A 144,179-nucleotide genomic window follows, 5' to 3' on the forward strand; every position below is an offset into this window, starting at 1 on the left:
TCAGGAATGGTTTCCTATTAATTTCTCTTCTTCATATTTGATTGATGTTCTGAAATGTTAAAGTTGTAATTTTTTATTTTTTCTTTTTTAGAAGTGAAGCAATTAAAAATAAGTCCGAAAATACTGTCCTGGTGGTGAACACATGTTCCACATCTGAACACTGTTATTCATTCATTTTGATATTTTTTTTTTATTTTAAAAGATTGCTTATCCTTGCAATTCTGACAGGTGACATCTACCCTTTTTTTTTCATCTGGGTTTTTTTTTTTAAATTAACTTATTGATGCTTTAAAAATGTAAGTATAAAACATGTCTATGAAAACATAAGATGAAAACATATTATGAAATGTCCTGGTTCTGTGCCATTGCCTTATTCTGGGCAAAGTATTAGACCTACCATTGCTTTTGGGTTTCTTTTGCTTCACGGTAACTGTGTCCAGGCCATAAAAACAATCAGTTTTAAAACATCAAGAAAATATGCAACCTTAGCTTAAGAAAATTTTCTGTTTGGTGGGGTGGGAAGCAGAGCAGAATGAAACACAAGATGTGTCTCTTTACAGTGCCCATCAAGACTGAAGAGTTAAATATCCATTTACTCATCGCAAACAAGTGTTTACTCATGTAAGGCTTGCTGTAATGTAACCTGTTTGGAAGAAAATTTAAGCAACCAACATTTCACAGCAAGTACTGAATATCTACTTGACTGCATCATCAGACAGGTGAAGTTTGGGGTCCTAAAATCTGAAGTCTGATCTACATCTAAGTGGAAAGTAGGAAAAGAAAGAGAATGGGAGAAAAGTTTATCTTCCAAGCTGCCCTCGTGTCACCCCTGATATAAATACATTTGTCCGTCCTATTCATGGGTGCAGTTTTTTTTCCTCTGCCCTCAGAGATGTCAGAAGCTCCTATAAACCTTCCACTTGGCAAAGCCCTTGAAACAGGCTACTATCATTTGTCATCCTCTTCCTCCTGCAAAACAAACCCTCCATCCATGTGTTCCACTGTACATCAACAAAACAGATAATAAAGATGCCAAGAAATTTTGTTTTCTGTTTTTCTGGTTTTTTCTTCCTGTTTCACAGAGCTTCTGTGAAAAAGCATGGCAGGTGCTTTGAATAAAACATCCTACATGATTTCTTATTTTATCAAAAAGCTGACAAAGAATGGCATGTCTTCCATATCCCTTTTGCGATGGCTTTACTGGGACAGGCTGAGACAGAGGCATTTTTGGAAGCAACACTGCTCCCAGGCATTTCTGGGTGGCTGGGGTGAACAGTATGTGTGTGCAGACAGATATATCAGACTGTTCTGATGCAAGCCGATACCTTCTCTACAAGCCAACCAGGGCTACCAAGGATGTATTACTGTTGAGCCTTGGCCAGTTGGTGTCACTAAAAATTAGCCGTGAGGGAACTTTAAAAAAAAAAAAAAAAAAAAAAAAAAAAAAGCATTAGGGCAAGAGAACCTGAATATTTAAAAAGTATTTCAGAACTTATTTTTGGCCCCAAGCCTTGTTTTGAATCCTTCCTTTGGTCAAACAATGGCAATGAGATCAGAGCCATGCATCTAGTGCCCACTAATTACTATCTCTATCTGGACTGACGCTTGCAGTGAATGGCTGGTAGGTGGCCCAGATAGGATGGGAAATGCTAAAGTATCCCATACGGATTCCCTGGTGGTGGTGGCATGTTTCTGTATGGACTTCCTATGCTGCTCTCCCTCATGCAGTAGAGAAACATCAGCCAGGTGACTCATTGAGATTCTGCCCAGTGTTTACTGCAACAGACTTCTCCACAGGGACTTACTCACTGTGTGGAGCCCGATTTTCCCAAGAACATCTCAAAGGGCTAATTTTAAATTAACAAAAGCTTTGGAAGGCAGGGAGAAGGGAAGGGGGAAGGGGGATTTCTTGCAGGAGGAAAGAGATGGCAGAAATAGACTTCTTCCTTTTTCCTTTCTCTTGTCCAAGATAAGGAAACATCACACACTAACGTCAATTTAAAAACAACTTAAAAGGCAGATAAATTTAGTCACAAGTGTTCCACTGGGTGGACAATTGAGATATAGAACAAGTCTTCAGCCAGAATGTTTTTTATTAAAAACTACAAGTGGTCAAGGCAAAGTGGCAAAAATGAAGGAAATACTGATGTATGAAAACTACCATAGGGCCAGGTCAGAAACTACTTTATAGGAAAGGTGGTCCTGTAGTTACCACAATGAGCTTTAACCTGTGCATTCCACCCAGCTCTCCTGATCCAGCTCAGGCTTCCTCTGTAACTTCAACAAAGTCACTACAGCTTTTCTGTGTCTCGTTTCTCCACTCATAATAACATGACGATGGCTAGAACCAAAGTGTGAACAGCTATGAGCTCTGCTGAAATTAGCATTATATTAAGGAAAAGTTGCATCCAGCTCTAAAAATGCCTATTGTACCCTGTGAAAAACAAGGTTGGAGGATTTCATTGCGGAGCTCAGATACTCCAGTTCCAGCTCATGGTCCAAGTTTCTAACTAATTGATAAAGACTAAAACATGTGAGCCCTGCAAACTGGTCCTGTAGATTATGTGACTTGCTACCTGAGCATATGAAGACAATGGCATACTTTCATTGTATATGTCCTGGAAAGCTGGAAGCCAATTTATCCACACACAGAAAGGGAAGCTGAAATGGGATCCCTCAATATACTCTGCTTGGATGTGACCCTCTATAGAAGGGACAGACTGGCACATGATAAACATAAACATGTAATCTTCAGACATCCTAAAAGGAGGTGTCTTCTATGGTATTAGAATTCATGTTTCAGTTCTATGAAGGCTCAGACTCTTTCAAATCTTTGTAAGGGTGAAGAAACTCACAATTCGGTGATCTAAAAACTGAAGGCGACAAATGGATCTTGCTGGCACTGCAACAGCCTGATGATACTTTTGTCAAAAATTGAAGGGACTTTTAGCAGAGAGATGCCATCAGAAAATGCTATGGGCAACTACTTAGTAGAAGCCAAGGTTTTGCATGGAACCAGACTTAATATTTAGCCATTTAACCAGACCCAGATTTAAAAAAAGGATTACAGTAAGGCCCCCTCCTTTTGTGTCCCCCCTCCTTTTGTGTCTCCTGTCAACTGCTTTTTTTCAACTCTTACTGACTTTTCTCAGTGATTTTTTTGTATTATATGGAATTTGAGCCAACTTCTAAAGTTTGACTGACCAACAAAGATATACTATCCATTATTGTGGTGAATATGTATCAACCAGAGGTCAGCACTAGCTTGAGGATGTCTGTATAACACTCTGTTGCACTAAGTAAACATGCCTTTAATCACTCTGTACCATCTGGAAAATAATATTTCTTTGATTTTTCCCTTTTGATTTTATTTTCTGTTGAGATTACAAGTATTAAAAGGCAAACCCTTTCTCTTATTACAAAAAGATACATCAACACAAACAGGCAGGACCTTTTCCTTGGCCTTGAAGGCAAGTGGTGTGATTCATGTTGTGGGAACAGTCTCAGACCTGTGATATTACTTGAACCATCTCTGAACATTTTCTGGGAAAGTGAAAAATGACATGGAACAAAACTGTTTCAGGGAGGGTGCTAACAGTTGATCGCTATGGAAGACTGCAACTCCAGCCATGGTCATCTTTAATTTAATAGACCTGGTTTAAGTGTACAGTGCCCAAGACAAAGGGTTGCAAGGTTGACTGGGACCTGTTGGTATTGCCACAAAACAAACAAACTCACCCCTCCCCCATACTTTTTTCAGTTCACTTTTTGATTTGGCTTCTATTAATTCAAATTGCTAGTCATGAGCACATCCCTGAAGAAAAACACTGACTCAAAGGCAGCATGCAGACCCTACACAACCACTTCTCCAGCAGATGCTCTTGTGCACTCCCAGCCATTCTTTCCCGGTTTTCCAGTTCTGGAAAATCAGCACAATATGTTACACTAGTGCAGAGAGGAAAATGCCACTAAAGAACATGACTGTCTTGACAGAGCAATGGAAGTGTACATTGCTTGCCTTGGCTGTGGTGCACTTCACTGACATCTTTGAAACATGCAACAGAGAAAACAACATTACTCAGATAATCCTTCCCAAGTGTAGTGAGAAGGAACTGCTGATGCCACAGAGCAAAAAAGATTTCCAAAGCTTGATTCTAATTTCCTGATTTTTAAAAATAAATTGTTCATCTGCAGCTAATCATATTTGTGCCTTTCATTGTCTCCAAGAGAAACATTTTCCAAGTGCTTTTGATGAACTGAACAGCTTCTTAAAAGTTCATGAGAGACAGAGTGTCAGAAACAAATTACTTTATTTGATTATGCTTCACAAGATCTTGGTGCATTATTAATGGAAAAGCACACAACAAAGATTGAGCCTCCTCCCACTTAAATCAGTTGGACTTTTTCTCTAAGGTAGGACCATATCCAGAACATATTAATTAGAAATGCGTTTTGATGAAATGTTGTTATGCACCGTGAGGCGTGTCGCAGGAAAAGCAGTTTAAGTTACAGGAGGCACATATTTGGAGGTGACTTCCAAAGGCAAAAAGGCCAGGGTAGGTCAAGGTGGTAGGTTTGGAAATGGAGGCCTCACCAAGGTACAAGAAAGGGCTTCCACACAACCTCAGCCTTACATCTTGTGGGGGCTTGTACCCTTCTTGTAGGACATAGTGCTGTAACCCCACCTACATTCTCAATAGCTTTGCCAATAGATAAAGACATTTATTTATAATGAACTATTCCATGTGCCTTGGCAGAAAAGCACATAGCTGCTGAACAGTTGGGAGAGTGTTTTGTCAGAGGCAGTCTGGCTGAAGGTTTGCTTATAACACTGTTTGCTAGAATTCTGTTGGGCTACATTTCTCATTTACAATCTGCTCTGGTTTTGCTATTTTATTTCTTTAATTATTATCTCTGATCTATCTAAAAGAGCTCTTTTCCCCAGTCTCGTATGACATTTTCAAAAATTCTTAATTTAGCCATCCAGCAGCAAATTCTTGCAATTACCCACAAGTAAATAGCAGGAAATTTCATTAACTCCTTTGACAGAAATCACAAGATGAAACCTTCTGCACCATAGGTGCAGTCTATGGTTTGTCTGTCAACATATCTCCCACTTTCACTCTTTCTTTCTAGAAGCCAAATATTACATAGAATTTGTGTATAGAATATGAATCACTTTAACACAAACTGAAACACTGTCAAAGGCTTTTTCACAAAATGTAGATTCAGTCCGAGAGAAAGACTTTCATTTCTGCTCTGTTATTTTGATGATAAAATGCTTTTGAACAAATGAAAACCCATTTAACTCTTCATCTGTACCTTTCCTGACAAGTGAAAAATCGGTGTACTCCATAAAATAATGTTTTTTCTTCCATGTTTTCTTTCTTTGGTACAACTGAGATTTGGCTAGGACAGAACATCAATCTGCCAGAATTATGCGGAAGGCGTAGGATTCATGGTATTTCAGACCCAGTCAACAAAATTAAGCAAGCTTTGTTCTATTTTAAATTCACAGAACATGTCAATCACCTTAGAAGTAACTTCCAGAAAGTTCTGTTTTGTTTGTTTTTGTTCTTAAAGCATGAAAGTTCCAGGCTGATTTCCAGAACACTGAAGTTTCAAACCTTAGTAAGAACTTGTGAGAAATCATCTGAGGTGAACCTCCAGGTCCTTGACAAGACTTACCAGTTTTGAATAGACAGATGTTTTCCACACACAGAGCTCTGTTTAGCTTCAGGTGTCCCTGTAAGTTCTTCTGTCACTGCAAAGCAAATATTTTCAGCAGTATCGAGCCTTTCCATAGATAAAAAACAGAGCTAAAAGATTCAAATGTGACCAAGCTCGTTAGGCAAATGAAAAAATCAAATAATTTAAAAAGCCCTTCTATGTTCCAACAGTGCTGATCTAAGCTGATGCAAAAATATCTCAGATGACTACATTAAAAAATGTGATCCATTACTCTATCTTTGGTTTTGTGTTTGATTTTAAACTCATTCAAACAATATCAGGTTAAATCTAATTTAGCCTTTACAGAGCTATAATAACCCCAAAGCAAATTACATCTTCAGTTTGCTGACAGGAGTCCTAAGGGTCAGAACTCTAAATTCCATCCCTTTGGTGTAGTGCCAGGGATTTTGGAAAGAGAAAAAAACCCAAAACAATAAAAAAAAAGTAAATTTCATATGTATCTTAAGAGATTCAAATAATTTCAATAAAACTAAACTGTTGCCTGGGCCTATGTGCACCCTAGAGTCTCATCCACATTTTATTTTGACATGTAAAATGACACCGAATAAGAAGTTACCATAGAGTCATGAGAATAGAGAGGAGAATATTATTTTTATTTCATTTCCAAACTGTTGTGGAGCCAGTAAGGGATAAGAGTGATTTGTGCCAGATACTGTGATATACAGTTTAGACTGTGGTTTCTGAGTATAGGTTATTACATACTATCAGTAGAAAGACATGGAAAAGGAATAATTGCAAGATATCTTCTGGGCCTGTTGCACCCTGGGTTTCTAGAAATTTTTCTGTATCCATTATGAATGTAACCATTATTTGTCTACTAACCCTTAATGCTCCAAAATTACAAAGCAGGGTTCCATATTTTCATTATCATATATCTCAAGTGAGATGCTTATATATATATGGATAAATGTGCAAGAGGAAAAACACTTCTGAAAATCAGATCACTCTTCTTGAAATGTCTGAGCTTGCAATAAAGCATCAAACTCAAAAAGTCCAATTTTGGTGGTGGTTTTTTTGTTGCTGGTGATTTAACACTGCCATGAACTCTTCTATGATATTTGTCACGCAGCAGAAACATGTTTTCCTTTACAGCCTGCAACTGAATGTTTACAATTTATCTTGCAAGATTTCCTCACATATTGGTGTTCTTTAAGAAAGTTGTTTAGGCAGCACTGGCACAATTTTCTGAAACAACTGAATCTGTGAATCATTTTGCTCACCTAGGTTGTTAGTAGAGGGAAACCTGGAACATCAGGTTTCAACTAGCTGGCAACAAGCTATTATTGCATACATGACCCAATCATTAGAGGAGAACGTGAAATCTGAGTAATTTCTTGGAAATAATGTCTCTCTGGATGTTACTGAAAGCATAAGGCAATTACACAATAACTTGGATATCTTAATCAGATGTTTAAATGGAAATGAAATCAACCTGCTCTACTGCGTTTAAGCACAAAGGTAGAAAGCAAAGGAGTCCTGTCAGTATAAAAACAGCCCCTGTAGCTCTCACTGTCTTGACAGCCCAAAATTTGTGAAATCCATTTTGAAAGGTTATTAATTTTCAAGAAATATCTTTAAAATAGGACAAGCTGAGCTGTCTTAGAGATTCTAGTATTAAAGTGAAGTGTGCGTGACAGATTTATGTTCTCTTCTTACAGAATAAGCCTAAGGAGAGGTTGATTAAATACAGGAGAGACAGAGTAACGATTCTTTTTGCTCCTTGGCAGGAGAAGGCTCCAGAATTATCCACTCCACACAGCTTCCCTAAAAGGAGAGGAGGAGAGCATTAAGTGTTCTCTATAAATTGCTTCTTAGGGAATGTTAAGTGAGTGCTTAGGCAGTAATGATTCTCTTGTGCCTCCTTGAGCAGGGAAAGGTCCCGTTTGTTCTGGCCCAGACTCATTTTTCAGCACGTTTGCCGTGGTAGCAGCAGTGCTTTTCTCACATCGCTATTTTCTGTTGAATCAGTGATTTGGTTGTTTCGGTTCCAAGTTTTCCTAATGTTTTCTTTTTTCCTACAAACGATGGTAAACAGTCCTTCATCTGTCAGTTCCTGATTATTTTCACCTGCCTGATAACTCTGCATTTTTCCTTCTTTAGTAAAAACTGCATGGATGCATCAATTTTCTCCCTATTGCAAATGTTTTCACTCTAACCAACTGATAAAAATAATACCTTGGTCTAGCTTATTCTTTAGTCAAATGGACAAAGCTTTTCTTACAGCAAATGAACAGAATTTTTCTGTTTAAATCCAGGGTATATTTTGTGTAACAATGGGTAACCATTCAATTAACCCTTCTGAAAGTGGCCATATGATCATTTTTTGTGGAGAACCGTACATCATGGACCATGATCCTCTACATAGCACTGGCAATACACCATGGCTATAAAACTGAATGGATCTGAACTAGTCTAGCCCAATGGACTAGCATACAGATCTTTCTTTGACTTCTGTTGGTTTATACACTATTTTATTTATTTTATGCTTTGGGAGCTACACAATTAAGAACCTATTGTCAGCTATAGAGTTTTATTTGATTCCATATTCCTCAAAGCAGAATTTTTGGTGTGTGAAATCCTATTCATTTTGAAATCAAGTCACATTGATTTCAACAGAAACAGAATTTCACCTTTAAAGCCTTTTAATTGAATACTGAACTTTTAAATGGAGTTAGTTTCCTTCATTCCTTGACACAACTGTGTTTTTTTTTCTTTAAGAAGCATATGGGTAGAGGTGCAGTCAGCCTTATTAGTTGGTCATCAGAAATGCATAGGACTGTAAGTCTCTACTATGAATTTCTGTACATATCTTATGCCCATATTAACAGAAGTTATTTATGACACTTTGATACTGATGAATAGTGAGAAGTATTTAAAGGCAAGTCAGAAGTTCTGTGATTAATTCTCATAGAAATGTTCTTATTTCTAATTTTACAATATCCACTCAAATCCACATGGGAAATGTTTTTTGTTCGAGTACAAAGGTGTCAATTTTATTCTTAAACTCCATGTTGTTGAGAAATAGGAAGGGAAAAATAAAGCTCAGTCAACAAAGATTTTCCCAAATATCCTTATGTATATCAGGACAGAAATACACATAAGACAATTATATGGTGGTACTCTATATGTCCTTGATATGAAGTTATGTTCTTTCTTCTCTTAATTTCCCTCTACCTTTCTGCAATCAAGTTGTCATTATATTTTTCCTTTCATTTTCAAATTACAGAAGTGCAAACAAGAAGTTTTGATTTTTCACTTCAAATTAAGCTTGGTTGGAGCTGCTCTGCTTTGTAACTTGCTGTGCTCAGGGATGATTGATTAGGAGAGTTTGTCCTTCCCAAGCTTCTGAGGTACAGAAGGCCAGATGAGTAAAATTATTATTTTTGTGTGCTGTGATTCTGCTGCTTTCTACTTATGTCTTAATATTGGGACTCTATTAATTTCAGACATATTTTATTTCTCGCTTCCCCAAGATTAAAAGACTGGGCCTTTTCAACAAATATCAACAATTACTAATAAATTGTATGTCCTTTACAACATAGGTGCATTCACAAAAATATGCACAATCTTAAGTGGGATGCTGCATGTTGTTAATTTTAGATAAAACAGCAGTTTTCTACTTTAGCTTTGGAGAATGTTAGGGGCATTCACAGCTCTCCTAATTTACACAAAGGGCAACTGCAGCATGGCTTACTTTATTTGCTATAGTAGCAATCATTTTGGCACACACTGGCTCTGGCACTGAGAGCAGAATAATGTCACCAGAGGCCGTTTCCTACACACTGCACTGGAGTTGCTCAAAAATCTCATCTGGAATACAGCCTGCCGAGGCTTGAGATCATAAAGGGCTTCTCGTGCGTAAATGACACTGATCCTGATGCTAGAACAAGTAGTTAAACCCTTTGCAAGCTCAGAAAGAGCATGGAGAAAAAGCCCACAAAAATTAGAATTTATTTTGTAATATATTTTTTTCCACCATCCTATGGTCTCCACATGGATGCCACTGGCTATGATTCATGTATAGATAGTGAGTGATTAAAAAAAACCCTCTGTACTGTTACAGCTGCCAGCAAAGTGTCCCTTGAAGCATTCTCTGAAGCTGTGATTCTTCTTTTATGCTGTGCTCTGTTTTCAGAAGTGTATCTGTGTTTTCCTAAAGCAGCTGTAGAAGGTAGGCTAGGAGAAGGTATCTGTTCATCTGTCCCTAGAAGATGGGATAGCGATGAGTTCAGACAAAACATTCCAAGGATAAAATTTAAATTGACAGCTTCCATTTCAAGAAGAAAATAACGTTTAACAAAACTATGTTACTGAGTTATCTGTTTATGTTGGAGGTGCTTCAGACTTGACCACCACTTCACACACACACTCACAGCCAGGATAACCTCCATGTCTTTCATAAGGAGATGAAAAAGGGAAGCTCTTTCCCTCATTTCGCTCCATTTTTGGTGTAAAATGAACACAGACTAGAGCTTAAGTAAACAAAATGCGATTTTACTTTAATCTGAAGAGACACTTGTTTTTAAACACAGCAGTGATTACAAAGAAACCTGATAGCCATGTTTTTGACACAGAAAGTGATAAAATCTGCTGGATAGCTATCACTTTCCCTATTTACTTGGTTTGTTCCTCCAGCTGTTCTCTGTTTTCACACTTAAAATTTTGTGTGTTTTGCAGACATACATAGTACAACTGGCCATGAGTATAAGAGCCTTCCTAGGAAACCATGATTGAGATGTGATTATTAGCTTATTCATTCAAATAAAAAAGTCTCTTATTTTCAAAATCCTTAGCAATAAACAGAAAATCACAGACCACAGGTGAAACTGAAGGTCATGTAATGGTAAACAGGAGGTAAGCACATCTAAGCCTTAAATATTTCTGAACAGGAAGAAGAGCGAGTAGATGTACATTTTCTGTAAGACTATGGGTGGTGACTTCACTTTGGATTTTGGTCACAGACAAAATTTATCAATTATATAAATTCTTTATTTGAATTTGTGTAGACTTGGAATGTTTTATGATAGGGAGAATCTTTTTATATTATATGCCATTAAAAAGCACAGCAAAGGGAACTGGTTATTAGTCAGAGTTTCACTGGGGTGCCATGAAGTTAAGAATCAACAATAAAACTCTGGTTCAGGCACCTGACATTTAATTTTGGATTTGTGATTAATATCAGATGTGAGGCACAACATACTGGTGAGGCATTTCATAACCGTTCACCTTTATTACAGAAAAGATGCTAGGAAATATTAAATCATAAACCCACTGGTTTATTGCACACAAGTCAGATCTGTAGAGAGATGGAGAAAAAAATTATCTGAATCATTTAGCAAGCAAGAAGTCAGAGAAATGACCTTATGAAGGGGAAAATTTGAAACCTCCTCGAACCAAGAGTGGTGGTGATGTGGCTTTCATGTGTGGCTACAGTGGAATGAAGGACAGAACAGGATGTCCCCCAGTTGCTTAACTCAACACACTATGTCCTAGAACCCCTTTCAGGAGCTGTTGTTGATGGAGGAACAAGTTCCCATCCCACAGATTCAGAGAACAGAAAGGCCCCAGGGGGTTTCAGTTGTCCAGTACTGCTGGACAAGTGCAAGCCCCCGTAAGTATTAATATTAAAATTATTACTTTTTTTGATAGCTTAAAATACTTATCCAAAAGCTTGCTCTCTCCCTTAGTGGCTTACATTGCATTGTGTGATTAAAAGCTAGTCACTGTAAACAAGGTTCATTGAGGATTAGATGAATGATGGCTGGGGAGACTCGGGACAACGGATGTTAGGGACAGCTGGATCCAAGAGCCCTCTGGCTGTGAGGCTGCCACAATTTCACATCCCTAGACTCTTCCAGCAGGCGTGCATGAGCACAATCTCTCCAGTAGATGACACAGACCTACAGGCCCTCTAACTTGCTGACTCTGGTCTCTCTGCTGTTTGGCCCCAGGGGCTTGATCTCCTTCCTACCCAGCTCCCAGACCTCTTGCCTTTCTTACCAGCTAGTCTGGTTTGAAGTTCACTAACAAATCATGTAATACCCCCGTGCACACACACAGAGGACTGCAGTTCCTTAGGAAAACACTCACATACCCTGGTCTCCCTGGTTCCTGTCAGTGCAGACACATGATCTTGGTAAGCCATGGCCCCTTCTCCAGCTGCTGGCACTCAGACCCCATACACACATGTGCATGCAGCATAGGGAGCCCCTTGACCAGGACAATATTTGGAAATGGATTTTAATATAGATACAGGACAGACTGAGCTGAGCAACCACAGCTCATGGCCAGCCCTTGTTTGTACATGTTCAACTGCTTTTACTCCCTTATCTCTCAGTTTTCCCACACTAGCTCCTCCCCAAGCCACACTGATTCATCCTTCCCCCAAATATCCTAAGATAAGTTTCACACACTCTCACATTTCAGTAAAAACATCCCACAATAAGTTTTACACAATCCTTCAATGTTTCTCTCTTGCATCCTGCTATGAGTCCTCTTTCTGAGGTTTCTTCAACCAAGCCAAGCCAAGCCAAGCCAGGCCAAGCCAAGCCATCTCAGTGAGTCCTGACCATGGTCTGATCACCCTTCCTGAGTAGCCCCAGGAGTGGCTGAGTCGGAGTACTCAGCACTAATTATGTTATGGGGGTGTCCTCTTGACCAACACTTGTGTTTATGGTGATTAGCTCTTCATCACATATTGCAATGGATTAGGGAAGCCTCCTGCCTTCTGCCTGGTTTATTACTCTTCTGCCCAGCCCTTATATGACACTTAGCATGATTCGCAGGTACAAAAACATCATGCTCCTCTGCTTCCCATTGCCCAGGCTGCATTAAGCTCCCAAGATCTGGAGAATTGTCTGGCCAACATCTCATTGTACTTTCTTGCTTTCACCCACCCTATGTCAATCACCAGCTTCTCTTCACCCACATCTGTGAAGGTTTTGAGATCCTACAAAACTCCTCCAGATAACACAGCTTCTGTCTCGCTTGCTATTATGTTTGGCTTCTTCCCTCCAATTAAGACACCAGCTTTTCCTCCGGGTTTCCTTCTCATTCAGTCTGAGTCAAATATACGTGATGCCTGCAACCCTGCCCTGTTCATGTCCCTACTCAAACCTCCTTTTTCCTGGAAGACTAGCAAATCAGATAGTGGAACATCTTCCCCACTCCACTGTGAGATACAAGGGCAAGAATGAAGTGATCAATGAAAAACAGCAGTAATTCTGCTTTATCAAGTAAATATTCTAGATTTTGCAGACTGGTTTTAAAGCAAATAAATCAACTTTGAAACAATTTCTCTTCCTCAAACCCAATAACAAATGTGAGGGTTCATAATCTTTTCCTTCAAGACCCATTCCAGCAGCCACAGAAGATGCACAATCCCTTCTGCTGCCCCTAAAACTGACTACCATTGAGGAAAGCCAAAGAAAAAGCTCTGCCTCCCAGAGCTTTGCATCGTGAAATTTACCATCACCACAACATACATTCTCCAAAGCTAATACTTTGAAGACACCAATTTAGAACAGATTATTCAGTTTCTAGCCATTTTAGGGCATACTTTTTCTATACTCTTTGATGCTTTACTAACACCGGGACTATGCTCTGAAGGTGTGGCCATGGTACAACTCAACTGAAGTCAGAGGATTTACGCAGTCTGAAGACCTGGCCCTACGTTTCACCTTGGCCTTTCCAGCATGCTGATTTAATTTAACCCAAGGCCAGGAATTAATATAAAAAACAACAATTCATGCCTGCTTACATTTGTGCTTGTGACCTACGCCTGTCCGAACAGGAGTTGGACAGGACAAAGCACAATGCACTTCCTTGCTTTTATTGCTTTCATTCACTTCATGTCATGCCAAAGAAGGTTGATTTAGGAAGTTCTAGTAATTAACTGCTGATGTTTTTGACTGCTGTTCCCAAGAGACTTACAATGACTTGTAATTGTTGTTCTGTAGGAAACTCTTTCTGGAGTGATTGTAGATAACATATATTCTCTGTATGGCTTTACTTTTACTTGATTATTTTTTTAAGCAAGGAATATAATTGTTCCTTTAAGCAAATTCACCAGCTTCTGGCATCCTGGAAGCCTCATATATCACCCTTCTCTCAGACCATACTGACATTTTGCTGTCAGAGTCCATCAAAGAAAGAGGCTTCTTGATTATGTTAGATATAGGATATGTAAAGTGGACAAAAGAAGCAAGGAGAGAATAAAATTTAATGCTGTTTTTATACTGTAAGTTACAGTGTGCCTTTCATTGCTCTTAGCAGATGAGAAAACTCAAAAGGAGAAAGCACAGGAGCAATGTGCATTTGGGGAACACAAGATGTTAGGATGTAAATCCAGGCGGGTGCTCTTAGAGGAGACTCTTATCAGCTCCTAACATGGTCTCACAGCTGCTTAGTCTTCAGGATGCTTCCTTGTATTTGTAAGTCAGAGTTCTGTTAAAAATTAGTGGACTTCTTATTGCTGTTGCATAAAGCCTAACAAATTCCACCCAAAATTAAAAGAAATGTAATAATTATAATTCTAATTCCTCTTTCTGTGCCCTCTGCTACTCATGCACGTATGCGTATCTCAACGCAAGTGGCATGCAGCCATTAGGCACTTATTTTCTCTCTTAGATGACTAAGCAGTTGGGCATCTATAACTATACTTCATAATGTAAAAAAAAAAAAAAAAGCCCAATTTTCAGATTTTCATCTACAATGTTTATCTACTACTCACTTTGAAAACTCCTAAAAAAGTACTACCAATAAAAGCAGAGCAGATTCTAATGCGGGTGTTGTAGTTGTCAGGTTTGCAAACTGGAATCATAACTTTAATAAAACAGGATTGTTTCTTACAGAACAAACTTGACCAAGAGGGACTCAGGAAGGATATTGTGCGTGATAGGAATTCAGGCCTGAGAAGGATGTCAGTCATAATAAAACCGTTCTGTATTGAAGTGCTCATAAAAGACCGGCTTTCTTCACACGCCACTGCAAAGCATTACTCATTTGTCACATTATCTAGGACTGACATTTACAATCTGCAATTTGCTATTGTGAAATTTTTCCCCTTTACTTCTATTTTCCAAACACAAAGAACATATGACAGCAGAATGTGAAATCATATCAACAACGTACTATAGCCATTTAAAAATGGGATTATGGAGATGTATCATAGACATGAAGACACAAATCATGAACCTTTCCTCAACGAAAATGCAATAGCATACCAGACAGCTACCTTCCACTAGAGATAAATAAAAATATGGAAAAATACTGAAAATAGTATTTTTCAATGAAACAATGATAAAACAGATTTGCACTTGTCATGAGTTTGGCAATTAGTATGTGTTTCTCCTGAATTTCATGGTCAATCAAATAAATGAAGTATAGGCCTAAAACTGTACCACAAAGAAGAAAAAAATCTAAGTAACCTCTAGGGTTAGTCCAATCCCCCTGCTCCGGCAGGGGGATTGGACTAGATGATCTTTCGAGGTCCCTTCCAATCTCTAGCATACTGTGATACTGTGAAAAGAATTTATAGCCTTTTCCATGTTCAGTGTTTCAGGTGGACCTTTTTACTTGAATTATTAAAATTTACTGTTGCACCTTCTGCCCCTGCTTATGATGACACCATTTTTATGTTTAAGATTTATTCCTTACCAAAACTTCAGTAATGTGACCCCTGTCATATGCACCAGCTGACTGAGTGGCTCCTCAGTAACTCTGATCTTCAGCTGAGGTTTTACTTCTCTTTGGAAATAACCTTGCAGAAACCCAGACATCCTCAGGGGAATTGTGCTGCTCAGATCTGCACAGGTGGAGATCAGTGAACCACTCCCTTCCCTTAGTCACAAAGCTATATTTTTCCATGCTCCCTGCAACAATGATCCAGAACTCAAGGTCTGGAGACTTTGGCTCATATCCACAACACTTAGCAAACCAAGTGCATCTCAGCAAAAGGTATGTTTGTGGAACGTAACTTTTAACCTCATGTTCTTAGTGTGTCATACAGAGAGGAGGTGAACAATTTTATTCTTCTTTTGGTTACATATTCTTTGCTAGTGTTTTGTCAATTAATAAATGTTTGCTGAATTCCAGTGCGCAGAATATTTTAAAAAATGCCCAGAATACTTCTTAGATTAATTTGGAAGTCCTTGCCAAATGATAAGATGGTGATAAGAAAATAAGCAGAACGCCCACACAAGGTACGAATAGCCTGAGCGTTTTATCAGGATTTAGGATTGTGACACAGTCCTAGTGCTGTCATACAAGTAATCGACACACACTTAGAAAATCTCATGTCCAGGACACCTTCCAAGTCTCAACTCTGATATGCCTTCTGTTGTGCCCACATGAGCAACCAATTTTATCAGCAGCGCCTTCTCCAAACACTGGCAAATTCCTGCTGCTCAATACTATGAGTTCTTTCACAAAGGGAGAAATAGAGAAGTAGAAATAGAGAAATAGAGAAACGTAGACGTTTCTCTATGTTACAGCTGACAGCTGTGAGTGAAAGACAGAGATAAGAATGATACAAGAGCCAGGAAGAATCTCTAATCCATTATCTCATTCACATCTTCTGTCAAGTATATGGGTCTATAAATACATTCTTCTTTTCCAGCTTCATCATTGACACACAGTAGGATTCATTTGAACTATTCATCCTAGTCTCCTGATAGTATAAACATGGGAGATCCACACAGCAGCAGGCAGGGAAGTGAAAAATGTAATTGACTTAGCAGGCATCTAAAACAGGTTAGAAGGCTCATGCCCACGTAACTTAAAGATAAACCAGGGTCACTGATTTATGTGGAGATATCTACCCTGTAGACACCTCTGACTAAATTAGATGGATCTTGTCTGAGAGTCACAGATGAGACTGAACTTCCTACGGCAGGAAGCCAAATGAGCAGAATAACTATTGCCAAAACTACTTGACAATGTGAGAAGCTTTTGATTTCAGATGACCACTTTCAGACACATGAAAGACCTTTATTTTGGGATTGTGGATGCTCACTACTTTCCAGTGCCTTTATAGGCATTGATACCTTAAGCAAACAGATTGTGTTGCAAACATCTCCTAGTAAGCAATGCATGAAGCAGCTGCAAAACCAAAATGCGTTGCATCTGAACCCATTAGCCTTGTTGCATCTCAATTAAACTCCATAAAAGAATGAGGGTTTATAAGTTCAGCTTCACAGCTGCATTAATGTCACAGTGCTGCTTCAATTTACCATCTCTGAGTATCTGAGTCTAGCATTTGCAGATGACCACCTCATCTCAAGCTGCCTACAGCCATCTCATTATTCTCTTTTTTTTCACAAATGATCTCGGGTTTCTTAAATAGGCTTTGAATAGCACGTAATGTGTACAGTGTCATGGAAATCACACAGTAGCTGAAACTCACCTTGGTGCCAGGAACCAGAGATCAAAGAAGCAGGGCTCTAATTCGAGGGTCTAGCAAAAGCCACAATAAAATGACTCTTATGAATTGTACCTTTAAGCAGAACTTCCATGAAGTGTCAGCTGTTGCAGTTCCTTCAAGAAAAAGAAAAATTAAAAAAAAAAACATAAAAAATGAAACTTGAAATCTTAGACTACTGGTACTTATCCTAGAAAACGTCACTTTGCATACTTGAGAGTTTTTCTTTTTAAAATCACTGCTTGTTTCCATGTTGATATAGTCAACAAGCTTTGTTAATGAGGGCTATCACAAAAGGTGATTGCTTTCCACTGTAGCAACAATCTCTCCCCACCCTGGCTGAAATGTCAAATAAAATACCGGATTGAAAATGCCCTTTTTCCTTCTCTAGCTTTATAAACAGAGCTGCTAAAGAGAAAATGCTTCTGTATCTCAGGGCTAATGTTAGGTTTATTATTTTCTAGCCAATGAAAACAAATGAAGAGCGCTAGTGTATACAAAGTGTTCTTAATGGAATGAGTTTTCCTTAGGTTACGCTGTAGACTGAGTCCTGGATCATACAGACATGCAGGAGCAATTGTTTTCTTTCTGTGAAGAAACCTTTCTGTTTCCTACATGATCTTACTAACAAGCAGAAAAATAAAATAATGCACATCATAGAATCATAGAATCGTTAGGGTTGGAAAGGACCTTAAGATCATCTAGTTCCAACCCCCCTGCCATGGGCAGGGACACCTCACACTAAACCATGCCACCCAAGGCTCTGTCAACCTGGCCTTGAGCACTGCCACTGATGGTGCATTCACAACTTCCCTGGGCAACCCATTCCAGTGCCTCACCACCCTAATAGCAAAGAATTTCTTCCTTATATCTAATCTAAACTTCCCCTGCTTATGTTTTAACCCATTACCCCTTGTCCTATCGCTACAGTGATATCAGCCATGAAGACCTTGGTGCTTGATTCTTACAAGACAAACTTTAATGTGGGTTAACTTTTTACCACCTACTCAACAATGACTGTCCATGTGCAAGGTATGGTTAACATGAAATAATTCATATTATTTCATATATTTCAGTCCTGAATTATTACTTAGTAATTACTCCATAGTAAACTTACCCTGGGACTGGAACATGAGACAGGGTTACCAAAATAATTTAAACCTATAATTTGTATCACATTATATTTTTGTAATCGTACCCAAAATCATGTAGCACACTGAAGAACTATTTTACTCCTTCAAAAAAAGGGTACCATAATTTTCAGAAACAACCAGTGATTTGAGGTGCTTGTGGTTTAATGGAGCCACCACCAGAACATAGTGCCTTCTTCAAGTACTTCAGTTTCAGCAATTGGATCTTTAGTGCCCCTAAGCAACTTATTACTTCTTAAGAACCTGGTTTATGGCTCTGTCATTTTCCCAAGCTCTTCAACTTTCCTCTGATTTCTAAAGTAACCATTACATGTCACTTTAAATTAGTCCATTAGATATATCAGGAACAAAAACTAAAAGAAATCTGCCTCAGAAAAGTGAAGACTTGGAAACCACAGACTCAAGTTGGCATTTTCGCTCTACCTGGCAACAAAACACATGGTGACAGAAGAGATTCACTCATGACAACAGTCATCCTACCTCAAAGTTTTCTCAGATTTGACAAGTATAAGGGCAGATATGTAGAAAAACAAGCACCAGCAGGTTCATCAAATTAAGTCTGAGTTTTACCCACAATGATGTTTTTTTACAAGTGTTTGCTGGCATAATGTTAATTTTTTTTTTTTCTGCTGTAAAGACCTGCAGATGGATAAGAAACGTACTCAGTGTATGCACATAACCATCCTGCCCAGACTCCCAGGAAAATTCTGCAGCATGGCTTCCTCTGCTCTGATTTTGACCAGGATGATGCAACTCAGACCAAAGAAGAAATGACATCTTTACAGTTTTTGCTTCTGTTTGGGTAGGCTTCAGTCAGAACACATTAGACTTGTGTACATGGAGTCAGATAATACCTCGCAGTTTAAACTAGCTTCAGACTAGTTGGTTTAAGCATCTGTAGTCACCTAGGTGACCACCACCGAGGTCAGTATGGGCTACTTCATCCCACTCCAACAGCACCATGGTTCCTTTCACAGAAAAGGAGACCTGACTTATTACTCCACTGACCTGATGAGGGCCATGAAACATTTATATCTAATCTACCTGATTATTTTCTACTAGCAAATGAATTATTAGAAAAAAAAAAAGGAAAAAAAAAGAGGAGGAAATCTGGGCTTTTACTATTACTGTTGCTTTAACTGTTTTATTTGTATGGGACATTCTGTACAAGACAATGTTAAATACACATTTTGTACATGACACCTTACCAAAATAGTACCTCTGTTCACATATTCATCTACATACACAGTATGTCATGTCTGTTGTTAGCTAAGGGGTCAATTTTCAGCAAAGGGTGTATTTCTTTATGCAACAGAAAAAAAGAGAATGAAATTAAGACAAGTGTCAATGTCATAGGTGTCTTTTAATGCTCAGTTGTCAAACAGTTGCTGTTTTGTTCATTTCAGGAAGTCACATTCATTGAGCAATGAAAAAGAAAATGAGAAACAATGCAGAGGAAAACGTAATTAAAGAAAATAGATGTACACTGCTATAACAGGATATGATTCTACATGGATCTGTGCAAAGGTTTCTGCATTGCCACATAACATATTGCATTGACTTGTATGATTGACCCCAAAAAGCCCTGTAAATGTCTTAAGGGAAATAACTTCTGGCGCTTTATATTGAATACAAATATGCAAGTCTTCTTCTTGAGGCAGACAGTGACTGAGGTAATGCTCTATCATATTTCTGAGAAGAACTTGATCTAAATTAATGTTCTGGTTGCACATTTCTTCATTATGGAAGGATGCCCTAGTAAATCTGAAAAGCCATCTCTCTTGCCTAGTACAGACACTGGCACTGAACCCTGGTGAAGGAAGATACTGGTTTAGGTTCCAGAAGCAAGGATGGTGGAAGAAGCTTATCAGTGCTGAGGTTCTCAGTGCTCCAGCTTGATGGAATTTTCCTACACAGGTGGTAGTTTGGTGAAGTAGTCCAAGTGTTTTATTTCTTCCTTTGTGAGTGAGGACACAGGTGAATATGGAGTTAGTTCATCTTAAATAGATGACAGATGAACAGTGGACTTTGCAGAACAAATATACATGGACACACTGACAGCGAACAGGCAAGAAAGATCTGTCTCACTGAGGTTCTGTTGTCAGAGAAATAAGTTTCACCAAAAATCTCTCCATAACCAGTGATGAAGGAGCCTCTGAATTCTTTGCAAACTGTTTTAGAAAGAGGGACAGAGTTCAGGGCTTCCCCTCATCTTCATTTACCCTCTGGGATTAGCCATAAACCACAGTTTATTTCCAAGCTCTATTCACTAATCTGTACTCTTTCTGCACTCCAAAAAATCCTTATGTCTTCATGGGTGAAATCCATTTGGAGCAGTCCTCTTAGGCTCTCTTTATACTCATCATCCTACAGTCTGGACTATAGTTCTTCTCATCCTAAAGCAAAGATACATCACACCCTGATATCTCCCCTCCCCAGAACAAAGAACAGCTACTCTGAACACAACTGCACTGTAGACATATTTCAGTCAGATGAAATCTGGCCTGTCACAAGGCAGCTCCCTCCTTCCCCAGATGAATACTGATCTTCTATCAGGGAGTGGAACATTATCTCCAAACTGACATAGTTTAAAGCAATGTTTTAAATTAAATGGTGTATGTTTACTAGACTGGAAAATTCAGAAAGGAATTTTTTGTTAAAGCTGGTTCCAAAAATCTTCCATTATTCATAACTACACTATTTCCTGTCCAAATGCACTCTTTAAAAGATCTTATTTTACATTATAGATGCCCTGTGAGGTAGGCGAGAAAATCACACTAACGTGTGGACTACAGTTCATAGAAATTTCAAGAGCAACAAAGGCTTTGGATTTGGGATCTTTGACTGTTTGGGATTTCCACTCCCAGAAACACTAAAGCTTGCACTGAGGCAAGCTCTTCCTGATAAAAGACAGCTTTAAGTATGGATGATGAGTGTATCTTGAAGGCAGTATTGAGTCCACCCACAGCTGACAGTACAAACATATCCCTATATATACAAAGATGAAAGGGTTTACTAAATGCAAAGTAACGCCCATATAGTACAGTCAGGAATGAGCTCAGATCCAATGCTGCTTATGCTGCAAAGGCTGAATGGCAGATCTTAATTCCACAAAATTTAAAGTTTGCCTATCTGATCTAAACCAATTACATTACACTGAATTAAATACAACTAAAATAACTGAATGTCTGAGGTGCTTTACTGCATATAGGCATTTTGATATGAATGGTAAGCCAAAGGGAAGACCAGTATTCTTTCAAAGGCTACCTAAACCTTTCTGGTATTCCATTACGTCTTATATTCAGGTTGGTTTCCAAATCTAGCTCAAATGCTAATTCCCCAAGATCTGTATTTGCAAAGTCAGTTTGGTATTTCCATACTGCACACAGTAGGACATTGCATTTTTGTTGGAAATTGATTTTAGGAAGAGCAACTAGTTTATCAGGTCTCAGAGGAGTCTGCATACTTACTAGGAAGAAGGTGTTATCATAAATATCCAAAAGCAAGTTCTTTATTAAACTCTCATGAAATACTGACTCTCAAGAGAAAGGAATAATTCTAGAAAAATCATCTATCTGCCTGTTTTTCCAAGGCATTTTTTCCAGTCTTCAGTTCAGTAACTTGTTCCAATTTTGGCAAAGTGTTGCCAAAATATGTTGCTTAAAGAATTCAAGTCAGAATACAAACTGCTGATTCAGTACCTCGTGATACATCTCCACAGTACATAATTTCAGTACATGCACTTTATTTAATCATGAAAAACAGTATCTATCACAGGTAGGCACCATTTAAGTTTCAAACCTAACAGCTCTTCTGGGGTTTTTTGTACTTACAAAGAAACAAACCACAGAACTTTTCTATTTGGTGTAAATAAACTCTGGTGTATAAAGTAATTACAATGGTATAAATATAAAGATACTGATACAGCTATCTCTCATCCAGAAAGAAAAATAAGCTACATCAGTGTGAGGCACTGTTACACACTGATTGCACACAGTGTAAGGAACGTAATAGTGTTACTATTCTGGAAACACAAAACCGTAATCCTTACTGTAAATTTTATGACACAACAAGAACTTTGTATATGTCAGGCTTTATCTGAAAAGCCCGTATGGTTATCAATGTGTTTAGTGCAAAAGGAGACTTACTACTATCAGGTAAAGAAGCGAGTACATGTTTCTTGGATACTTTATTCTTGCACTGGAGTTTTGTAGGTGAGAAGGCATATACACTGACAAATCTGGGTTCAGCATCTTCCATCAGATCCTTTGAAACAATTGCAGGATACAGAGTGGATCCAGAAAGAGACCTCAAGGGGACATTGACTTCACTGCTTCATCTGTAACCTTGACTTTGTGGTGGAAACAGTCAACTCTCAGAAGCTGTATGTTAAAGACAGCGACAAGGAATTTACGTAAGTGTTGTTTATATTATAAGAAAATATCTGAAGCATGAGGTGACTGAGGTGAAACTCTTCCAGCCTTCAAACCATGCCATTCTTCCACATCGTAAACTGCACAAGTCTTGTCCTATTTCCTGTAGGTATGTGCTAATTCAGTCATTTCCTTTCTGTCTTTACAAATAAAGTGCAGGTCAGGTCAGTCACAAGATTGGTTCTGTGCCATTCCAGTCAATAACAGCTCCTTGCCACCTAGAAACGAAAGCAATAATTTTACATCTGTCAGTTAGTGAGATTATTGGAAAGGTAACCCAACACCCCTCTAACACCCAACGAACCTTAGAGAGATTAGGATAGACTCATTTGGAATAACTAATCACATCTTCTCAATGGGAAATGAAGTGAGGTGCTTGTGCCCACGTTTGGAGGTAAGTCTCCTAGCCCTTCCTCCATTTTTTTCTGTGTGATAGAGTCCTCAGCAGCAACAGAGTCAGAATATAGTACCTTTGTGTTGAAAAGACTGTAGAGAATCCCCAAGATGGGTACAAGAGTTAACACTATATAACCGGAATGCTCAGTCTCAGTTGTTACTAAGTAATTTGCACAGGTAATTTGCATGCTCCCATACAGGCAGGCCTCTAGTTAGGAACTCCGTGACTCTGAGACCCTGAGACCAGATCATTTAATTTAGCAGCCTTTTTTTTTTAAATCTTTTATCTGTATCAGCTGCTGCTGTTCAGCTGCCCACTCCAGGACTACGACCAACACTGAATACAAAGCAGGTATCAATCCTGCATCTGTCACCAAATGTGTCTTCATATCATGCCAGAAAACAAAGATCTGAACCTAGGTGAAGGCAGGATGATGCTCTCCAATGACCTCACGGAGTTAAAGCGAGTCAACCTACTGTACACTCAAGAGTCACTCGTTGCATGAATTGCACCTTTGTCTGTGTCATTTCTCATGTTTGCAAGTTTCAGGTCCACATCTGAGAACTAAACTATTGCGTCCAAAGTGTCAAGTATTTACATTTGGTTTTAGTATCTGTCTCAGAGTGCATGCGCACTGTAGTAAGACACTGGTAAGGGGAAGAAGAGAACACTGAGTTGCCAGAGTGCCACATTCTTTTTGTCACTGTAGAAAGAATGTGTCAGTAAGGGTATGGCAGCTCAGTCCTTTCACAGACCAAGTCAGTTAGATGTAAAACAAAACCAAAAGCTGAATTAATGCAGTATTCAGTGCAAAGTCTCAAAGGAAGTGTCCAACTGAGTACTGTTGTGAAATTCTTCCATTTTTTTTTTATTTTGCTGAGAAAATAAAAATTGAAAAATTGCAGAATGAATGTCCTCATCCCAGGATTTAGTAGGAACACACGATGGTGATGCCTCACATCTTAAGCTAACAGAGTATGTTCTAGCTAGGCAAACTCGGCCTAGTCTGGCATTCACCAGTGGTGAGACCTGTCCCTGTCAGAATATTATCCTTCAGAAAAACCAAATGCAAGTGGGAAGTACAATCACCACCTCCTCTCCTCACTGAATTTTCCAGGTAATGCCATCAAATCATCTCTTATCTTTGTGTACAATCTTCCCAAAGCTTCCCCTTATATCCAGGGTGATTAAAGCTTTGAGAGGGATCCACACAGATCCCACAAAGGCCATTCCCACACTGAATGAAATCTGCTCTGAGACTATACTGTACTCTGAAAATACTAACTTGTTGATACCATTTTTGCTGTTATGGCTTGAGATGTTGCTAATTGCTATGCAGTAAGGAACTGACCTTTTTAAATTCAATAAAGATCTTAACCAGAAAATTATATTTGAAGCAGGACTCAAGGTAAGTTTCATAACAAGCCTTATCTCCTGTGTTTGTTTTCAAACCATTTTTGCTGAGACATCTGTAGACTGAAAAGCAGTCTTTCTTTGCTCCTGTCAAGACAGATTCAAAACCTTTTTCACCTATTGAATCTGCATAAGAAAAGGTGTCGAATAGTGACACTGATGGCACTGAACAACTCTTTTCTTTACAGACAGAAACAAAACTGTCTAGGCAATGCAGTGTCTTCATATCTCCAAACTATCCTGCCACAATGTAATTCAAATGGAGGACAGATTCTACTCCTGATTCAATTATAATTTATCAGATTAACAACATCAAAACTACACTTGACACATCTGGTTCAACTACCACCTCACTCAAGGGTCATGGAGTTAACGGGAACACAAAAGGAACTGGTTCAGGCCTGGAACAATGCTCAGTCTGGAATAACATTCAGAGAATACCTCCTGTATTAATAATTTGGTATTGTTTTAGAGCACACCAATAATTCAGGATGAAATGTTTATGCTCTTCTCTTATCCACTAAATTTCCATTGGATATCTCACTTCAAAGCGAAACAGATGAACTAATGTATCATACAACTTCACTATCACAGAGGAAAGCTGATGCTAGAGGGTTAACAAAATTTACCACTGAATTCAGATTATAATATCAGATCAAAGTTTTACTCCCCTCAGGGAGAGCTAACAGATGTTATTTCCGTCAGTGCAGAGAGATGCTGAGGATTGTGACTGTAATACAAGAGTATACTTCAGGGAAGAATGGGATAAGACGTCTGCACGGCATCTCCCAAACAACCCAAGGATGCACATTCCAGACGTCTCTTGGTCAAAATCTAACTGCTTCTACAGATGTCTAGGGCTGAAAGCCACAATAAAAGCACATGTACTGGCTCTGGTTGGGAACCTGCAGGTTAAAGTGATGACTGCCAGAGACTAGTGATTCTAGCCATCTGATGTGTTACCTCCTTTCAACTCAAATCTTGCTCTTTTGACATTTTGTAGAATAGTGACTAAAAACATGAGTCTCCACTCTCTGCAGAAGCAAACCAACCTTTCTCCTCTAATAATAATAACAATAACTTTAGTCTATTAAATATGTAGTTTTCCCTTTGGGATATGATAAGAGAACAAACAGCAGGCAGATGCTAGGCATATAACTCAATGCATTACAGGATGATGGTGGTGATTACAGCAGGGTGGTGATGTTCAGGTATTGGGGTAAACAATGGGAAGGCTTTTCATGGATTAAAACACAAATGAGTCCTGTGAATGAAAGGAAACCCCCCAGTAAATATTTGGAAACAACAGTTAATCTTCTCAGTTGATTGTTCAGACTGTGAAATTCTCCATACTGCTTGAGAAATTATCCTGCATTTTTTAATGAGAAAGGTCTGATAAGAAGCTACATCAAAAATGCTTGGTCAAAATAAGTAACAGCTCTTTGCTTCCTTGCTTGCCTGACTAAAAATTAGTTAAGGAGTATTTTCCATGCTTGCATAATATAAAACATTCTTTATTTATCTTACAATTTGTTAAAATATTGGTTAGTTTGGTTTGGTTTTGCTTTTCCTTGTATATTGTTTCATAGTTGGAATAAAAAGTTCTTAAAACAAAGAGGGAAAATATAACATGAAAAACCTTTAGGAGCAAGGCCATGCTTAAATAAATACTCTCAAAGCAAATGGAGAATACTGAAAACAAGAAGCCAGACTCATGAGGGTAAATCAGACAGTCCTGAGAATGGTACAAACAAAATAAATTTACACTGGAATTTGCTGGTAATTTACTCCTCCAGTAGATTAAAGCAGGGAACTTAAAATAAACAAATATCACCATTACAAAAACTGTAAAGCTTTGATGGAATGCCAAGAATGAAAGATGTTCTAACAGCAACTTCAAGTAGTTGAGTGTATTATTCACCCCGCTGTGTGGGTTTCTGAGGCTATATATTACTTATTTTAGTTTTTAGTCATGCTTATGTGTCACTGGAACAGAGTAATCAATACAATACAGTGCAGAGAGCCTCGACTAATATCAGTGCTGCCATGTTACAGGATGCCTCCTCTACTTTTCTGCAACTTTATAATGGCAGCCCTGCATGAACACACTCTTTGGCAGCCACTGCCCTTATTTTTTTGTTGTTTTCTGACAGGACAAATTGTAGCAAGGAGAGGAGGGAAATTGCAAGAGAAATCTGAAGCTGCCTGGCTTGCTGATTTAGCAAATGTTATGGTCTTTGACAATGAGGCTTTTACTTCTTGCTCCAAAGATATTCAGATAGCAGTTTTCAAAGTCGTGCTGCTGGTGTTGATATAAAGCTGATTTTTCTATCCAGCTAAATTTCTCCATTTTGTTTCCCTCATGTCTCATTAAACTGAAAATATTCTCATTAACTTGAGTATGTCTTGGATAAATTACTTCAAAATTCGTAATTTAATATCATATAGACCTCAATATGGCCATGAAAACCCTACAGTAACTAGCTTTGTATTTAAGGAGAAAATATGACCTAAGAACTGCCAAGAATGACTTCACAAAACACAGGGCCCTGTGGTCTTGAGAAACTCTGTGTTGCCCAGAGACATATGGAAACTTTAACAAAACTGAGATCACTGAGCACAGGGTTTTGTGCATCAAGAATCATACCCAGGTCCTCCAGTGAAATTATATTTTTCAGAAAAGACTGATGAAGATTGAAGAAATTTTCTCCTTTTCTCATTATACCTGTACAACAGTAATCAATCACTTTCAGGAATCTGAATTTAGATCTGTTGAAATCAAATTGTGCTCCCAAACTGAATTTGGCTCAGTCAGTTCTTGATGACGTATGAATTGAACATCTTAGCCAGCTTGATGTTAACTACAACAATACTCAATTAAATGTGTGGTGCATATTAACACAGCCCGGCCTATCAGATCTTTTCTGATTTTTAAGCAGTAATATTGCAAGATTACTTCCTGCAATGTTTTTTATCACACTCCAGCCTTACATGTATTATTTATCTCAATAACTGAATATATCTGTATTAAAACCTTAGTTTCACTTACTTTGTCCTAATGCAGTGCTCAAGTGGAGGAGTAAGATCATTTTCTTTATCTTCAGCACACATCTGAGTTGTGTCTGCAGAGACATATCAGATATTATTAGTGCCTGGAGCATATTTCTATTCATACAGAATACCGCAGTAGCTTCTAGGACTCCACCCATGGAAGTGACAGACTACTACTCACACTGTATATTTCCTAGCGCACAACAGGCATGTATCCACTTTGGATTGAAATACCCTGGAAAGTGAACACTGCTGGCACTTAAATATCACCTCATGTTCACATCACTTGAACAGAGAGGACACAGACAGGGCCAGGAACGCTCAAGAGTGTGAACCATGATTCTGGAACTTTGCCAATAGCAGGGGCTTTATAGCTGACCTTATAGTGAACATTCCGGCAAACACTGCTTTGCTTCTGGAACCCTTTCCACTAATGGCTTACTGCCTGTTCATGTGGTGGAAGTCTAAAGGCTGAAAGGGGGAGACTGAATGTAAACACTGTTAGGAATGATCCTAGATTGTGCCCAGTATTACTTGTTTGGGCTAGAAACATACCCAGAACTAAGCTGACAACTTAACAATAAGGATGATCATGGGACTGTGCTCAGACTCATGCCCTGACCCAAGCTAGTTTACTAATACAGAGACGGTTACAAGGAAAATCTCAGATTAGAAAGTGAAAAAACATGGAAGGCTGTAATGAGGTTTTTATTTTGCAGCTGATGTCATAATTACAAAGAAAGCAACTTTTATTACTCTAATACTAAAGACAGCGGAAGTCCTACACTTGAATAGGAAATCCTAAGTCCAGTCGAAACCGGGTTATAAGATTCCTTCACCCTGGAAAAAAAGACTGTCCCTTGACTGTTGAGAAAGCAATACACAGATGGGAGAAGATGATTTTGGGTTGGACATAAGAGAGCTACCACAGGCTCTGAGCATTCTTTCGGGACAGAGAGGCAATTGCACTGTTTCGGGGAAAACAGAGAGGTCAGTGTCTCAGACACTGGATCTGTCAGCAGTGAAAGTAGTTGCTGAACTTCCCAGGGAGAAAACATCCTGCGACGAGCTTGGATGTCAGTCTGCTCAGCTGTTTCCTGTTTTGGAGTAAAATGTTTTAAACTGCAGCAGACAACATATTTTTCTTTTTCTTCTTTTCTGTCTGTCACCCAGCCAATGGGTGGTTTGTGAGCAACAAAAACTGCCAAGACGGGGTATAGGATATGGCTCTGCTTCTGTGAGACTGATCTAGACAGGATGGGAGGCAATTGCTCTTATATTCACAGCTGCCAATCTCAGATATATCAGGCTTCCTCATGTCAAAGAGAGAACCTGGCTCTCCCTTGCTTGTTGATTTTGTTGGTATAAATACATGCAGAAAAATCTGATTCACTGTAAGGGCTGGAGTAGTAGGAAATGGACAATACTTAAAAGTACATAAAGTTCTGGCCGTTTTCTCCTAGATCCTCAGGAACTTAGAGATATCAGGAATCTTTAAAGGTTCAAAGGGCTGTTTTTATCCTAATATTGAAGAGTTTGAAAAGGTTCATTAAAGGTCTCCAAAAGTATTTGGACCCCTCTAGGAATTCCTGATACTGATGTTCTGGATCTTCTCATAGTGAGAAGCAACAGCCACTGTCCTGACTACAGTATTGGTAGCAGGATAGGCAAATGGCATGGCTGCCTTTTCCTGTCATTGCCAACTTGCTGAATTTTGTCATTTTTATACTTGAGTTTTTCCAACCAAGAGATTTGAATGGAGGTTTCTCATACAAAGGAATAAGCAAAAAAATATCACTAAAGGTATATCTTACAGGAGTAGGCAAAGAACATTTAGCTAAGTTAATTAACTAACAAATTGTGATAAAGTGTTTCAGACAACTCATTTAAAGCAAGCAATACTGAAGTTACACTCTTCCATCTTGGAGTCCACAAGGAGGATATGAATATGATCTCTTATATCTTCACTTATATCCTAAGCTAAGGGTAGTGAGAAATTAAGTGCAAGCACAGCTACAGACAAACTTGCTATTCAGGAGTGCTCATATAATGAGCACAGGTTTAGAAGAGTGGAAACTGAAAAGAGAAGAAACCCAGAGAAGAAAGATTGCTCATAATTTTAATGGCAACCTTAGGAAGTTATGGTTTATTAATTACCTTTCCAGAAGACTTTTTTGCACATTGGAAAAATTTTATCTTAACTTGCAAAAAAAAGGATTCTGAAAGAAAGAGCCATATTTAATAGGCCAACATTCCCTAGAAGCTGCCTCCAGTATCTCTATATGGGCTAATTTCCCTGCTTGTGCTACCTTCTGTGCAATCTGCAAAGGGGCTGAGGATGGTGACTATGACTCTGGAAGAATCTTCTGAGAAACTCAGCTATATACATTTTAGCAATTGTTCAGCTGCTTTTTGAAAACACCTTTAAAAGGATACTGAGTTGAAAATATGCACCAGTGAGATATAACAATGATTTATTAAAAACAATTGTATAAAAATTCCCTATATCTTTACTTGGAGACACCATATTGTAAATGTTAACATAGGTAGCGGCTATCTGTATATATTAGAAAGGAAGATCAGTATCTCTCTTATAAAACCACACTTTTATACACATGGTCTCTGTGACATAGAAAAAAATTGCAGAATCTCTACTCAGTCCCTAAACAGCCAACAAAAGAAGATGAACACAATGCAGAGGGTTATTGATTTAGATACACTGGCATGCTGTCCTTCCCTGCCTGTCAGAAATTTCTATCTCAATGGAAATAATAAAGAACCTTCACCTATTTAGGGTATTATGTTGAATTCACTAGCAAGCATTGCCTGCTTTTAGGAAGAAACTTTGTATTTCTCATCTTCATAGGTTATGAGAAGCAGGGCAAATTCTCAGTATAAGTGGCAATTGCCATTACCCCTAAAATGTAATCTTACTCTTTCTTGCTTTTCTTGCCCAGTGTAATTTCTTCAAGGTTTCCTGAAATGTGACCTTGATTGTAATCTTCCTAATTATAAAAAAAATATTCCCATTTCAAGGAATTTACCTTCTTGCTAGTGAAAAGCAAATGACTTTGCTAACCTTCACCAGTGAGATGTGGCTATGCAGCACCCAGGACCTCTGGTTAGGTAACACTGCCTAACCGTCACAGCTTGCTGATATTTCCACAATGGAAATGCTAGTAATACTTAGCATTTTGAGATATCCATCTAGTACTGTATGCATGGTTTAAATGCATAATCAATGCTACCTTTGGATGTAAAGTAGTTTCAGTATATCTCCAGACCTAACAAGGGATTACTGTACAGCCAGGAAAGCATTTCCCTGCAATGATGAAATTTGCATTTTACAGCCTTTTGCAGAATTTCATAGATAACAAAAGATTTGCTAAGATACATTCCTAGAAGAGCTTAAAGCCACAACAGAAAGATATCTACCTCTCAATACAAGTTTTTGAGGAGAAATGTACAAACATGCCGTGACAGGTTGAACAGTAAAGAAAAATTTTCACATACTCTGAGCACTTGCTTATCCAGGGATCTCAGAGTGCTTGGTAGATCTGGATTTTGGAAACATTCCTTACTTACTAATGACGTAAAGACAGATAAGGACATTCTTTTTGGACCGTATGTTACATTGTACAACACAATAGAAAAAATGCTAATCTCTGTATTCTTATGCTGAACTGTATCATCTGTATCACAAAAAATCTTTTATCTCAGACAGACCATGTGGGAACCAGCTGTCAACTCTAGAAGTGTAAGCATTTTTGAGATTATATATAATGTGAATACTGCAACAGAATGACAGGGATTTTAATTAAAGTAAGAGGATAAATAACAGGCAGAAAGACAAGTTTACTATCAAATCTTGTGAGATGCTAAAGCCCCCAGCACTCCCACTCAATTAGACTCAATTAGAACATACAACACCCATGTATAAGTCATCCTGTCTAAGAACCAGAATGTAGGTGCAAACAAGCAATACAGCTTATTTCTAAAGAGTGGACTACAATAGAGTGGCTCCTTAAGATTGAGAAGGAATTTGATTAGATTGTGTAAATATACTGAAGGAAAGAAAACAAAAGATAAGTAGGTTATTATTAGCAAATAGAAATGTAGTGGTCAAGAATGTCTTAATATGGCAATAAGTAGGAGCTTTCTAAGTATCAGAATACTCCTTGTCCAAATGCCTTCCAGGTGGAGAAACACATAATTACTGTAAAAGCAGCTGCATAATTTGGCCTGGTTTCCTGAAAGAATGAGTGTAACAAGTCAGAAGATCTTTTTCATGTTTCCAGGTATGCTTACAAGCAGGTAAGAGGCTAGGCTTTCTTAGCAGATTACTGTCATATTCTGAAGTAGCTGTTGTTGGAGGCAAGGATTTCATGCTTCCTCACCATTTCTGCTCATTTTACTACAGGCGTGTAGGGTTGAGGAACAGAAGACTTGCACTTTCTGCCTACAGAAATTATGTGAGAAGACGTGAGGAAGAATAGGAGTAGTTAAATATGGCTTATAGCCCTGGGAGCATGAATAGACCAGACCAAAATCTTCTCCTTGGAAATCAGCGTCACTGAAAGATTTACCAGTCTATACAAGGTAGCCCATGCTCACATTTAACCATTTCAGGAGCTTATCCTCAAAATTTCCTTGTGAAATCTAATTTCCAATTAATCATCAAAACTTAAAATTATGAAGCAGGCACACAACTAATTTTTAATGCCTGAAACCATCATTGTTTGTATTAGTGGATTCTTCTGTTGCCATCATCAGAGATTAAATGCAGATTTACTGAGTTGTACATACCAACTGTTAACCGTATTTCTTCTTCCTGGTTAGCCAAGCCATCATAATAATATAGATCAAATTTCCGCTCTGTTTTCCAGTCACCTTGTAAATCCTTTTCCAAACTAAAAAGCACACTGAAGTGGCTTTCACTGCACACCAACCAAATTGGGTATTTAGGGGTCTTCAAGTAACAACCGACCTAAAGGGAAGATACAAAACAATAGAAAATCATAGGGAGCAGGGGGAGAAACAATTTATTTATTACCGTGCACAAACATTAATGAATACTCATTATACACTGCTGATGAAGCAGATCAGGATAGGTCTGGTAAATCATGGAACATAGCAAGCAAGCATCTAGCCCTGAGGTAGGCAGTTAATGAAATCCAGCTGTAGTAACCTTACAGTAAAAAGATCATATCCCTGATGATCAGAACCAAAAGGAATCCTGCCCTCTGCAATAGCTATAAAACCACAGTGAGTTTAGGTCAGGAATATTACATGAGATCAATGGGAGACCATGCTCTTATGCAACAATACCTGGAAGCCAGGCAGGAGACTTCTTAGGATCTCAGATGACATGACACCCCTGTGTGAGCAACTAAACTGAACTCAAAATCTTTTATTGGATTAAGAATATAATACAATCCCTTCACTTTAGCATATTCTTCTAGCTTCATAGCCCAGACATTTTACATGTTCTCAGGTACTAGAAGAAAGCAACAACAGAAGCACTTGTTTTGATTCACTATTCTTAAAGGTAGCTGTCTTGGCCATATGATCATGAAATGGTTGACTTTAAAATTTTCACTGTAATGAGAAAAAAGGACAGCAAAGTTGCTACACTGGATTTCAGGAGAGTGAACTTTAAGCTATTCAGGGAGCTATTTAGCAGAGTACTAGACGATCGTTGTAGGTCCCTTCCAACTGAAATAAGATTTGAAGTATATTTCTTAAATCTACCAGATGCTTAAAATGTAGGCTACTATAGCAATTCTTTGGATTTGCAATGACTTTTCTCTATATGTGTATTCATTTATCAGTTTAGCCATTTTTCAAATGCTGCTTCACCCCATAGTCTTTAAGGTTCAAGTCTAGCATAGAGTTGTGGCTCATATCTATTATTTGTCATGGAATTTATGGTTTAAAGTAGACATATATATGCTTTAATACCTGAGAGAGTGTATCTATGGTTTTGAAACCTTACATATATATATACTGATATGAGTCATGGAAGTTCTCTGCATCCCCTGAGGTCACTGAATAACTTGTAGTATTTTCTTCACCTCATACTAATGGGTTCTGAGACAGATACCATTCTCCTACTGCATCCTGCTGCTTTAAAACTGCAGTATCAGTTAATGATATTAGTAGCTTCAGTAGTAAATAACAGTAAAAATAGTGACGAGATTGCTTAATGTAACAATTAATTAATGTAGCAAAGAAACCTAATTTCTCTCAGCTAGGATTTTAATATTCAGCTATAATAGATATTTACTGTTAGCTATATTCCTGTCACTGAAGCTGTATAAGTTCAAAATAATACTGTTTTTTCTCCCATTGAATTGTTGGGTTTTGTATCTTTAATAAATCGCTCAGGGAAAATAAAAAACAAAATCAAACTGTTTGCTTTCAGTGGAATGTTTCTGACAACAGCTCTGCTTATTATTCATATAACAGAGAGAATCACTACCATGCAGGATGCTGCGTATAACCATCTTTATCACCAGTTCTGCATATCCCTTGCTAAACAGATATTGCACTGACGGTATGCTACTAATCTGCAGAACAAGGAATGGCAGCCAAGTGTGCAAATATATGCACAGAGAAATATGAGATCAGTTTCTGCCTCCATAATACAGACACATGGATCAAAGAAACTTTGCTAGTTTAGAGGCTCAGGTAGTTTTGAAGAGGTTTGCATAGTAATATGGTGATATAATCTACAGAAATCATCTACTCTATTGCAACTTCTACGTTTACCACTATGGGATTTAAATAATGTCTCAGCATATGCCATGGGTACTAGTGGAAACTGGAAGATTTTTAACAGAAAAAAATCTTGTACATGCTTTCTAGATATAGATTCACAGATACAGCTTCTGCAGCCCATTCCCCAGTTCTTCATTTTGGGCAGACAAGTGCATCAAATATATTGCTAAAACGCAAGAAGCCAACATATATGCTATTTTAATTAAAAATCTAAACAGCATCAAAACTAAGTGATAAGTAGTGTGTGGGATTTTTATTCTTGAGATTTAGAATTTATATCTGAAGTGTTACATGAGTACAAATTCAATTATACTCCCCAATGAGAATTTCTGCTTATATAACAAGTCTCTAGCTAATTAAGTAACTATTCCCTGACTCATTACTTCACTAATATCTATTCATAACAGCCTTTTATAAAACAGCTTTGGGTTTTTATGTAAATTCTCGTCTTAAATTTTTTAGAAGCTCACAAAAATACTCATAACAAGAGTTATCACAAAGGGAAACACACAGATGCAATAAAAGACGGCAAATTAGAGGGATACGGATGAAAAGATTCAGTCTCACATATTTTAATATGCAGATATATCAAAGCCAGAAAGGAACACCCAGTCTTCTAAAATTGTGTTCTTCCTACATATGTCTGATAAAGTAACTTCCAAGCTTCATCAAACAATGTTTGACAAAACAAGATTAGAGAGATACAGCTGTGTTTCAAAGCACACATCCACTCCAATTCTTACACACATGAACAGTCTCACTGAAGTCAGGACAAATTGCTCAGATGAGTAAGGTCTGCAGGAACGTTCTCTAAACATATATAGTTTTCAATTACAATGCTTGCAGAAGAAGGTGAGGACATGAACTTTAAGACAATAATGAGAATCTAAAAACATTTCAGTTCAAATCCTCATCTTTTATAAAAAGCGGGAAGTCTTTGTTTCAGTTACATCAATTATTCTAGGTGAGGATTGGCTGCTGCCTTTAACATCAAGTTGTGTTCCAGCTGTTGGCTGGTCACTGCAGGTCTGCTTCTCAAAACAATCGGCCACTCTGTCCTATTACCATCACCTTCCAGAGGCTTGTGGCTCTCCAGAAACCTCAGAGTATTCCTGCACTCTGGGTGGGAATAGAATGGAATGGGAAAAGGTCAGGCAGCATGGAATGGGTTTTATCCATAAGGTTAAAATTCCTTCATATCTCCATATTTCTTTGTCTAAACTTCCAATAAGGAAATTCTCTCTCCCATTGAATTCCCCAAATCATGTCTAATTTTTTTCTACAAAATATAATATGGAACCATGCTACTGGCAAGGTAAGAACAATCCTCCTTGTGAGGATTCTTCTGCCACCTTCTTGAAGCATCGATTGTTGAGTAGATTGAAAGCGTGCTCTCATTTAACTGGTCCAGCTGGTGAGTGGTGAGCGCTTCTTCAATTGATGGGTCAGGTTGGCTGGTGGTAGTGATCCTGGAATATAACAGGACCTTGAAGCAGAACAGGGAAGAACAAGCATGAACACCAGTTCTGACTTCTCATGAAACCCTTCAAACTCCGAGTGTGTGTTATCCAAAAAGTGCTTGCCAGAGAATGGGGCCCTTCCTTCCAGCTTTTGTATGCTGCCCTGTGAGTGTAATGTTGCCTTTGACTTCCAAAAGCAAATTAGGGATATGTAACTTGAATCTCTTCTATTAAATATTATTTTTGTAAAGGGCTCAACAGCTGTATTTCTTCTTTGCAAACCAAAAATAGAATCCCTTTTGTTTTTTTGAGTTATTTTTTGGTTTTTTTTTTCTGTTTGCAGTAACACAATGCATTAAAAAGTAATAATGCATTACTATTCAAATATTTGTTTTCAAACATGATCATTAACCTTCAGGAAAAAAAAAAAAGTAAGGAGGGGAAGAATGAATTAATGAATTTGGTGTCTTTTCGTGCTGCATGTTTTTAATTCCTATGGAGACTTCACTAACCCTGATTCTCTCCCTTACAAATCTCTTAAGAATGCTCACAAATTTCAGTGACACAATTCTCAACTTCGGAAAATGTCAACCTTTCAAAAGCAAGTACCTTTAAATGGCTCATTTTCAACACTCTGGGTGGTCTTTTTCCACATCTGACTTCAGTGTGCATTTGCACAATAGTGAAATTAAATCTACAGACAAATATTTATTACTGGAGAATTATTCTAAAGTATCTGCCAGAACGAGTTTATGGTACTTCACCATTTTGCTTTTATTTTGTCATTGAACAGGCTATTTTTTGCCATATGTATACCAAAAGAAACAAAAAAGAAATATAATGTAGATACTGTGTTTCTTCATCTCCATTACCTTGAACAGAAACAAACATTAGATTATCACTTCTATACAGTGGCTATGATTTAAAGAAGAAAAGATTATACCAAAGCTAGGGGAGATCACTTTATATGGCTAGTGTGATGCCATTTTTCTCCAGGAGCTTTATTATTACTTAGTGTAATTTCACTTCCTTGCTTGTTGGACTTAGATCATAAATTAGATATTATTTCTTGCTTTATGTTTGCTTGCATGAATACAACAGATGCTTATTTTCCATAGCAATCATACAATACAGTACTGAGACCCATGTGATTCCACAAAGGTCTGGGTTCTGCCAAACTGTGTAATTTCTAATTGTACTGAATCCAGTAGGATTGATAGACAAAAGGATAATTACAAAGCTTTCACAGTTAAAGGCCACAACCTATTGTTTATTCTGTCAATGTTTTTTCCTCATAATTGCAATGACCTTTACTGAATTAATATTAAACAATGTTCCAACAGTGAACGTTGACACTAAAGTGTCAATGGTGTCAAAACAGATATACTTGGATGGGCAAGAGCACCACTGATTCAGTTCACCTATTTGACCAGCAGTATTAAAATACCAGGTCAGCCACAATACTATTATATTTGCATCTAGTTAAAGGACACTGTGAGGGTAAAGATAATGCCACTGATGTGTACTTGATTTCAATCAGATTAAGAAAAATAAAACTAATGTTCACAAAGGTTATTATTCAGACTATGCATAACTTAATGACTTAATGCTGTGTGACAGCCTTAGATAATTTCTCTGCAGCTTTGAATCCTTCTTGTTGTAGAAAAGGAAATCTTTCTGATAATGAATGTGGCGGCAGGAGAGGACAGGAGAGAGAAGGGCAACATTAATGAAGAAGAACAGAAAGAAGTGTGCGTTCAACCCTAACTCAGACTCTGCGAAAGCACTGGCTATTGACTAATGTTCTTTTATGCTGCTGTGGCAAGGCAGAAATACGTCAGGGTACTAGGTAGCCTCAGGACCTTTTATTGATCCATGTCCCATTCTGCTGCTTTTTTGGTACATCCCATCAAGTTGGAGAAATGTTGAGAGAGATTCAGACCCTCATTCAGACTTCAGCACTTTGCCATTCCCTTAACAAACATGAAGGACTTTATAATTCACTTCAGTAAATTGCTTTACTGCAATGACAAAGATAGGTCAAGACTCAGTTCACTTAACTCTTCAGCACCTGTTTCTAGGCCCTCTAACTTAGGTTGGCCCCTAGGCTTTGCTGTCTATAAATCAAACAAGGAAAAGATAGGTCTTGCAAAAATTTAGATGCCCCCCTGTTCATAAACTATAAAGGGAGTTGGCTGGACTGAACTAAGCATTTTCAACCTACAAAGACCTAAAATTAGGTGGGATAAATCTGGATCCACATGTAGGTATTTGTAATCTAGAGAGACATGTGGAAAATATTTGACTTTTCATTTTCTATTTTGTCTGTTTGCAAAGCATGCAGAACTCTTTTAAACATGTGGGATTTGTTGTTCTTATTGTCTTGAATAAAATCTTTGTGATTCTATTTTATTTGTAAGGATGTTGACAAGAAATCAATGCCAATATTCCAGCAACAGTGACTGGCCTCTGGGAAAATAACTGTCCATGAATGACTAGGAGGACAATAGGACTTCATTAAAATTTTGGTTTCAGGCTAGAAAGGGAGATGTAAAAACAAGGGATGAAGAACAGACTTTTTAAATGGACAATGCTTTGTCAGCCTTGTTTCAGTTAAATTTGTATGTATCACATATTTTTGCCCACAGTGGTGATCAAAAATGTCTTGCATAACCAGCAGGGTCCCTTGCCGAATGCATCTACACAGCACAGTATCCACCACATACCCATTATTGAAAAATAAGTGGAAAATTAAAACCAACCATCAGTTTCCATTTTGCATACGCATATTTTTGTTGTTGGTTCCTTAAGCGAGTTGGTTAAAACCCTCTTTCTAAACCTTTCCCTTCTGCAACCCCACCAATGACCTGGCTTGAATGCAGTCCATCTGACTGAGAAAGATGCCTGTTTAGCAGATATATTTCCCAGCAAAAAAAGGTTATAGAAAGGACGTTCCACAGGGCAAACAAACAGGTGAGGTGCCAGAAGACAGAGCATGTGTGCTAGATTTAATAATTCAAGTAGGGCTTGTTATAGTACAAAGTGTGCTGGTCGCATCAAAAGGACCAAAGATAATATTTCCCATCTGTGGAATTTTAATGCATAAATTCTGTTTATTTATGTTTGTCCCTCTTTTTGAAAACAAATTGGAAAAATGAGGATAAATTCTTTGCCAATGCCACATTCTCTCTCCATCTTCAGAACTGCAAAAACTATAAAGCATCAGTCTCTTGAAATGCTGACAGCTCAGGCAGAAACTTGGACACCGTCAGGAATCAGAGTAAGCTGAGTTTGGGAGGTCAGATAATAGTAGGTTTAACTACCATAGCAGGGCAGGTTGAAAGCAGGAGAAAATCAGTGAAGACAAAGAAGAATCAGTGATAAGGTTCAAAAGTAACCTTGAATACTTCCACTACTTCACGTACAACAGCACATATCTAAAATGATTTCAAAAAAGCATTTCAGAAAGATGGCCAAATTCATCAGCCAGTACCCTACTTACTTCAGAATAACAGATTCAGAAGACCTATATTCTCTTCCCAGTTTAGCCACTAGCTTATTGGATGACTTGCTGGGATGACACTTTAACTTTTGTTTGTCAGTTACCCCCCTGGAAAATGGTAATGATACTTGCCTCTTTTGTGAAGCACAGACCTATTCACAGGAAATGACACACAAATGTTAGATATTAGTATCATTATTATCATCATTAATAATAATAAAAAAATAGTATCTTCTAAATTTTTCGGATGCGAATGCAGATTATTTTTCTCTTTTGTCACTGTTAGTGTCTTAAGTTATCTGGTATAAATACAAGTAGCATGTGTTTCCATCTCCTTCTATTTTTAACATCACAGTAAGTTTTGAAAACTTTCATCATTCCAGGTTTTTTTCACCTGCAATTTTAATGTGACATATAAGCCAAAAACCCTGACCCAAATGCAGGGACTTTCTCACTCGCAACTGCTATAATTGGCCCTGCCCACTTCTCTGCCTCACCCCTTTCTCCGAGATCTTGTCTCTGCTGCAGAAACGACTCCACTCCCCTGAAACTACTGCTGAACTGCTGCATGCTGCATGCCAGCAAACAGAGGGAAACCTCTGGAAAACCAATTTTACGTGGACTGACCTGATTTTGGAAATGTTGCTATTTCTTTCGGAGCTCTAAAGAGATCCCAGGAAACATAAAATATTAAGTATCTTAGTTAAATATGTAAAATCAGATGGAAATAATATAGCTTAAATATGGGCTTAGCACAAACTAAAGAAATCCAAAGATGTGTAACTTGCCTACCAAAAAGTAGCAGAACTGGACTTTTAGGTTTTTTGCATTCAAATACAGAACTAAACGTTTGCATATGGAATAGACTGAATAAATCCATTTGTCACTGTGACAAAATTTGCAACAAGTAATTACATTACCAAAAACATCCTGAGTATGGTAATATGTTAGGAGTGATGTTTAGACATAACAGTCCCAGACAAATTACATGAAACACACATTTTTCTAATCAGCAAAGATAACACATTCAGCATGATCCAGTGAAAGGGATTAATAGATCAGCAACAGAGGAATTCTTCAGGCAATCACTGGAGAAAAAGGGGCTGATCATATTGTTTTGACTTGTGCTGCTGCCAAAGTTTGACATAAGGATTAATTCAGTTCTCATGCCCTCAAGATATTTTCAACTCAGAAGACATACCAAGGAAATTGTGGATTATATACAAATACTCCACCTAATTAGACAAGAGAGATAAAATGGTATAGAAATCTTTCTCTATGTGGATTTACAGAATGTAGCCTGTAATCTTCCATATCTCTTCTTAAATACATTTGTAAGTTGGAAGAAATCTAGAGCAGAGCAATAAAAATAAGCGGTGGACAGGATGCGCTGATGAAAAAGGGAGGAACTGTTACATCAGCTTGCAAATGTCTAGCGGATGGGATGAATTGTTTAGGGGCAAGCTGGATTAGAAGTAAATATGATAATCAGAGGAAACTAAGTAAATGAACAGTCAAATTTAATATTAGTATATTTAAAGCACCAACTGTATAGTAGATATTAAAATCTCCATATTTGCAGGTACCTGCAAATCTGTATTTGCACTTTCTCATATTTTAGAGTTGAGATATGTAAGAAAAAAGGTAAGATCACAGTTATATGTACAACAATCACCTAATAAATGGACAGCTAAACGGAAAGGCAGGAACTTCATGAATACATATTTTTTAAAGAAAGCTTGCTATATAACAGAACATAAAAATATCCTGAATTATCCCCTGAGAGGTTGGCTGGATATGACCTAAAGGGAATTTTCCAACTCTAATGTCTATGATTCACCATATAGCATTCTCGGGATTTTCTTACTCCTGGAAACAAAAAACCCAAACCAAAACACACAAAAAAACCCCACAACAAACAAAAATGACAATCCTTTTCCATTACTGGTTTCTGTTACCATCCTCAGAGCCACAATGTAACTGGATGCTGACACAACTTACGGAAACACTGAGAGGAAGAAAAGAGTCAATTTGAAAGACTTACAGCCAAATGCTATTCTCAGTTTCATTACCGCAAACTATCAGTGACATTTATCTTTTCTAAATTGTTCTAAACTTATATCTTTGTAACAGAAAGCAGAATCCGTCCTCTCATGCTAAAAAGCCACTGTGGAGACTCCAGTGACTTGAGACCAAAGGCCACCAGAATCTGACTTCTGTCCTAGTCCTAAGGCAGCACTGCAGCAGGAGCTGAGACACACAAACTGAAATGCAGAGAACTTGCAGATGGTCTTAATAAAAAGCAAGACAATTTGCAGCAGATGCCTAACTAATGTAGACTGAAAAAAAAAAAAAAAAGGAAAATACGTCTACTGGAGTTTCTGTAACAGATTAAGTCACTGGCTTGCAAAACAGATCACTGCCTGTGAGTCCAGCTCCTGCAAGAGCACAGTAGTAGAAAAAGCAGACCCCCCTCACTGTATAATTTGTAGAATAAGTGGAAGATGGTGTCTGATTCTCTGAGTAACTTTTTATTTTTAGAGGGAAAATGGGAAAGAAATAGCTCCTGCCTGCACTGACCTAATTTACCATTTTGCTACCTAGATGCCATTTTCCTCAGAAGAAAATGAAAAAAATGCTATCATGGTGCATAACCATTTTTGGGGGTTTTTTTTTAGGCTTTAAATGTTACATTGCTCATAGAAAAGAACAAGGAACTTGAACTAGACACAGAAGCTAATTTATTTTTATTCCAGTTTGTTCCAAATTAAATAATCTGTTTTGGATACAATGATATGCTGCCTTGACTGAATTTAAGCCTTGTTATAATCTTGTGAATAAAGGACTTCATTAGTTAAGAATAACAAAAATCATAATCTGTCAGTAGCAGAAAAACATTACTGACTTTAGCCATATGGAAAACAGTTAAAAATCAAGCTTTGCTTTCAGTCACACATTTATATTAGATCAGTACAAACAAATTCTTTGCTAATCACTTTCAAATGTTGGTAGAGGCACTGGCTGCAAATCCAAATGGGACTGTTACAATTATCTAATCTAGCATCTACCACAAGCAAGAGAACTTCAAATAATACCCTTGCATCAAACACAAGACTGCTTGTTTAAGAGCATGTTTTTTGGAAAGATGTCAATCTTGATGACAATGTCTATTGATGGAGAACCACTGAAATCCTTATACAAGGTTTTCCAGAGGTAAATTAATGGCTGTCAAAATTTAAAATGTTTAATCTACCTTTTAATTTTCATGATTACTATAATTAAAATACTAATTTCAAAGACATTAAAAGGACAATTCCCATTATATTGACACGTATTTTAATTGCCTCCCCTCCCCCTTTTTTTAACTGTTAATACAATATGACCACCATTACAGCATAGAGTAGAGGATTCAATCAATCTGGTCCCCCATGACATAGGAAATTGTGGAAAACTAAATTCTTAGGGTGAGTTTCTGCTCCAGATTCAGCTGTTTACATATACATGACTAAGACATGGGTGCCCAAATGTGAGCTAGGTGTCTCAACTCCACTAGATCTCTCTCAGTGGAGATCTAGTGAATACAGTCAAGGGAGACTGTTCAGCTTAGAGCACATAATTATGTTTAGTCTGCTGAGCAGCTTTCAGCCCCACAGACTGCACTGAGCAGTTCCTAGTTCACCTATACAAATCTCTATGGCAGCCACTTAAATACCAGTGTTAGTTTAAGCTGACTCCTTCTTTAGGAGATCAGTTAAAAAATGATACAGGCATGTATGACTTGAGAATCTATAGATCACTCAAGTCATTTACCAAGGGGTGGCAGCAGTAACACAGAACCTTCATCCAGAAGTGTGACCACGCTCTAAAACAAGCACTAGACGCCTCTGAGTGAGCAAATGAATCAAGGCCATAATTTCTTAGCTGATATACTCACTCCAAGCTAATTTAAAATGTAATTGTGTCACTTTTAATTAAAATCAAAATAATAGAAAGCATACCTGACAAACATCATAGTGCTCAAAGAGCGACAGCAAACCAATATCACTGCGGCTTGTGATACCTTTCAAAATTGTGATATTGCCATTTCCAGAGTCCAGCTCTATCACATTGTTGAAAACATTGGACACAGCTTTTCCAGTCAAAAGCAAGTTCACCAATTCCTGTTTGTGACATGTCGAAAAACAAACAAATAAGCAAATCCCAGTAAACATCTTGTCTCTACCAGATATCAGTAGAAGATTAATTCAGGACTAATAGTTACACATGCACCTGACCCTTATTTTTGTGGTGGCTTTAAATTTAGCGTAAGGATTAGGATTGCTTACATTTTTTTTTTCCCCTGAAATTTTAGGTTAAAGTCTACTCCCAAAGTCAAATGAGAAAATATTAGCAGAGTTTTCAGTGTTCAGCTTTCCAGAGGCAGACTGCTCTCAACCTTCTGTTGTTTTTTTAAAAAATTCAAACATTTTGGTGTCCCTTTTGCTCTACAATTAAAGCTACAGCATGAATGATGTAAATTAATAGTCTATACAGTACTATCTGATATTTCTGCATGTGCTTAGTGATGAATTTTCTATGTTGGACAAGATGTGTTAAAAGATTATTTCTTTCTCACTGATTATTCCTGGATGAATTTAAGACTCATTCAGTAAGACATTCACCCATATGGCTTCACATCTGCTCCTCATCACTAATGTACTTACTATAACAGATTGTTGATTACTTCTTCTCCAATTGGACTGGAAATACAGGTGTGTCAGTGTCTAAATACGTGTGAGAGGGTGGAGGGGTGTGCATGTGCCCTTGTGAATGTGTGTAAAGTTTAAGGAGCAGAGATACTAGACGAGTTGTTTGTGTAAGATCCCACAAGGGCAAGCTAGGATGTAACAGCATGTAACAACATCTAGCAGCAGAATGTGCTACAGCAATGAACAAGCTAACTACTAATAAATAACATATGTCAAGAAACATGATGGAAAATAACAAGAATGTTTCCAGAAAAAATAGTCCATATTACCATACCCAAAGACTTGAATAGCAATGGTATTGCCAGTTTGAACTTGATGTATGATTTGAAAAATACTGCACACATTTATAGCCCCATGTTTCTCCTGAAGGACACCCCAAAGTTTATAGGCTCTTCCTGGTGTTTTCAGGACACCTAATCTGCCAGTGATGTTCCACTTGACCTTCTTGACAAATGACTGTGTAATCACAGTCTAAAAGTCTTCTAGCAACAGTAGAAGAGAAGAACATGCACTACGTGTCTTTTAGACACATCTATAAGTCATCAGTATTTCCAGTTTGAGGAGTTTTCCAGCAGTTAGTTGGGAAATGACCATTTACAGAGGAGCTGTACTAGCAGGCATGCAACCCCAGTCACCTTTCCAAAATGGCAGGGAGGAAACACAGTTTGCAGTCTCAGTGGCATCTCAGCACTGAAATCAAGTAAGGAGGATGAAAGAGGTGGATGAGAGGAGTATCAGCACATGCACATATGGGTACAGACACACATGGACCAGAAAACCATGCCAAAAAGCAGAGGCTCTGAAAGCAAAGCTAACAATATGCCAAAACACAAGAAAGAAAAAAGAATAAAGGATGAAAGTTTTTGACATCATGGGGAAAAATGAAAAACATTAGAAATTTAAAATAACAAATGCCATCTCTTTCCAGAGGCCAGTTCACAGTTCTGCACGCAGAGGTTGTATGACATCCCCAAAGACCACATGCTTAACCTACCTGAGTACAATAGCCATGGCTTCCAATCAACCGGTTTGTAAGCACGTCAAAATCATTGCGCACCCTGAAAAGGAGTGGAGAATACAATTAAATTAAGAGTGAAGAACACAAATTTAAATAGGATTCCTTTTTTTTTTTCATTCGACTTAACATTTCTAAGTCTTGAGAAGAAATCCCAAACTGGTTTCCCAACCATAAATATAGTTCTTGATTTTGGAATCCTTTCAAGGTGATTTTTGCATGGACAGTATATATCAGCTAAACCTGTGGCAAGTAAAAGTTGGTTAGAGCTAGACTGAAGAAAATAGCTGTAAAGCCACTGTCACTACTAGTTAAAATTTTAGAAATTAGAACTACTGGACTACTTGTCTTACAGAGTTACAGAGTCACAGAATGGTTGAGGTTGGAAGGGACCACTGGAGGTCACCATGTCTAACCGTCCTGCTCACAGCCACCTAGAGCCAGTTGCCCAGGACCATGTCTTGATGCATTCTGAATGCCTCTAAAGAGGTAGACCTTGCACCCTACCTGGGCAACCTACTCCAGTACTCAGATAAGATGTTCTCACAAATATGTGCATGTATTATTACTATCATTAGTACTTGGAATACACCCACCACAAACTGATTATATAATATATATACTATATGGTCCATGAAAAGAAGAGAATTAAAAACCAAAACAACTCGAGGTCTATGCATTCATAATACTGCTGTGTGGTCGTTTTTTCTACCTTATGATATCAAAATGCCCATGAAACTGCATTATTGATAAATATGGAGTAGCATGTCCCCAAACTAAGTTCCTTCTTGCATAACTACTGGAGTTATTGAATTAGTGATTGGTTAATGACCTAAAAACTGCAACTCTGATAATTTTATCCTGCAGATATAATGTAATTGAAAACATTATTTTACACATCAATAAATGTCTAATACAGCGTTGAGAAAAAACAGCGTACTGTATGCTGGGACAGATATGGCAATAGACTCAATTGGTTAATTCTATGGTTCATAAAAAAGCTATTTCCCTTCAGAATACATTAATCACAATTGTTTTGGCTACATTCTTATTTTGGTATTGTTACAAAGATAGAGAGAATGCCTGAATGATCATCAACCAAAAACTTAGCAATTCTATATACATCTGGCCTTTTCATTCTCATTTGACTTACTTGTAAAATTTTCTATGCACCCAAATATTTATATTTCCAGGCAATTAGCACAATTATTTTTTTAAAGAATTTTTTTTTTTGCGAAAAACTTAGGAGTTGAATTTATATGGTTAGAGTAAAGCTAGCTAGGAACTTCCCTTCAACATTGCTATACATGGCCTGCTAAAAAAATTGATTTCTTACGTAATAAGCTGGGACATGCCCTGTCTTCATCACAAACTTTACATAATTATGATTTCCTTGCACGCCAAGATCAGAATATAATATATGATTTTCAGCTCTAATGATACTTAGAACATTCAAAACATCATAGCCATTGAATAACAACACCCTTTAAAAAAAAATTGTTTTAAAGGTAATCATAACAAAGTGCCACAATAATATCTTTTTCTAGTGCGAAATCAAAGAAAAGTCCACAGAAAGAGTGCCTGTGATATGGAAAATTCTCTCATGCAACACTGCAAGGAATGGATGAGGTGATAATAATCTTTGGATTTTGGCCATTTTTTAGTTTTAGAAACAGTTTCATCTTGAAAACGCCATAACCTTGTTTGAAACAAGTAGACTATACAATATGCGTCAGTTAGGGACGATGGGACATACGACAAAGACAATAGGAGGAAGTTCTAATTTCTTCTGTAGGTAAAAACAATATGGGAGTTTAGAGGTGTATCACAGATTTTCAAGAAGAAGAACATCTGCCTTTCAAATCAACTCTGCTAATGAGGAAACAAACATCAGGCATATAGCTACGAGCTTTATACCTATTCTAAATGGCTTTAAGATTATTATTCATACCTGCCAAAGACTAGCTTCTGTGCAGGTGTATTTATTATGTATTAACAAAAGGCAAGTACACTTTATGTATTATAAAAATATCAGATAATGATAATAAGGTGTTTTGTTTTCTCCAGGCTGTGAAGACGTTCATTAATGACGAGCAAATATGAAGCATTTGTGCATTCTGGTGTTCTGGCTCTCAAACAGAACAACAAAACTAATTCATGACTACTATGTCCCCACATGCAATTTTCCACTTATAATTTTTAAATCACTTTAAAGTGGACAATCCCATTAATTTTAAGCCAGGAGACTTGTCAGGGTCCTAGTCATCATCATACAATGAGTTAAAGGCTTGACTCTACTGAATCCCTCCTTCTCAATTTACAGTCCAATGCTCTGCATGCTCCTTTGTCAGAATCATAGGTCAGTAAAAAGACACAACCAAAGAGAACAGTGTTAATGGCAAATATTTCTTCCTGGTGCTACATTATCAGTATTTTCCAGTGTCATGGTAATACACAATTGTAACTGGAATGAGCTAAAAATATGGTGAGCGCTGGCACAGAGTGGTGGAGTTTGCCTCACCTGGTAATACTATAAAGTTTGTGGGGAAAAAAAAGCCCACCAACCCCCCCCCCCCAAACAACCTTTTCAGTCAGAAGGCAAGATACTGATTTTTAAAATCTCCTGGACAAATACTTATTATTCAGCATGTGTTCAAACATGCTTATGCAAAATCTTCAGCAGGAATCATTTCCTGAGTTGATGCATAATCAAAAAACTGTCACTATAATCTGCTAAATTCCAAATCACTCTGTAAGATATCCCAGCTTGATTTTTATTACCAGTTGTAATGTGGGCAATGTGGCTTATGTCTGCACTGAAACCTGGGAGGAAAGAGCTGGAATTCTCTATGCAGTGAGTGAAGCTGTGGCTTCTGCTACAGCTGAAGAACCCTGTTGAGACGAGAGAAAGACAGCAACAAATACACTCAGATTAACACACTTGTCAATGTGTGTAAAGTCATAGTTTCAGCTTTTGTCTGTTTCAGTTTTTGCCCTGGGACCCTTGAATTGCTGAATCCTCCATTCAGCAGTGCTGGGATTACTTAGTCCAGCTTTTCTGATTTCTTGACAAACTGCAGATGTATTTTTATACACTCAGAGAAACTAAATAACTTGGCAAAACTTATTTCCACATAGTTCATTAATTTTGTACTGTTCTTTTTAAAAATATTTATATTTAAATCTTCTTTTATCCCTCCTTAGAGGGTGATCAGGATGAGGTACCTCTATCCTAAGGCTTAGCTGTCTTTTGCTCAGCATGCAACAAACATTTTTTTTTACATTATTACCACATAAAACGAATGTCATTATGGGAAAAAAAAAAAATTATGTGCAATGTGGCTTCTGAACAAGTATCTAAAGCAATGGAGAAATCTCATCATGACAGAAATCAACAAAATACATCTGGTATGAATTATACATATTTTTTCATGGTTCTTAATGCTGCTGGTTTTAGGGCAGGAATGCCTGAAACGGCCTTTCCAAAAAAATATCATTACATATTATAAATCTCATGCTCCTCTCCATGCTCCCGTTGGTGATTCTGTGTTTACCTTCAGCTTTGTTGAAACTGTTAGTTTCAAGTTATAAATAATGCATTTGTTAAGGATGTAAGGTACTGAAGATTTTAACGTTCTGAGCCCGAACTTTGATGGACTGAATTGTCACAGACATACTGCCGTAACTTGCTAACTTCAAGGTAGCCATTATGGTTCTTATTATGAATCTGTCTCATGTTTTAAAATCATTCATCCATTCTGGGACATACAAATTATTAAAAAATAGCCTAAGAGTTTAAGACAGATGGTCAAAAATACCAGAATTAGAAGAAACTGTAATGGCAGTATAAACCTTAGCAATGATGGTAAATGAATAAAATTAATTACAGTGATCTGTATAGACTGTATAGACTGTAAGGTTTTGAAAGTGCATAAATATAAATCAATAATATAAACATTTTGAGCACTGGATGCAACAATATAACACAATCTGTAATCATATGAATGTTTTCTTAGCAAATAATACTGAGATAGAAAATAAGACATTTAAAAAATGTTTCCTACACATTAATTCTCAATTTGCTTCCAGGAAAATTCTTGCCAAGTTTAAATGGAGAAATTCTGAGCATTGAATATTAAATACAAAAGCCACATACAAACTGTAATGCTAGGAATAACTCCAGATTATCAGAATACAAGTTAGTTTGTATCAGTTATTTACCCTAAATATTGTTTGGCTTGATAGGAGAACAAAATAAAACAATATAAAGCAAACAAAAAAATAAAAGGTGCATTCAAGTAAGTGCTAGCTGTTTTACAGTCCTTAACTCTGTGGCTAAGCTGTAATAGAAAATTGGTTACCTCACTTTGTTCATGGCAACAGACAGCTATATTAACAAACACACAATTACAAGTCTACTCCAAAAATAGAATTTGGGTTGGGAGGGAGAAAAACTAGTCTTCAAGCATAAGGATTTTAAATAATGACAATGGGGGTGTGGAAAATGACAGGATGGGTGACTCGCTTATTATGTAAATGTTCCATAATATTTTTTTTTATACTGGCACACTGCAAAGGTTTCAAATGAATGTTCAAAAAAGAAGGAAAGAGCCCCTCTGAAAAAAGGGATTCAAACCAGCAAAAGAACTGGCTTCAATCTCTATTGACCATTTTTTCACATACCTGCTAATCTCACAAAGTTCTTAGAATGCACAGATCCTGAGGCAATCATGCACATTTAATTCACATTTAATTCATCAGCTCTGCTGTCACAGGGTGCTAGCACACTATAGGAAGTATTTATATTTCAGAGAAATAGATTTGATGTGAAAAGTGATTAATCTATTGGCATATCCAACCCACTATTTCATTTTTAAAAATAGATTATCTTTCTCATTGACTGTAGCATGTCTTCCTGAGCGCAGCACATTAAGATAATAAACCAGGATCTGCTTAAGCGTGTGACGTTGTGTTTAGCAAATAGCTGAATAGTACACAGTATGACAGTACATTGACTGAAACTTGACAGATTTTTTGTAGTAGAATCATTCTTTCACATTTTTTTGAGTCTTTTTAATAAATATACTTCATGTCCCTAAAATCAAAAGAGTTCATTTCTGGAATGCTTTGATTTCCTGAAGAAAGTTGTAAAAAAAAGATTGGGAAGATGAAAAAGCTAATCAATCACCTAGGGATTGGCTTCTTATCACTGATTTTTTTTTATATCTAAAGATAAGCAAATAAACATCAGCTAATCACTCTGGGCTTCTTCACATTTCTGTACATGGTGAGAAACTGAACCCTGAAGGTAATTTATGTGACTTTGCTTAAATAATTTCAGAGTAGAGGAAAAAATGGTACTGTAAAATGCCATTTTTCTATCTGATGAACATAAAGGGAGCCTGCCAGGACTTGGGTATTACCGTCTAATTGCTATTTACCAGGGACCACTGGACACATAAATCATACTCACAAATATGCTGGCAGTGTAGATAGGCTGAGTTAATTTTTTTTGTTTTAGATTGCAAGCTGAGAAATAAGGTTGCTATAGAAATGACAACACCCTGTAGCCAGTTTTGAAAAGACTCCTCAGTTGGACAAGCCAATTAAAAGCAATGCATGAACATCTGGTTTCAAATAGTCAGTTTGCTATAATTTTTAGCTCAAAGGTAAGAGAACTTGAGCATTTAAATGTAGTAGAATCAGAGGAAGTTCAGATGGTCAGAAGAAACCACTGTCAAGTTACAGAGCAGCTTTCCTATCAGGAGAGACTACACAGATGAGGACCATTTCCCTACAAAAGGAGCAATTGATGAGCTGCAGCGGAAGTTCAAAAACTCCTCAATGGTAAGGAGATGATTAAGGAACATTTACTCACTACTTTTTGTAACATGAATTAGGCAACACTCTGTAGACTTACTGGGCAAGCAGTTCAAGCAAACAAAGGGAAAAATTCTTTCACAAAACACATAACTACATTGGGGAACTCACTGCCACAGGATGTTGTGAAGGCCAAAAGAATTAAAGGGTTCAAAAAGGTTTTAGAAAAATTCATGGAGGATAGGTTCATCAAGGGCTAATAAACTCAGTGGTCCGGATACAACTACCAGTTTAGGAAGTCTCTGAACTCTGAGACTATCGGAAACATGGAGAATATACCAGAAGAATAATTTCTCTATATTCACCCCATTTCTTAGCAGTTTCCTACAGCAACCACAGTTTTCTACTATCAAAGACAGGCTAGTAGGCTAGATGGACCTTTTCTTTGATCCTATATGGACAGTCTTACGGAACTAAGGGGTTAGTAATCTCAGATACTTCTGAGAACAATATTCTGTGTTTATATTAACCATGGTGTAGACTATCTCACACTGGGACAAAGCAGAGTTGCGGAGAGGGGGAAGAAAGGAAGATGATGTTCTCTGCATCTGGCAGGTAAAATCCGCCATCCCAGTTACGCTTTTCCATAGAAAATCACATTTCTTAGCTTCTTTCTTGGCTTTCCATACTTTTCTCAATAGCAGTGCAGCAACCTGAAATCTAGTTACACTTAATCTACTGATTCACAGTCTAAGTTTACTGATACACTTTAATTTTGTGCTAATATTGTTCTTTAAATAAAATAACTTTTCCCAGTCCTTGTTTACTTACAACTGCTACCTTCCCACTTTTTACAAAATAGTTATGTATCCTTTTAAAATTAGTTTTTTAGGCTACAAAATATCAAAAATTTGGGTTTTTTTGTAAGACAGAGTTCTCATTCCCCTGGTCTTCCCCTACGCTTCTTCAGTTTTAACGGCTGACCCCAGTTCGACATGGTATTTCAATGACACATCAGGGCTTTGCACAATCTATTAATATTTCTTCACCTCTTAAAACTTTTAATGCTGACACACCCTAAGAGTAGATCCAATTCTATTTTATAATGAGGGCTTAAAGTCACTATGTGCTCCACTACTGTTCTCAACTCCTCATCCTGCCATTTACTACCTGTGAAACCCCACAGTACAGTAGTGAGTACTCTCTGTTTGTATGACCTTCTGGTTTTTGTCGTCAAAATAAATTCTTTTTTTATTGCCCTCATCGTGAGACTGAGCCAACACTTTTTGTACAACACGATTTATTCTCTCTATTGACAGTGCCTTTTTCAACTTTTGAGTCACCATTACATTTCATTAGCACACCACTCCCTTTTTCCAACTTTACTGTAGGGAACAAAAATTGAGTTTAATCCTGGACTGAGCACTGAGGAATTCCATCGGTAACCCTCCCCACGCTGATAACTCTTTTCAGAGTCCCTTTCTTTCACAATTTTTAAAAGAAGACCTTTTATTTTCACATCAGCAAATAACTTCTCATTTGGTATTAATTAAAATACATATTGGTACTACAACTGCATGCTTTACTGAAGTTCAGATAGAATACATCTATTTCATTTCCCACTTTAAAAAAGCAGCTCTTTCATCAAAGCAAAATATTAGTTCTGTCTTCTATAACTTTCCTTCTGTAAAATCAGACTGCATTCTCTGCCATTTTCTATTTATCTCTGTAGTTACTTACTCTCTTTTCAGAATTTTTCCTAAAGCTTTACAACCTGAAGAGACAGAAACTAAGTTGCTTTGTCTGCTTTTGCACCTTTTTAAAATGTAAGCATTTTTTGCTATTACACAGTTATATGGTGACCTCTATTGTAAAAAGGTATTAAGCATCGTCATTTTTTATATGGCCTGAGATGCCAGTTATTTCAGTATTTGAAGATGAAGAGCACCCACTCCTCCAGACTTACTGCACCAGAGATGCAAGGTTACAGTATGTTTTAACAGGACAAGTAGTATAGTATGATCAAGAATGTAAGCTTTTAGGATCAAGTCTATTCCTAAAGTCTTACAAAGCGAGAGAGAGCTCAGGAAGTCTCACACAATCTATGAATGAGATATAGGCAAACAGATGCATGGTTATTTTTTTCCTTCAGATAGTGTAGCCATCACTTTTTAAGGTTCATTACTACCTTGCACAAAATTAATTCCATTTCTAGGTATGGATTCCAATTATTTATCCTGACTTTACACCATGCTGTTTTCCTTACCGAAATGTAAAGCAGAATAATAATTCAGATTTGGAGCATTCCTTAAATTATTTCTAATATCAGCCACATCCACCCTACACAGAAACTTCACATCTTTTCCTGCTATCTTTTTATTGATATGATAAGGAAATTACTTCTTGTTTATTTTCCATGACTCAAGGTCTGGGTCTGACCTCATTTGAACCACATTATTTCTGTATTTTCCAACATCAAGACTCAGACCATTAGAGCTAGACCTATTTATTGCTCACCACACTTCTTTCATTCCTTTTCACTCTTTCTTTAGACATCAGAAAATTTTCCAGAGAATTAATTAATAAGCCTCCTTCTCTTCACACATGTTCCTCAGCTTTATGATTTATTCTGATCTGTTCTACAAAGAACTGGATGTGTTGGGGGAACAACCTGGATAATTTTCCCCTGTTGCCATAAGAAATCTTTCTGTTGCATAGCCACATCAAATTTGCTATCACTCAGTATACAGTCCACTTTCTGTTCTGTGCACCCACACTTGGTGACAGGTTTTCTTAAAAAGGAAAGGAGTCACATGTCTGTCTCCATTCTCTGTGCAAATCCTAGCTCCCACACACACACCATTTTTTTTTTATTTTTAGTTTTTGCATTATTTCCAGATATACCAGTCTCTTACCCAGCAAGATGCCAAACAGAATTACAAACTCTTTGTCTTCTTGATTCTTCTTTTTGCTTAATTCTGTTTCATTATTTTGGTTTCCTTTACCAGTAATCTTTCTTCTTCAGTGCAGTAAACTTCTTCAAACCTAATTCAACTGTTCCTTTTCTTTGTGTTCATGATTCCACCTGGGTCACGTTCCTCATCTAGCAGGCTACACAGCTTCCTTATCTTCCTATCTTATTTGACAGAAGCTTACATAATTGTGTTGTGTCAGACCCTAATCTCCTTTCATGTATCTCATCTTCAAAATCCCATTCTACCATCATCTCTGTCTTTACTCTTTTTTCCCTGAGTCCCCTCTTTCTCAAGTGTTATAAGGTAGCATTTTATACAGCAACATATTCCACAGCATATTCACTTCTGAAAGAATATAAACCTTGTAGTTTCAAACCTTGGTCTCGCATCCTCCTTCAAATAATGCTAAGGCTGTCTCACTTATTATCCCTGTCTTGTTGTCTTTCTTTGGAGGAAAAACATTAACTTCTCTGAAGCAAACTGCCTTCTTTATTGCCTCTTAGCAGCTGAAGCTGCAATCTAAGGTTCATTATGGTGCTACATCTATCAATATATTTATTAATGCAGCAAGTCATTCTTGCCCAGTGAACACTCCAAACAGAAGGGCCTCTGCCTAATTCCCACAACAGAGCCTCAAAAATAAGGAAGATCCTGAAGATTATGACTCGCATTCAACCTATCAAGCAGGAGGTACAGAAGATCACTTACCCAAACAAAAAAGGACTCAATTCTTCCCTACCAAGGACTGGATCCCACAAAAACTCTCCTATTTGCTCTCCTGCCACTGTTCTTGGTACATCTAATCTCATGCTTCCTCCATGTTGTAAAAATCACAAATGTTTCTTGGACAGATCTGAGACACTCATATACGGATTTTTCAGTTAGGTCAAGCTGCTTGTTTTTCAGCATAGTAACGTAATTGACAGCTGCTTCCCCTTAAAAATAGCTGCTTCCCCATCTTTTTCAAACACCAAAAGACTAAGCTGTAAAATACATGATGACATCTATTTATATTACATAACTGTAAACACTGAGTGAAAACTGCTCACACACGTAATTTCCCCTGGCTGTTGGTGTCCCAGGCATTCTCAGATAGGGGTGGGGGCACTACCTCTGAAAAGTTTTTCCCAGAAAATGGGCTCATAGAAAAACATATTTCTATCAACAGCAGAGTATGCCCCACGTGACTGGATCTCCTTTGTGAAGTTGTAATTGCTTTTATCCTTGGACAAGCCTAGCGATGATTTCACAGAAAGCCTTTCTTCACCAGCCAAAGAGCATGAGGAGAGTAGGTGCGTTTTAGGGGAACTCTAAATTAGAGATTGTCTCTGAGACAGGAAAAGGTGTCACTTAAGGAAAGTGGATTGAGGGCGGAGAACCCATTTCTCCACCTGCAATTCATGTACCAGCAGAGTGTTTCTTGCTTTTCCAATGTCCTACGTGACTAAAAGAGATTAAAAGTCAAGTAACATGTCAGAATCGGGGTTATGTCACAGTAAATGATACAGAAAGGGTATAGAAAAGGATGCAGAACAAAAAAGGCTTGATACAGGTTACTACAATAATAATTGTAGCATAATAATAATATAGAATAATAGAATAGTTAGGGTTGGAAAGGACCTTAAGATCATCTAGTTCCAACCCCCCTGCCATGGGCAGGGATAGAATCGTAATAATAAGATATTATAATAATGATGATCAGAGAGCTGAAGCACCTCTCCTATAAAAACAGCCTGAGAGCGCTGCAGTTGTTCAGCCTGGAGAAGAGAAGGCTGTGGGGAGAACTTAAAGCAGCTCCCAGTACTTAACGGGGCTGACAAGAAATCTGGAGAGGAACTTTTTACAAGGGCAGGTAGGATAGCATACGGGGGAATGGCTTTAAACTGCCATAGGGACATTTGGATTAGGTATTAGGAAGTACATCAAAAAACTGATCTTGAGGACAGGTGGCGTGTGACCCATAGCAATTTCATATATATATACTCTTTATCATGCAGAAAAGCGGAAGTAAAATTCTCCTGTGTGAAACAAGGATGAACACACCTGTCTACCCTGTAAATTAGTGCGTACATGGTCAGAGCCATTGGGGTGTACGAGGTGAAATGCCAAGGTGACTATAGATGGAGCTTTACCCCTTCTGACTCTTTGCCAGGAACAGCTTCTAATCTTTATTACAGCCCATAGGTATTACATTACTATAAATACTAAATGTACATATACAACACTATATCTCACAGTGAAATGCTGTCCTGTGGAGATGAATAAAGACAGAACTATTATATTTAAAAAAAAAAGTTATAAAAATAGTTTGCCTATTGACCAAAGCAGGAAGATTATTGGAATATGGCTTGCAACCAGAGAAAGAATTACATAATCAAATCCAAGCTGACAATAGGATATATCTGAGCATAGTACAGGCCATAATAGTGATAACAATGCATAGTTCATTCAACATCTTCAAAGTACTTAAAAACTAAATTCCTGAGATGAGCAAGTTATTAATTAAAGATGGTATATTAGTTATGTAAATGCTGAAGTGAGATACTCTGCATAGCCAGAGAGCAATTGTAGCCACTGGTCTTTTAGCCTGTCTGACCAGGCTTTCCTGTCACATGAAGTTCAAACAAGTCAAAAATTCTCTCCCCTATAACATGCCAAGTGCAGCTTAGCTTCACTTATAAAGGGAAGGATATTTTTTGAGATGGAATAGGTATACTGGACAGCTATTAATACAATTTGATGCTTGCATGTGTTTATTTCAAGGCTGGATCAGAATGACAGATGAAGGAAATTTAATTTTCCTAGTTCAGCAAAATGGTACCCATGAATGAAAAGTAAGTGTTCAAGGGAACAGAACAACATAGTTTTAATTATATGATTTTCTTAGTAAAAATTGTTAACTGATAGAAGATTTCAGAGAACTAGATAAACTGCCTATAATTAAGGACAGACCTATTTGCTGTGAGAAGTCCTATACCGATAAGGAATCAAATTGTCATTTGTTCCATTTAATAAGAAGGCATTGGCTTTTGAAACCAAACCAAAACAAGACAAAACAAAGAACGAAATGTCCCAGAACTCAGAAATTGAACGAGCACAAATAATTATGAAACAGGGACGTGCACATTTCTGGAGCAGTAAAGACTACAGAAGGATAGTTATTAAAGTTGTGGCATCACAACAAAGAAAAAGGTGTTCATGTATATTTGCTAGGTTTATGTGGCCAACCTTAATGAAGTGCACAGCCTCCTCTTGACTTGCAAAATTACTTTCCTTTTTTTTCTCCACCCAGATAAAGCCACTGTTTTCTTTATTCTCACACAAACAATTCAGAGAAAAAGGAAAGGATATCTAAATGACCAATGCTGACTGCAGAATTACATTTGTGATCTGCTATCAGTAAGTGATAAAGAATTCCTGAGTCAACAAAAGAGACTGCAAACACTCTGGTTTTAATTCTATTCATCAGCAAACTTGTGAGAAACACAGTAAGTCTGTTTCAAATGTGCCTCTATTTATTGTCTCCAGGTAGCATGAAAACTGCAGAACATTGCTTTTCCCCAAAGGAATTTGACCTAAAACATTTTCTCACTCAGTATGTTCTTTGTTATAATAAGTCCTAGTAATGATGGTTTTATGCAGTAACATTAGTGCACTAAGAAAAATATGGCAATGAAAACATTGTGACTGTTTGGCAAGAAGCTGAAATTTAAAGGCTTTTCAATGAATGGATCAGAACCAGCCACAACCCAATACAGCTATGGTTTTGCATAACTACGCATAGTAAGGAAGGTGCCAAGTGTTAGAGGTGATCATGTTGCAACTTCAGTAAGACTGTGGGTTTACTGAAGCTGCCATTAACAGGTCAGCGTAAACCACTCCTGAGTATTCATAGCTTTCCTACATGCAATGTACCAATCTCAGCGAGGCCCCCATGGGGGCTTGAAGTCCACCCTTAAGCTCAGTCTCTTCGAGGTATGCAGAAAATATCTTATAGCTCTTAACATGAGCATTTTGGTACACATTTTGCACATTCAGGAAGGTTAGTTCCCTGAGCTAGTACAATATGCCCACTATTTTTTAATTTTTCACTGGTTGTAAGGAGAAAAAAAAAAAAGAGGTTACAATTGTTAGTGACTAGCGCTCCTTCCTGTACCAGAAACAACACCACGTTCTCAGCAACTTCCTCAGGAATTCTCACTCCTCTTTGGCCATTTGTTATCAGTTCTGCCAGTAATGATCATTAGTGCATGGAGCATGATAAACTCATTACCAAAATCTACAAAGCAGAGCAAACCCCTGCATTTCCTGGCATGCGTTCTCATTAAATAAAAGTACATAGGTTGTCAGTGATTTAGAACAACTGCCTGATAGACCTGGATGAAATATGGAATTTCCATTTACAAGAATAATCAGTAACAATGTAAAAATTATGGAGCCAGACCAAAAGTCACCCTATCCCAGCATCCAGTCAGCAGCAGCAGCAGCAAAAACAGGGCACATGGAGATGACATCTAGACAGGAGCATTTAAAAGTACTTAAGCATGTATGTTCCAGTAATTTGCCTAAATTCATTTGAATCTCTTCATACTTTTGGCTTCCTCATCTCCCAGTAGTGAAAGTTACTTATGCTGTAATAAAAAAAAAAAAAAAGTGGTTTGTTTTAAAATCAAAGCCTGAGCATTTCCATGACAATACCCAAGGTTTTGGACCCTGAGAAATAATATATAATCATTCCTTATTCAACATTTTCACGGATGCCTAAATATTTATCACACCTTAGTTAGCCCTCTTTAATGCCAAAAAGGAAAGATTCCAACTGTCCACATAGAAGCTAGTCCACATTAAAGGGAAATTTTGTCTTCCAGTGTCTTCTAGTTCTAATGTGTTTTTACTGACCTGGGGAAATAAGGCTAGATGCTAGATAAAGACATGAGAAGACCATATGTTAATACAAACACTTTACCATGTTTTTATTTAGTCCTCATTTCTTATCACCGTAATGCCCAATACTTTTTTTCTTTTTTGTCTATCATAGAAAATTGAACTGATATATTCAGATAATTAAAGCAGCAGGAATAGTGCCGGAATCTCTCTCCTTTTTTATAATAGTCTATTTAAAGCCCATCATTATGTAAGTACAGCTGAGACTGTGTTTTCATCATGTATAATAATCTACATTATTAACAATTTTATTAACATTTTATTAGCCAGTCACTCTAAGGCAGAATTAATTTCACCACTTGATGTTTACTGTGCAAAGCCTCCATAAAAGTAAGTTATTCAGATTTCCTTTTTATATAGGGGAGATAAGTAAGCATTTCAGGAGACGATTTCTCTCATTCTAAGCTAAACATTCAAAATAAGTCAAATAAATCATAAACTTTTCCTCTTTTTTTGAGCATAAAGGAAGCCTAGATGCAAATATTTCCACAGAAAATAAATAAAAATAGATAGATCATTACCCTGAAAATAGCAAACATTTAAGAAGTAAGTCTTAGCTAGTAGCTTTCTTTACGGTAATAATTACAAAAAAAAAAAAAAAAATAGGCACTGTCCATAGCAATTCTCCTCCCCTTTCTTGACATTAATTTTCATGTGAAATGACTCTCTTTTAGAGAAGCTTCTCTCCTTTCACTGAACACAGAGAGAGCAGAGGACTGGACTTGGCATAATTTATAGAAGGCTAAACTTAGATGAGATTACTCCATTATTAGCACAACGAGATCCTTATGAACTGCTAGAATTCAGTCACAGATTTAAGAAGGTGCTAACAGGTCTGCAGTATTCTGAACCACACCAACTACCACAGCTAGCACTCCCGAGTTACGTGGCATGGTCACAACTGCATGCCATCTTCCGTCTGTTATAAACATGGGAAGCATATGCACACAGATGTGACTTCTCGGAGGAAGTCTGTAAGCTTTGTGGTCTCATTATCCTGCACTCCTTCTAGTTCACTTCTGGATAAGTTGAACTGCACAGGGCTCCATACAGTGGCACGTATCCTTCTATTAATCAACCTCACCACTTAGTCCACATCCACTGCTCTGCTTTTTAACTTGTATTAATGCTTCCCCACCATATAAAATAAGGAATTATTATTTTCTTCTTATTATATCCTGAAGTGAAAGCTTCAATAAACACTGGAATTATTCATGGAACAGAAAACATTACAGAGAATATTTTTGATTGAAAGAAGTATTTCAAAATTCGTTAATCAAAATGCCAGTCTTTGTTGAACCAAATGTAAATGCTTTGGTTTGGCTTCAGTGGACTAACTTCTGCATCTTACACAATGTTGTTGTAATTATAACTACGGTTCAAGACACTCCCATCCTTAGTGTTCAACTTGCTTACAAGAAATGCCAATTATTTATGGAAGAGTTATTTACAAAGGGACCCCAGTGAGGCAACACTGTGGGCACATAACGAAGCACTGACCAAAACAGAAGCATTTCAACATTATTTGAGAAATTAAGATACGTCAACTTCTCAACTAAAATTAATTAATCTAGCATGCTCAATAGAATATGCACACAAAAATCAGGACAATTGAAACCGCCATTAAATTTTCTTTTTATAAATAAAACAAAACACTAACTTTATCTTAAAAAAAATGACCAAAAAAAAAAAAGAATAATTCCAGGGAGATGTATTACTGGATAAATTTCCATTACCTAAACGAACTCTTATTTGTCTCTAACTATTCATCCAGTACTATGCCAGTTATGTAAATAATTACTTACAATGCTTCTAACACTCACTAAATGGTACATATTTCTTGATGATATGAGCAATGAGTTATTTGTCTTGATATTTGTAATATCCTAAGAGAAGCATTATGACATAGCCATTCAAATCTATTGCTGAAAATTACATAAACAAAATTTAGTTTGCACTTCTAACAAATATTATGCAGAGGTCTGGAAACACACTCCACTGTATCTAGTGACAGATAAAAAATCCTTTTTCTTATAAACAAAACATAGGTATCAATGCAATGTATTACACAGTACCAAGTTAAAATGAACTTGTGTGATAAAGTCATGAATCTTCCTCAAAACAGAGCTACATTTTATAAACAATTTTAACACTGTGGACCAGAACTGTAAAAATATTTAGATACCTAAAAATGCAAGGAGGCACCACAAGGAATTTTCATGTTCCTTTTAGTCACTTAGGTCCTCCCAAAGACAAACAAAGATGATTGATTAGCTTGTCATAATCCATCTGTCCAGAATGGAAAGGTGATGAAAAATATAACCTCTGTGCTTATATTATTATAGCATGTTTACCATTTTACAGAAAGCAAAGCAATGCAATCAAGAGCAACTAGGAACATTGCTGCTTTTGGTGATCCTACCAAATATACCATTCTTGCTCAAATACCTTTACTTATCTGGACCTTTCTGCTGCTAACTAGATCATAAAAACAAGAATAAATGACATATGCTATAAAATTATCATATAATTTGTGTTAAGAGTGCAAAAGTGGAGTCATGCCTATGGCCTGTAGTGTTACTGTAAGCGAAAGGAAGACATGACAACAAAACAGCAAAAAAATCCAACCTGCAAATGCTTGTAGGAATCTCAGTAGGTGAGCAACATAATGCATATCACAAATTTGGACTAAGTTGCTATTTACTTTCAAGACAATGCAGAGATGCAGAGAAATAAAAGATTACATAAACAAACCCCATGCTGCTTTCAAGTGCAGCTGCTCTCTTCACGTCAGTTATTACTGCAAGTTGTCAGGAAACAGTTCTTTTCACTTGTAGATAACTCTAGGAGATTTTTACAAAAGTGAAATTTGACAAAATGAAGAAAGCATTTTTATTCTGACCCACTCTGCTATTCACAGTACCACTGAAATACATTTAATCTGTATCAAAGCAATGAACTGCAACTGTGCTTTGGGAAACCTCAATGAGTTTTTAAAAGAGCCTATACTGACTACTCCTTAGAGCTCTCCATATTTATTGCACTCATAAACTGTCATACATTACTTATAACCACCTAAAAATTAGCTGTCCAATCCTTTCTTTATCATCATCATTGATGGAGAGATTGGGCATTACAAGCAAGTTATTCATCTCTACCTAAGACAGATACCTAAATAAATAACCCTCTAAAACAGTCTTGTTTTCAACTGTCAAGACTGGGAGTATAGGCAACTACCTGAGACATGATGCATAATGTTAGATTAAGTCCTTCGTATCAGGTACGGTGGAGTGATCACTGCCATTTTAACAGCATTTATATATATATACATATAAAAATAAGTGTCTTGTGTAAAAAAAAAAATAAATCTGCATTACTCCCCTATATTTATCAGAGTAAACATCATGATAGATCAAAAAGGCCAGACAGTTAAGTACATTATGGCTGCTTTCTCACTTTGCACAGAGTGTTTACTTTGCAATTAATAAAACAGGGATACAAAGACACTCACAGATTGATAGATCTTGATAAGATGACAGACACAGTCAGAAGGATGCACCCACAGGGACCAGTTTCAAACTGAAAAAGAAAAAGATGAGTTTTATTTTGTTTGTTTTGTACATTTTTTGCCATATTCTAAAGAAATGCAAATCAAACTGAAAGCAGAAAGAATTGTTCTCATTTATCTAAAATTGAATTTGCTCTTCTGCTTGTTAAAATGCATGTCCATATAGTGTTTGAAACAAAGTTCAGGAGATATGAGACTGACAAGTACAGAAAGACTGGCAGTTGAACTATAACAGGTTTAGTGTCTTCTCTATACACAGTACCTGGTGAATATTCTGCTGAAGAAAAACAACCAGATCTTCATATCTTGTGGCACTATGTAGTATTAGCTGGGAAAGAAAAAAAAAAAAAAGTAACTGAAACAATTACAACTCACTTTTATTACCTGAAAGCTGAACTACAGTAGACAAAGCTTTAAATCTGAATGGAAAGATTTGAGCTAACAAAATGGAGTAAAGATCTAACAAAATCTACCTTTTCCCGGTGTTATCTTGTATAATACTGTATCTCAGCACTTCGTATGTTCTGAATTTTTATACTGCTTCTTGTTGTTTTTAAGTTTTTTAAACAGGCAGTTTGATTCAACTTTAAGCATTGTTTATGCAATGAAAAACGATTCCTAGAACATGCAGCTTTAGAAGACAGAATGGGCAAGTAGCTCAGGAGTTGATACCTATGTGATGAGCCGTTTAAAGCAGGCATGTATCAGAACACATCATACTCAGAGAATACTCCCATGAATACTCCTATTTAACATGAAGTTCAGGACAGTTCATAGATCTAGGCCCTTACTTCAACATTCTTTATCTATTTTTCCATCTTCAGATTTGGACAGAAATTATGGTCTTGCAGATACAGTATGCAGAAAGATTGAGCAATCTGGATTATAATGCTTTCCATCACATTTTCACTGTGGCTATGTCCACATGGCCTTTGATAAGAAGGACTTAGAGATAGCATAATGGTGTTAGTTGCTCTCCAAAACAGCCAGCAGCATGGAATTATGTTAACATATTAATTAAATAATTTATCTTGCCTCTTGGAAGAGCATTTTATAGCCAAGGATTTCTGCTGCATTCACCCTACTTATAAAAGACTTCACTTCCAACTGTTCCAAAACTGCCCGGTTCTGACAATCTGTTGACACATTCATTCCTACATTTAGGAGGCCAGTAATACTTTCTTAAACCATTAAAGCCTGGGTTTTGGCATCACCGTTTGCAACGCCATTTGAGAGCTTCAGATGGAAACAAGGCATAACTGGAGAGCGTTTTGCCATTTGGAGCTTCTGGAATTAAAAAAAAAAAAAAAAAAAAAATGCAAAGGAGAATATACTGCCTTTTGATGCTCATGGCCATGGTGGTGAACTTGATCCACGTTCACTTTTACTGCATATCAATAAAAGTAGGCAAGCTTATAAGCTTGAAAGATATAGGGTACAAAAAGGACTTCAGGGAGTCCAAACACAGACACTGGGACAATTCAGAGCCAGACAGACTACAGGATTTTGCTATCTCCTATTGGGTTTTGGATCTCAACTAATTTGACATAAAAGATTTTAAAACACTAAAAGAGCAATGGAAATCAGATTCATTGCACTAAAATAACAGAAGGTAGAAAGAGGATATGGAGAATGTTACTCTGAATAACACAGAGCCTTACAGTTTCTAAGATTCCATCTGCCTTGTATTTTCCTATGGGAATGAACTGCTGTCTTCCTGATGGCCTGAAGAGGATATTCAGACAAAACCAAAGTTCATATTAAAAGGAACAAAATGGTATTAAAGAGAAATCAACATATTATTATATGAACTGAAAAATGAGCCAAAGATTTTGTATTATCATTTTTAACCACTTTTTTAAAAAAGAACCTCTTACATAAGTTCATATTATATATTAAACAAACGTTTATCAATTAAGCATATTCTTTAGCAGTGCTGAGCTCTCTCAGTCTGTTTAATATGTTTATACAGAAAGACTAGAAATATACATTTAAGATCTTAATGTGTTTTTATTGGAAACAAATATTACAGCAGTGACATTAAAACAAGCACAAGAACATATGTACAATATCATCACAGAGGAAATATTTTATAAATGTGAAATATACAAAATATCATTTGAAATGTCTTTGAACTTGATGCTTCTATTTCAGGTTTGAAGAAGAAATTCTGTGCTTAAAAGCCTCTCTGTTATTTTACGGCTATCTTAGTTGATTTAATAGAAGAAATCACCTCGTTTCACAAAACCTGTCTCACTTAAAAATACTGTGCAGGATCCAGTACAGCCGAAGCCAGCAATCTAAAAGTTAGACGTCTTGTGTACAAGGAACGGAATTGCATAGCATAAACTAAGTTACCAGTAGGCATCTATAGCATAATGAAATTAATTCCACCCATAATAGAATATCCTGCAATACAAAACTGTTGGGAGCAAAATGCTGCATCTGGAAAAATCAGGTAAAGATGTGGAGGAATCCTAAGCATCAATGAAATCCACAGGATCTTTCACAGCAATTATAAAGAATTTGACTATTCTGTTCCAGTTACTGGGACAGCAGAAATGACATTTTGCATTTCTCCCTAACCATTTTAGACAGCATAAATACACCTGACAAAACTTTCATTTTATAAACTGTGTACATATGTAACAGACACAAGTATAGGAGCATTATTCAATAATTAAAACTGCTTTCCCTACTTACAGTGCTACAATTGCTTTTTCATTGCCTCCTGCACGCCACAATATGTCTGCAATTGCCATGGTAAGGCATTTGGTCCTGTGAACTTCTGATGGTTGAAGACAACTATAGTCCAGAAAATACAAGAGACAGTCAAGTACCAAAATGTGTGTTGGAAAGCTTACTCAGTAGAGGGCAAACTACCCCAATTTCAGTATACACAGATTCATAGTATACTTGTCGTTAAAAGAAGAAAAGCATTATTTCAGAGACTAGGTGTTGTAATGCCTAATCATGAGGTTCCAGCAAGTACCCCCAGAAAACAACAGTTTAGGTATCTCAGTTCCTTCTATAGTCAAGAAAGAGACAACTGGGATGGCCCACTCAAAAAAAAACCCTGTGTGTTGAACAGTCACATAAACAAGTCACATAATGGAAAACTGGAAGATTTAAGAATAAAACCCAACATCCATGAGCCTGAAGAAATGAACAACAGATCTATGCCCCTGGGAGACACAGAACCGGAATGTTCTCTAGGGGCTTCAAGAATGGCAGTCTTTGAAATTCAGATAATATCAGTCTTAGAGTGCTACCAGCCTGGGAGATTATGTCAAAACCTGTTCCCAGCATTTGAGTAAAAGATCTAATAATCTGCAAGACTAAACAAGGAACACCAAACATCAAAATATTAAACAGACTTTCAAGTTCAATGTCTGCCTTGAATATAATGTTCATTTAGAGAATGTTTCCTTCTGAAGGGTGTGAGATATGGGAAATAACTGGTGAGAGTTTTCAAGTACAAAAAATAAAATCACAACGTTCTCTAATTTCTGCCTGTGTTCTAATGCAGACACTCAGAAATTTATGGGAAGCATAGCAACTAATTTATGTGTCTGAGAGACGCAGCAGAGTACGGAAACATGATAATTATCTCTTGACTGTTGAAGAAGCCTGAAGTCAAACACTTACAGTGAAGTTGTTCATAATTTGAAAATTCAGGTAAGAATTAGAAAGGAATATTAATCCTCTCATTTCAAGCTCTGAGACTTCTCTTTCTGCCTGCCTAAGTTTCTGCCTATGGCAAACATAAGAAAAATGTTTATCTCACGAATAAAGCAAAATCTTTTAAAACTGTGTATATAATAGCAGGGGGAAAATAGGAGAGGCAAATATTGCGATGTAAACAGGATCAGTTGTAGCTGGCAGGAGCTGGGACACTTATAGTTTAAACAATCAGGCCTCAATCAACTTATCTGGGTGCCACATAATTTTATGACATTTACGATCACTGAATAATGTTGAAAGAGGAAAAGGTTAACATCTCTATTTTTACTAAGGATGACCTGAGACTCAAAGGGACCAAGGAGTAGATGATCAAAGCTGTTCTCCATGCTGAAACAAATTCTTGGTTTTCACACCAGAAATAATTCTTTGGTGAATTCTGTGGAGATTCCTTAGCATTAAAATCTAAACGTGCTGATTTTCTTGCATGGAAGTTTCTGAATTTTTCTTTTATGTGGACATGAGCCTCAATCTGCCTTGAAGTCCACTCCCATTGTAATCTGTATTAGACTAATAAAATTTTGCCAGCTAATTTTTTCACTTTAAAAAAGTGTGCTCTCATCAGCAGGCTCTTCATATGAATTATGGACAGATGTGATGTACTGAAAGAATTGAACAGAAGAAAAAAACTGAACTGCTTAACATTGTAGAATTAACTTCACATTACTCTCTGCACAGGTGTTATACTACTAACCCTATCTCTTTGTCAGCCTATGATAACTGCCTTTAGGTGACTTCAAGGAACAGGCAATTTTCAAGTAATGAATTCATAGCATCTTATTTAGCCTGTGTCTTGGGGTCCACAAGCCATCAGTGAAACTAATAACTAGCCAACAGCAGTAACATTAAAACTTTCAGTATTTATTTAATAGACTCTAAGCCTGGTTTTAAACATTCCTAACGGCTTATTAGCTGTCTTGTACCAGAACTGCCTACCCACCAGCATTCCTGGACCTGGACACATGTGTAGATCCTATAGGGCCTGATAATCCTTTGGTTAATTGTCACTTCCCATCCTGGGTGTTGAAGGCAAATAATGAAGTTCTACAGGTGCCTGTTTCTTTCCATTATTGATGAAGAAGCTCAAACAATTAATAAACATTAAGTGCCAGTCAGACAAAACTAAGGAAAATCAACAAAGACCCTGTCACTGTCCTAAACAGTTCCAAGAAGGAAAGTGTATACTTAAGGTGAGTTTTTACACATGATGAACATTTTTACATTGCAAGATAATGAAGTTCAAGAACAATCTCAGCCTGAAAGCTTTTCTTCTGACTAAACTGGTGTCAGTGTATTATCCACAAATAATACAAGGTGGTGGCCGCATAAACCAGTAAAATACTGTTATGCCTGTACAACAAACTGTGCCTGTAAGCACAGGAAAGCTTAGAGAAATTTTTTTGTTTCGTAATGGACTTAATTTCTTACTGAGAACAAAAGGTGAATACAAGAAATCTGGTAATAAAAGTAAACTTTTTAGACATTATTTTCTAGCATTTGATTGAATGACCCCTGCTCCTTTAGCAAAGTGACAAGTACATTAATGTTATATCAGTCCAAGCAATTTTCCCTGGTACCAGCAATAGTTAATGATGTTTCTTTAAGTAAGTAGAAAATATACACACAGAATTTAAATTCAAATTCTATTCTGGAGTTCAACTATGAAAGATTGAACACAGTAGCAAGAAAAAAAATTATAGCTGTAAGTTTAATTTTTCACCCTCCTTGAGATTCTGAGTGTCAAAACCTGCATAAATTTCATGGTCTTTGAAACCCTCAACAGATTTTCTTTGAAATTACATCTCCATGAGATCTCAAGGTTAAATAATTTTCATTGGCCTCAATTCAAGCTGTTGGATTTTTTAAGAGGTTCTTGGGTTAATCACAAGCAAGTAATTATACAAATAAAACATCAACCTCTAAATTACTGCAGTTGAAAGGGAAGTAAATAAAAGAAAATCATATGCTACTTTCTCTCTCAAAGAGAAGTTCAACAAGTTCAAACTCAAAAGGCTCCTGAATGGCTGCAGCAGAGAAAAATAAATTTCTACTTATGTATGGAAAATATTTCTGTTGTCAGTTGCTGACTTACCGAATGTCTTTATTCCTATTACTGTCTGCAAAAATAAGCCGTTGTAGGACACAAGCTTGAACTGCAGCCAGTACTCCACATGGGCCACCCTGAGGGGAATAATGGACACTCCATGAGCAAAACAATTTGTGCTTTTTGATGCTGGTGAAAACTTTTGCAATCCATGTCCTTCCATTCAGGCTTAAGCTATTCTTTCATCTGTCTTTTCATCCATGACTTTGTCATGCCCTCTCTTACTCTATTACATTTTTTTTGCAAGCCAATGAAAATCAATGTTACTAACTGGTATTGATTTTTTCCACCTATTTTTTTCCTGAAAATGCCTAGACATCTATAACATCAAAGAAAAGTCTTTTTAAAATCTGTTCTGTGATTATGCAAACAAATGAAAGATCTCCTGATCCCTATTGAGCCACAGCTTACATTAACATCCCCAAGAGAAATCAAACCTGTTTTCCAAATGGTGAAAATATGCCTTGCCCTTTTACCTCCTCTGAGCATTGTGCCTCCTCTCAAGTTCCCACTTAAATCACTAACCAAAGATTTTGGTGTTTTGTATAGCTCTTTGCACTAGCCATCTACCTCACTGGGGAAAAACAACAATGATAAGAAAGTATGGACCAGCCAGCAAGTTTTCTGGAGAGTCTGTGGTTTGATTTTATTTCTCAGGTTGTCCTAGGTAGAGCATCAGACCTGCAATGAGACCTGCAGATACAGGCAGTATGCACAGTATGCAACCCAGAAAATAGATGTCCTATAATCACAAAATAGGTATTGATACCTGCCAATTTGTCATTTATATTACACACACTCTAACTCTATAATTACTTATATAACTAAAGAGTGAATCATCTGAAATACATTAAGGAAAAAAGCAAGGATTATTTCAGTCCACTAGGGAAAGCCTCTCAGTCAAAAAAGAGGAACCATTCCAAACATCTTCTTATAGCACCACAGTAACTTAATGCAGAAGAGAATCAAACAATTGTTCAACTGAAATTAATTTAAAAGTGAAGAGGAATATATTAACTATATGAAATAAACACATCTGAGCAAAACATGCTGATTTACTATTCTTCTTGTGGAATTTATAGTAGGGAACTTAATGGCCAGTGAGTAACATTTACTATGGACCACTGAACATTACTGTCATGGTTCCTTTCTAACGCTGTTTTTTTACCACTAGGTAGATAATGCCTAGAACTGATGAAAACCTTATTTTATGGAGGAGCTGGCATCTTGTGGCTGCAGTCCAGAATTACAGAAACATGGCTGCAAAAGAGGTGGTCCTACCAGCAGTTCCAGTGTACTGGTCCCAGTGACACTGCAGGGGCATTTGTTCCCTTTCACGTTAGGAATGATGCGGCCCCCATCATGTGACCCCCATCATTTGACCCCTACATCTTTAAGAAGCAAAAATATCATTGTGATTTCCCAGGAACTGCAGGCAATTCTCACTATGTCCCCCATTCTGAGACAGATCAAGCTCCATCTTAAGCTTGTTAAACATTACCCCCATGTACACTTTTTCTCTTAAACTCGACTCTTGATTTACACCCTTTTATTCTTTTACCACCACTAGCTTTCAGCTGAAGTGGCTTGTCTTTCTCCCTACAAATAACTCCTTGTCACACACACACACACACACATGCACACTTTCTGCAGTTAATTTAAGATTCCCTCAGAAATATTCCATCCATCTCAAGTCTCCCAACAGGACTTGACAAGGTGACATCATCCAGTGATAACCAGAGAAGTCAAAGAAAGAGAAGAGTCTTTAGAAGACCTTTATTTTTTATTTTTTTTTTAAACTGCTGAAACACACAGCCTTTGTAAACTCAGTGTGAAAAGCAAAGATCACTTTAAGGAAGTAATTTACAGTACCTTTTTTTGCACAATGCCATATTTTAACTGTGGTATGTTATTAAATGTAAAATTCTGTATTTTCCATTCTTCACTGAAGCAACAAAGACTAGAGCCAAACAAAAGATTTTTTAACTCCTAAAAAAAAAAAAAGAAAGAAACAAGAAAAAAGTTCTTATTTTTAATAAAATCCAAATCACAGGTATGTTTTCTTACAGAAATTTGTAGAAAGGAAAGGAGGGGTGTGGAAGGTTAATGACTAACTCACTATAACCACCCTTTTCTGTTTCATACATACCGTAAATAGTAACACTCAAATGAAAAGGAGCAATTTTTTCCTTTTCCTGCAATATTCCTTCAACTCATAATGCTGTGTGCTGCTCAGCATAGGAAATTCTTTATGCAGATTGTCTGGGGTACAGTTTCACATGGAAGCATTACAGAATATTCCCTTAAATTTAACAGCTAGTAAAGCCACCCCTCCTAATGGTTACCTTAGGGAAAACAAAGGACCCTACTGGACACAACATGGAGAAAAGGCATCCTGTTTTGCCTGTTAAAGTTGTTGGTATAAGATAAATGTTACTCAAACGTTTGACTGCTGTAGTCGGATGGCACATCAGCATATGCCAAATCAAGATCTTGGCCTGAAAACCTGCAGACCACTACTACTGAGGAATAGCTAAACGGAAGAAATTGCATTAATGCTAAAGTAAAGCAGAGTACATAAGCACAGGCTATTCAGTGTTTGTACAGTTACTCGGGCTTCTTTGATCTAGCAAAGAAATTGGAAGGCACCCTCCTTATTTTTAATCTGAGGGTTTTTTTCTCTCCTCTGTCTGAACTGGAAGGAAAATATTAAAAGTAATAATGGTTCCATCTCTGCTCAAAATAAGAAAGATAAGCAAGGGAGAAACAGTGATAGGGGAATAACAAACTACTTCTGAACCACTGTCAATTAAAAGGACTGGATGATAAGCACATAAATATCTGATTACAGGCACTAATAAGACAATGCAAGCTTCTTTAATTAAAGCTATTATCTGTACTTCAAGTGGGCTGATGCATTCTGGCATGCTCTTCTGGTATTTTTCTGAATTTTAAATGTCACCCCTCCATTATTTTTAGTCCTGAATGCCAAATAAGGAGTATAGTCAGGAATGAATACAGCACATGTTAAATCACACACGAACATGCAGCACAGAGTAATCTGTTGCAGGTTTGACTAACTTGGCTGAAATAACATTCTCACACATCTATTTGTATTTACAATCATTGTTAGTCTTACTTTTGCAAGAGAAATATCAATTGCCTTTGATACTACTTGGAGCATATACAGTGTCGAAAGATCCGGGTTTTTAATAACTTCTCCAGTTGTTTCTTCAGCCTCAACATCAACTGAAAGAAAAAAAAAATCATATAATGTGTTGGATGAGAAAAATCACTTCCATCAGCAAGCTCAGTGCCAGGGGGTCACGAATATGAGAATTAACACTTTCATGTGTTTCTCTTAATCAACTAAAAGTTACAAAAGAAGCGACTCATATGTATTTGGCTACAGCTGTTCTGAGGAATAAGATGGTAAAAGCCAAACTGAAGCCTGGCATAACTTACCTAATTCTAGGACATCTTTCATCTGGTCTTCTTTACAGCAAGTAGATGTTGGAGACCTCCTACAGGAAAATTAATCAAAAATGACTGACTAAATGTTCACTTTTAATGAGGAAAAGCTGTTTGAATAAACAAGAAGAAACATGGAGTATGCCCAAGTAAAGATATTTTATTCATTTATGTGATTTTCGTATATGTCAGGTCCTGCAGGCTCATACACAGAGGCAGATTTTAGACTGCCCTGCATTTTAAGTAAGGATATTCACATATATTTGACTGCCTCTCAGTTTGAAGAATCAGGAAATAAAATAAAATTTACATCCCCGAGGGTGAATCGGGATGAGATTCAAATTAGTCATTAAACTTACTGAAATATCCAAATAATATAAGTGGGAATAGGTGTTAGACTGAAGTCCTTTACCAAGGCCCTTTTCTAATTCACTTATATGTAGTGGTTATTCACAACTGCCCTTGTGATTTAATTATACATATTACATAAACAACAAGTTAAAAAATCAGATAAACAACTACTAAAAGGACTAAGCATTTCTTGGCTGTGAAGTCAGAATTTAAATAGAATGCTAGGTTTTCAGAGATGAGGTGGGTTTATTCTTCCTGTTAAATTTGTACTAAAATGAATTCATAACCAAGTTAAAGTTTCAAATAACTACTGCAAAAAAAAAATGGCCATCTTTTTTTTTTTTTCTTTTTCTTTTGAAAGAGCAATACTGCATCATTGGTTTTTGCTTTGGGAAAAAAGGTATTACACTGACAGTCTTTCAAAAGTAGTATGTAATAATTTCCTCAGCAACATTCTTTGTATGCATGATATTATATTATTATAGCAACAACTACTGTCATATCACATATTTTCCATTAACTTAATTTCCTTTTTCAGTGTGCGAAAGATTAATAAAACCAGAATACAGACATATCACACTCAGGACTTCCCCAGTCTAGAAGCATTCTGGCACCTTTCTCAGTGATAGTCTTTGATACTATGAGAAAAGAAACACTTTTTCTCTATAAAGGATTTATGCAACGAAATGTGGATGGCCACAATTCAGAAAAGATAGAATGGAAATGAATCATCCACATTAATAGGGTGGTAAAAATAAGTAGGAAGTCCAGCAGGTCACTATAAATAAGAGGACTGAGAGCAAATTTGTATAGTGGCACAAGCAGTATTGAGCTCTCAGTGAATATAACAGTACTTTTAAAGTGATACAGAGTTTAATATAGCTGACTGTGTTATAGTTTAAAATACAATCTATTCTCCCCTTGCTTTTTGCTAATATTGAATTTCAGCTGAGATTTCTTTCTGCTAGCTACTTGCTAGTATATTCATCTCTCCCAGTGATTTGCCAGTAAAATGTTTTTCAGGACAATACTCATGTCATTTAACTGCTCTTAGACATAACGACAGTCCACATTTTTGTTTTGTCTGAGATCACACACTATTGTTTCTTGTTTCCTAGAGAATATGGTTTCTTCCTAGGTCAACCCATTTTAATGTAGTTTGAGAAGAACAGAACTCCTAACACTTAAGAAAGCAGCACTACAGGTTACAGGATCCTATGTGGACTCAGTTGCAGCTTTGGATGGCTTGGGTCTTCTATAGGTACCATATCGTATCTTCTACCTTCATTAGATATCTTGGTTACCTTACAGTCTCAAATAGCACTATATGCCTATGTTTAGGCATGTAGATCACTCCCTACAAGCACCCTTGATTCACTGTTGTCCCAAACACTTCTTCTCAGTATAGATTACCTGAAAATATCTATAAATGAAAATAAAAACTACAGTACAATTCATATATAGCTCACCTGGCACCAGTTTTTGTAATATTATTGCTTTCTGGAAAGTCTAAATGATTTTGGTTCTACACCCGTTCCAGGAAGGACCAAGCCCAGGATGCAAAATGCTCTGAATTCTCAAGGCTGAGAATTCCCATCAAGCTGAGGAAAGAGCTGACACTGAAGATTGATGTAGGGTGCTTTCTGGTTAAGTGGGTATTTTTGCAGGTGTAGGTTCCCTCCTTAAGGGGAACTCATGTTTCTCAAAACACTGTCGGAACATTTATTGCAATTTCCATTTCAGCATATGGTTACTGTTCCAGGAAAATTTATTGTACACATAAAACCACACAGTTAGAATATTTAGGAAGGGGGAAGCCATCCCTCATGGCAGAAAAATGGGACAGGAAAAAAATATGTTTCATTATAAACATACTATACAGTACTTTCTCCAAATATTTGAACATTCCTATCTGGTCTTCATGCATTGCAGAATATTGAATTTATGCAGAATAGCTGAACTCACAGAGAAAGCACTTCTTGGAACAATAATGCATGTATACTCCTCAATTTCCTATTTATACTGCCGTACGCAGGAGGTCAAATAAGCAAAGTGGCTTAAAAAATAAACACTGATCATCAGTGGCTTTGGCTGTTGGTAAAACTTATTTTCACTGCCTGATTACAAAAGCTTTTCTACTGGACATACGTCTTTTCTGCATAATAATTTTAGGGTCAGAAGGATGCCTAGAAATCACAATGAAATCATCCAGTCTCATGCTGTTATGCCATACACATATATGACATTCTTGGTGTATGAGTAAGATCTGCAGAGTAGGTAAGAAAACGATTAGATTCTGTTACTACTTGCAAAGGGGTAAACAAGGCTATTATACTCACTGCAGGTTGACACTGCTCTAGGGCAAGATTATAAAAACAGAATTATTAAAAGCAATTGTAAAGAAGCAATGGAAATAATCAATAGGAGGCAACATATTTCTGTGGGAGAAAGACCTTGTCAAGAAGATTTAATATAAATTCTGCCGTGCTCACAGGTCTGGCTGACAAAGGTTACAGAGCTCACACATTTAATTACTCCAAACTGCCCTATTAGTTAAGACCTGCATGTGACCCAACTGGCACATTATCAGTATGAAAAATTAACTCATTAAAAGATGGCTCATTGACAGATATGAAAAAGGTAAATGAAAAACCTGCCATTGAAAGAGGCACTTCTAATAAGCTCACTTACGAATCTGCATTTGTCCTGCTGAATTTTCTTAGTTGTCACTGTCGTGAAAACTCACGAAAACTACATCTTTGCTGAGAAAGTTTGTATATGAGAAAAATATGATGATAATCACAGGTTGAGCTACAAGATGGTTTGAATGGCATGATGAATTTGGCTCACCTGAACAGAATGCTCTCTCCTAGGCAGTGAATGAATATTTATCTTCCAGCTACAAAACCAGACCCACTTTAATAAAAGTGTAGCTTTTTCATTCATACTCTTGTCTACCAGATTTTTTGGTGTAAAATCCCCACACTGGAATTTTCAAGAAATACAGTACCCACTCTTGTGAACTGACCATTCACCAATTCAAAACAGTTGACAGCAACATAAACAAGCATCAGTACAATAAAACAGGGAGCTAAGATTCCATTAAAGATGATTACAAGATACCAGCTAAGAGACACTACGTAAGGCATTGAGAAGGGTTCCCAGATTTCAATATTTTATCAGTTCATATTAGATGAGGTGTTTTGTCATACATGAAGTACCCACTCTGTCTGATTTTGGGCTTCAACTTTCAGGCCATTTATTTTTGAGGATGTGAACTTTTTGTGGCCTTACATTTCCTGTCAGAAACCTCAGATTTTTAATATTTCAAACCACTGTAACCTGACACATTTTAGCAAAATAAATTCTCTTCCTCAAAGTTAATATCAAGTGTTAAATTGGAAGAAGACAAAAGCTTACACTGAGGAGCAGGATAGTTCTCTTATCTCATTTTATCGTACAAAAAAAGATTAATACGGGTAACAGCCTATTGGTGAGCACATGTACTGTAGAGAGAGGTTTTACGTCCTCGTAAAGTAATCTTAGGGAGAGTAACACACTAGGGGACAATATTTCCTTGTGCTACCTGCAAACAACTGATTGCTTTTTAAGTGGGAGGTAATTTCTTATGCTGCTTCCTACCATACTCTCTCTAATGCTAGTATGTAGACACAGTGAAAGGAAATGGTGTGAAGCTCTACCATCGAAACAGGATGTGCACTGTCTGTTCTTGCTTTACATTTGAGAAGATCTAGAGCCCCTCTGTGTTTGCATGAACAAGGCAAATTCTCAGTTGACTGAATGCATTTTAGGCAATGGGCTGGACGTCTCCAGTTTTACATCCTTTCCAAAAATAAAGGATGCCATTTGTCATTTCCAGTAATTGCAAAGTGCCTCTTCCTATGGGGTGCTGGAAAAATACTAAAAGGGCAAATGGCAGCACACACAGATGTTATGTTGAACGCTATGATGCCATAAATCCATTGGCACAAAACAAAAGTCACAATAGTTTAGTTTATTACTTTTATTTTAGATTCTTTTTTCCGGTCCAAGTATTATATTATAAAAGGTGTTATGCAACTCTAGATACTTAAAGGTTTTCACTACTGTATGATTTAGCAACTTCAAACTCTCTCTCTCTTTGCACATGGGCTAGTTAAATCCATATTTCCCAAAGATAATCCCATTTTGTTTGACAGCTGTTCTTCTGACTGACAACTGCAAGAGTCAAATAAAGACTTACTCCCCAGCTGGCAGCTGAGCACAACCCAGGAGGGTTTGGGTAGTCTCTCAGGGAAGGTGCCGACTGCGCTGTTCTTACTGGGCTTCCTGCCTATAAAGCCACACCACAGCATTGACAAAAGCTTGAGATGACGCCATGTGCCTCTTCATGTGGCTAAGGACAATGCCTGGTGCTACGCACAGATCACAAACAGAAAAAGATGGAAGGAAACATGCAAAGGTAATTTACTACTAGGCTGCTCCAACTCTGCATTCCTTTCCATTCTTTTATCTGAAATGTTGCACTCTGACTAAACTCCTATTTCCTAGAAATGCCACTATTGCCCAATACATCCTCTTCCTCTCATAGTGGGAAAAATGTAATGAATTCCTCAGACATTGCTCATACACACTGCATGTCACTGAGCGTGCCTGCATATACTGAAATCAGTTGGGGTTTTCTGACTGATTTTAAACAGGCTCCCCAGTGCAGCTATCTGAGCTCAGACTTCATTTCACAGAATAAGCTATCAAGGTGATGAGTACTTCTGGGAACTGCTCAACATCTCACAGGATAAAATTTTATTACTACCAAAATGACAGATATAATTTTAGACAAAGCAATCTCATCCGACACACTGATTTTGTATATAACAGTGAAATATTACAGCCCACTGGGCAAACAATACAGAATTCGCTACTCCTAGAAAACCTATTTTTATACCAAAATGCATAGTAGAAAAGACTGGAGCCAAGCATAACTGTTGGGTAAATAGTGTACATTACATAACTTTGCTGGAACTCTGTTTCCTTTGAGTTAGAAATTCAATTTTATTGAAAAAAAAATCACAATTAAAACTGGAATGTTGCTTAGTATTCTTTATGAAATCCAACGTTCACATATGAACCTTCATTAGGCACTGTATTTTCCTGTTTCAATGGTAGCCCATATTTAAAAGAGGGAAGCTGCTTTGGCGCTTTTATTTCTGTCATGAGTTCAGAATCACAGAATAACAGTTTGGAAGGGACCTCTGGAGCTCAGCTAGTCCAACCTTCTGTTCAGAGCGGGTTACACTGCAGTAAGTTGCTCAAGGCCATGCCATGTTTTGACTGTCTCCAGGATGGAGACACCACAGACACCTTAAGCAACCTGTTCCAGCATTTCCACTCTCACAGGAAAACATTCCTTGATCACCTGTGGCAGGAAGTTATCATCAGTGCAGTCCAGAAACCTCCTGCTTGTGCTCTGCTTTGTTGGCTATACTGGTGGAGGGAAGTTCAAATCCTGCTCTGAATTTGCTCAGAAACTCATGGCCAACATTCTCTGCTAATGTTCTAATGTAAATGAGCAAAGCTTGAGGCCAGGAATGATTCAGGATAAAAACATGTGAGAGGATCTTGGCAGTTTTAGGTAGTCAATCATGTACAAGTGACAGGTATAGGTTTGAACCTCACATACAAAATAAGCTTTTTTATTCCTGTTAGTAACAGAAAGCATGAATATTAATACTTTAAGGACCACAGCACTTTCAAAATATTATTCTGAAAGTCTCAGGTATCTAAAAGAATACAAAAAAAAACAAAACCCTGCAAATATTTTTAAAGGCTTTAAAGGATTTCTTTTAAGAAACTAGTATTTTGTTTTCCTCTAAGGATCCCCCAGCTCCATAAAAGTGAATTTTCAGAGACTTTTTGATGGAACATGTAAATGGGAAAAGGCAGGAATTTTCAGTAATACAATGGGTTCACCTGTACTGGTCTCAATTCAGGGTGAAGAAAGACATAGGTAGTTCAGAAAGCAAAGTAAAGCCATTCACTCCTTGTCAGTCTTACACAGAAATGCAGGGATTTGAAGGGAGACAACTTTTCTATAGGAACACATATTGCCTTACTATAGAAGATTAAACTGGCTTCAGAATGATACTACAAAGACCATTTTGGAGGAAGAGACACTATAACACTGAGGAGACATTTTGCATTCAATGTGCTCGAGACTGTAGGTAAGAAGGCATATACTTGTGATAAATTGCAGTGACAAATGTGCTAATACGATTTTATAAAACTGGGAATCATGTCATGAGTGGAAAGTGATTGTTCTTACCCTGTATTAGTGAGAATCACAGTGTGACAAAGTTAGACGGGTCCTTAAATACATGGAAGAAAAACAAATCAATACAACCTAACAGAAAAACAACAGCAACATTTCAGATCAGGAAAGATAAAAATACAAGCAGATGATACAAGCTTTAGACAAAAAATGCCTAAAGGAACATGAAAAATAGTTAGAATAATTAGAATTAGAATAATAATTAGAATTAGAATAATAAGAAGAATTAGAATAACAAGAACATAGGCAAACGTGTAGCAAGGAACAGAAAGATCAGTCAAAAACTAATGTAATCTATGGATAATAGGGCAGAAAAAAATCAAATGTAACGTGAATATAAGGGAAAAATTCCTCAGGCTAAGGACTGCTAGATGCTGGAATATATTCTCAGGGGAGAGGTGTCACTTAAGTCATTTAAGACGGGACAAGACAAACCCTTGGAAAAAGTATTACAGCAAATATATATAGAGAGTAATGAGTAATCTGCCATAGAAACAAATGACCTTAAATGGTCTTTTCCATCTGTAACTTCTAAGATTCTATGAAATATGAGCAATGTTCCACTAAGGAACTTGGTATCTATGGCAATTCACTAACCCTACCCTATTTGTGCTAGAATGCAGAGCACTGCTACAAAAAAGGCTTATTACCAAATAATGAGTGATATTTTGGGAACCACTAAAGAGTGCTCAGCAAAAGTGAACTCAGTTGAGAGACTATTGTAGGAAGAGAAATTCTCTGAACTCACTGGCAGTTACTTTCCTGGTGGTGGAGATGAAGAGCATCAGAGATACTTAGGTTTTGGTTGGAAAAAGCATCTGAAGCCAAGCTACACAGTCATAAAACTGTCCCTCCTGTCTGAAATACCCATCTGTACTGGCAGGCTTCTGAAAGGAAACCACTAGCTCACATTCAGTTTTGTAGCCAAGACTGATGGCAAGGCAAAGGAGGGTATGGCAGATGCAATTAGAAGAACTGGATAAGTAGGGTGACTGTTCACAACGAAAGCATGAGTGCAGAATCAATTAGCTTCCTTGCTCCTGAAACTGTATTACAGATCTCTGCCTTTGGACAATGGAATTCACTGCTGTATGCTTTTGCTCACTAATGGCAGGAGGAAATTTTTGTTCTAATGTAACAATATTCACGTTTCGTTTTGCCTTTATGATAGCCATTCCCTTTTAATTTCTATGAAATTGGCAAAATATCCTTAACTTCAGGTCTTGATTGCTAAGACCTCTTGTTCCCTTGGATCTTTGATTCCAGTTTTATACCTTTTTATTCTTTCAGTGCTCTGATTGTAATTTCTATGCTATTTTTCTTGGAATTGGGGAGGGAAACTAAAAGTTCAAACATGGCAATATGTTCATCTTCTTAACTACCAGAAGTGAAACTGAGGTCTCCAGACAGTATCTATCTAACTCAGCATAATGTGGTTCCACTACACTGCAGAACTGCCCAGTCAAAATGCAGCTGGCCAGCCCAGATTTACTCACAAACTATCCAGCTGACAACTGGAGGGTTTCCACATCACTAGTACACATTGATAGAATTAAGGGACATGGAAAACTCATAGAGCTCTTCTACTTCAAAGTCTGCATAAGCAACAACTGTAGTATGCCTCTGTAGCTGAGACAAAAGAACCCTTTCTCAACTGCTGTGAAGTGGTTTTGCTTGCCTTTCCCCAATTTTGTTTGTTCAAGCTAGTGAACATGGGGAAATCTTGACCTTCTAACACTATTTAGCCTTCCCAAATAACTCACTATTTATCATGGTTTTTCTGGAAAAGCAATAGAAAGATCTTAATCCAAGGTCTGGCATCAAATTTAACAACTGTTTATTTGTTTACAGTTCCTAAAGATCATTAATTCCATTTCAATACAGACCCTCATTCTTTATTCTGTGTACTCAGCTAATGCTAAATACTTCCTCCTTATAGGGGATTCAGCATTAAGGAGAATCACAGAAGGGTTGAGGTTGGAAGGCACCTCTGGAGGTCATCTGGTCCAACCACTCTGCTCAAGGGAGGATTGACCCCACCTCAAGATATTTAAGTAACAGGGAACCTTTCCCCACTTCCATTCAAGGCTCTGCCCAGGTTAAAAGACCGTCTTTGCAGGTAAACATTTAATATGGGTCATCACAGAAATCCAAGTCAAGAAATCAAAATTACTTGAAGAAAGAACCTCCAATTTGTAATGAGGACAAACTTCTATGTGAAATAAGGTATTCAGAGGCCTAGCTTCATGTTGATACTATAAGACTGAAATATCAAGTCACAAATCTGGCCTCTCAGCCACACACACTTCATGCAGTAGCTAAGAATTTGATAGTTGATGAAAAGAAAGCACGATCATTTCTTTCATTAAAACATGTGAGTCAAAAATACCGTGGACCTGTATTTCCCCAGGACATACATACAGACAGGTATTTCTGCCCACTCAGCTACTTAGCATTTATACAATAACATAGTCTTTTGAAGCGTGGCAGTGGTTTTATTTTTTTTCTCATATGGAAACAATGAATGCCTCCTGCCTGTGTGCATTTTTTTTTTTTTTTTTTATATGAGAAAAGAGATTGAAAAGTACAGCAAATGGAAGGAAAAATAACACTTGTATATTTTCAGTTTTCTACAGGAAACAAAAATAGAATTGGAGGTGCCTCGGAATGAACTAGCTGTGGCTAACCCTATATAGATTTTCAGCTACTCATCTAAATACTTAGATTAGCATTTATGTCAGAGGTGTCGGGTATTAACAGAGAATGGAAAAGGATCCAGACAAATATCCACATAATTTTTAAAATTAAATTTAAAATTTAATTTAAAAAGACATTGTAATTTTTTGTGCCTCGAAATGCTCAAGCACTCTGGCGAAATCCTGAAAGGCTCTCAAACACTGCAGGATTTGGCCAAAGGGATATAAAAATCTTGCAAGAGCCAGGCCTTATATTGTAATGATCAGTGTTTATTCGGAGGCTCCCTTCCACTCTCTGTTACTTCCACTTAACTTCGGGAGTATCAGCAGCCCTAGTGATTTCAGTGAGAGTTTTCAGGAGCTCAGAGCTCAGCTTGAATTCAAACGCTCTACTGGCTTTAACTCAAATCGAATGGCAGGAATGCCCTCATTATACGCTGAAAACAGATTAGGTGGACTCTGCCTAGGAAATAGCTCCCTCTTCTGTTCTTGCTGAAAACAAACCAGTCCTCGGAAGGAAGGAAGGAAGGAAAGTATTTCAAATAGAATCATAGAATCACAGAATCAACTAGGTTGATTTAAGATCATCAAGTCCAACCATTCCCCTAGGATTGCCAAATCTACCACTATCATGTCACTAGGGTCCCTTGTCTACATGGTTTTGGAACACTCCCAGGGACAAGTCATTTACTATAGCAATGGAGCACAGTACCACAGTACACTGCACAAAACAGTACACTGGGGGAGTTCCCTTTCAGTCCAGCTTCCCGTTTTCTGTGTACTCCACAATTACTGCTCCGTAAGTTAGGAACTGTCAGCGTGTCCAACTCACTAGCTGAGTGAAGCTAGTACAAAAGCTTTCTTGGTCAGACACAGTCTTCCCAAAGAATTTTATCCAGTCTGGTTGAAGTCTGAACTAGTAACTAGCTCCTTCTGAAGCAGTAAACAGAAAACAGCACTTCCAGGGTGCCTCCACTAACAAAGAAAGGAGTCATGAGTGGTTTGGGATGTCAAAAATTAGTAAGTTAAATCAAATTCTCTTTCAGTATCTTCACCTCTTCAAGCCACTCCCCCTCAGTGAAATCAGAAGGCATACTTCAGTCAATCCTAGTCCTCCATCAGACTTCCTCAACCTTTTAGGTATGATAGTCTTACAAATATTCTTACCTATGGCCTGACAACCGACTCTCATTTTTCTTGAAGGATCTTTCTCTCTTCTCTCTTCCAGCCCCTGAATGTCTGTGAGGGGCACTCACTTTAAGGCTTTTCTCATTGCTGTCTGTACCAAAGCTTGGAAGTGATTTTCTTTCTTCTGTCTTGGTCCTCTCTCTTTCAGTGAGCGCACTGGCAAAAGAGTCATCTGTATCTTTCGGAATGGTTCTTAGTTTTTCAAAGGCTGAACTTGTGTGTAAACTTGACATAACCTTTGATGTGAACCCTATATTTACTTGTGCTGAAGATCCTTTGCTTTCCTGAAAATCAGTACCTGGGACACTCAGGTCATTTCCTTCATGTTCTTCAGCCTTGAACTGTGCTGTGCTGCTTATGCTAGTGGATCGTTTTGAAAGCCTCCTTTTTTGCAGATCCTAGAAATAAGTACCATTAAAATTTTAGCAATTTACATAAACATGAAAACAAAGGAAAGCTCTATCACTGATTTCTGAGTTAAGAAATTTGTTTATTGCTAGAAATCAGGTTATATAGTAAAACAGATTTTTTTTTTAAACTATAAAAAAGACAGATGTACAGTTTTACTTAAATTTGAGTACTATTAAAGGTACTACACACTGTTAAAAACTGCTTTCTTTTACCAATGAACATCAACAAAATAACTCCCAAAACCTTAATTTAGGGGTTGTACCCAACTCAGAAAAAAAAAAAGGCATTTTAGTAGACAGATTTCCCTCCACAGGTATCTAGTCTTTATTTCCAAATCAGAGATATTTATAAAAATCCAACTAATTTAACTTCCATATTCTCTTCGGTATTATTTAAATGATAACTTCAAAATTGTGAAAAAAAATAAGAACAAAAATGTTCATATTGTTACAATCCTAATTTTACACAGGGAAAGTTCCTGTCCAGATAAAAGCAGCATGCAGAAAAAGAGGCAAGACTTTTACAACTGTGTTTTGAAAGCACTTACTGATGGAATATTGTCTGATTGGACCAATTTAGAAACATATTTCTAACTAAAAGTAATTGTCAGTTCCAAATTGCTACTGATTAAATGTGGGATTTTGGGAAGGAAAAAAAAAAAAAATTAAAAAATAGTAAAAGTGATAACAGCGGCTAAAGAAACTTTGAAAGCCATAGATATCACAAAGATAAAAACAATTTTTCTAGGAAAATGGAAAATCTAATCCATCAAGAGGTACCAAGAATCAAAAAAATTAATAAAGAAATCCTGTAACCTAAAATCACAGACAGACAGAGGGTACTTGCATGCAGTAGCTATATCTGAAACAGTCAGAATTTCTGCATTAACTAAAAACACTTCTCTAACCACATATTTTCAGACTGCCAATTTAATGGATTAACATGTAAAAGTAATTTTATTATCATTTGCAAATTACATTATCACAAAAGGTTATACATAAAATCTATGGCCAAACCACGTATTTTATAAGTGTTGAAAATCACCTCTGGTGAACTTGCTACTGGTCCGGCCATCATTCCTCTGACAATGAGACTAGACCTGGGCCTTGGCTTCTCCTTCACTGCGGATTTCAGCTCTTCAGAAACCGTTGCTGCTTTTAAATCTTCTCGACTATCTTGTAACTTCTTATCCCCATCAGAGAGTAACTGACTGTTGTGTACTGCCCCTGTGGGGCATTTTTCACTTTTGTGTTGATGTTTTCTGGATGGAAAGATTTTATCTAGTGAATTCTCAACATTATATCTACAAGGCAGAAAAAGGCAAACTTCAAACAGCAAAATCATGCACAATAAAATCAATGAAAACATCTCTCAATTAAATCACTGCTGTCACATTAAGTTACATGTTATCTAGCAACAGTACTCAAATATAATCACTTTTCACATCTAGATGTAGGCCTTCAGGACACTATTTCAATATCATTATTATGTGTCACAATTGGTTACAATATCTGTAATGTTCTAATCTTATGCTTCTGATATTTACCATGCCATCACAGAAAGCACACTATATAGATCATATCAAACAGGTCCTAAGCTACCACCAGCCATTCCCATTACTCCTCTGTCTTCAGTGTTTCGGCAGTTTGAAAATTTAGTAACACTTTTGCTAACATCTCTTTTTATCATTAACTTAAGACTGACACTACTGGCACTTTCACTCTTTGTTCAAATGTATAACATTTTAGTAAGAAATATACTTTTGTATTTCAGTTCAAACTTAAAATGGGAAGTTTAGGTTAGATATAAGGAAAAAGTTCTTTACTGTGAGGGTGGTGGGGCACTGGAACAGGCTGCCCAAGTGAATGCTCCATCCCTGATAGTGTTCAAAGCCAGGCTGGACGGAGTCTTGGGTGACACTGCTTAGTGTGAGGTGTCCCTGCCCATGGCAGTAGGTTGGAACTAGATGATCCTTATGTTCCTTTCCAACTCTTAAGTATTCTATGATTCCATGATTTGTGCTTTTCCTTGGCAATAGGTTACTATGCTGCTGTCATCTGACCTCTTAATATTCTTTAGCCTCTTTCTTCAGGCAGCAACAGAAGGTGTAGTTCACACATTTGCACCTTTTCCTATAGAATGCTATAAACAAGCTTTTCGGAAATGGAGGTGAGTATCCCATGGATCTGAAACTCCATTTTTACAACAATATACACATTTCTTTCTTAGAAATATATTTTAACAAATCATGTTCTTATTAAGAAAAAAAGAAAGTCATCATTTGACCCCCTAAGAAATCATGATGAGTCCAACTTTCTTCATCAGGATCTGTTTCACTGCCTGCATAGTATTAGACTACTCTTAAATGGAAGTTCTTTTATTGAGTAGCCCCCACTTCACTGAGACCTCTTTGGGTCAGTTTGCAAATTTATATTCTGTGTAACCTGAAAATGTTAGCCTTCTTTACGATAACTGTCACTAAACTGTTTTTTCACTTTAGGATCTTTTCCTTCATCCTATTCCATTAGTAAAGAAATTCCACGAGTTGAAGCACCTTGTACCACAAAAATATTCCTTTCATTTAACCAGTTAAAAATTGGTTTCTGAAGTAGTATGCCTCGTATTGTTAAGATATGGTGCATATGTAACTGAAGGCAGCATGATAAGTCTCTGTGAGGAGCATTTGAGGACTGTTATTCCTGACCTAAGACCGTGTAACCCCTCACTGCCAAAGGGCAGTGGTTCAGCTCAGAGATTGTTTAAACTGTTACAGACATTCAAAAAGAGTTTAAGATGTAACTTAAGAGAAGACTCTTTAACAAGTAACAAGTGAAGAGTACCTGTCTGATTATACTCTCTACTCCTAAAAGCATTATTAAAAATTATCCAGACAGTTGAAATTAAAATTAACTTCAGGCACTGGCAGTTTGACCTGCTAATGCCTGACCAGAGGCAAAGGGGCCAGACCCTTGGCCAGAGGGGATGGAAATGTCTGGGAGGATCACAGAGCTGCATGTTCCCATGATTTTTCTTTCAGTGGTCCATTTTGTGGGCTAAAATCAGACATGACCAAGCTAACTCATCACCTACCCACGACAGTTACTGTTATGGAAGCTTTGCAGCCCTCTCCTACAGCTTTGCCACCAAAATGGCTGGAATGAGACCTGATCTAAGGGAAAGATGGAGCCACCTGCCCAGGAGTGTGAAGGTCAGGTTCTCTGCTGGTTTCGAAAGAAAAATCAGCTACAAATATTGATTTTTATCAGGACAGACCCTGAAACCCATGTTCCCCCGTCACACCCACTCAGCCCATTTTTCCTTCCTTGCATCTCCAGCCAACTTTGTCATCTGCCACTTTGGGAAGACATAACCAGTTAGGTTGGTGCTGCTGAAGTAACAAGAAAGCACATACAAAATCTCACAGGATTTATACGGAAACCTGCAAGTCAATACAGGATTTTTCCCCCTCTGGAGCTGGCAGCTCCCAGGGTGGCTTGGTAAGCTCATACACATGAAAAGTTGGGCATTTCTGCTTTTCACTGCCTGGTTTCCAATTTTCCTTAAATCTGTTTGGGTTTTTTTGTGGGTTTTTTTTTTTTGAGGGGGAGGGAATGCTTCACCCCATGAGGAACAGCACCTGCACTGTACTCCTCACAGCACCGTGATGTATCCCACCTCCATCACCCACACCTGCTGCTTCTGCGTGTAGGGCTTTAATTCTTTTCATGTGTGTGCATTTACGATGACAGGGAAGGAACTAAACAATCACACTACACACGCCTCCCCCGCCAGCGGAGGCTTAAAACCATAGAGCGGCCTCCGGTCTAAAGCGGAGTAGTCCCATAAGGTACCAGTTCCGGCGCAATGACCACTACTCTGGGACAGCTACCCAACACTCTTTGCCGCCGCCGGCAGCGGAGGAAAGCGCTCGGCTGCCAATGCGCATGCGCCGGGAGGGCTATAACTGGGGGGGGACAGAGCGGAGCTCCATTTTGCTGGCGGTAAAAGGGCGCGGGAGTTGGTCGTTTAACTGTGCTGGGTGCTGCTGTTTACACGGGGTGTTAGTGTGTCCCTCCGCCATAAAAAGCGTTTTGCTGTAGCAAGAAAAGTCTGCGGACACTGGCGAGGATCGCAGGAGGAACGGAACAGTTTGCAGTGTCTGGGGGAGAAAATGAGGCATGTGCAAGCTCGGAAGCAGTGTGATGTGGGATAGTGTCAGGGAGACGGAAAATCACTTGTCAACATGCTAAAAGCTCCTGTATCTGAAAAAGAGAAGCAGCTACTTTTGAACTGCTTCATCTTCAAGTGTTGCTTCTCAGTTGGTAGCATCAAGTTTAAAAAAAAATGGTTTTCTTTGTTCTAGAATTTAGCTAGTTGGAGCATGCTGTGTTTCATATCAGGAATAAAATCAAGTTAATTCCCTGAGAGGGGTGGGAAGATGAATTATTCCTTTGTGCCCATTTTAAAAGCATTATACTGCAGCACAGTTAGGGCTGTTAATCCACTGTGAGGCACTAAGAAGTACACTCAGAATATTTGGTTATTTGTGTTTCCAGGTGTTTTGCAAGATGAAAATAGCCTGTATTGTTGGTAATGACTGAATTTAACATAGTGTGTTTTGCTTTCAACTATATAAGGCATGAATATACCTGTAGTTTTGAGTGCAGGTGGTTAGCTTCTCATCAGAGTATGCATCAGTTTGAACATTTCCAACTTGTAAGACGTTAAAGCTTAAATTCCTATGTCAGTTACATCTTTCAGTGACTGAAAGATGTAATTGAGATTATCAGTCTTTGCAATTGGTAGGGAATAGAAATGTATTTTTAAAGGGTGGCTTGCATAGGGGATTTTAAGAATATGGAAACTTAAAAGTTTTGTGTTACTAGGATAACTATTAAGAGGTACTGTAGCCAAAGGTATAAATGATAAAACTTGTAATACTACTTACCTTACTTAATTTACAAAAAAAAAAAATAGTGTCTGGATAAGATTAAGAGAGAGAAGACTCTACCTGTGGGCTTGAGTTCTGCTTTCATCGAGTGTAGTAGCACTCCCACACATGTGATCCTCGTCTGATAAGTTGGGTTGGTGAGATGTTGAGCTCTTACTTTGAGGGGCTGACAGAGCAGAACTCGAACTGATGCTTCGGGAAGTCCCACGGTGCTCAAGGAAGTAGTTAGTAATAATTTCAAGAAGTGTTTTCAGTGGGTTCTCCTTTGCCTGTCCAAAAGGAGAAATAAACTTCTTGGTGACTACTGAAACTGGTAGTTAGTCTAAGGATATTCTTTTTATACCTGTACAGTAGCTGAATATATTAACTACTTTTAGGGTTAGCTGCCTGTGGGTGTATCACATAGATGACTGTCCAAACAATCCAAGAAAGTAGATGTGAGCTGGGCAATATAGAGAGCTTGAAGGTGTTGCTGTGTTAAATGAAGTAAGCATGATACAGAAAAAACAACCTGCTAACAATCATTCCTTATTTTAGTGAAACATTGCAAAGTATGGTAACTATGCTAGGATGTACCTTTTCTAATGTTACCCGGTCAACTTTAGGAGAATGTAGAATGAACAAGAAGGATTTTTAGTGACTGACTTCAGTATTTGTGATTTATTTCTTCACTTGGTAAGAAGCATGGATTATAGAACTCTTAACACGTGCATAAGATAGCCCTTTAATTATAGGCCAACACTCAACTTGTTACACTGTTGTTCAGCAGTACTCTGGAAAGCGTGTCATGCATACATGAGAGCTTCATTTAGAAAAAAACTAACACAAAAATTAAAATGCACTACAATGTCTTCTATGGAGATGCAACTGAAAGGGGAGATGGAGATGAGATACTAGGAAGAAGCTCATCCCTGTGAAGGTGGTGAGGCCCTGGCACAGCCTGTCCCAAGAAGCTGTGACTGCCTCATCTCTGGCACTGCTCAAGGCCAGGTTGGATGGGGCTTTAAGCAACCTGGTCTAGTGGAAGGTGTCCTTGACCATTGCAGGGGGGTTGGAACTGTCCCTTCCAACCAAAACTGTTTTGTAATTTTTATGAGCTACACTGAGAGATATTTTTGAAGTCATCTATTACAGAATAGCCTCATGCTGGTTACCAAAAGCATTGTGGTGCCTTAAGTCATGAGTGAACTGGAAATGGAAATTGTGAGGATGGAGGCACGGGCCCAGCTTGGAAGCATATAAATATTGTGTAATCTTTGCAATAAATGATCCAGCTTACACTCTACCTCTGGGTCTGTGCTTCCATCCTCACAGAAATCATCCGCTGATGTCCCTCTTATCAAATATTGCTGTCTATATTGCATTTCAAAGAATAATAAATGTTAGAAGTATAATTTTGTCTGCCAGGCCTTAAATAAAGTTGCAAATAAAAACGGGCATGTAAAGGTACTTACACAATTGAATAATCTAGCCAAAATGATGGAAAAAGTACTAACATGAGTAACTGCTCCTGGTTTACTGGAGGTTGCAGTTTGTAGAAGGGTTTATGAACTGCCAGGTTCTTGGCTTCATCCTATGAGCTGCAGTCTCACCTAGATGTTGAGCTCTCCATTCCTTAGAGAACTGTTGGTGTATCCACAGCAGTGCAGAACCAGATGAAAGCTGGAGTTCTCTTTCATTTGGACATACTACAGTCTTGATATATTTGGCATAGTTTCATGGTATCTGATCCCCAATTCTGGGGAGCAGCATCTGTTTCCTTACCTTGTTGTGTTTGTACAAGGAGTGCAGATGCAGGACATTCCGAAGTTCGTTCCTGTTATTGATGCTAAGTTCAGAACGTGGAAGCTCTTGGTCCATGGTGGTGATGGTTTTCTTCAAACCCTGAGAAGGAAAAGTGTCAGACATCAGACTACTTGCAACAGTACCACTTCACAAATCTTTTAGTCTTGACTTGCATCCCTGCCCATGGCACGGGGGTTGGCATTATATATCTTAAGGTCCTTTCCTAACTACTCTATGATCCTATGACTTTTTTGGATGTAATATTAAACTTCTGGATGGCAGTAATTAATAATAAGCTAACCCTTAGAATCTGTACTTTAATGGTACAGTCTTGCCTTAATACAGCCCACAGATGAGAAAATAATTAAGGTGGCTGTGTTGGCTGTGAGATGGAAATTACTAAGCATGACAAAACAAGAAAAGCCTCCATACAGGTGACTTCAACTGCTGAACAGCCTCATAAGGCTGGCTGATGAGTATGAAGGCCCCAGCAAATATGTGAGCTTCAGGTACAAATGCTTCCAGAAACACTGTGTTTGTTTTTTTTCCATCAAGATGTGATAACAGCTTTTCATAGATGTGATTCTGACATGGGTAATTACAAAGTCTGAACATAAATGTGCTCCAGCTGTCAGTGGTTTTAGAGCCCTTATCATGAATTGCTCTGATCAGTCTTGGGTTGGAGATCACTGAGATGTCTCTGACATCAGCTGGTCTGGAGACTTCACATGTTCTCAGTTACTTTGAATCCCTAGTCAGCATAAATGGGCACTTCACAGACAAAATGTACAGGCATCGCCCTTTCTGGAGGGAGAGCCTGATTTATTGTGCATTAAACCAGTTTCTAAGTGGTACAATACCAGATGACCGTTTTGAAACAGAAAGTCTGAATTTCTTCCATGGCAGGTTATTGTTATAATAAAGGATTTATTTTTCTGCACATGGATCTGATGGCTTAGATGTAGGGAATGATGGATAAGTTGTGGTATATAAAGGATCATTATCACAGTTGGCTCCAGTCTGTATTGAAGATATGGGGAAGCAGGGGAATGCTTATGCAGAAGCATGAAGGATTATTGTTTTGACTCCAGAGTCTATTGTAGAAAACAGATGTGGCAGTTCAAGTGTGTACCAGTATTGTAAGCTCTATGGCCTGTGTACCTGTAGGGCATTCCCCTTCATTTTATGCTTTTATTCAGTTTTACCTTGACATTTGTCTAACTCAGAAATGTATGTCTTTCATCTGAAAAAAATCTTTGCAATCTGTGAACTGACAGATTTGAGCCTCTCACTCTTCTGGCAGTAAATGGCAAATAATGAATTCTGCATCTGAAATCCTGTTGGCAAATGCATCAGCTTTGCTCGCAAACATTGAAAATGTGCATTTGGAGACTGGATGCAAAACAGGTGAAGAAAATTAAAGCTTGTGCAGCACTTAGCAAGGCAAGTGACTGTTTCATTTCTGGTACAAGCTAATTCATTCCTGACATGGGAGAACTGACAGGGCTGGGCATCAGCAGCATTTCCTTAGGATTCAAGGTAAGTACAGGGTGCTTGGTGCTTTCACTTTGAAATGTAAAGGTGCCTTTTCTTATGCTCAGTCCCACATTCCTTTTACAGCATTAAGTTTGGGAAAAGTATAATTTTTTTTCCTCCCTCTCCCCCCCCCCCCCCCCCCCCGAGAAGTTGCTGTCTGACAAGCTACTGCTGAGAACCGGGGAGGGGGGGAATGGAGAAGGAGAGAAAAACACACAATAAAACCAGCACCAACAGAAAAGTTTAAAATCAAGAGCAAAACAAAAAATGAGCCCAAAAAATTAAAATTAAAAAAAAAAGTTACTAGTTTCTCTAGAACCATTTACCTTTTGCATTTTTTTTTTTTTTTTTTATATTTCTCCTGGGAATTTTTCTGCGCTTCTTGAAAACATAACGACACCAGCAAGCTAGATAATTATTGAGGAAAATAAATAAAACAACCCTGAAACTGTGTTTCTTGATTTAATCTCGGGTTTTGCAGGCGTGTTGTGTGGGAGGCTCGGGCTTTCCCAAGCAAGGCGGATGCTGGCCTCTACGTTCAGCAATAGAAAGGCTTTGTGGGAAATGTAGTGCCGATACTCCCCGGCCCGTTGCCCTTCATGTCTGGCTGCTTTTAAGGCTGAAGAAGTCCCGTGTCGTTCTCTCCCCTCTCTCTCTCCCTCCCCCCAGCATTCCCCAGTCTATTATTAGTACTTTAGATTTTTCATGTACCATTCTTATTTGAACTTGCTGTAGAAAATCGAGACAAGTTACCTTTCTACTGAGAAATTCTCTGATGAGTGATGCAGCCACTTCTTCCACAAAGGAGTTCTCCATTTTTACTCAAAGTGTGCTTAGGGTGCGTTTTCTTCGCTCCGTCTACCAAACCGTTCTCACCTCCTGGCATTACAGCTCCCGGTGCGGGCGGAATGGCCGCGGTCCCACGGCGCAGCGGGCCGGTGCCCGGGGTAGGGGGGGTTGCTGTGGAGACGTGTCATCGGCAATAGGGAGAACTCCTCCCCCTGGAAGGGTGCCGAGGAGCGGCTTCGAACTGGAAGAGATCGTGGTGTAGCGCTGCGGCAAACATCCCAGTAATTGCTTTAAATAGTACATTTTGGGGAAGGAATGTTTAAGTCAGAGTCAAGCACTGTTTCCCTTTTTTTTTCTTATGAAGCAGACACATTATTAATTAGCAACCTTTTATTCCTGTGCTAATGCAGTTTTTAACCATATCATAGAGCCACAGAATAGTTTGGGGTGGAAGGGACCCTAGTGATCATCTGGTTCCAACTGCCTTGCTACGAGAAGGGACACCTTCCACTAGACCAGGTAGCTCAAAGCCCCATCCAGTCCAGTCTGGCCTTGAACACTGCCAGGGATGGGGCAGCCACAGCTTCTCTGGGCACCCTGTGCCAGGGCTTCACCACCCTCACAGGCAAAATTTCTTCCTCAGATCTTACTAAATCATCCCTCTGCCAGTGTAAAGTCATTCCTCCTTGTCCTATCTCCTCATGCCCTTTTTAAAAGTTTCTTTCCATATTTCTTGATGTCCCCTTTAGGCACTGGAAGCTGTGCTGAAGTCTCCCTGGAGCCTTCTTTCTTCAGGGTGATCAGTATATATTCTTTAGTAAAACTCAATTCTTGTATAAAACAAACAAATGAAAACTGCAGGTGCTAGATTAAGCTTGATCTCTCATAGTGGCAAAGTCACTGAAGCATTCAGCAATTGAAGGTTTGGGGAAACATTCCCCCCCCCCCCCAGAAAAGTGGGAGCATTCAGCAATAGAATGTTTCCATTCAGATTGCACCTGCATTAGCCAGCAATACAATATATGGTAACAGGAACGATTGTAGTGAATAACACTTCAGGCTTGAGGATCTGATTTAGTTTGGAGAGATATTGTAGCTGGGTACCCTGCTCAAAGCAAGATACTGTATATCTGCCAGGATGGAGATTTTACAGCCTAGGCAACCTTGTCCACTTTGACCACTCTTCATATAATATTTTCCTTATCTGGTTAAAAGTTCCCTTGTTTCAGCTTCTGACTGATTCATCTTGCCCTTTAACTCTGCCATCTGAAACAAGTCTAGCTCTACCTTTTCTTTAACCCACATTCAGTAGTTGTCTATATCGTTTAGACTCTTATCTGGTCTTTTTAGGCTGTGCAGATACTGTCGTCCCAAGTACTTCTTGCATCTTGTGTGCTTCAGCCCCTTAAAATTGCCTCACTGGTGCCTCGCTGTACTTGGTCTGCTTCATTCATCTCTTTCTTAAAGTGAGTAGTGGGGAAAGGAAAACATGGTATTTCATATGCAACTTCAGGAGTACTTCAGAGGGGCATTTGGGCTTTTACTGGTGCATTATAGTATGTGGCTGCGTGCCAGTGCATCCTACCAACTCATTTTCATCTTGTTTACCTGCTTTCCAGGATCCTGTTCTGCAGAGTTGCTTTCTTGCATAACCAACACTCTGGCTGTATTTTTGAGTAGGTTTACTTCAGTCTAATTGCAGGACTTTGCATGTGACTCTGACATTGCCCACTGGTTTTTCAATATGCATATGTAGGAGATCAATCAGAGCACCTGTCTCCATCAGCTTGTCTATCCAGCACAGCATCAAAACATTATTGTCAGCACACTCCAAAAGTCTTTTGGGCTGGTTGTGCCAGACATTTCTCTTCTGTGAAATGCTGAGGTGCTTAAAAAATCCTTCATGAGAGGCAGGACCTGGTGATGATGATACTTCTTACAGTTCTCTAAAGAAGCTGACATTTCTTCTCAAATGGAACAGACTGTGATAGATTCCCCACAACAACAGCTGTTTTGTTGATCTTCCTTTTGGTCCTGACCCATAAGGCCCATCATTTGTTGTGTAGTAGATCTCTGAACTCAGGCTGCTGCTTTGCATACAGCACAGTTCTTCCCCCTCTTCCCTGCTTCTCTTCTCCAGCCAGGTCAGCTGTTTCTAGCTGCTTCCAGAGCTGGTGGTTTGATATGGGTTAGTTTTGTGTTGCAGAGGTATCAAATAGTATATCTGCAAGACTAGTAACTGGTTTTTATGTAATTTTACTTGGTAGGGCATCAGCTGAAATCTCAGCCTGAACTCGTGTATGTCATCTCTGTGGCTGACAAAGCATGGAATGTGGCGTAATGGATAAACCCCTACAATGGAAGAATGGTCACTGGAGATGAGCAAGGTGATGTGCTCATGAAGCTCAGAGAATAATGCAAATAAGCCCACTTCATCTCAACACAAAGAGGACTGGATAAACCTTTGTTTTAGATAAATGCCTGTCAACAGTTGTCCTGGGTTCAGCAGTAGCAGTCATTTTTCCCCTTCTTGGTAGCTGGTGCAGTGCAGTGTTTTGACTTTCGGCCTGGGAACAGAGCTGATAGCGATGTTTTGGTTTGGCCAAGGACTTTGTGAGCCTCATGGTCTACCAGGGAGGAGGGGAAGCCAGGAGGAAGCAGAGACAGGACACCTGACCCAAACTGACCAAAGAGGTATTCCATACCACAGCACGTCATGCCCAGGAGGTAACTGGGAGTTAGCCAGAAGGGCTGGGAGACTGCAGGGTTGGAGGAGGTATCGGTCAGTGCTTGGTCGGGCTGGGGGGGGCGACTTATCGGTCGGCTGGTGGTGAGGTGTTGTATTCTCTTCCCTTGCTATTTCCTTTATCATTATTATCATTGGTATCACAGTATCACAGTATCACAGTATGCTAGAGATTGGAAGGGACCTCGAAAGATCATCTAGTCCAATCCCCCTGCTGGAGCAGGAACACCTAGATAATGTTACACAGGAATGTGTCCAGGCGGGTTTTGAATGTCTCCAGGGAAGGAGACTCCACAACCTCCCTGGGCAGCCTGTTCCAGTGTTCCGTCACCCTCACTGAGAAGAAGTTTCTTCTCAAGTTTAAGTGGAACCTCTTGTGTTCCAGTTTGTACCCATTACCCCTTGTCCTATCATTGTTTGCCACTGAGTAGAGCCTGGCTCCATCCTCGTGACACTCCCCCTTTATATATTTATAGACACTTATAAGGTCACCCCTCAGTCTCCTCTTCTCCAAACTATAGAGACCCAGCTCCCTCAGTCTTTCCTCATAAGGGAGATGCTCCACTCCCTTAATCATCTTCGTTGCCCTGCGCTGGACTCTCTCCAGCAGCTCCCTGTCCTTCTTGAACTGAGGGGCCCAGAACTGGACACAATATTCCAGATGCGGTCTCACCAGGGCAGAGTAGAGGGGAAGGAGGACCTCTCTCGACCTACTAACCACCCCCTTCTAATACACCCCAGGATGCCACTGGCCTTCTTAGCCACAAGGGCACAGTGTTGGCTCATGGTCATCCTGTCGTCCACTAGGACCCCCAGGTCCCTCTCCCCTACACTGCTCTCTAACAGGTCGTTTCCCAACCTATACTGGAACCTGGGGTTGTTCCTGCCCAGATGCAGGACTCTACACTTTCCCTTGTTATATTTCATCAAGTTATTCCCTGCCCAACACTCCAGCCTGTCCAGGTCTCGCTGGATGGCAGCACAGCCTTCTGGCGTGTCAGCCACTCCTCCCAGCTTAGCGTCATCAGCAAACTTGCTGACAGTACACTCAATTCCCTCATCTAAATCGTTGATGAATATATTAAATAATACCGGTCCCAGTACTGACCCTTGAGGCACTCCACTAGTTACAGGCCTCCAACTAGACTCAGCCCCATAGACTACAACTCTCTGGCCTCTCTCCTTCAGCCAGTTCACAGTCCACCTCACTACCTGATCATCCAGTCCACACTTCCTCAATTTAGCCGTGAGGATGCTGTGGGAGACTGTGTCAAATGCTTTGCTGAAGTCAAGGTAGACCACATCCACCGCTCTGCCATCATCCATCCACCATGTTATTTCCTCATAAAAGGCTAAGAGATTGGTCAAACATGATTTCCCCCTGGTGAAGCCATGTTGACTGCCCCTTATCCTTGATATGCCTTAAGATGGCACCAAGGATAAGGTGTTCCATCACTTTCCCAGGGATGGAGGTGAGGCTGACCGGTCTATAGTTACCCGGGTCCTCCTTCTTGCCCTTTTTGAAGACTGGAGTGACATTTGTTTTTCTCCATCCTCAGGCACCTCTCTCGTTTCCCAAGACTTGGTAAAGATGATGGAGAGTGGTCTAGCAATGACTTCTGCCAGTTCCCTCAGCACCCGCGGGTGCATCCCATCTGGACCCATGGATTTATGGATGTCCAGATTGCTCAACTGATCTCTAACCCATTCCTCATCGACTAAGGCAAACCGCTCCATCGACCTGACTTCATCTAAGGTCTCAGGGGTACAGGGCTCTTCAGGACTGCCTGCAGCAGACTAGACAGAGACAAAGAAGGCATTCAGTAACTCTGCCATCTGTGTATCTTCTGTCACCAGGGCACCCATCCCGTTCATCAGTAGGCCTACATTGCCTCTGGTGTTAGTTTTGTCTGCCATGTATTTGAAAAAGCTCTTTTTGCTGTCCTTGACCCTTCTCGCCAGGTTTAATTCTAAGGAGGCCTTAGTCATCCTAGCTGCCTTCCTACATCCTCTAGCAGCAGCCTTATATTCCTCCCAAGTGGCCAGCCCCTCCTTCCATGACCTGTAAACTCTCCTCTTCCACTTGAGCATACCCAGCAATTCCCTATTTAGCCACACAGGTCTCTTGGCCCTCTTCCTTGACTTCCTACGTGTCGGGATGCTCCGATCTTGAGCATGGAAAAAGCAGTCCTTGAATGTCAACCAACTATCTTGGGCCCCTTTACCTTCAAGCAGCCTTGCCCATGGGATTTCCCCTAGCAATTGCTTGAAAAGGCCAAAGTTTGCCCTGCTAAAGTCCAGGGTTGCAATTCTACTTGGTATTCTACTAGTCCTACCACACAAGATCCTGAACTCCACCATCTCGTGGTCGCTGCAACCAAGGCAGCCCTCAACCCTTACTGCTTCAACCAGATTCTCCTTGTTAGTGAGGATGAGATCCAGCAGCGCTCCTCTCCTGGTCGGCTCATCCACCATTTGCAGGAGGAAGTTATCATACATACACTGGAGGAACCTCCTGGTCTGCGGCTGGGTTGCCGAGTGGTCCTTCCAGCAAACATCAGTGGTAGCAGTAGTGATCTGTGTCATACCTTAGTTACTAAACTGTTCTTATCTCAACCCGTGGGAGTTGCATTCTTTTCGATTCTCCTCTCTGTCCCTCCGGGAGTAGGGGGAGGGTAAGAAGGGGAGGAGTGAGTGAACAAGTTTCCTGACTGGGTTTAAACCACAACAGATCTTTTTGGCACCCAGCGTGGGGCACAAGGGGTTGAGATAATAACAGATCTGACTGGATTAATAGTCACTCGTCATAATGCTGATTTATTGGCTCTCAGAGTTGTTCTTGTTGATCTCACAGCTTCAGACTGTTGTAACTTACTTAGAGCCGGTATTTGATGTGTTAGTGTTCATCAAGTGTGGGGTTTGGGCTAAGGTTCTTGTCTCACTGTGCTTTATGGCCATGGCTTGTAATACGGGTGGGCTCCAGCAGCAGGGCGGGACGGACGTGGCCGTGGACTTGTACCTGGCCGTCCGGCTGCTCTTCACCGTCCTGGCCCTCGTTCTCGCCTCCATCTTTGTGAGACTGCGGGGAGCCGACGGGGAGCGGCCCCAGGAGCCGGCGGCTGCTGAAGCGGCCCAGGAGAGCGGCCCCGGGGACCAGGCGGCGGCGGGAGCGGGGCTGGAGGCCGCGAGGGGACGGCTGCCGGTGGAGGAGGTCGGGGCGGTCGAGGAGAGGAAGGAAGGGGCTGCCGAGCAGAGGGAGAAGGCGGCGGAGGAGCCGAGCCCCGCGGCCGAGCCCAGCCCTGCGACGGCTGAGAGCATTCCCCGGCAGCCGCCCGCCGAGCCCCGGGAGGACGCAGGAGACCACGCAGCACTTCCCAGCAAGGCAGAGGAGGAAGAGCTGGACTCAGGAAAAGAGAAGCCGGTGGTGGGAGAGCCGGCAAGCACAGCAGCTACACCAGCCCCAGTGACAAGCACAGCAGCATCGTTTGAGAGTTCTGAAGGCTCTGAATGGCCTTTGGGTATCCTTGGGACCTGCCTGCTGATTGTGATGGGGATCAGCATGTTGGCACACACACAGACTGTGTTCTACCCACAACCATTTTGTCTGATCTCAAAAGTTAAGCAGAGTCAGGTTTGGGTCTTGTCTGGGGTTAGACAACAATATAGGGGGACCAAGAGGTTTTCCCCAAGGCTGGACAGTCATGAGTGGCAGGGTGTGTGGGACAGTATGGGCAAGTATCTAGTCCACTGGGCCCCTCCAGTGCTTTGGAGGCGTCGTAGATGGAAGGCAGCTGTGTGGAGTCCCCAGCAACAAGCTGCAGAAACTGCTGAAGAGGACAGTGAATTATTTTGAGCCTGGTGGGCCCATGGCACTTCAGGTCATGAGAGCAGAGATGCAACATAGAGATGGACTCATGATCGAGGGGTGGACTTAGCAATGGACACTATTGCCCAGGTTATTCACGAGTGTGAACACTGCACACAGTCTCTCCTGCTCTGGAAGACTGTTACAAGAGATGGAGCCTGACATCATGGACCAGATGGACACAGCAGCTTTATAGGGACTGGTCCGTGCACTAAGATAAGAGTGCACTGAGATAAGAGTGATGGTATATTGAAAATGTTGGATCTGAGCATGACGTGAATGGTATGGAATAAGGGGTGGATAATGTCCTGGGTTCAGCAGTAGCAGTCATTTTTCCCCTTCTTGGTAGCTGGTGCAGTGCAGTGTTTTGACTTTCAGCCTGGGAACAGAGCTGATAGCTATGTTTTGGTTTGGCCAAGGACTTTGTGAGCCTCATGGTCTGCCAGGGAGGAGGGGAAGCCAGGAGGAAGCAGAGACAGGACACCTGACCCAAACTGACCAAAGAGGTATTCCATACCACAGCATGTCATGCCCAGGAGGTAACTGGGAGTTAGCCGGAAGGGCTGAGACTGCAGGGTTGGAGGAGGTATCGGTCAGTGCTTGGTCGGGCTGGGGGGGCGAGTTATCGGTCGGCTGGTGGTGAGGTGTTGTATTCTCTTCCCTTGTTATTTCCTTTATCATTGTTATTACTGGTGGTAGCAGTAGTGATCTGTGTCATACCTTAGTTACTAAACTGTTCTTATCTCAACCCGTGGGAGTTGCATTCTTTTCAATTCTCCTCTCTGTCCCTCCGGGAGTAGGGGGAGGGCAAGAAGGGGGGGAGTGAGTGAACAAGTTACCTGACTGGGTTTAAACCACGACAACAGTTAAGTGGATCAACTGGTGGTATAAATATTTCTCCTTGAGTTCTTTAGAAGAGTGTGAATGTCCTCCTGAGTTAGCCAGACAGCGTAGGGCCAGTGTATACATGGCTCAGCCCAACAAAGAGTATAAAAACTACACAACTCATGAAGTCATTTTGAAGAGAGCAACAGGCGTGACCTGGCTTTAACCCACGTATTTCTTCCCAGTTACCAGGGGTTCCCAGTTTGTAACACTGGACATATTATAGAGACCAGTAATGGGGATCATACTGGTGATGTGATTGAACTGTGTATTGCAACTGATACATTTTCTAAGTGTAACTTTTATTTGTATTGTGGTATTGGTATATTTTATATTGCTCTGCTAAATCAGAAATCCTGTGTAATATCAAATATCTATGAATAAGTAAATTTGATACGGAACATTATGCCCTCCACATCTAGAGTATTTCAAAGAACCTGGTCAGAAGGTGCTGGACTCTTGGCAGGTTCTTGGAGAGCATGAAGAGATGGTGTTTCGCAAAAGTTTTAGTTAGTTTCTCCATATGGGTACATCTGGGGAAAAGATGATTGCCTTGGGATGGAACTAAACTTATCGTGTGTCTTCAGGATATCGTGGGCGGTAATTTGCCATCCATTCAGTTAACTGGATGTGCAAACAGCCTGTTGGCGGTCCGAGCTGTCTGCCATGCATGCGTTAACTTGCTGGCATTTTGTGTTGTTGTAGTACATGATGCAGCATGCGTTTGCAAAAAGGGCAGCACTGTTTATCTGTACCTAGATTTTGACACCTATTTTCTTACGAGAGAGGTAACAGTAGCTGGGGCTGCCTTACAGGCTTCTGGGTTTAATTAGTTCTCAACCTCACAAATACCACTATCCCAGCTTCCAGATCCCAGTTGGTGAGAATCAGCAGTGGTAGACACTTTGAGCTCACCGCCTGTTCACATAGCAGCTGGAGTAGCATGGCATGTAGTTTAATTTGGCTAGTTCAGCACCACTAGCTACTGAATGTATGCAGTCTAAGGGACTAAGAGAAATGCTGTCAGTAATGTGAGTGACAGTTCCAACAGTACAGCAAATGTGAGGTCTGGAAGGAATTCTTAAAATATTCTTTGAACATTTTGGTGTCTGGAAATACCGTTATTTCCCAGAGTAATGCTCAATGAGTGGAGTAGATCTAGCTTTCCAGAGACACCTGGAGGTGACTGACATGTTTTTGATACAGAATTCCGAATACAGTGGGGTGATATCAATGCAAAGTAATTAGAACAAGTTACGTATTGCTTGTATAATTGCACACAATTATGTATGTGCTGAAGTTTGTCGTCTCCTCTTGTTCTTTGTTTTGTGCTGTGGAGAGCATAATTGAACTTAAGCTTGATTTTTATATGCTGTTGAAAATTAACTTTATTTGACTAGTGAATGTTCCTGTGTTGTTTTTTTTTAAATGCAGAACATTTCATTGTATGTTAAAGGAGAAAGTGAAATGTATAAAGATTTTTTTTTTTTTTTAATGTGAAATGCGTGAACTTTTTGTGAACAAAAGGCATTTTTGTAAATAAGGGTTTTGGAGAGTGACTGATTCATACAGGAAAGGACTGGTAGGTGAGGGGCTAAACAAGAAATCTGTTTGAGCTCCTTGTTGCCAGAGCATTGTTTAGGTCTGCTGCTGTTTCTTTCTGTTGCCTGTCTTTTCAGCCCTTAGTTAGGCAGAGTTGTTGGGAAATAATGAGCTGAAAGCATGAGAAAGAAATGTGACTCAGACCTCTCATTGATGGCTCTTCTGTGACAATCCTAAGAGTAGCTGCAGCAGGGGCTCTTTTTTTCTGGGTGCGTTAGTGGAGTTCTCTTGGCTGTTGTTCGTCTGTGCTTCTTCAAGCTGATGACTGTGGTGATAGCCCGGAATAGTAAGGGCAGGGTATTATTCAAGTTCTCCCATTTAGCACTGTCTCTCTCTGCTTCTTTGTATCTATGAAGATGAACCCTTACTCAGACAGTTTAACAGGTCTCTTCCTCCTTGCAGCTTTCTCTTGTCCAGGTCTAACAAGCCGTATTCCTTCAGTCGCATGTTACAGGACACGTACTCCATCCCGTGACCATTTTCGTGACTCTCTACTGAACTCAATCCAGTTGATCAGTGTCTTCATTGTACCAGGGGTGCCAAAAATGTATGTGACATTTCATGTCCACAAATGATGCTCATATAATGAGTACAGATCCAAGGGGGTTAATAATTTACTTCAGTCACTTTTCCTCAATTAACAGGCCATCCACGTTTTAATACAGCCAAGGATGCTGTCAGCTGCCTTTGCTGCCAGGGCACACCGCCTGGTGTTCGTGTTGCCGACTACGAAGACCACCGTGTCCATTGCCATGGACTGTTCCAAATGACCACCTCCTCCTTTACGTACTCGGAGTGCGTTCCAGGAGGACGCGTTTCATCATTTCCCCACAAACTGAGGGAAGGCCGAAGGGTAGAACTTTTGGCCTTTTTTTAGAGACAGGTGCAACATTAGTCTTTCATCAGTGATTGAGGACCATCCTGGATCACCACAACTTCTCCAAGATGATAGTGATATCAGTCAGTTCTCAGCACCCATGGATGAAGCCCATGTGGTGGGGCCTATGGAACTGGATAAATCATGCCTATGGAACTGGATAAATCATGCTTTCACAAGTAATACCTGACTTCAACCAAATTCACCACCAGTAGTTCATCTTCTTGGAGAGGATCTCAGAGACTTGGGAGAACTCATCAGTGACAAATAAGGCAAAGAAGAAATTGGCTAACTTAACCTTATGTATCTTTGCCTTTAAAAAGTCATCTGCTCCACTGAGCAACAGGCCACATTTTCTTTGGCCAGTGTTTTCACCACTAATGTACAAGAAGAAGCACTTTCTTTCAGCCCTTAAAAGTCTCATGCGAGCATGAACTGTGGATGAGCTCTGGCTTTTCTAGAATCATTTCCATGTGCCTTGGCAGTGTTTCTGAATTCCTTCACTGTAACCTGTAATCTGCCAGTCACAGAGCTCTAGTCACTCAGGCCTTTTGTTTTGATGTGTTCATGGTCTCACTTGACTCATTGCTTTCAGTGTGAATGAGCAGCAAGTGTCCAAGGGCTGGATGAGCCTGGGCGGTCACTCCTCAGCATCCCTGTTCCAAACCCAGTGGATGCAGCAAATCTGCCTTGACATGGAGGTGGTTCTTTGTGTTGTCATCTGGATCTGGGGTTCTCTACATTAAGCTGACAGACCCCAAGGTAGGGGCTCTGAAATGGAGTCCTGCTCACAAATAATGTGGACAGCTATACCAACCAACAAACAAAAGAACACCAAACCAAACCAAAAAAAACCACGAAACAAAACTCCAAAGGTACTGTATGTTCTGTATGTAGCTTTACCCTACAATTTAAATCTCATTTTATTGTGTCACCTAGTACAATGGATTGACCTTGCATGTCTGCATTATGTAGATACAATTTTCTTTCTTTTGTGATTCATGTTCTCTCATTCACATGAATAATTGTCTTTCCTTGTTCTCTACATTCTTTACAAGATAAATTATTTTGGGCAATGGTACTTGAAGTGCTACACTTTAAGCATTAAATTAACCTTGGGTGTAAGACATAGATCAGCAACACTGTAGTAGGAAAGGTTTTCTATTAAATAATTGACAGATTCTTTTAAAGCAGTGCTTAAGCTCTTGAAGGCTGTGACACCCACTTTGATTTATAGAATCTGGGCTTGAGCAAAGTGATGCATTTAGCTTTAACTAAACTTACTGGTGCAGATACTCATTAGAAATCATTTCAGTTCTACAACTGTGCATTTTATTTAAAAATGTTAAGTAGTTTGTGTTGACTTGCCCTGTTCTAGAGCTGCTGTGAAGAGGAATATAGGAAATTACTGGTGATAAGCTGCCAAAGTATGAAAATACTAGTGGGAAGAAGTGTTGCACAAGGAAACTCGAAGAGCTTTTGAAACATCCCCAGGGTAGTTGCTCTCGTAAGCACGGTATTGTGCTTTGTTCGTCACCTGTGATGGTGATGTTAGGTGATATTAGCATGTTTCTGAGCGTGAATGCTCTTTGGTCATGTCCTAGATGTGATAATTTCTTTTCAACCCTGGGGCAAAATAGCTTATTAATGAGAAATTATTTCAAAATACAGATACTTCATGCTCATGGGATTCTCCAGGTACTGACTGAAAACACTCAGACAAGTCCAGCAGCCTTGCAAGGCTGGATTTCCCTTTACAAACCTGTACTGACTCTTTCCATATAGCGTGTGTTTGTGCATGGGCTCAAAATTCATTCTTTGTTATGGACTCCGTCACTGCCAAGAAGGTCACTGATGAGCCTGTAATTCTAAGATACCTTCTGGAGCCCTCTTGTAGATGGGAATTGGGTTAGCATCGTTTCAGGGCTCTGGCAGAGGATCTGTTTGTAAGGGTGTGTAGTGTGGCTTTGCCAGCAGTTTTGCAGACTCACATTTGAGAGAATGCTGCCCAGTTTTGGTGGTGTATTAGCATTATTTGTTTGGTTCAGTGTTCTTGTGTATGGAAGTTGATTCACTATAAAGAATGTTGGAGATGTGGAAATCTCCCTGAGGTCTTCATCAGAAGAGACCAGCACGAGAGTACTTTTGCCTACCCCTAAATGCTCCTATTATACTTTGTTCATCAAGTAGTTGTGATTTCTTAGATGGCCTCCTGCCTTGAATGGTATTGAAGAAGTTATTACTTTTTACTATGAAGTTGAGTATCCATTGTAAGGTGCTTTTTGAACTAATTTTCATCTTCTTGATTTCTTGTTTACATTTGACCTGCCATCTCATATGGCTTTTCTGTACTCTGCATGTGGGCAAGCTTTCCATTTTTTTGAATTCTGTCTGTTTCCTTCTGACAGCCTTCTTAGCTCCCAATTTAGCCAAGTAAGATTCATAATTTTTTTGTTTGTTGTTGTTTTTTTTTTCCCTTTTTTACCTTTTGGTGCCAGTTTTATGTAGGCTTCTAATCCAGTATTCTGTATAGGTTTGAGATTTTGTAGATGGGATTGTTCCTGCTTTTGGGACTGTTCATCTTTTTTCATGATAATAGCCTTGTTTTTACATTGTTCCATTTTTTCCATTTTTTACCTAGTGCTTTCTTCACTCATCTGCCCTTTTCTATAGTAACCTAATTGTGTTCTGACCACTCGTCATGGTTTAAGTCCAGCTGTAAATCAGAACCACACAGCTGCTCTCTCACTGCCTCCCTTCCTCCCCCTCACTCCCAGAGGGATGGCGAGGAGAAGAGAAAGAATGTAACTCTCATGGGTTGATAAGAACAGTCCAGTAACTAAGGTATAACACAAACCACTGCCACTACCACCAATAATAACTGATAAGGGAAATAACAAGGGAAGAAAATAAAACTGCTCACCACCCACTGACCAATACCCAGCCCTACCAAGCAGTGATCTAGCCCTTCTGGGTAACTGCTCCCAGTTTATATAGTAGGAATGATGTGCTGTGGTATGAAATCTCTCTTTGGTTAGTTTGAGTCAGGTGTCCTGTCTGCTTCCTCCTGGCTTCCGCTCCTCCCTGGCAGATCATGAGACTCAGAAAGTCTTTGGTCAGAGTAAACATTACTAAGCAGCAACTAAACCATCAGTGTTATCAGCGCTGTTCCCAGGCTGAAAGTCAAAAACACAGCACTGCACCAGCTACTAAGAAAGAGAAAATTAACTGCTACTGCTGAACCCAGGACACCACTTCTAAAGAACAGCTGTTCAGGTGATTCTGCTTGAGCTGGTTCCCAAGCAGCAATTGAGTCTAAATGCAAAAGAGCACCTCTCATGTGGATTCCTGTACAGGCTCCTTTGGGAGTTCTATTTCTGCATCTCATCCAGATGAATTGCCAGCCCACTCTGTATATAGGTGATTTAACACTCCTATTGCTACCAGTCCAAACCTGACAGTTTCTGTGCTCAGCATGTCATGATCACTGTCATTTTCCTGATGGGAGTAAGTAGCGTGCAGTTTCAGTGCTAAACTGCAATTAGATTATGGGATTCCTAATCTCAAGGTTTCTTTCATGCTTCTCTTTTCCTATCTTTATACTGTTACACTGCAAAAGTACATAATTCTTTAAATATATTGGAACACACCCACTCATACATGTGGCTCTGTTACTCTTGCAAAATTGATAACTTGGCATTAGTCATCCTATTGTTGAAAGACCCTGTTTTCAGTCCATCTTTAGGGTGTCTGTTGCTATTGGGGTGGTCATTAGATGTCAAGCATTTTATGTGACTCCCTCTCCGGGTCTCCAAATTCAGTAATTTGACCAGAGCACACTTGCCTTATTGAAGCTGCTGCAGCCTCAGCCCTGGATTCAGGAACAGGGACCCAACATTCCACATCTTTCCTCATGGGTTCTTGTCTAGGTCAAGACCTCTTCCATTCATGTAGAACATCACCACTGAACTGACTTACCTTCCTGGGCTGCACCTCTGGGCTGCCTGCTATGCTAAGCAGCTAATTCCTGCTTGTACACCCTGGCCATTTTATATTTGTGGGTGTAAGTTAAGGTCTGATGGAGGCCTGCTATATCATCTCCCTCCAGACAGCTGAGTATCTGTCATTTAAAGAGAAAACTTGAAGCAAGTGTCATCTTGTTGCCTGTTTTTATCAGAACTTTAACAGAACTTCTAAGTGCTTGTGTTTATCAGAACATTTAACTATTAGAAATCAAAGGTAGAAAGACTGAAGAATTAAAACAATAGCAGCAAGAAATTTTGGAAAGCTTTTCAAGGATGAGATGCTAAATTCTGATGGTTAAGAACTGTTGCACTGTTTTTCTGCTCAGAACTACAACTGTAAATCCATGATGCAAAAATTAGCCTGTCAAAATGATACATGAAGATACAAGAAAAAACACACTAGAATTTCATCTTCTGAACACTTCAGAATCAAGGTACCTTTCTGCTGTTTGACTGGAACCAGCAGAATCTGCCTGGTCCTGAAGTGGATTCTGTTTACATTACTATGTATTGTTTAACAAGTGTACTAAATCTAAATATTTGTTTTAATAGCTGTCTTGTTGAAGATAATTTGTATTCCTCCAGTAGCGTGTGGCTGATACTTTCTTAAGAACTTTCTTGATGTGGGATTGAAAAGCTGTTTCATTTTGTAAAAAGAAAAGGCGTGGCACCATGCTTCTTTTTCATCATTCTTCGCTTCCCATTTATTTAAGGAGGACTGGGACCAAAGAACAGGGCTTCAAAAAAGCTTTTATTTCTGTACTTCGTGGTAGCCTTGGCTGTTTCTCTAAAGGTTTGTGCAGTTCTGTGTACTTCAGAGTTACATACAGAGGAAGTAATCACAGAGATGCCAGACACAGTTTGAAATACAGTAATGTAATCCTTTGTATAACTCATAAAGTGTGAGTTATGGTATTGTTTCAGTCTGGAACTCCATCCATCTATCTTGCTGCTGTGAAAAAGGAGTACTGGTTCAATGGGGACCTCAGCTTTCTGTTATGAAAAGGGTATGAAACACAGGTAAAAATTTAATTTCGTAGAACTACACAAATGAAAACAATATGTACTTTTCTACCACTGAGTTTTATTATTGCATCTGAGGCCCTGAGAGTAAGCAGTTGTGTAATTTTTGATACTGTAATGTTTCATACAGGAGTGTGATGAATGCCTTGTTCTTTATCAGCTCTGTTGTTCAGAGACTGCAGGATATCTTGAAGCATACTTCACTGTTAACTATATGTGTGTGTGTAATGACATTTATATCTTTTGAGTACAATGTTGCTATTATTTTCCTAATATCAGGTTGCCATACTTCTGTGAATATTGCATTTTAAATAGTTAAAAACTAATCTAGTAAAAATCTCTGAGACTATTTGCTAATGCAAGATTAAGCATTAGTAGCAAGATTACGCAGCAGTAGTCAGAGGCAGTAGTCTTACCTTAATGCTTGGAAAATAAATGTAAACAAATGTTTGTAATTATCCTGTTGGAAATTTGGAAGCAATAGAACTTAGCAGCGGGACTGTACTTGGAGCATTCATGCAGTATCTGATAGCAGTAGCCTTTGTTGCTCATTCTTTGTGCAACTCTTGTATGGTAGCTTATAGACTCTTTTTCTTGTATTCTTCCCTTCATATTTCATCTGATAAAAATTAATGAGCACAGAGCATCTTAGGGTGAGCTCCTAACAGCACCCACAGGAGCACCGACTGCACTCATATAAATGTGAACATAGATGTCCTAGTGCTTTTACTTGCTTCATCAGATCTGAAGTTTTCACTAGTGAAAAGACATTTATATGCCTTGCCTCTCTAGATTCACAAGCACACCATGTTGACAGATCTCTAAAATGTTATCACAGGCTCCTTCATCTAGTCTCCATGCTTGGGCTTTGCCCAAGGGTCTTAAGAAGTTGTCAGCTGAAACCTTGGGCTTTACCAGATGTGGATCTTCTACTCACCAGGTAGTCCAGCTTGAAGTTTTTAGCAAATCTCACTCAACATACACACAGAATTGACATCCCCTTGTGAAGCACCCACAGCCCCAGTGCCTTCAGCTGCTTCCACAAAGACCTACAGACCCCTGTGGCTGACAGTCTGCTCTTCTGTTGCTGACACTTAGATCACCCTCAGACATGGAGAGCGGAGTGAGATCTAATACAGAATAGTTAAGATTAGGATTTAATGAGGAGATAGTGTAAATGGTGGTGGTCAGGCCCAGGGCCAGTCAGACAAGGGTAGTGACCTGCTTAGACACAGCTAAAACCATTTATTCCCCATTCTGTCTATTTTGTCATACTTTTCCTCATGCACTTTCATCTCTTCCTTTCTCCACTCCTATGTCCTAAATCAACAACTCATCCTTAATTACCTTCTCCCCACTGGTCGTAGTTTTATTATATCTGCATACAGATTTTGGTATTTCTGATACCATCATCTAGGTCATCTGGGTGATGTGACATTACCTGGGTCCTGTTGGTTTTGTAAGATCCCGGTCCCCAAATCCTCTGATTACTTCTGGAATTTGGCCATTTCTCACGAAACTCCTCCTTCATCATGTGTGAAATCTTGCCATCCTGCACGTCAGTGTGTATAATATTCTTCAGCTTCTCACTCTGTTCAGCAGTTTCTAATGTTGTGTCCCCTATTTTTTCATGGTTTGTGGGTCTGTTCAGTTAACTAAACCTCAAGCCGGTGCCCAGTCGTGTGCTTGCAGACCTCAACAGAAGCACTCTAAGTTCGGTAGTTCACTTAATTTTTTTCTGCAATGTTCTGCCTCTCAGATATCCAGAGAAACTGATAAACTTTGTGGAAAGATGTCACTGCTTCTGAATTGTCTCTAGTAAAAGCAATATGACTGTGGAAAATCAATAGTATATTATTTAAATAAGAATTGGCACTGTTAGAAAAATAATTAACTCAAGTCCAATAGTAAACAATAATATCCTTAGGCACATAGACTGAAAAATAAAATGTAGCATAAAATTACAGGAACAAGTATGTGCTCTGACTGTCAGGTCAGTTTTCAAACAACTTTTTTCTCTTTCAAGATTTTTTTCCCTTCAGATGAAAGATACGTTTGATGTAAGAATATGAATCAACAGAATACAGGAGATACTACCTTTTTCTGTGCATATAATTGTCAGCAAAATAATTTGTTGCCTTGGGTCTCACACTTTCACTTGCTTTGGTGGATTTTGTAGAGCTTCCTCTCCAGCCTAGCCTTGCTCTTGTATCTTCTGTCTAAACACTTTATTCTCAAGTAGTTACTTCTTGCAGAATCCAGATGTTCTGCTTGAGATAGAAATAAAAGATTTTGATTTGAGATTGAGATCCATCCCCCTTTTTTTTTTCCTTGGGAGGGAATTTTAGGAAGGGGTTAAGAAGAAGATGGAGCAACCAGAAGGCCTTAGCATTCTTTCAGACACTTTTAAAGCTGTTAAGAATAAATAGAAATGCTCTGCTTCTAGTTTTGACATCAAATTTCTCAGTTCATCTCAAGCTTTTCCTGCTGTGTGTTTACAGTGGTTTTGGGTATCAGATATGAGTTGATCTCCATCATCTCATACCAAATCATTACTAATTTTTTTGTCTTATACAGGTAACACTGATGCATTGGCAGAGTCAAGCAGTTTTCTTCTGGTGTCATTGTCCCTTTTTCTAAGGAAAAGTATCATAAAGATCTGCATGTCTTTGGAGCACAGTTGTGTTTCGGGTAAATGACACTGTTCCTCCCCCCACACACATCTCTGCAGTATGGCTGTTTGAAAGCAATACTCTGCATGCTGCAAAACACTCCTTTCTCTCCTAAAATGTGCAACAAGCATCTAACTGTTAAAGAATTCACCTGCTACGGGCAACGTGCTTGCTGTTGGGTTTTTTTTTCAGCACTGAGCAAACTGCAGAAGGTTTTGCATATGTCCTTGAAAAGACTTTCCTACTGTACTTTTCAAAGCCTTGACATCTCCTTCCTTTCATTTTGTCCCACAATTTGCAGTCCACTGCATGCATCTATTGAAGTGTAGACCATCCCACACCTCATGATACCTTCTGTCCTCCTCCTCATAGGCAGACTGAAGAGGACCATTTTGCCAGTTGTGATAGATACTGTTTTGCAAAAACACAGTGTCTCTCTTTTTCTCCTCTAAGGTGGAGTGCATCATCATTAATGGCATCAAACTGTATGCTTGAAATGCATTGTTTTATTGGGAATTAAAAATAAAAAAGGAAGAGGAGGAAAATTAGGAAGACAGCATGTAGCTGCATGCAGACAGTATTTATGTAAATGGGGAAGTTTCTGAAAACCAGGTCATGAATGAACTGGGAATTTCTTATAAATCCCACATGAAATGCTTCAGATTTTTACCTATTGCTTCTTTCCCTCCCCTCCTTTCTTCTGTCTTACACTGAAGGTATAGAGTGAAATCTTAATTAGCAATTTGGTCGGGCTTCTCCATTATAAATACTGCAATGCTTATGGTCTGCAAAATAACAGTAGTTTACTGCTTTGATCTTAACTGATTAACTGACATCAAAACATCTGAGTATGTTCAGTTTGTTGTAAAATGGGAGACCCAGATGAGTAAGCATTTGTTAAATACTAACAAATTGGAGTTTAGGCAAGTAATTTTTGGCTTTAATATGGAAAAGGTAGACAAGTAAAATGATTTATGGAAGTGCAACGGATTTTCTAATTCCTCGCTGTAGTCTTACTTTACAACACTAGGGCGAGCTCATGACTCGTGATTCGTTTTTTTCCCAGCTGCTTGTTTGGAGAGCTACCCTTCTCTTCTCCTAACCATAAATAAAAGAGAAACTTTAAACAAAATACTGCCTTTGACTTCACATTGTAGCAATTCGGGGTAGGGAGGTGGTGTTAATTGAAGTGTAATTTAATACAAGACCTAAATGATCTTCTCAATCATGAATTAATAAAACTCTATTTTTTACAGTCTCATCCACTACTTATTCAAAAACTTTTGCTTTTTGGCCAGTAACAATTCCAGGTGTTTTGGAACCCATTTAACATAAGCAATTTTATTTTTTTCTTTTTTTTTCTTCTCTGAAAGCAGCACAGGATTTTTAGTGTAATGTTAGAATTTTTATCATGCATTTCTTGAATATTTTCACTGTCATAGTGGTCTCAACTATTCTAAATTTCAATCCCGGTATTTGGGAGCACTTGAGTAAATGAACCACAAACAGTAGCAGTGTTTCCGTTCCTTGATTGGATGCACAGTTCTGGCATGAATAACATACTTGTGTGTGTACCGTGTAGTTGACTCTTTGGAGCCTCAACTATGCACTCATGAGATCTTGAAATTAATTTTTTACCAGTATTTCTGCTAAAAAAGGAATGCTTGGCTATTTGCTGAGAGCCAATGTCTGTCCTAAGCTCCTGCGGGAATTCAGGCCTAGTTGCATTTGTTACACTGTAATTCGAATCACTTCCAGTCCAGCACTTGCAAAGTTGTTTGGGTGTTGTACCCAGACTGTCCAAAATCTGCAGAAACTGTGCAATAATTGAAAATGGTTAATGTTTGGATTGAAAAATGAGGCTGAAGTTAGCCATAGGCTTGCAGGCGTTTAAAGTCATGTATGCACATATGTTAGGAAAAATTATATTGTTTCTGTGGCTTCTGTCCTGGCCAGTTTTTCAGTCCTCAGCACTGCTGCCATCAAATATAAGACAACTGTACTGCATATTTGCACCACAATCCTGAATTATGGCAAGATCCTAAGTAATCTTAAGTACATTTGACTCAGAATTGGATTAACTGATCTAGACACTGCTTGCAGGATTTGGAGTCTAACTTTTGGAGACAATTCCATAATTTGGATAACCAACAGGATAAAATCATGTTGTTTTCATAGAATCACAGAATGGAGATCATCCGGTTCCAACCACATGCCATGGGCAGGAACATCTTCCACTAGACCACGTTGCTCAAAGAGCCCTGTCCAACCTGGCCTTGAACACTGCCAGAGATGGGGCAGCCACAGCTTTGCTGGGCAGGCTGTGGCAGGACCTCACTACCCTCACAGGGAAGAACTTCTGCCTAATGTCTAATCTAAATTTCCCCTCTTTCACTTTAAGGCCATTGCCCTTTGTCCTGTCAGTACAAACCATTGTCAGAAGTCCCTCTCCAGATTTCTTGTCAGCAGCTTTATGTGCTGGAAGCTGCTCTAAGATCTCCCCAGAGCCTTCTCTTCTCCAGGCCGAACAAGCACGACTCTCTCAGCCTGTGTCCATAGGAGAGGTGCTCCAACCTTTGGATCATCTTCATGGACCTTCTCTGGACTTGCTCCATCACCTCTACATCCTTCTTATGTTGGGGGTCCTAGAGCTGGATGCAGGACTGGCGGGGGGGGGGGGGGGTGTCCTCAAAAGAGCAGAGTAGAGGGGGAGAACCCCTTCCCTCGACCTCCTGGTCACACTGCTGGAGATGCAGCTCAGGACACTGTTGGCTTTCTAGGCTGCAAGTGCACACTGCCAGGTCACGTTTTTTTTAGGCTAGATCTATCCAGGCCATACTGGATATTTCAAAAGAAGGTGCAAGAAAATCTACAGAAATTCACATTTGGCAAAACCTGAATGGCACCCAGCAGACTTCACTTTTATTGGATTCTCTCTTACATTAACAACAGTTTTGGTGGTGGGGAAATCTATCCATGCCTAAAAGGTTTTAAAAACAAAGATTCACAGAAGTTGAGTAAGGAGTAAGTCTAGTAAAGTCTATGAATGACAGGGGTTTTGTATTGGAGAAGAAAGTTACACCTCATCTACGTTTCACATGCATCAGCCTGAGTCACACAGGTTTTGCTGTGTAAGTGAGCCTCAAGAAGAGATGATTTGTTTGGATGTTACCATTTTACCAGTTACTTTCCCCATGTTTTAAATCAGACTGAGGGAGAAAGTGTTAGTGATCTTCAGCTTTCAATAGTCATAGAGGCTTCACAGAGCCAGTAAGTGCAGGAGGTCAGAGCATAATGCTGCATACTTGCTTCCAAAAGAGGTGTCTGTAGTCTTTGTATTTTATCCTATTGTTTGTGGATGTTTTCAAAGTTTAATCCTTTATTTATTGAGGCCTAAGCCCTTGTGTTTATGCATGAGCAATTATCTATTTACTTTAGCATGGATAAGGGGCTATAAGGTTATAGTTGTTGCTGACATATCTTTGAATGTCAGTTCTTTTGATTGCTCTGTTTTTCAGGGCATTTGTTTCCTTTTAACAACGATGTTCATTTTTTAAAGAACTCTTCTCATTAGTGTTGTGTTGCTTAACAACAATGTCTAATTGTTAGAGCCTCTGCTTCCCCAGCATTTATCCAGGTGTGTATGGAGGTTTTGTTTGTTTCAGGGTTGTTTAGTGAAAACCTTCATAGATGTAGTGTTGGATTGAAAAGTGGGTAGGGATTAAATAATTCATTACACCAAGAAAATTCAGTTGAAATTAGGCAGAGTAGAGTTCAGGAGAATGTGGGGGAAGTAAAAAATATTTTTAATGGAAATTCTGTAGAAAAAGTAAGGCCAAGTCTTTCTACTTCAGACAGTCTGTAATTTACAGTTAACCTACAATTAAAACGTTCAGATGTTAAAAGTGTTCGTCTTCTATAATATCAAACTGGTATTTTGAATCCAATGTCAGTTTTGTTCTTCCCTCCTGTAACAGACAGACCCTGAACCTTGAATCTCTTTCAAAATTCAGAGGTATTTAAAATTTGGTTTTAAAATGTTTTGTGCTTGAGGGCTGTTCCTTCTTCGCATGTTGATCTAATTTGAATAAAGATCTTGAGGTCTGTCCATCCATCAAAGGTATTGGAATTTGCTGTTCTGAGGAAACATTAAAATTTTTCACTGGGGGAAGGGAAGGGTAAAATTCCAACAGAAATGGTATCCTGCCTCTACAGCCACCCTAGCAAGCATTTATCATGCTGTTTCCGTTCTGAAGACATGCCTTTGATACTAAAAGCTTGTTATAAATTACAAAGGTCCATAAGGTAGCTTTGAAACATTTGTGGCTCTGAAATACTCTCGTGCTGTCTTTAGGATCATCACTCAAACTTAATCAAAAACATCTACAGTCTTATGTTCATGTTTTTTTGATAGAAGCTAATTATAGATACTAAAACTAGCTGAAGTGGAGGAACTTTTTTTTTTTTTTTTTTTGTGGAGGCATAAAGCCAAGATCATCATTACAAGGTTGCACAGTTTGTTGCCTGCGTAGGCCTGGGGAGCAGATGGAGGGAGGTGTAGGGACTCTCTCAAGTAGAACTGGCTGGGAAACAGGACATCTGCTTTGTGAAAAATAGAGACGCTTTGAAATATGTGTGGATGCTAGTGTGGAGCTAGGCATGGTGCTTCCATGATAGATTTGGAGAGAAAGCAGTCTTCCTGCAATGGCAGGCTTCGCTGTTGAAGACAAGCTCTCAGTGATGTCAGATGCTGTATTTGCAATGAGATTTGATCCCTGGTGTTGTATCTAAAAGATACAACACGGGGAGGAGAGGGAATAAAGGGAAGTATGTTTGTGTGTGTAGCTTGTTTTAAAGCTTTTTTAATCATTTTTCCTCATTTTCTAGCGATTTAGGAAAATGGGCAATGACTTTAAGCCTAAAATATCACTGGAGAACTGCTCTACCCAGGTAATTTATGAATTACCCAGGTAAATTTAATGAATTTTGATTCACATTAGCTTCACCTCAGTTACACTCACTTGATGCTGAAGGAGCTTCTATGATCCCAGCACTAGAGCATCTGTTCATGTGGTTTCAACTTGACAGGGTGAAGTGATCTTGTATGAGTGAACCTTGGCTCTACTTAGCAAGCTTGTTAAAAATACAGATTTGCAGAATTAGAGATCCATTTATGTTGGAAGGGATCTCTGGAGGTCTCCAGTCCAACTTCTGCCCCGTGTAGGATTCACCTCAAAGTCAGATCATGTGGTTTGAGGTTTTCATCAGCTGAGTGCTGAAAATCCCCAAAGACAGAGATTCAACAAACGCTTCATGTACCTGTTCCAGTGTTGTACCAGTCTTACATTGGACAAAGCTGTTCCTCCATGTCCTCCTAAAATTTCCCTTGCAGCAGTTTGTGTCTGTTGCCTCTCGTCCTTTCAGTGTGCACCTCTGAGGATAGCCTGGCTTTGTCTTCTCTATAACCTCCCACTAGATAGCTGAAGGTAGAAATTGTATTTCCTTGCAATAATCTTTCTTATTTGGTGCAGTTGGAGCAGAAAAGGAGGATGAATGAAGCCAAAGAAAAACTCATTTTAAGATGACCACATATTCATGGACATTTTTGTTTGCTGACCCTACTCATCCAACAAAATAAACTTCATCAGCATGCCCATATCCCCCAGGCTAATTCCTCTAAGCAACACATATGAGGGAGTGGAATTTTCCTGCCTTTTATTTTAAGTGCTCTTATTAAATTAGATAATTACTTACAGCCCTGACAGATTTACAAGTGTAATTGCCTAATTTTATGATGCAGCACTACTGAAAACAAAGAATACTTGATACAAATTATGCCTTGAAAAGGAAAATCTTGAGGAATGTGTTTGAATAACAGCTGAGAAATACACTATCGAAGGTCCAGCTTGTTACTGGGGGAAAGCTAGTTTAGTGTCTGTCCAAGGCAGCTCCTGGGAAGCAGCACACGGAAACTAGAGATGCATGAAGCATGCGACCTCTTGATACACAGAGAAGGAAATGGGGGAAGCAAAAGACTACTGGGGGTACACAAGTAAGGGGATCCAGAGGAATGATTTAAAGGCCTTGATGAATCCTTCATGCCAGTCATCAAGCTGAGTTCAATTTAAATCGGAGTCTTTTTTTCTTTTCTTTTCTTTTTTCTCCACTTCATTCAGAACAGCTCTGCTTGTTCCAGCAGTGTCCACCCTGAGATGAATTTGATCTACTGTAGCAAATAAAAGGCACTTCATCCTCTCTCATGTTGACTGGCAGCACGTTTCAACTATTAAAAGTGCTAGGGTACTGTAGAAGAAGCACCTGGAATGGAGAAAAAGAATACAAAATTGTAGGAAATTTGTCTCAAACATTTTTCTGACTCTCCTCCCAACTGTACAATGTTATAATGGTAGTTGTAAATCAAGCAGCAGGTTTTGGGCCTATATGTCCCTTCCTGGGAAACTGGATATACAAGTGAGAAGTCCCAGTTACTCCTTATATGTGGCGTTTTGTCCCCTTGCAATGATACCAAGCCAGAATAGAACTCAGCTACATTTCTTACTCTCTTTAGTACTGCTTTCAACACATTGAAATGGATTATAGACCCAGGTTGTTTTAGCTATGAGTCACTGTTATTATAGTTTTATTGTATTTAATGTCTTCAGAAGCACTTTTTCATGTTCTTTGGAGGACTGAGATGTGGAGAACTGCTGGGCTGTTCTGCACGTCTAATAAACCTGCACCAAATGCAGCCTGCCTTCAAAATAAGAGGGCTTTCATACTAAGAGCTTCTACCCTGAAGGAAAGATCATGTAATAACTGTACAAGTGCCGGAGTTTCTCTGCAGAGTGAATCCCAATGGATTAGTACACCTCAATACATGAGATAAGGAGCTGGATGGATTTCTTCTGGTAACAGGCATCATCTGACTTTTGAACTAAGTGCTGAACTTCCGAGTGGCTGTGCCAGATTGCTGTGGTAGTGCATGAGGAAGTGAACTATTTGTGCCATCTGTTTCAGAGGCATATCTCAGATAGGTGAAATGTCACCTCCTGGAGGTGCCTGTTTCTTCATGAACTGATAATGGCAGTCTAGAATAATAGCTGGGACCCACTAGCTATTGTAGCTCACTGTACCAACTGAGCACCTGCAGCTTACTGTCTACCTTAAGAGAAATGAAATTTAATGAAATTGCTCCTTCTTGGGTCCCATTTTAGTTTACTTAGCAAAATCTGGTTGGACCAAACAAACAAGTAAACAAACAGGATATTCCACTGTGGATTAAAGGAAGAATGTAAGCTTGGTGCAGAAGTAAGAGTCTTCTGCCTTACTCAAAAAAGAGATTGCTTTTGTGTTGAAGTAGTGATTAATAGCACTTAGTGACAAAACTCTCAGAAATACAGAGGTCTCTCAGAGGTCTGCAGTATCTGTATCATATTTTTAGTGTTTACCAGTGAATTCAAAGTGACAGCCTCCTGTAAAGAGAATTGTATGTTGGTTAGGGTTTTTCGTCCTACTGCAGCTCTCTAATACTGGTCTTTCTTTGTCTGTTGCTGCCAAATGATAAGTCTAACAACTCCTGCAATTTTCAAAAGACTGTGAAAGCAAGAGAGCCTGAGCTCTGTTCAGTCCTGGCTCTGGAAGATGAGGACAGCTGAGGAACATTGGCAGAATCCCCTCTTTGTGAGGAAAAGCGAGGAGACAAGCAGAAATTAACAGCTTTGATTTAACAATTCTGATTTACTAACTCATATGTCTTCATGATATTGCTCTGATACAGGGTGCTGTTATGTCTAGACATGAGGATACTGACATTGCTGCTTTTTTAATACTGCTTACTGTTGCGGTTCCTCTTCTGAACCAGTGCTTTTTCAGTACCAACCATCCCACTGTACATCGCTATGGCAATAGAAATCAAGCACAGAAACAGTCCTTCCCAAACATGTAAAGTTTTATTTACCCACATTATTGAAATTGCATACTTTCTCATGAATATTTTTGGGGTATCAGTCTCATAACAATGAACTGAAAAATTTGCGTTAAATATGAAAAACATGGATGACAAGATGGCAAATCCTAGATGCCCAGCTATACCCTGAGAAGACTGATTTGCAGAAAGCAGGTATTCTACATCTTTCAGAAACCAAGGATCCTTCCAATGACAACAGGCCACTCAGTCCCTGAGCTAACTTAGTGGTTTGGAAAACAGATCACTCCAGAGTCTGATGTACTAATACAGTGACTACACTGTCAGCTAACTTGGCTGCTTTCTGGGGCCTGTGATTTACCATGTTATTTAATTCCCAGGCCATTTACGGAAGTCAAAATTCAGTTTCTTCTGGAATGAAGCTTGGGTTTGGATCATTCCAGGATTTCCATGATCAGTAGAAACAGCCCAAGTTCCTTCTATTCTCCAGTGCTGCACCAGCAAGCTCAGCATCCTCCAGTTTACATCTGAAAAACATCTGATCTGCTGCTGCATAGTTTGTTACCATTAATATCTGGAGTGGTGAAAAGATGTTCACTACAGCAGGAGTTGTCTAAAAGCCTGAGTAGTGCCACATAGTTGAGTCAAATGCTCCTGAAGTGAACCCACCAATTTGGCAGGAATTTTTCTGAGAGCTTCTGGTTGCTTCCTAGTGTATGTGCATTTAGCAGTACAGAAGTAGCAATGTGGGGGGAAAGACAAAAACCCACCAAAAATACCTTTTTGGTATATTCTAACTGCATATGTTTAAAGAAAAGACTTGCTTTGTATCAATTCTGTGCTCTTACTAAAATGATAATCCTTCAAAATATGCTGCTATATTTTAGATGTGCTTTCTCAGGACTACTTTAAGGCCTTTAAGTCACCCCACTTTGTCTGAATGCCACTACTGAGTCACAGACTGAGGCTTCTCTTTCCTTAAATCATTTTAACAGAGGTATATTTAAAATGCTTTAAGTGTACACATTCTGTGTGAAAATAAATAGAACTGAACTAAGCATGGTACAGTGCTTTCTCACCAGTTAAATCCACCGTCTAATTTATCATTGTTCTATTAATAAACTCATATCTCAGCAAGTTATTTTTAATTTCTTTTAATTAGAGCTGGTTTGTTCCCCTGTGGAAACTCTTAAGATGAACAATTATTATAAGTCCATAATCAATCACTTGTAGCATTTGAACAGGCCAGTAACTGCAGATTGTTTTTTCCCTGAACTGATCAGGCAGTTTGATTAAATGATCAGTGTAGGTCTCTTCCAATGGAAATTATTCTAGTCTAGTCTGTAATTTCTATGATATTTTGGATTACATGATTTGGAACATGATGCAGAAAAGAGATGTGAAATCCATAGCATTCCTACAAGTTCTGTGAAAATCAGCAGTGAGGACCTAGCCCACATCAGTTGCTACCCCCTGTGCTTGTGTGGGAGGTCAGCTTCATCACTAGTTTCCAGAAAGCCTGTGTGAGAGAGGAATGCTAAGATTGCTCTGACAGTGGAAGAGCTTTTGACAGAGCTGAGCCTTGCTTGCAGCAGGATGGACAACCTGAACAGAAGATATAAAAATTGCATTGGATGAGGCATCCTCAAAATGCAAATAAAGCAGAGAGCAGCATCTACCCAAGGACTAAAATACTTGCAGTTTCTCAACAGTTGTAGAAATGTGCCAAAAAGATGCAGTGCAGCCTAATTGAAGGGCAGTTAATTTCAAATGAGTAAATAGGCCACTACATATAGTTGGCTGTGTGAGTTTAGAGGGTTGTAGTTGGACAGAAACCAACATCTGTGTTGCAGCTTTCTTTGGCCGCTCTTATACTCTAATGAATGAAATAATGTAGTCAAAGACTGTGTAAGCTGTTGAGTCATGGTTTGCCAGGCATACTGTAATAGTAATTAAGGCACAAAAGGCAGTAAAAATGTGGATAATTGCATCATGTGCAGTGTGTTCTCTGCAAGAGCCAGAGGAAATCTCTTCCCCTGTGAAGTGGTATTTTCTTGGATTAGAGGTCTAGTCAGATATTCTGGTTTTCTTCAAATTGCCATATTCTGGCCCCTTCAAGAGGTGATGTATCAGAGCAATGAATCTCCCTGGCAAATCATATTTTTGACATGCATTTCTGTGTGCTTATGAACACAGGGTGTGACGCACTACGAAAAGGATCGCTGGCCTCTGTTCTGGAGCCTGTGTGGTGAAACATCCATTTTCAGATATTGTAATAGGGTCAGTCACTGGCAAGTCTTGCTTTGGATGAGGGTGAAAACACCAGACAATTGTTTTACCTCTTGAACCATGTCCTTCCTCTGTGTGATTTTTTTGCTGTTACTGGCACTCTGGCTTATGTTGATCTTGGTAGTTTGAAGACAAACAGCAACTTTGTTCTGCTACTACAAATCCCATAGTTGATCTTGTCAGTAAAAGCTGTGTAAGTAGTTGGTTTATTATCCAGATAACACAATAAAAGAATGGCTAATAGACAGTCCAGGAGTTAAGCAGTTATTGCCATGGGGCAGTAAGCAAAGGAAGGTGCTTATTTCTTGTAGCTACTTCCTGAGCCCTTGTTATACAGTGAGTGAGAGAAGAATATGAATATCTAACTTCTGACAATTGAGTGAGATATGATCCTGCTCAGTGCTCTGCAAGGAAGAGAGATGCTTGGCTTTTAAAACCCTTTCCAGAATGAAGCCTATGGCTCCAGGTTACTATCTCCTTACTATTATTATTCTAACAAGCAGCTTCATATGCATCCCAAATGTCAGAGGAAGATTGATGACCATACATAGTGTTTTTATTCAGACCAAATGCTGGAGCTGGTCACTAGAACTTGACCTCAGACTAAGTGGTATGCTAATAATGATATATTCCTATTTCTGCTGGTGCTAAACAAAAAAATTAGTGGACACGAGCCAGAATATCACTTCTTTGCAAATGAGATAATATAATTCCAAGTAAAGCTGTGTGTGAAGTGCAACAGCTTTTTCTCAAACACTGCTTTCTCCCAGGCAACCTGACATTAACAGGGAGGGGCAAGTGAAACAAAGTGGGAGAGATTAGGATACTCAGTACTGTAATCCAGTCTTGCTTTACTCAGAATCAACCGGTGTGCTAGAGGGCTACCAACCAAGTATATTATGGTATTACAACTTTTCTTACAGTGTGGTCATTTTTACAGCAGGATTTAGTAAGTTGTAGTACTTGGAACTGCAAGTGATCAACTCAGAAGAGAGAATTATTTTTAATTAGCTGTAATTGAATTTGGAAAGGATTACATCTCAGTGGTCTGAGATGATGAATCGCTCAGAACAGCTAGTTTTTCTGCTTGCTTGACTCAGTTATTGGAATTGGCCTTCCTTTCTCTGACAGTTCCTTATAATAATTGGGACTGGGATGATGGAGAATTTCCAATCTCTGCCCAGGTGAGAAGCTCCATGAGGGCCTGACACAGAAAACAGTCGCTGCCTCAGGAGCCATGTTCTCATTCTTGATGTGTTGTTATTTGGTGTGAAAACTGCCCAGACGGTTCTGTGTGCCCCATGGAGCTGACAGCTGAGCATGGCAATCGCCACAGGAGCTGGGAGAGTTGGAGGCAAGTGAATTGAAAAGAATAAATAAAGGCAAGAATAAACCAGCCTCAGATGCACTAAGTTAAACACAAAATCTTTTTCCTTGAGACCTGCACTTATTTATCACTCTCTCAAACTGTGATACAGCGCAGTGGACTAGAAATTACAGGTTTAGGTTTCCCTGGTGGGTCAGTTCTCAGGCCTGTATGAAAAAGTCATACTGTGTATTATATTCCCTTGTCCTTCTTATGACTTTTCAGTGGGAACAAAAAAGAAAAGGCAGCTGCAGAAAGAAAAATCTATTAAATGAATTTTCTGCTAACGTGCAGCTTGCTGGAGAAGGGTAGAATGGATGCTGCTTTGTTGCTTTCCCTGGACCTTGGGCTGGATGTGGAAAGATGCTCCTCAGTCCTTTTAAGGAGCTGCAAGGAGCACAGGGTATCAGAATTCAGTCCGTTGGTCTCTTTCTCCACTTGCCATCCCACCCTGGCAGAGGGATTGTCTGCCCCCTTCCACACTGCTTTTCTCTCAGTGCTCTTCACTGTGCAGAATCTCTGAGAGGCTTTGCAGGCCACAGGGTGCTTGAGGGATATAACTTCATCCCAAGTGACAGTGCAAGGGTGAGCAAGTTTGTTGTTTTTCACACTAACTGGAGTGTGAATGCATCCATGTGCAGGGGAAATGGGGGAGAATAATCAGTCGCCTCAGCTGGCCTCTATGTGCCTCCTGTTCAAAATAAACAGTCTTCATATTGCACTTGTCACTCGTGGCTATGGGCCAGGTACAGGGCCTGGATGGTTTTGTGGCTGCAGCAATTATCTCCCTGGGTTCTGCTCTTCTTTTGGATGTGCTTACGATGAGGGTGTGCTTGGGATGGCTATGACATGCTGAATGTGATGCCAAGACTGAGCTGTACCCTTGGAGAGTAGGTGGGTGATCTCTGATGTGGGTGTTCATCTCCTAGTGTCCTGTGAGAGTTGTTTTGAAGCTTGTACCTGTCCTTTTGTTCGTTCAGCCCTGTTCTCCCTGTAGAAACCTGTTGTGTATTCCAACCTACCACATATGAAAAAAGCAGCATGTTAACCCATGCATTGGGAAAGGGAGTCTCTGAGTGGGGATGCTGTTGTAGTGTAGCAATCCTTTCACCCTGAATTTATTTTTTTCATTCTGTTATTAGTATTGAAGCTTTTTTTTAATACTAAATAACCACTTAGGTACACTTTCATTGCTGTGCAATGATTTTACTTTTTTTGTCTTGATGGATCTCATCTAATTTTCAAACACACCACTGAAAGCAACAACTTGGATTAAAACCATTTCATCCTATCAATTATTTCTTTCGTGAGGCATGACTACTACCAGTTTCATTGTAAACACTAAAACTTGTTCCTTGGAACTTATGAATTATTGGAATTACATTTTTAATGTTTCAGAACATCAGGCTTTATCACATTTGTAGCAATTTTCTTTGGTTGTAAAGTTTTTCTGTAGATACTATTTTGCACAACAGTGGATGCCTTTTTCTGAGAGGGAGAAACGCTTTTGTAGATAAGGGAGAGGTTTTCTGGATTTTTGATGTGTCCTGAGTCATAGTCTTATACACTCAGTGAACAAAAGTGTTGGCGAAAATCTAATTTGGTATAGGTATAAGTGACTGAAAAACTACCCACGGTGACAGTCAGTGGAGAGCTGTTGGAGATGGGGAGACACCGGGAACTACTGAGAGCTAAACACAGAACTCCTGATGTGTCTCACCAGTAACGAGTGAAGGAGGATTACCTCCTTCAACCCATTGATGATGCTCCTCCTAATGCAGCTCATGATGCTGGCTGCCTTCTTTCCTGCAAGGGCACATTACTGGTACATGTTGAGGTTGATGTCCTCCAGGACTTCCAAGGCATTTTCTGTAAAGTTGCTTTCCAGGTGGTCAGTCCCCAGACCATCCTGGTACATGGAGCTGTTCTTCCCCATGTGCAGGACTTTGCATTTGCCTTGGCTGAAGTTCATGAGATTCCTCGCTGACCTTTTCTGCAGCCTGTGGAGGGCCCTTTGAATGGCAGCACAACCAACCACCTGGTATATCAGTTGCTCCTCCTAGTTCTGTATTGTCTGTGGATCTGCTGAAGGTGCAAGCTGTCTCAACAGGCAAGTCACTAATGAGTAGATAAAACAGTATTGACCCCAGTATCAGTCTCTTGGGTTATAGCACTAGTGACTGGCCAATAGATGAACTTCATGCCACTGTTGACAAACATTTGAGTTTGGCAGTTCAGATAGTTTTCAATCCACTGGCCTGAGGTTCCTGGCATCCTGCTAGACTTCTTTTTATGCATACGGGGAAGTTATTTGGCCTGATTCTATGATAGTTGACATAGGCACCTAAGCTAGGGACCTAAGTTGGGTCTGTGTGGTCAACAGAAGGATACAATAGAACTCAGGAGATGCCAGCATCTCTATATTGCTTAGAAGAAAAGAAGATGATGTTCCTATTTAAGTGTCTGATGTCATATTGTGTCAGTCTGGTCTGTTCTTTCTCTGGTTTTCCATTTTATCATCCATCTTTTGTCATGTCCCCCACTTGAAATGTAAGCTTTGATAGAAATGCTTTCTATTATGTCCTATGCCTACTCCAGGCTGGGGACAGGTTTACAAGAGTTTTGTGATATAAATAACAATGACTGTTTCTGCTCTTCTCTTACCTTGTCACCTTGTCACTGGTTTGACCCCATTGACTCTAATGGGGTTATTCCTAATGTACTTCTGTAAGGGAGGGATTTGCAGCTCAAAAATAAGGTATAATTCTTAAAATATCCTGCAAGTTTTCAAAAGCCCAGAGCTTGCCCGTTACCAAGGGCATGACTCTCTTGTAAAGCAAAGCACATCCTCAGGATTCAGTTATGGCAGCATTAGTAGAGGAGACTTAATGACATTTTCATTAGGAAGTGACTCTCTTTAGCTGCCAGCAGTAAATTGTTTCCTTCCCAAGCATGACATTTCTCTTTATGAAATATGTGTTTCCTGCATATTCTGCATCTTGATTTAATGTGAGTGGAGAGGGTTACAATACATATGAACTACTTGTAGTATTAGTTTAAAACAAAAAGAACACTTTAATTATGTTTATGTTGGTATCTCGTCAAGTGAGATGTTGGTGTTTGGTCAAGCACAGTCTTCTTGATACCATGTAGACCTTCTGTAGGGCTAGTTTATAACTTCTGAGTAGATGTAGGAAGTGCAGGTGTGGAAAATGAATGACTGGATTTGCATGAAGGGACAAATCAGGTATTCTCCTTAGGAGGTCCTGAGTATAGTTGCTTAAAGCATTCTTATAAGGGAGAGAAGAATCAGATTTTTAGTATGGTTCTGTGGAAATAGGTTGTAACTCAAATTTCAGTGAAATTTTACAGCTGTGAAATGTGATAAATCCCAGGTCATATTAAAAGAAAAGAACAAGGGAAAAAATATCAGTAATTCTTGCAAAGATCAGTCACCAATTTATGATCAAATTTGGAAGATCAAATTTCAGGCTGTCCTGAAAACAGTGACTATAAAAAGGAGACAAAATTACCGGTACTAACTCTATTGAAGTTCGCATTTACTGTCAGGATTAACACCACATCAGTTACAAACCTTTGCTTTGTTATTCCAGTCCTCCTGGATGGTCACTCAATGGGTGGGTAGCCATTCCTTTCTGCAGAAGGCTTTTAAATGAGCCTGCAGCTGGTGTGTAAGTAGGGCTGATGTGGTAATGCTGCCATGACTGTGGTGGTGGGCAGTCTGTATGTTGTGGCTGAAGCAGTGTTGTCAGGCACTTCCATATATTGTTTGGAGGCTTCAGGCTGTAACACAGAGATAAGAGAGGGAATTTTCTGTCTGACTTGAGCAAAAATACTCTGAAAAGCTTTATCAGATTGGTATCAAGGGCGAATAGCCTGCAGCTGTGCTCCAAAGAGACCAAAGACATCTGGACTCTGCTCTCAGCTTGAAGATAGATTTTTTTGCAACCCTTTGTGGAAGCTTTTTTATCATTTTGCCCCTCAAGTCTCCAAGTATAAAACAAGAATAGCTGTCATTTTCTCATTCTCCTTGATTCTTTTCTACTTAGTTTGTAAGCTTTTGGCACCAGACTGTTCTTCAAAGGATGCTACACCAGCTAGCATATCAAAGCCCCATCTCACTAAGACCCCTGATGCTGATATAATTAACAGAAATAATTGATATAATGAGGAATCATCACAGCCTTCCCTGGAAGTTTGATTTTGCGGGGCAGTTTGGGAAGAACCTTCAGACTGTGGCGGTAGCAGAGGTGTTTCCTTTTTCAGACATTTTTGTTAACTGTTTTAGTTGTCACCAAATTTTTTGCTTTGTGAAAGGTTTTGTCAAGCTATGTAACTTGGGGGACCAGTAGCTTGGGTGAAAAGCTTTCAGTTTTTTGTTGAATGAGCTTGGAAATGGGAAATGGGGAAAATGTGCTACTTACTGCACAGAAATTTCAAAGTAGCTCTAACAGCACGTGTTGAAGCACTTTTAAGGACTAATGTTACCTCTTTACTCTTGGTGCTGATAAATGAGTACTTTTACCAAGAACTGTACTAGGCAGGCACAGAAAAAGTAATGCAAATCCTTTGCAAATGCAAAGATAACGTCATCTTGGCAAGGAAGGATGAATACCTGCTAAATACCTAGAGACTATGATATGTTTTCAATAGATGCATGTATTTTTCTCTTAGTAGCAAGAATACTTGTTGTTACAATGCTTCTTTGAATTTCATTCCTATACTCTCCCAAGAAGGTACTAATAAAAAAAAAATTACAAAAATTGCTTATTCTGTGGGAATGAATGCATTCATTGCTCTAACATTAACATGTGGGTCCAGTATAATTTCTTGTCCTTATTTCAAAATTACTCAGAAAGAAAATTAACTCCCTACCAGAAAAACAAACAAAACCAAAAAACACCTGCCCCTCCCCACACATACACACACACACACAACAAAGAAAACATCCAACAAAACAAAACAACAGCAGAGAAACAGTCAGTAATTGAAAAGCCAAGCCAGATTGGTTCTGTCAGTATTCCTAGGGAAGTACACTAGTACTGGAGCACATGATGAGAAAAATATGGGCTACTGGGGCCATTCTTCCAAGAGCAGCCAGCTGCAGATACAAAATTAGCAGCTTTGACTAGAAACTAGAAATTAAGCTTCCTCATGGTTAAGACTTGTCACAGTCTTTAACAGCAATCTCACTGTACAGTGCTTGTGGCTGGTGGGTGATTTTTAGCAATATCTCCAAAAGTTTATTTTTTTTTCTTTTGGATGGAATAGAACTGATAGACATCTGCCCAGAACAGCACAGCTTACTTATACTTTGGGGATTTGTCATCCTTCTGGCTTACGCTTCCCTGGCAGGAAGGAACAAACCTTATTCTAAGTATTTAAGTACATTTCCATGTCATAACCATGGTTGTCAGTATTTTTGGGTCATCTTGAGTCCATATCCAGATGTTCACTCAAAGTTATCCTAATTATGTGCACAAATGTAAGCCCATGTACACCTCCAGGTGGTTTTTCACAATGCAACATTTGTGTCAGATATAGGACCTCAGATATCCATTGTGCATTATTATTTTACTTTCCCCGTGTTTCTCATCCATTTCTGATTTTAAAAAGTAATACTGTGCACTTACAGCTGAAAGCACATGTAAAGTCAGAGTTCATGAACTTAAGCTGATACAAAAAGTAGAAAGTGAAGTTAAGAATCTGGGTGATAATGATGGGGAAGTTGCTGAAGACTTGGTCCAGTGAGTCCAGTGAGTGACACATGTTGTTAAAAGCGTTATAGCACCTGACGTATGAGAAAAGGCTGAGAGAGCTGGGAGTGTTTAGTCTAGAGAAGGTGCAGGGGTTCTTCTTAAATAACTGATGGGAAGGTGCATAGAAGACAAAGACAGGTTCTTCTCAGTGATGGCCTGACAGGGCAAGAAGCAATGAACACAAACATGAAATTCCATCTGAACATAAGAAAAATGGCTTTTACTGTGAGATTGAACATTAAATGAGGTTGATGTAAATTGTTCAACGGTGTTGTTGAACATTGAAACAGGTAGCTACAAGAGGTTGTGGATGTATTCAAAACCCAGCTGGACACAGTCCTGACAACCTGCTGTCACTGGCTCTCCTTAAGCAAGGCAGTTGGACTAAAGATCTTTAGAAGTCACTGCCAACCTCAGCAATTTTGTGATTCTGTGAGATTGTGCAGCCTCTAAAAGCCCCCATTCCCATGGTTCAGCACTGTCATGGGAAAATCAGTTTTAGTTTTTCAGATGGGAATTTTCCTTGCTTCAGCTTGTAACTGTTGTTTCTTATCTTTCTACTGTGCACTCTTCAGCAACTTGGCTCTTCATCTCTATTACCTCCAACTTGATGGTTAAAAGAAATCAGTTAGAATCTCCTTAGCCTTCTCCAAGCTGAACAAGCCCTTTCAGGATCCCCTCATGCATCATGTTTTCTAGTTTGGTAGACCCCAACAACCTTCATGGCCCTCCACTAGCCTTTCTAAAGTTTGTCAACATCTCGCGTTTATAGGAGGCCCTGAACCAGACACAGTATTGCAGATGTGTCCTCAAAAGTGACACACGGAGAGGAATAATAACTTCCCACAGCCTTCCCATAGCAGCCAGTATTTTACCTGAACATGGTTTTGCTGTCAGTATACCTGTCAAATCTTAGCCAATAGTCTAAGATGCAGGCACAAAGGTGGAATTAATCTCTACCTACATCTCAAAAGGTCCAGTTCCTCCTTAATCTCTTTGGCATCTTTCTGGATGTGTAGTGTTTAACTAACCCACGTGTTCAGCCAAAAGGAAAATCCTGCCACTGTCCTGTGACAGCTGCTAGAAGTCTGATATATCCAGAAAACCTGGGAATGACATCTGCATAAGAAACCAAAGGAGACTAGCAGATAGAAATTGCCTTGAGTTACAATTCAAGGTCACTTGTAAAACATCTGGAGGAGAAGAAAGGGGAATTTATTTAGTTATTATTATTACTCTTATTACTTATTTGACTGTGTCACTGTTGTAATTTATACTCTGCACACCTGAACCACTTGTTTTTTAACTGCAGCTCACAGTTGTTCATACAGCCCACTTTACCACTCTGCTTCCTGGGTTAAGCTTTCTTGACCTGCTGCAAAAGCGGGGATTATGTATGAGAGAGAGAGGGAAGAACTGCAGAAGGGAGATAGCTATATTTGAGAAAGCAAAGCTTGCCAGACAGAGAACGCCCTTTATATCAGTTCTGGTATTTCAGGAGGGAAAATGTTTGGAAACAGTTCAGATTTTTCCAGCTGAAAATAATAGCTGCTGAACTCTTGCAGGAGTGAGCAAGCACAGGCTTTCTCCAGCTACTTGCTACACAGTGCATTGACTAAACAGAGTCTGTTGAGTGATGAGAACTAACCTGAAGAGAAATCGGGATGATAAAGGCCAGCAGATCATGGTACACTTTCATTAGCTAGATTTTTGTGCCTTCCTGTCATCTAGGACTGCTCTGTAACTCAGGGGCTTTATCTGGACATGTGGTACATTGCTTGCTGGCTCCATCTCTCAGAGAGAGAAGTTAGTTATCGTCATCCAGAGCTGGAAATGAAGAATGAAATTAATTTTGTGGTTTTCCTCCTGAAATCACAGCAATGAGGAGAAAGTCCAGTTTCAAAATAGTGGCATTCAATATTGCATTACTTACCATATGCAATGATAATGGAGACTGCATGCCCATTTGCTTAAGGCAAAAGAATGTAGGAAATTGCAAGCATAAGCAGTTATTTCCCCTCCACACCTGCTGACTCAACTTCCTAACACTCATTTCAGGATCTGCTACCTCCACAGGTCAGTTTTAGACTTAGAGCTTGTGAGAGAAAGATCATCAAAGATACATGTCTGAAGACCTTAACTTCCAAGTCACTTGAGTATTCTAGAGTTTTCACCTCTTTGTGCTTCAAGACTGAAAAGTTCCCGTCTCAAACACCCCCAGATTCCAAGGGGATTTAATTCCTGCTGACTGCTAACATGAAAACAGGCTCCCATGGATTCGGCTGAATTCATTTGTCATTAACTCTAGATCATGCTGAGCCTTCTATGTGTTTAGTGTTGCAGAGCTCATTTTTATCACAGTTTAATTATTCAGAAATTGTCCCTGAAAGTAAGGCTAACCGATTAGGTATGTGTTTATATACTTATCCATTAGAAAGATATATTAAAATGGAAGGTTATGGTGTTCTCAGAAGTCTAAATTATATAAAGCTAGCAAATTCTGCAGTGCTTAATGTAGAAATAATAAAAGATTAAGAAACATTTAGAATATATGTAGTATATTGCAGGGATACATGAATATGAAATACAGTGGATCCAATCTTCAGCTGACAAGTCTAGCTCTGTTGGGTTTTGGGGAACTGCATTCACTTCCATCAGCTAGGAACCAAATCAGGTTTGACATAGGCTGACATACAGTTTTCATAGCCAGTATGTGTATGAGAGGCAACACTGGTTGACAGTTGAAGCAGTAGACTCAATCCTACAGTCATCCATTCTGTTCATGGCTCTACCAAGAGCTAGATAGGGGATCCTGCACAAAGCAATTGTTTTGTAATTTCTTATATCTGTGTAAATCAAAAGATGATGCTGTTTGCTTGAGAGTTATATTTAAGCTCTTCTGATAGAAAGACAGCATATAAAACTAAATGACATTATAATCTATTTCCCATGTCATGTGTACTCCTACAAAACTTCACACTGCTTTTCATCAATATTATATATGTACCATAACACTTGCTTTGATTCTAAAATATATAGTAAAGATGGAGAAAGATTCAACAGTTTTAGGGACTAGAACTCTTGTAATTAAGAAAGCTCCAAAAGATAAACATCTCTGACTTCATCAGGCTCTCTTCTCACATCAGACTCCCTGTATTTTGTGCAGTTCAGTATTTCCTGACAGTGCAAAACTGAGATGCTATTTAAATGATCAAATGAGGGATTGATTTTATGTTTGCTTGGGGTTTTTGTTTGTCCATAGAGCCTGTAGCTGCTCTTACCATGGCATTTCTAAATGCACTTCAACAAAATAATCCTGAAAACAGTATGTTCCCCATGCTGATTTAAAGTCAACCTCAGGTAGTCATAAACCTTCTAACAGAATCTGCAAAACATGGCCCTTTTGTGACTGAGCCCCATCTTTTTCTTTATAGAAGCTTCAAGTTAGCTGCCAAGAGTAACTTCAGTTCCCATCTATCAAAGGTGAAATAGCAGCCCTCTGCCCTTGGCTATTTGGCTTTTCAGCAGTGCGTGGAACACAGCCAAATGTAAGAAATGGAAAGACTTGAGCCCGGAAATAAATAAAAGAGACCCTGCCATTGCTACAGGAGGAATGGCTGGGGGAAGAGATGTTCAACTATCCCAAATATGCATGATGCAACAGCACTGTCAGTGACAACATTCAAGCTGCCTGGGGAAGTATTTTGAACTAGGATGTCTGTCTGGAGGAGCAAAGTTTGTGGGAGTGGACAGTGGTCATCAACTTTGAAGGACAGCCATGAACCATCCCCTGTGCCAACAGTATCATGTTGTCATCAATGGGATATGTGCTATTTTTGAATTGACAGCTACTCTGATATTAACCAGCTGTCAGAAGGGAATGAAATTTGCTGTCAGCTGCTGGGAGGATTTTGCCTGTGGTTGGTGGTGGCTGATCTGAAAATTACAGCTGGCAGGAGGAAGCTGTTGGACTCTGGGAATGGGTGGAAACAGTGCTGGGAGGAGGGTGTCAGTGTTGGTACTGAAATGTGCTTAAAGTGAAACATGCTCCAATTCCAGCTGGGTCTGGCATGATATGGGAAGGCAGCTCTGTCCATGGTGTTGATACATACCACTTGTTAAGCAGAAGGTTTTTGCCATTATGAAAAGAAACAGTGACATGAAAACTGCTCTGCTGATGGGAATGGACAGATCAAAACCCAACAGATGCCCTTTTTTGTTTGTGCTAGAAAGTGATATTTAATGCTGACACAGTGTCAACTGCCAGTCTTGTGGCATGACTCCAGTTGGTCTCCTTTTCTAAGCCACTCTGACTTCCTGCCCTCATATTATTCCTCTCTTTTCTGTGGGTATTTCATCTGAACTTGTTCTTGCAATGTACCTGCATTTTTAATAGCCCACTTTTAATTTTTTTACTCTGTATAATTCTCTTATATTGCCATTATTCCACATCATTATGGCCCTTTGTAGAGCTCTTTTTAGTGTAGTAGCATATTGTAACAATAGGTAATTATAGGATCATGATAAAATCACAGAAAAGCTTGTGTTGGAGAGGATCTTAGAGATCACCTATTTCCAACCCCACTACTATAGGCAGGAACACCTTCCACTAGATCAGGTTGCTCCAAGCCCCGTCCAACCTGGCCTTGAGCACTGCCAGGGATGGGGCAGTCACAGCTTCTCTGGGCAGCCTGTGCCAGGCCTTCACCACCCTCACAGTGTGAGGAACTTCTTCATAATATGTAATCTAAATCTCTCCTCTTTGAGTTTAAAGGCTTCTCCTTTCTCCTGTCCTTACTTCACCTTGTCAAAAGTCCCTCTCCAGCTTTCTTGTCAGTCCCTCTAGATACTGAAAGATGCTCTAGGGTCTCCGCAGGTTATGACAGTGTATGACATCCTTGGAGTAGTGACCATGAAATAGTAGAATTCAGGACCCTAAGAGCAGAACAATACAAACCTTGGATTTAAGGAGAGCAGAATTCAGGTTTAGTGGTGTAAGCCTGTGTTGGACTGTCTCTAGATCTGGACCTTACCCAGAGACCTGAAACTTTTTCTGGAAAAAAAAAAAACAACAAAACCAAAACCAAAACAATAAAACCCAATGAAAACACAAAACAAAACAAACGAAACTCACAAATAAAAAAACCCCAACCACCAACAACAGAATAATGCAGGGAAAGGAGGCCACCAGTACTTTTAACTTCCAAAGAAGTGTTTCTGCTCTCATGAGAGTGTGAAAGTCTTGAGTTGCAAGCAGAGCTCCCTAAAGCTGTGAGACAAAACTGTTCACAGTGAAAGAAGCAGGCTAGCTCATCCATAAATTCAAGCGCTAAGCTTCAGATATTTCTTGAAATCTCCTTCGTGATTATGAGTTCACACATTTGTGCTTACTTGAGCTTGCAACTTCAGTGTGAAGTGAATAGCTGTGGGGATTAATGCAGAGCTAAACAGAGACATTTATAGATGAAAGATTGATTCCAAATTCACTTCCTGAAGTTATAATCTTAGAGTATAGTATTTTGGTCACTGTAGTGATAAGCAGGCTATATAATTATCTATATTATCTATAATTATATAGGTAGCTAAACAAAGTTAGGTTCGTGTTAAGGAGCTTTTCAGTGGCTGAGGAGCCAAGAGCACCTTTTATCCAACCTCACCAGTTTCACTGGTGCAGCTAAATATTCTGGAGCCCCTGTATTGGAGCCTTACGTTGTGTTTTTGCAAGTGGATTAAGCCAAACAATTGAAAATGTTTAGACATTTCATCTTTTCTAGATTCAATGGGATGTGGCATAGCATTTTTGAGAACTCAGCAAGGAACTTATTTTAGATGTTTAAGTATCAGACAATCCACTTAACTGCATATTAGTTTATGGGATTTCCAGTCCTGGGTAGAATAATGGAAAAGCTGATATGGGATTGGGTTAGTGAAGACACAGATGATAGCAGTGCAATTATAATGTTTGTCAGCATGGCTTTATTGAACATAGGTCTGGTTGGACACTTGATCAAAGGAAATTGGAAAGCTTTGTGCATAAATATACCAAAGCATCTTTCAAATGCTTTTAATTAATACTGAGCAATATTTTGGACAATAATGAGGAATAGATCATATGAGTAGATTTCCTTGTCTGTAGAAAACTTTCAAGTGATTAAGAACAAGTGAAACAGCATTCCTGTAGCTAATGAAACAACTTTTAGAGATGCTTTACTGGCAGTTTACAAGATTGGCACCGAGCCCAGCGCTAGTCAACAGTGTCATTAATGATCCAAAAGTAAATATGCAATCACAACTGATAAAATTTGTGGGTGTCAAAATGATGAAGCACCTATAAATAATAATGAAGACAAGACATTTAGAGAGGGCAATTCTGACTGCTTGTCAGCTAGGTCTGTGCAAATGGTCTTTTTATTACAGACAAATGCAATCTGCTGCCTCTAGGAATGCAGGTAACTCTTGAAGAATAGATGGTAGTGTTTTGAAAACATTGAAGATAATCTTGTGTGTATAAATCTGAGCAGTTCAATCTGTGCTGGTAGTCACAGACTGGGAGTTATGTGTGTGTTTTGGGTGTGTGTGTGTGTGTCTGATCAACCTTTTAGGTGTATTGGGAGAAGAGCAGTGAGTTAAAAAGAACTGGGAGCATTGAGCAGACCCACACTGGTATCTTTTAGTGTCAAAATATGGATAAACTAATCAGGGAGGAGAAGCAACACATAAAATTATTAGAGGGCTGGGGAAAACACTTTTGATAAGTGATTTAATGATCTCAGTATCTTCATTTTGTCTGAAAGATGATTGAGACATGACTTGATTGAACCCCAGAAGTACACTCTCCACAGAAATTGCAAAGTATTTAAGAGGCTATTTAAACTAACAGCAACATAGCAAGAATCAGCGTTGGATGGCAAAGGATACTTGGGCAACAAGACCCCTGTGTTTAACAGAAGTAATTATCATTGCAGCCAAGAAGATGAGGGACTGAACTCTTGATGTCTCCAAATAAACTCCAGATAACCTGAAGAGAGATGAAGTGAGAAATGCTGTTACCAGTACTTGCTGGGCTTTGACCCAGGGTAGTCCACTCAGAGGTGATGGGTGACAGATCATTTCTGGTGTTCTCACTTACAAAACCTTTGCACTTCAAGCCTTACTTCAAGTCCTAGCCCAGGATGCCAAGGCAACATGGGTGTTTTGGAAAATGTCACCACTGCTGTAGCTGTAGCCTGTACAAAGAGCCACATAGTTCATTAAAATTGCTTATAGGATTGCAGTAACAGTCATATAATCACATTTCATCCTGCGATATCCTCAACCAGCTTCCAGACTTACAGATGGGGAGCACCATGTGCATCTGACCACACAGAGCAAGCCAGACCTGGGATCCCACTTGCCAAGATAAACCACCTTGGCTGCATTGTGCCTGAATGCACCCTCTGCAGGGATGGTTTTGGGAGGTACACTGTGGACCTAGCTTTTAAACACCTTTCTTCTGTGTATGTCCAGTCCAGGTGCCTCTTACCAACTTGATGCTTATGTGCTGCTTAATGCCTCCCTCCAAGCAGAGAAGCTTTCAAACTGTATTTCATTTTATGTATCTGTGTAAAAGTATTTTTTTATAGCTGAGGCTGCTCAGATTCTCAGCAGTGGTGAGTTCTATTCTTCTATTTCATTACTCTTTCTCTAGAGCTCAGATATAAAACTTTCCTGTTAGTTGCTCTTAAAGTAATCGCAATCTGTTGCACTGTGTTAACTTGTGAATACATTGTCTAGCAGACTCATTTTTATGCTAAAAGAAGACAGGAAGGAGCAGGGAAAGGAGGGGTGAAAACACTCGTAATAGAAGCAGCAATATGGGAACATGTCAGAAATAAGAATAAGCAATCTTTAGTGCTGCAGATACCCTGTCTTTTACCTAACCTCTGACAACTGTGGTTCAGGTCAGAGTCTTTTGAATGACTCCAGTGGCCTTTGGATAAGACTTTTGTACTAAGGTTGAGTCCTAAACTCCTGTAGGCAAAGCATGTATTCCCTTCCCTTCCCAGTCACTACCTAGGGGCAGCAGATACAAGAAGGGATGTCTTGTTCAGCTATCATTTCCACATTGTTTGTTTTAATTAATATGCCAGTAAAGTGGCAACACTTTAGTAAGTCACTAGGTATACACTAATCTTGCACAAATAATTGCACTTCACCTGAACAAACTGCTCTTTCCCTCTCATTCTAAGAGTGAAATTTTATTCTTTTGGCATTCTCCTGTCAGGGTGCTGGTGGTGGTGGACCTAACCATCAAGCACTGTGGGAAAAGAGACAGAGGGCGGAAATTATTATGGGCACAATCAAAGAAGAGGAAAAGGAATGGATGTTAGGATCAATGGCTCAAATATAGATTTTGAGAGAATTGCAGGAGTACAGTAAGCAGGGTATCCTTGACGATGCCTGTTGCTCCCTAGAGGCATCCAGGGAGACAGCTGTTGCCACCCACAGGTGCTGTGCATGGGTACCTGGAAGGTTAGGGTACAGAAACGGCCTATCATCGCTTCCATGTTCTCCATCAGCTTTCCTCCTTTTGATGCTTAGAGGACAAGTTTGGCCAGGGTTGTGATATGATGCCAAAGCCTCGGTGGGGTCTTGGATAGAGAGAACGTAAATGGAGGTGGTAGGGGAGCAGTACAGCCAGGATCAGGGGATGAGGGAGGAGCCAGAGAGAGAGACTGCAACTGGGAGCATTCAAGGTTGCAGCCTGGAGCAGAAACACTCAAGAGTTTCAGTTACCAGTCAAACTTTCTGTCACAGGCACCTTTGAATGTGGAGGTAAGAGGACAGTAAAAGTTCAGAAAAGGCCAAATAATTCCCTCCATCCCGCAAGGACATTCTGGGGCATGTGTTTACAGCTTAAAAAGAGGATGGAGGAAATGGAAAAAGCTTTGAGTTATTTTGGTGAATCAGGCCCAAGGGCAGTTTTAGAGTCTCAAATGCAAAGACTTCAAAGAGGAGCATTTAGAGGGTGCACATTAAGCACAGCTTTGGCCCCAAGCTCTTTGCAGTATGTTCCAGCAGCTTTATTGACTCTACAGACTCACAGGCAAGGCTGTATATTGTTATAAGCCAACACATGGCAGACTTTTATGCACACCTTGTTGGGAAGAGGCCAGTTCTAGAACAGATCCAAAATAACTAGTCTCATCTGAAAAAACCTTGGAACTCATCACTGTTATTTTTATTGGTTTCCTGAAATACCGGGCTCTTCACAGGAGAAACAGATGGGCAAAGATGCCCGTCACTACAAGCTCTCATTTTAATGTTAAATCTAATGCAGGTTTTGGGTAGTGAATAGACAGCTTGGAGTTTACAAAGGACAGTTACAGAGGAACCTAACATCTATATGCTGTTGCTGCTATATCATTTTATCCGTTTAACTACCTGGCTTGTGTTTATTTTAATTTATGGTAAGCCAAAAACTACAGGATTTTACATTGAAGGCTTAAAGGTCAGAAAGCTACTAGCAGACAAAGCTAATTTATACCCTATAAATATGACCTTAACATGGGAGCTCTTAAACAGGATGCAGTTTAGCCTTTAGGCACTTAATTTTCTCCAGAAATCTTTCTGAAGCTGGGATGCTTATAAAGGTATTATCAAGGTTCATGACCTTTCCTGAGAAATCTGCATCCAATTTGAAGCAAACCTGGGACTGTTCATCAGGTTCGAAAGAAACTGGAGTTAAGCTCAACAGGAAGTTCATTATTCTTACTAGCACTGCTTTTTGGAAGCCTGTCTCCAAAGGAAATTCTAGTAATCTTTTTTTTTGTGCTAAAAATCAGAGAAAGTGGCAACACCAAAACCAGGTGGGTATAACTATAGCTTATATGTTCCAGGCTTCCTGCTTTTAACTTTGATGTCCAGTGAAATTTGAATATTTTAGGTTTTTACTTACTAATCCACTACAGCAACATATGTTTAACAGTTCAAGAAAATTCTATTCTGGACAATACATAGGGTGACAACTATTTCCAGATGGAAATAGTTCCTGCTGATCATGCTTCTGGTGATTGCTGAGTTACACCAAGCTTCTTGACCCCCAACACCCCCAAGATTTTCTCCCGATGTCAAGATAATAGCCCACATAGCTGTTGCTGTGACGTCTGTCAAGGGCCCTTCTGCTGCTCCCCACTTTCCTGTTATCACCAAGGACATGTGCCTGAGTGCCATGATTAGGTCTGGTTTTGGGGATGTGGCACAGGGGGAGAATCTGTCCCTGAAGCAACCCATAGCACATTTCCCACCTTGGAGAGATCCCTGGGTCATTTCTGCCCAGCTTGTCAAATAAGGCAGTGGTTCTGCAGGAGGGGCTGAAGTGCCCAGGTCCCACTAACTACTGTGAGGAGTGAATACCCCTACAGCTATGGCCAGGAGTGCATTTCACTTCCCTTCCTAACTCAGTTATGGACTCCTATGGTGAACACTGAAGGAGAGAGCAAGAAAAGGGTTCAGATGTCTACCAAAGGATTTGGACAGATACTGCTGTGCCATGCCATTAGATACTATTTAGTCATATAATGCCACTTGATAAGACTTAGATACTCATTACTTTACTTCTGGGTTGACAGACATGCTAGGTAGATCTGTCCTGTTCTGGAGGCTGGGAGAGATGTACTAGAGCATGCCAGATGGCGCAGGACACCTGTATGGGGGCAAGAGATTTAAGCCACTCATGCCAGTATTTGCTTCAGCCCAGCAACCTTCTGTGGAAGCTGCCTTTTAACCTTGGCAGTTCTGCCTCCCTGGATGCCATCAATCCTGCTCTTGCATGTGCAAAGAGCTGAACCTGAAATGAGTAGATATGTGCCAAGGTGTAGTTAACGCTTATGAGATTGTGCCTTGTGCAACACATAGGTGGGGAAGAAAACATGCATGCATTTTTTTATAACACTGATTGAAATCTTGACCTAGGAAGAAAATTAGGAAAATTGAGAATGTGGACTCTTGGTATAACTGAACAAATCTCACCCCTTCTTTGTACTGAACACAGAACTAAGGTTAGATAAATGCTGGCTGAGGATACCTAACTCATCCACCTCACTTCTCCCCTGCTGCCATGAGTGATGCAGAATTGTTGCCTGTCTCAAAAGCCCAGTAGATGTTAGAGAAATAGTTGCATAGTTCAGCGTATTCCACTCTGCCTGGAGACCAAAGCAAACCTGAGTTCCAGATGTGTACTCCTTAATTCTAAAAGTGAGGCTCAATTTGAGATCTGGACATCTGACTGAATTGGTTTTGTGGTTAAGGGGAATCATGCCAGTGCAGTCCATGAGGCCTAGAGAGCAGTTTAGTTGAGCAGATTTAAAAATCTCATTTAGGGTAAGTTGAGCAGGTCTGCAGGTTTCAGTGAGTGCAATTCCATCACAGTCAATACAGCCAGAGCCCAAATATGAGTTAGAGCAACCTGATTTGCTCTGTAAGATATTTAGAAGTGAAGTGGTGATAAAGGAGAAATGGATCAAATACTTCTGTTTAATCTAGGTGCCTGAAATCCCCTTAAATTGCGGTTTAAAAGGACTGCATAAGGACCACTTGAAAATCAGGAATGCCTTTCTGCATTTCAACACATGGTAAACTGAAGTCTGAACTCACTTGAGTGCTTCTGGGCCAGCTCTCAAAAGTGGCCATTTATACGGCATCACCTTCTGCTTAAAGGGGTAGAGGAGGACATGAGTGAGGCAGCTCTGTGCTTATTTGGGTGAAAACATAAGCCTCTAAACAGTAACAGTGAGCTGAATTGCATGCAGCTTTCGGATTGATTCTTTGCACATCTCAGTACTGCCACTCCCAGATTCCCTGCACTCTCTCACTGCGCACAAAAATTGATGCTCCACTCTTTATTAGCACCTGTGAGCCAAAAATCTGTGAAAGCATCTGATGTAGAAAGGAGCTAAACAGTGCCCTATTGCATTCTTTACAATGCTGTTTAATGATTATCTGTTATAATGCTATTTTTTTTTCCCTAGACTGTGGCTGTGATAGGGCTATGTGACATTTTTTTCATGTTCTAAAAGCTGTTTCTCCCTCAGATACTTTTCTTCTTGCACTGTTGAATTAGTTTCTTGCCATTTCAGCAGCAGTAGTGATGTTATTGGAATGTCTAATGTAATAACTTGTAATTGAGGTAGAACTGGGAGAGGTGAGCTCTTGGAAGCACAGCTCTGAAATCTGTGTATCTCTCCTTGATCAGCAGCTTCCCAAGACAGAGATGCGTGTTTTACTGTTTTACAGATGTCCATTGCAAGAGTTTTCCCCTGTAACTTTTACTCACTGTATATTTTCATATGGTATTTAAAAATTTATAGTGTCCTTATATGTGACAATGGTGGCATATTATCACATAGGCTGGTTTCCATTTGTCGTTGACAGTGCACATTATAAGGAAGATAAGGCAAAATGCAGTCACCCACATACTCAGAGCTTTTAATAAACTGAGACTCTGTAGGAAAGAAGGCCGGAAGGAAATCTGTTGTCCTTGGAAAGAAAGACTGGAACTTTTTCAAGTGTGGATGCATTGCTAATGGGGAGAGGGAGACTAATATGCCATGAGCTGGTATTTCTATTGATCCCAGGATGTTTTACGTCTGTCAGACTTTAAGGAACCTCAGTGTAACACACCTTCAGGACAGAGGGTATTTCAGGAAGGAATTAGAAAACTCTACTTGAGCTGGAACAATTCACAACAAACACCCTGTTTTTTATAGCACTCTTCATTTTCAAACGAGCAATGTGATGCTGGTGTGACCTGCCAAATAAAGAAATGCAAAGTAATACCTAAGAGAAAGCCTGCTGCAATTTAAATCACCAATTTATATGCACCCTAACTGTTACAAACCCACATGTCAAGAGGTGATTACTGTGCCTGCTCTTCTGAAGGTGGCTTGTTACCCAGTAATATATATGTCCTAAACCTGAGATAATATTGGTTAAGTTAAACATGTTGATTCAATGGACGCTGGTATCCAGCAGAAATCAATCTATTTAATGAAGCACTTAAAAAATAAATGAACAGCTTTCCTTTGACTCTCATATTGACATTTCCTGCTCAATAATAACAAAATCAAAACAATAATATTCAATTTTGTCAGAGTGAAATATTTGGCAACAGTGCAGCCTGAAAAGAAATTTTGAAGTGTTTTTCTTAGGATGAAAATTCTAATTTCCAACAACCTCATTCATATTTTTTAATGATAACTAGAATGAAAAGTAGAATGATGCGACAAGCGCTACATACAAAATCTCTGTTTACCTGGTGAATATGAATGTATTTGAATGCCATAATAGAATTTAGCTTTATTAGTCACTCTGTAGAGAATATAATAAATGCTGAAGTCTAGCCAACTTCTCGTAGTGCTTATAGGCTTATCTATGCTTAGGCTGATCAATATCTTAAATGTGTTAGAGAAATGCGTAGAATTAGAGGTTTTAACCTAATTTGGTGTATTCCACATGGACTACACTATACACATTTCAGATCAGGGAAAGATTTAAGAATTTATTAGAGCGTCAATTAGAGATAGTTTTGCAATGTCTATTTCCATCATTTTGGACCAAAATATTGCGAGATTTGCGCAACTTTCCATCTCTTTTCAATCAATCAGTGTTAATTCAGTTCTGAGTGAAATTTCACAATCTGTTTCAGGGCCCAGATGCTCCCCTCTTCCTTTGGCACTGTAATTTTTTTCTATTGCTTAAAATGCTATGTTCCTACAGATACTTGCAGCTTGCTAAAAGTTTGTAGAAATCCAAGTATCCCAGAACGCTTAGATAGTCCTTAAATAGTCCCCATTTAACAAAAAGAGCTGATTCCCATGAGCTCCAGGGGACTTCAGGGCAGGATTCAGTTGCCTGAACACAGGCATCTGGTGCCGCTACCCTACATGGGTATCATCTGTGGGTGTCTACAAGAGATAATACAGGATTTATGAGAAGCAGCAGAGGCTCTAGAGGCTGGGCAGGATACACCCACAGTGCCTGAGATGACAATAGGAGCTAAGATGTTTAGGCAGCTGAACTAGGAGTTGAATAGGGCTGTACATTTCAGTTCTTGCCACATTTGTTGGTTAAAAATGTTTTAGAAAAGGTCTCTTCCCTCCCATCTCATCTCTTCTCGAAAATTATTCATGCAGTAATCAGGCAGAGCTTGTGCAGGGAAATTTTACTTTATGCATCCTGTAACAGTATGATTTATTTTTGTATCCTGTAACTGGATCTGGCTGGGAACAAAGATGTTTAAGAGCAAGTTTACACTGAAGTTGTGGGGGCTTTTTTGGTCTGGGTTTTGTGTTGGTTTTTTTTTAAGCTTTGGGGTTGTTTTCCTTAAATTATAATCAGAATCAAACCAAACCTCAGAATGAGAGTGTATCTTGGTTAAAACTTGACCAAATCTGTTTTTCACTCATAACTGTGTGACTCACGTCTAATTCTCTTGAAATTAAGAGCAATTGAGATGGTATATCTGCCACCTCTTCTAGGTCACCCAGCTAGTTTGTCTTATTTCTTTTATTTGTTGAGATAGCCAATTAGAGGTAGAGAGACTCTTCCAGTGAGTGATTAATTCCTCCCCTTCCCATTTTAGCATCAACTGAATCGCTCTCTGGAGACAGATTCTCTTTTCATTGCCTGGGAAACTCATTTGGGCCAGTCTAAACTTAGGGTAGAGACATGTCCTCTAAAAGTGACTTGACCAGGGTTTCTCAGGGGGTCAAGTGGCAGAGGAAGGTGTGAAACTTGTTTCTCCTACAATCCAGTGCACATCACCATCCACTTTGCTTGAAAGCAGCCTAACTTGTATGTACAGCATGAACAAGCCTCTTAGAAATATCTTTCCATGGCAATTCTTTAGAGTGAAAATTGGAGGGGAGGGTTGGGTTGTTTTTCTTTTAAATATGTGTAGCTTGCAAAGATCAGAAAATGGAAATAAGTCAGTGGCAAAACACTGGGGGAGGCTGAATTCAATTCAGGAAATGGAATCTGATTGTATGTAATATCAACATCTGGGAAAAAGATAACTTATCAGATCCAAGGCAATTTAAATTCATTAAAAATGCATGTGCACTTTCCAAAACATACTATCATGGGAAAATTAACAAATATGAAAACAAACTCATCAGGACTATTGCTATAATTGGGTAAAGAATCCTGTTGCTAATCTGAAACACATTACTAATTCAGAAAGCACACATCAAAGTCAGTCACTGCAGATAATGTGATTAACACATATATGTGCATTCAGACTCATTACTGTGCTGATTCTTTCAACTTAAACACACTGAGTTATCACCTCATTCCTCAAAGGTAACATTCACACCATCTTTAATTAAGCAGGAGTCAACATTAAGGTGATTCGTCAAAGTTATAAGGCAGGAAAAGTGATCATTCTTATTACTTGCTTCAGTTTTCCCAGGCTGGCCCTAAAGCTCAGCTCAGCTCTAAGGGGTAGATCTTTTGGATACCGGGACCAGTGATGTCCCTTTTCACTCGTAAAACTGAAGGGTCAATTTCCAAAGTGATTTACATGCCTGGCACTGTTGCAATGTGTGCAGGCAAGCTTGGTGACTCCGTCCCAGTGAAATTGATGGCAGTGTCATGAAGGGTTATGTTTGAAAACTCTGCCCAGCAGCTGTCTGTATCACCCACGTGTTCTACCTCAACTGGAAGGGTCAGCCCCTGGTTTGTGTCCAGGTGCTCATGCGTTTACTTCTGACCATTCTCAGAACATCCCAGGTTTAAAAAATGTAGGAACTGGGCCAAAATCCTTCCAGAGAAAGAGTGTTTGGATCTTTATCCCACCACACCTAACAGTAGGACAAGCTAAACTGTGTGGCTGTGTCTGGTTCAGCACTTCCATGCCTCTGGTTGCAACTGTGTCACCGTGCAGCTAAGACACATCACTCCATAGGAGCAATCTGAATTCCTTTAGCCATACCTCTGCTGTGGGAAACCAGCACCTAACACCTAGTGTTTTTAAACTGATCAGCACACTGCCCTTTCTTCCTCAGAGACTAGGTTTGGGAATCATACTGAGAAATCATTCATCAGAGAAAGTCTGTGAACTAATCTTAAAGTTGCTTGAGATGTAGCCCTGAACTTTCATGAGTGGCTGGTGGGATTCTTCAGAATGACCTTTCTCTGACTTGAAGTTCTGAAGTGGCTTTGCACAGCCTGTAACCAAGACCTAAATCATGCCCAGTCCAAATTCCCACCAACTGCAAGCAAGCAAGACCTAATTGCACTTCATGCACCATTTAGATACAGCGTTCTGTCCATATAAGAAACAGCAAAAAGTCCTAAGAAGAACTTGTTAAGTTCAAATCCTTAGCTGCTGGAAATTAGCACAGCTTGACTATTACCTACATGCTTTGAGTGTCACATAGCAGCTGAAAGCCTGACACTGTGGGTGAAAGCTCCCTGTTCTGCTTTTTCTGGGATATTAGCTAAGTTTGAGCATCAAGCTGAGTAAAACCAGCTAATGAAAGTATCTCTCTCTAGAGGGGGCTATGCCTTTCTGTTGAAAGAAATATGTTCCTGTGCATGTCTCACAAGGCAGTTTGGGGATAACCATCCTTATTGCTTCCTGGTGTCTGGGTGAAATGGGTTCACCTGCCTTAGGGCAGACAGCTTCCTAAACCACTCACTCATGCATTTGCAAATGCTTCAGATGGAGGGCCAGCAATAAAATGCAGCCAGAAGCATTCAGTGAGAAGGAAATGAGTACCACATGAATTGGGATACCTGGACAGATGTGTGTCCCCAGTGAGGCGATGTTACAATCCAGCCAAGGGTTCCCTGGGGAATTATTATTTTTTTATGTTCAGAATATTCAGAATATGCTGAATGAAAAGTAACAGAAGACCTGTTTGTATCCAGCCCTCATGGTATGTTCCTATTAACCTTATTTTTTTCATGATTATGAATCAACCTGTGTAGAAATCTCCAGAAACTGTCCACTGCTGGTATCTGTAGCTCAAAACTGCCTTACCTCATATATATTTCAAATCTGCATATGGCTGCAACATCTGTTGAATTGAGATACAATTCTGTCTTAATTTCCCAGCTCATCTTATCAGCTTCAATTTCATTACACAGATCAGTAAATCATTGGATGCAAAAATGCTAACATATGCAACCTTAATAGTTTTCAAGTATAAACTCATAGGAGACAGCTAAAAAAACTATATAGCTGGTCTATCCGCCTGAAATTGCACCACCAATCTTACAATGACCTTGCAATCCATTTTCTCCTTACCTCTGTTCTGGGCTTGCATTCTGCATAGTTCTTCACCTACTTTTACATTGTATTTGA

At 39.1% G+C, this 144,179-nt stretch overlaps 1 protein-coding gene across 4 annotated transcripts; it reads right to left on the reverse strand.

Annotated features, from left to right (window-relative positions):
* Positions 1-22,048: 22,048 nt before the first annotated feature.
* Positions 22,049-91,935, reverse strand: MINDY4 (MINDY lysine 48 deubiquitinase 4). 4 transcript variants are annotated; one of them, XM_057398945.1, is made up of 18 exons: positions 91,743-91,933; positions 89,433-89,552; positions 87,729-87,937; positions 83,762-83,978; positions 82,286-82,704; positions 71,738-71,796; positions 71,412-71,521; positions 70,145-70,261; positions 68,261-68,349; positions 65,131-65,232; positions 64,089-64,152; positions 62,690-62,755; positions 62,371-62,438; positions 45,100-45,163; positions 43,356-43,517; positions 32,422-32,602; positions 27,614-27,686; positions 22,049-22,972 (listed from the first exon to the last, which is right to left on the reverse strand). In XM_057398945.1, the coding sequence occupies exons 1-18, from the start codon at positions 91,803-91,805 to the stop codon at positions 22,924-22,926; spliced, it is 2,232 nt and encodes a 743-aa protein (XP_057254928.1). In that variant the 5' UTR covers positions 91,806-91,933; the 3' UTR covers positions 22,049-22,923. The 4 variants fall into 4 exon arrangements, with proteins under 4 accessions (XP_057254928.1, XP_057254927.1, XP_057254931.1 ...); XM_057398944.1 differs by having other exon boundaries at positions 83,762-84,020; positions 91,743-91,932; XM_057398948.1 differs by lacking the exons at positions 82,286-82,704; positions 83,762-83,978.
* Between the last annotated feature and the right edge of the window lie 52,244 nt (positions 91,936-144,179).

This window comes from Pezoporus wallicus, unplaced genomic scaffold, assembly GCF_028554395.1.
Source record: "Pezoporus wallicus isolate ANWC-B61680 ecotype Strahan unplaced genomic scaffold, APGP_CSIRO_Pwel_v1 contig_3487, whole genome shotgun sequence".
Lineage (NCBI taxonomy): Eukaryota > Metazoa > Chordata > Aves > Psittaciformes > Psittacidae > Pezoporus > Pezoporus wallicus.

Coding starts and splice junctions, on each gene's coding strand:
- MINDY4 (XM_057398944.1), bottom strand. CDS start 91,805: ATGGAGAACTCCTTTGTGGAAGAAGTGGCTGCATCACTCATCAGAGAA. Junction 84,021..87,728: donor AGCAGAACTCAAGCCCACAG/GTAGAGTCTTCT, acceptor TCTGCCTTGTAG/ATATAATGTTGAGAATTCAC. Junction 43,518..45,099: donor GCCATGGCTATTGTACTCAG/GTAGGTTAAGCA, acceptor TGTCACAAACAG/GAATTGGTGAACTTGCTTTT.